The 144,179-nt window shown below is 40.4% G+C and overlaps 4 protein-coding genes and 1 long non-coding RNA gene across 10 annotated transcripts in view; 3 read left to right on the top strand and 2 right to left on the bottom strand.

The window, feature by feature from the left end:
• Positions 1–20,499, bottom strand: part of ARL6IP5 (ADP ribosylation factor like GTPase 6 interacting protein 5) — a 21,737-nt gene extending 1,238 nt beyond the window's left edge. Inside the window, exons 1-3 of the mRNA XM_042452344.1 lie at positions 20,260–20,499; positions 1,447–1,664; positions 1–550 (exon numbers count right to left, since the gene is read on the bottom strand). The exon at positions 1–550 is cut by the window's left edge and continues 1,238 nt beyond it. Of these exons, the coding sequence (XP_042308278.1) occupies positions 378–550; positions 1,447–1,664; positions 20,260–20,435 (567 nt within the window). The 5' untranslated portion in view covers positions 20,436–20,499 and the 3' untranslated portion in view covers positions 1–377. The remainder of the gene's footprint in view (positions 551–1,446; positions 1,665–20,259) is intronic.
• Positions 20,500–25,505: 5,006 nt separating this feature from the next.
• UBA3 (ubiquitin like modifier activating enzyme 3) lies at positions 25,506–48,337 on the top strand. 3 transcript variants are annotated; one of them, XM_042452061.1, is made up of 18 exons: positions 25,596–25,636; positions 25,772–25,873; positions 28,685–28,805; positions 30,783–30,863; positions 34,109–34,191; positions 35,662–35,742; positions 37,054–37,097; positions 37,436–37,500; positions 40,986–41,141; positions 41,228–41,330; positions 42,930–43,043; positions 43,378–43,431; positions 44,038–44,074; positions 44,148–44,229; positions 45,141–45,241; positions 45,374–45,437; positions 45,525–45,579; positions 47,567–48,337. In XM_042452061.1, the coding sequence occupies exons 1-18, from the start codon at positions 25,611–25,613 to the stop codon at positions 47,653–47,655; spliced, it is 1,458 nt and encodes a 485-aa protein (XP_042307995.1). In that variant the 5' UTR covers positions 25,596–25,610; the 3' UTR covers positions 47,656–48,337. The 3 variants fall into 3 exon arrangements, with proteins under 3 accessions (XP_042307996.1, XP_042307995.1, XP_042307994.1); XM_042452060.1 differs by having other exon boundaries at positions 25,772–25,879; XM_042452062.1 differs by lacking the exon at positions 25,772–25,873 and having other exon boundaries at positions 25,506–25,636.
• A 3,531-nt stretch (positions 48,338–51,868) lies between these two features.
• Positions 51,869–84,308, top strand: TMF1 (TATA element modulatory factor 1). Its single transcript, XM_042451474.1, has 17 exons — positions 51,869–52,079; positions 56,196–57,418; positions 58,737–58,840; positions 59,971–60,097; positions 60,473–60,578; positions 62,387–62,529; positions 63,473–63,639; positions 63,831–63,987; positions 65,096–65,188; positions 65,760–65,916; positions 68,181–68,373; positions 72,455–72,524; positions 72,608–72,700; positions 73,798–73,917; positions 75,258–75,404; positions 78,409–78,534; positions 81,170–84,308. Exons 1-17 carry the CDS (start codon positions 51,923–51,925, stop codon positions 81,311–81,313), a joined length of 3,327 nt encoding a protein of 1,108 aa, XP_042307408.1. The 5' UTR covers positions 51,869–51,922; the 3' UTR covers positions 81,314–84,308.
• LOC121922265 lies at positions 70,373–89,514 on the bottom strand. The gene is made up of 3 exons (XR_006102128.1): positions 89,369–89,514; positions 71,676–71,777; positions 70,373–71,471 (listed from the first exon to the last, which is right to left on the bottom strand). It is a non-coding gene; the product is annotated as an uncharacterized LOC121922265 (long non-coding RNA).
• Positions 89,515–89,744: 230 nt separating this feature from the next.
• On the top strand, positions 89,745–121,761 carry EOGT (EGF domain specific O-linked N-acetylglucosamine transferase). Of its 4 annotated transcripts, none has more exons than XM_042452892.1 (16): positions 89,745–89,835; positions 98,630–98,853; positions 99,601–99,701; positions 101,365–101,473; positions 101,584–101,678; positions 104,220–104,324; positions 106,210–106,316; positions 108,794–108,897; positions 112,587–112,679; positions 113,766–113,837; positions 114,023–114,109; positions 115,324–115,392; positions 115,532–115,593; positions 116,516–116,635; positions 120,382–120,484; positions 120,845–121,761. In XM_042452892.1, exons 2-16 carry the CDS (start codon positions 98,644–98,646, stop codon positions 120,989–120,991), a joined length of 1,584 nt encoding a protein of 527 aa, XP_042308826.1. In that variant the 5' UTR covers positions 89,745–89,835; positions 98,630–98,643; the 3' UTR covers positions 120,992–121,761. The 4 variants fall into 4 exon arrangements, with proteins under 4 accessions (XP_042308826.1, XP_042308825.1, XP_042308827.1 ...); XM_042452891.1 differs by having other exon boundaries at positions 89,786–89,835; positions 98,627–98,853; XM_042452893.1 differs by lacking the exon at positions 89,745–89,835 and adding an exon at positions 97,053–97,265.
• The last annotated feature ends 22,418 nt before the right edge of the window (positions 121,762–144,179 follow it).

Here is a 144,179-nt window from a genome sequence, read left to right as displayed (position 1 = left end):
TATCATCTTGGTTATATGGAAGATAAAAAGACTAATTCTTTGCATTTGGAGTGCTGCCATAAAATACAGGCTTCCAAAAGCATACCAATATATAGATAAATAGTTTTGGAGAAGGCATTCCACGTCATTCCCTGCCCTGGAAAAATAGTGGGTGCTGTGAACTATCAAATGCATTCGTGTATCAAATACCTTTGCATGTTACACCTTATTACCTCCTATCCACCTTGTTCAGAGGAGGCTGGAAGCATTTGAGATATTTTTATTTTGCCATATGTCAGCTTTGCAGTCTGAGTACCATTACATCCACAGACTGAAAAGTGATGTTGGATATGACCAAACACTTCCTCAGACTAAGAACAATGGGCAGCATGCATATTTTATTCTTTTGCTTTAGATAGGTAATCAGCCAGTTTGGTGAAACCTTCTTCTTGCTGTTCAAGAAGGTCTAGGATAATGCCCATAGGAGTCTTCTTTAAGCCAATGCTTTCCATCTTGTTCTCTACTTTGTTCTTTATGTTCCGAAGCCTCAAGGAAGCATGAACAAACATCACTGCCAAAAAGAAAATCATATTAATAGATGGTTTCTGTTTGATATACAGCTGTGACAGCTATTTTGTTTTGAAGGAAAATAAAAGCATAGAAAGGTTACACACACACACACACACACACACACACACACACACACACACACACACACTTTAAGGCAGCAGTGGACAAATCCCAAGGTCCTTTATGTGGCCTTCAATCCTCCAGACTCCCTGGCCTTCTCTTTTTCTGGACAAAAATAGAGTAAACTGGCTGTCCTGGAAGCCTAAAGGTGCAGCAATTCACCTTTTAAATACAGGTTGTCTCTTTTATCCAGGGTTTTGGGGGTTACAATATTCTGATTGTAGCTCAAAGGTGGTCAACAGCACCTCTAAAAGCTTTTGCATGGGGTGGCACTTACTATTTTTGCTACATTTGGGGGGGGGGGGGCAGGGGTAGTAACTTCTCTGATGTACCCAGGTGCAGACTGGACTTAATTTCAAACAGGAAGTTTAGGCAGTTACTGTTTGGAAAAAGACCCTGTCTGGGACTAAAATTTTCACTCCCCAGCAATGAAATGCCCTTAAGCTTCAAATGCCACCCCATGGAAGTACACATCACCATCACTGCAATCTAAAACTTTCAAGATTAGCCAAAATAACACAACTCTGGCTAACTCAAATGGCACAGGGGAGCCATAAATTTAGGAAAATAGTAGAAGCTACTGCTAAATGCAACAGTAGACTACAGGAAATGACTGACAGGCTGCTTCCTGACCACAAAAGACAACCCTCAGCCATAGTTACAATAAGTGCATCTACTGGTTTCTTAATGTGACTGTGAATAATGAGAAGCTTAAACATTTAATGTTATGCAAATGAAAACCATTTTAAAAGTATCTGGCCTACAAGAAGAACTCACAGAATAGAGGAAATGTGATTCCAAACATGAACACCATCACTCCTCCGAAAAAGGATATCAAGAAGTAGCTCAACAGCATAATAGCGATGACAAAAGCAAAAGGATAGTGCTTCTTAAACTTGTGAATGAAGTCTTTGTGGTGAGATGCCCACACAAATGTCAGGAACACCAGGATTACCACAGCAGCCCCAAGAACCATGCTCAGTGGATTCAGAAATCTGCAGAGACACAAGATACAAACAACCTTTAACATTATATAATTGCTTTAGTATCTGTGCTAATATGTATTTATGTTGATTTTCTCTGTTGGTTTATACTATATACTTGTACAAATTTCAGTGGCCTGATGAAAGTAAATTTTGATCTGTCTTGAACATTTAACATGCTAAGCCACCCTGGTTGTAGTGGTTTGAGTGCTGGACTAAGAGTTCAAATCTCCACTCAGTCATGGAAAGCCACTGGGTGACCTCAGCTTCAAAGGAGGGTGATGGCAAATTTCATTAGAATAAATCTTTCTAAGAAAACTTCATGATAGGGTCTCTCTAAGTCAAAGCTGATTTAAAGGCACATATCAATTTAAAATGGCAAAGCAGTCAAATCAAATCTCCAGTTCAATACACTGATCCATTGTTGTTGGATGCCTTCGTGTCATTTCCAACCTAAGGTGACCTAGGCACATCTATCATGCAGTTTCCTTGGTAAGATTTATTCAGAGGTGGTTTGCCATTGCCCTCCTCTGAGGCTGAGAGACTCTGACTTGTACAAGGTCACTCAGTGGGTTTCAATGGCCAAATGGAGATTTGATCTCCTATCTCCAGAGTCCAAGTCTAATACCCTGACCACTACACATGCTGGCTCTGTGACAATGATTTATTTAGCCACATTTTAAAAGCTCTTTCCTTTTGTAAAAAGATCTCAAACTGAGTTTTGCAAGCTTTTATATGCAATGAGTGGCTTAAAAATACATCAGTAACAGCATCTGAACTCTGTAACCTCCTGTATCTATCAAAGTGTATTTACTTGTCTTAATCAAACACTACTGCAGTATTCCAGCATGGTGTAGTGGTTTGAGTGTTAAGACTATGACTGTGGAGGCCAGGGTTTCACTGGGTGACTTTGGGCAAGTCACATGTTCTCAGCTTCGGAACAATCCTCTGAGCAATTCTTGCCAAGAAAACCACATGATAGGGTTGCCATAAGTTGGAAATGACTTGAAGACCCACAACAACAACATCCCAACATGAAGAAGTTTGGAATATATCTTCCCCATGGTTCATATGTTATGCTATCTGGAGACACTTAAAAAGGTGAGAGTGGCTGAGCTTTAGGATACTGCTGCATCTTTTTAGATTGTAAGCCTGAGGGCAGGGAACCGTCTAATTAAAAAGACTGTATGTACAGCGCTGTGCAAATTTACAGCGCTTTATAAATAAAGGTTAATAATAATAATAATAATAATAATAATAATAATAATAATAATGTAGTTTCTGACCAAACTAAAATGTGCTGGATGGAGTCATGCAAATAGCAAAAGCTTTCATTCTTAACAGCTGGCTCAACAGAAGCAAAACCCAGCACCATAAATGCTGGGGAGTAAGACAAACAAGATGGCAGGGGAAAAGAAGGGAGGAATAACTGGACCAATGAAAAGGCACTGCTGTGTTTAAGGGCTATATAGCCCCAAAATGTTAGATACATTAGTCTGGCCAACTTTCTTCAGTGCAGGTAACAATAGTGGGACACTAGCCTCTCTCATATGCTTACCACAAGCACAACATATGTCATATGACAAATACTAAGGTACACAGGGCAACAGAAAGGTGAGCATAAAAAAATTAGGGTCATGTTAGGTCATCCATACACATATACCAACGCTGTGAATTTGTTTGAATCTAAATTCTTGAATCAACTAAGACTTGGGAAATAATTCATCCCTGCTCTAACTATGTGACTTGTGAATAGATCATTATGCTCCCTTGCAAAAGGCAAGTTTTATATAAATATCTTAGTATTACACAAACCTGGATGGCAGACCACCAATGAATACCAGGTGTTGTGGGCTATATTTCAGAATAAGGAATTGGCAAAACCACCTCAGAGTACTCCTTGCCTAAAAAAACCCTACAAAATTCATGAGGTCACCATAAGTCAGCAGGGGACTTGAAGCCACATACATACACATATACCCAAATTTACTGTTCTCAGTACACAAAGAACTCTTCTCATTGTTACCATCATTAAATAAACTGATAACTTGATTAAAAAGCAAAATAAAATAAAATAAAAATTAAAAAAATTCAATCTTTCCTTTAGAGAAGCAGCTTCAAGTCAGCTGCCCACCTGCTCCTGCTGCTCATACAAACTCCACTGCGGCATACTAAGAACAGGCCAGATCTGCTTGTTATTTCCAGTCTCTGAGTCACTTCTGGTCAGCCCCAAGCTATATTTAGATCGAAAATTTCTGAATGTTCTGCCTGGAAAAGCTGAATAGTAACTCCAGGGAGAAAGTCACTCTGTTTTGAACTAATATTTATTATCATTATTCTTATTCTTATTATTCTTTATTTATATAGTGCTGTAGATTTACACAGTGCTGTACATAAAAACAATAAATATTAAAGAGTAAACCTGCCTATGGCGTACAATATGAAGAAAATCAACTCATTTGAAATATGGTGCTGGAGAAGAGTTCTATGAATACCACAGAGTACAAAAAAGACAAATAGATGGGTCCTAGAGAAAATGAAGTCTGAACTCTCCCTCGGAGCCAAGTTGACTAAATTGAGACTGTCATACATCATGAGAACACAGGACTCACTAGAAAGGACAATAATGTTTGGTAAGGAAAAGGAAGCAGGAAAAGAGGAAAACCCTATCAATGGTTCCCAAACTCTGGTCCTTTAGATGTTGTGCTGGAGAAATGGATACTGAGGAGCCAGAGAAGGGGCCTTCAGAGGCAGGCCCAGTACCAACTGCCCTTCCCAGCAGCTACAAAAGAGGAGCCAGAGGAGCTCCCAAGCGTCCTTTCCAACCCGCTTCAAATCGCCAACCATGGTATATGGAAGAACTTAGGAAGATGAAGTGGGTTGGACAACGACTAGAATGTGCTTGGCGAAAATCTCGACTCTTATCTGACAGGATTCAGCATAGGAAGTTTCTTTGCTCCTATAAAGAGGCAATACATGCAGCGCGTAATTCTTTCTCCTCAGGTTCCTCCTGTACCTGAGGAGCCGAGTCCTCCTCCTCGTCCTAAAAGTCCTCCTCGTGGCTGGCCATGACACAGACAGGAGCGCCTGTTATCAGCTCTGGCTGATACACCAGCTGCACCCTTTCCTGGAAGTAAGGGACCTAGAAACTGTAATGCATGCACTGTTAACCTCACAACTCAATTTCTGCAATGCACTCTACATAGGGCTACCCTTGTACCTAATCCGGGAACTACAGTTAGTAGAAAACAGGCTGATCACTGGTAAAACTAGAAGTGATCATATTACACCTATTCTGAAATGTCTTTACTGGCTGCCTATTGGCTTCCAGGCGCAGTACAAGGTGTTGGTGATTACCTTTAAAGCCCTACATGGCTTGGGTCCAACCTATATAAGGGATCGCCTACTTCCGTACAATCCGCCCAGCACCCTCAGGTCCTCTGGGACGAATATATTACAACCCATAAAACCAGACTAACAGCAACCTTCCAGAGGATATTCTCCACTGCCGTCCCAGACTATGGAACGCCTTGCCAGAGCAGATCCGTCAAATAACCAACCTAGATAGCTTCAAAAAAGCTGTCAAGACAGATCTCTTCTGGCAGGCCTTCCCAGAATAGTTCAATCTAATTTCTGTACTTTCCCTACTTTATGTAACCACTGCCTCTACTAGAAAATTGCTGTCATTTAAACAGGTTGAATTTTTAAACTGTATTGTTTTTAATCATGTTTTAAAGGGAGGGTCAGTTTATTTTTTGAAAGCATGTATTATTCCACTATATTCTAGTCATGTAAGTCACCTTGATAGCTGCAGCAGAAAGGCAGGGTATAAGAATGAAGTTTATTTGTTATTTATTACTATGGACTGCTAAAAGGACGAATAAATGGAGTACATCAAGTCTGAACTCTTCCTAGACACCAAGATGACTAAACTGAGATTGTCATACTGAGAAGACACAAGTCACTAGAAACGACAACAATCCTTCGGTAAGGTAGAAGGCAGCAGGAAATGAAGAAGACCACATTTCAGATGGATAAGACTCAATCAAGGAAGCCAAGGCCCTGAGTCTGCAAGAAGTGAGCAGGGCTGCTGATGGGAGACTTGACGGGTTTCTCATTCATGAGGTTGCTAAGTCAACAATTTACCTTCTCAGGATTATATGGCAGAAGTGTTAAAGAAACAGCATCTAATCGTTATCTAGCACTCCTTCTAGAATTTGCCAGGGTCACTCAAATGTTTCATCAATCTACTAAAATAATTTCTGCATTGCTAAAGTAATGCAGGCATCAAGACATTTTTGTTTTTTGCTGAGGTGTTAGTCCCCCCCCCATACAATTAACTCCTGTTCTCTCAGAGACTGTTGAGCAACTACTCATATAATGGATATAATCCACAAGGCATTTAAAAATCAGTATCGCTGCAGCTTAGATATATATATTTCGCTGGAACCATAGAGAACAACCAGAATAAATGATTCAGAAATTACAGCCTAACAAGTTTTCTATCAAGCTGCAATGCATTTTGACTGCAATTGGAACTTAACTACAGTGCAAGAGATTACTAGGAAGATTTTAAAAGTTAAATTTGTTTATCATGGTCACAGGAACAAGATGATGATGTAAAAAAGCCTTTTCTGATGACACAGTTGCAGAGAATTTAAGCAACAAAGGAAGAGCATTTGTATGCACAGATGAGAAACAGATGTGTCTGTGCCTTCAAGTCACCTATCAGCTTATGGTGACACCATAAATTTCATGAAGTTTTCTTAGGCAAGAAATACACAGGGATGGTTCCTCAAAGAAAGAAGGCTGGTTCCTTCCTCCGAAATATAGATCCTGTGTGATCTTGGAAGCTAAGGAGAGTTAGCCCAGGCTACTGTGTGGATGGGAGACTGCCAATGAATATCAGGTGCTGTAGGCTACACGTCAAAGGAACAAACTGGCAAAATCACCTCTGAGTATTCCTTGCCTAAGAAAACCCTATGAAATTCATGGAGTCAACATAAGTCGACAGGGAGCTTGAAGGCCCACGTGCAAATATATATGTATGTGTGTGTGCGTGCGCCCATATACAGAGAAACTGATATTAGTTCTTAAACTGTGGAGCTGTAAAGATAACATGAATGCCTGGCCTCAAGTCTCAAACCCAGTCAAGACTCTGCCATCTTCATAAAGTCTGAAGAGTACAAGCTAAGCAAGGAGAAGCTCCTGCCTGAAACTTATAGCTCCTTGAAACCTTGCTGGTGCTGTGGTGGATTCTAAGTAAGCCTTGGCCTGGTTAAAAGAATTTAAGTTTCCCTTTGTTATCCTGTAAATCTTACTTCATATGATTGTTTGGGATGGGGGTAGGGACTGAAAGAACTGAAATCTTTCTGCATCTATCCTGAACTATTTTTGGGTCCAGCTTCTGCAATTACTCTAGAGACAGATTACATGGACAAAAATTTCAGGCACAAAATATGACAAGCATGACTGTACACTGCAGCTCTGAACCATCATTCAATGTGCACATGTATGACTTTTTAATCTTCTAGAATATGGCCACATAGCCTGAAAAAACCACACCAAAAAACAAACAAACCAACACTTCTTAATCTGTTTTAAAAGTGTAATTCTATGCATGTTTATTCCTTAAGAAGTCCCAACTATTATCTAGCTAAATCCTGATCGTTTTTATGTACCTTCAAGTCATTTCTGACTTATGGCACCTCTAAGACAACACTATCATGGGATTTTCTTGTCAGAGGGGGTTTGCCTTTGTCATCCTCTCAGGCTGAGCATTTGTGACTTGCCCAAGACCATGGCCAAATGGAGACTCGAACACTGGCCTCAAGAGTTGTAGTCCAACAATCAAACCACTACACCATGCTGGATCTCAGTTAAATCCTGGATTGCAGCCTAATTCTCTCAAACCCTCAAATGAATGTAAAAGGTAACCACAAAAAATACTCCTTTGATTGCAAACTAATCTTACATAATCAGTGAATCAATAAACCTCTGGATTTCACTTCTCAGAAATACTGTCACAACACAGAGATGGACAAGAAAGGTATATGTATGCTAGTTTCTGAAAAAGCTTCAAATAAGCTGAAAGTAATGTTCTAAAATGTTCCACCTCAAACAGCAGGTGGTCAATATTGATACCATCTCGACTAAGGTGTTAAGACTAGTAATCCATCATATCTGATGTGTGCTCTGAAGTCTTCCAAATTAGAGTCATTAGATATCACAGGTGGTCTTAGCAGCGAGGTTAGTTATAGGATATGCTCTAAATATAGCTCTTGTTAAGAGAGATTTATTGAATGCAACAGACACCACTACTATATGTGCAGGCTGCTAGTAGAGTGGTAGTAGTCTGAGGTTGACAATGTTACCTGGACAACCTATGAAAACAAAAACTTGGAAAGGAGATGATTCGTTTTTAATAATCAAGACTAAGTGACATAGCAAGGGCAGGGATAACACAGAGGTGTAAAGCAGTTAATATAAACAGACTGCTGACTGAGTGCCTATTAGGAAAGTACTGCACAAAGAACAAGGCAAGTGAAACCAAGAGGACAAAAATCATCTGCAGGCAGGCAACCTGTGTGCTCCTTCATGGGAACAAGCCAAGAGACTAGCTTACTAGTCTTCTGATAAAAAATTCACTCTGCAACTTTCTGCAGCAATGAAAAGTTAAAAACAAAAAAGAAAAAAGGTTGGGTTCCTCTTATCTGATATTCCAAAATCCAAAATACTCCAAAATCGAAAACTGTTCACATGGATGACTGAGAGACACTTTTGCTTTCCAGTGGTTCAGTCTACACAAACCTCATTTCATGCACAAAATTATTAAAATTATTCTGCAGAAAATTATCTTCAGAATATGTGTATAAGGTGCATACAAAACATAAATTTCATGCTTAGATTTGGGTTCCATCTCCAAGATATCTCATTATGCATATGCAAATACAGTATTCAAAAATCTGAAAAAAATCTGAAATCCCAAACACTTCTTGTTCCAAGCATTTTGGATAAGGGAGATTCAACCTGTACTGTGGAAAACTTGTTTTCACAGTGAAACATGTTGGCAGTAGTCTGAAGAATGAGCATGAAATACGGTACTTATATAAACCAAGCAGGAAGAGAAAGCAAAGTAACTGTTGCTAAGATTAGTTATGCTCTTAAAAGCTAAAAGTCTGAATAGTCAGGAAAGTGGCAGGAAAACAGATCATGTAGTTCTAAGATCAAGAGGGAAGCCAGGTTGTTTTCCAAATGATGAAGAGGCCTTCAAAGAAATGGCCAGGCACCAGCAGTTTTTCCAAATTATCAATGCTATGGAGTTCTGGGAACTGTAGTTTTGTGAGATATTTAGTCTTCTCTGTCAGAGAGGGTTTGATCAGGTTTTGACAGGCTATAGTGAGTCTGAATAATTGTTTCTTTGCAGACAGGTTGTTGATGTTGTTGTGTGCCTTCAAATCATTTCCAACTTCTAGAGAACCTAAAGTGAACCTATCACAGGGTTTTTCTTGGAAAGATTTGTTCAGAGGTGGTTTGCCTTTGCTATCCTCTGAGGCTGAGAGAGTGTGATGTGCCCAAGGTCACCCAGTGGGCTTCCATGGCCAAACCAGGATACAAACCCTAGCCTCCAGAGTCACAGTCCAATACTCATACAAATACATCATGCCGGCTCTTTTTTTAGACAGATACTCAGGAAGTATACTTAAGCTGCATCTGTGCTGCAGAAACAATCCAGTGTGTCACCACTGCTATGGAATTCTGGGATTTGTAGTTTGTTGTGGCACCAGCCCTCTCTAACAGAAAAGGCTAAATGCCTCACAAAACCACAATGCCCAGAATTCCACAACAATGAGTCATGCCAGTTAAAGTGGTGTCAAACTGGATTATTTCTGCAGTGAAGATGCAACCTTAGTTAAGCAATGCTTGGACAAAAGAAATTAAAAAACAGTACAGGGTATTACCAACAGTTGGCTCGAGAGGGCACCAGTTCAGGCTAGTAAAGAAAATGTGAAACGAGACTGGAGCGAAGGAGCCAAGCATGCAAGCAAGAACATTAGACTTCCGACATGTCATGATGTGAAGGTTAATGCCGTCCACCTGCCTCTCTCAAACTAAAACTAAAGGGATCGCTCAGCTTCTTGCAGATGCCTATTATGAGCAAGGGTTCATGTAAATTCAAGGATTTTATGATTGACTGACAGGTACTGTAAAGCATGGTTTTAATTAGCAAGATGGAATTTGTAAGAGAGATGGTGCTTCCAAGATCCATATTGAACTACAGAATGTTTTCCAGATGCAAAAGCACTTGCTTCTGCATATGTTTTAATGTTCACTGACCTCCTTTCAGTTATAAATTATAAATAATACTGTGCACTATTTAGTTTTCAGCTGCAGTTTTAAGTATCTATGTTATGTTAATAGGGCAATACTGTATGATGAACTACATTAATTAAACAGTAGATAAAAAGGAGGAAGCAAAGAAGAGAAAAAAGGGAATGTGGTAGAATAATATGGTTTCTTCTTTGAAAACTTGAACAGCAGATAATTTCCCTTTTGGGTGGCTTGCAATTGATGCTGCCGGAATGATATCACAAATCATACCTCCCTGTGAATGAATAAGCTAAATTTCTATCACAGATGAACCTTCTGTTTACCCATTTAGATAAATATAATACATGTAGCCTTCAGCTAATTGTGAATTAATGCAGAACCAGTAAAACAGGGATTGATGGCCCTTTTAAGATCAGCAGAAAAATAAGGCTACCATGTACAGTATTTTTATATAATGCAACACTAGGGCAATACACACTTTTTTGCTCATGCCTGCATTATAGTATTATTAATATTTACTATGGTCAATATACTTGCTTCATTCTGCAGTCAATTTTGTAAATATTGCATAATGTTTAGTAATCGTGGTAGCCATGGGGCATTCACATCAACATTGCTCCTTCCTTTTAAATTAATCTGGAATACATTCTAATCCTGCAGCTCAGTTTTCATTGCCAATACTATATTTAGCATCACCACAGCCATCCTTTTATACAAAGTCTCATGTTAATTTTGTCTGCTCTAGTTGCCAAGTGGGGGCAATTGGCTTACACAGTGGAAACCTCTTAGAGAGTGCTGAGTTCACTATTAAGCGGTATAGAAATGGAAATGCTATTGCTATTATTATTAAATAAATGGGAAAATCTGGAGCCCTCTGTTTCTGCACCATGGTGGCAGTCTGCACAGGCGTCCTACTGGGCCTCCATCCTGAGGTCAGAATGTGGTGCCCAACATGTGATTGTCACTGGCCACCTTGTTCTGGCCCCAGAAGTGAGCAACTTATGCCAGTGTCAGATGCATTGGGTGGCCCAGTGGGATGTCCATGCAGACAGCCACTGAAGCACAAAAACAGAGGCCAAGGTAATTTGGGGGAGGGGGGGAGCAGGGCAGGGCAGCTTTGGGCAAAAATAAGAAAAGGCACAGCCTCTGGGGAGACAGAAGACAACCTAAAGATTAGGCTACAACAGCTTTAATAAAAAGCCACATAATGTGGACCATTACTGGAATGACATCAGCATTATCAGCAACATGTCAGGGTGCCTTAGAGGTCAAGGATAGGGACATATTGGCCCATTCCACACGGCGTAAAGTACATCCCCAGGACGTACTAGGGTTAGGAAAGGGCGTGCTTTACGCATGCCCCTAACCCTAGTACATCCTGGAGATGTACAAAATGGTGGCGCCTGTTCTACACGGGCGCCGGCATCTTGACGTCGTGGATGCCTAGCATCCGCACATCACGTGGCACTAATGATGTCGCGAGTGCGCCATTGGCACCTTGTGGCATCATTAGCACACCACAACAAGAAGCGCCATTTGGGGGCTTCTTTTTTGCGGCGCAGAGGAGCCTCGCGGTTTGGCCACTGAGGCTCCTCCACGCAGCAAATGAAGGCGCAGGCAGACTGCCCATTTTGGGCAGTGTGTAACGCGTCATTGATATCTAAAATGAGGATATAGAAAGGGGAGCAAGGCTATGGAGTGTTTTGAAGATAAAGAGTAGGAAATGGTGCTTGATCTGGAAAACTGTAGTTTCAAGCACTCTTAAACCTCAAATCCAGGCTCACACTATCTTTTTCTACAGAACCTGCACTTTTCAAAAAGTTAAATGCAACCTAGAATTATTACATTTTAAAGTTTATGTAGAAATACTGACTCAACAAATAATTTAACATCAGCAATAAGTTCAATAAAAAGCAATCAATAATACTGCAAAAGAATAGCAAATCAAATGAAAACAAGTGAAGATAATAAATCAAAAGGGCAGGTATATTGAGAATTCCTGCATGGCAGTTGGACTAGATGGCGCTTGAGGCCTCTTCCAACTCTACGATTCTATGATTCTATGTATACAAAGGAGGGATAAACAGGGTACAGATTATCCAATTGTACACAACCTGAGGGTTACAGTTAGCACATGTTATGTCAGAAACTGAAACTAGGTTTGCAAGTCTTCTTATCTAGCTTGCTGAGTTCTCAGAAAGGTTTTGCTTCTCAGATAAAGGTACTGTGCTCTGATGATGGAGGAAGCCACCAGGCCTCTGCTCCCATAGCTAGACTGCTATCTCTGCAATATAGAACCACAGATTCACAGAGCTGGAAGGGACCCCAAGGGCTAGCCAATCAAAAACCCTGGCAGGCAGGAAGACACAATCAAAGCACCCCCAACAGCCAACCTCTGTTTAGAAACTTCCAAAGAAGCAGACTCCAGCACTCTCAGAGGGAATGTGTTCCATGGTTGAACAGTTCTTACTGTCAGGAAGTTCTTCCTAATGTTGAGGTGGAATCTCTTTTCCTGTACTTTGAATCCATCACTCTGGGTCCTATTCTCTAGTACAGTGCACCTGTGTCATATGCGGGCGCATTATACGCTGCTTTCAGCATATGCTGAAAGCAGCACAGGAAGGAGCAGCGGCGTGCACCGGAAGAAACAATGGCACACGCATGCCACCACCGCAAGCATGAGCCCATTACTTGTAATGGGGCTCAAGCATACATGTTATTTCTCTTATGCAGTTGTGTTTGTTCCGGAACGGATCCCCGCGTAAAAGAAGGGCACACTGTATGGGCTAGAGTTCATGGAAAAGGCGAGATCCAAAGTAACAGGTAGCATCTCACAAATGTTCTGGGATATTGTTTTAAGCATAAAGGATGGCAAGGGCACAGTTGTCTGAAGAAGCAGGAGCTGCTCGGATGGTTGAAAGTTGAAGAGAAGCAAAGTTCATGGGATGGAAAGTATCAGGACATAACTTTGGTAATAAGTGAGATGCAGGGAGAGCAGGCTGGATGTAAGTGTGGCTATGAAGTCAGCAGCCAAATCTAAAGAAGGGCATCTTGTTCTAATCACAAAGGGAGCAAGAGTGCTAGATAAGTTATAAGGAAAAACCGCAGTAGTCTAGATGAAAGATGACTGGGATGTGGACCACAGCTTTCACTAAGAGAGGAAGAGAAGGGCCAAGTTTTTGCAGTGTTGTAAAGGATGTAGCAACACATCTTACCAAGCGATTCAGTATGGAAACAAAAGAGAGCAGTTTCCAAAAGGCAAAACCATTGCTACATTTGGTAACATTGCTAATGGGTAAGGAAAAATGATACGAGAAAGTTCATATGTTTTCTTTATGAGACATTTAGGCTTTTTCCACTGAGGAGGAGAGAGCAGAATGTCAAAGCAGAGAAAGTAAAGAGACATGTAACAGGAAATGTAGTTGAAGCACAAAGTTTTCTATGCTTGACAAGAGGAAAGCTGGTTGCCTGCAACACAGGAAGCTGAATTCCCCACATCACAACAGACTATTCATCATCTCCTGCTAGATCTCAGTACTGCGAGAGGGATTCAAAGTGAATTTGCTCTGGAGTAACAACAATACTAGTTCCAGTACAGTATAGAATCATCATAATTCAGATTCTCCATATTACTCTGAGACCCTAGCTTCAAACTATTCCCATGAGATTCAGCGGTGCAACTTGTAGCTAACCATAGACAAACATTTGCTTCTAAAGAAATTCCAGTAATCACAGAGGAACATTCTTCTAAGCACGTTTGTTTAGGATACACCAGAAAGATGAAAAATGTTTTGTCTTTTGCTTGTCCACTTGGCAGAAGTCCACTGGCTGCCATCCAAAGTGCAAAAACAATGCCCTCTTCTTGCTACCCAGGCCCGGACCTTGTAATTCAGGTTGTACAGGAATAGGAATGACATTCATCTTTCCTGACTATCATCTCAACTACCATCTTTTCTGAGTAATTCTTACTGCTTGTCATGCAACTTCACTCCCAGAGTTCATTTTTGTAAGTGAAAACATTAAGAAACAGATGTGGAGAGGATTCCCCCCCCCCCATTTTTTCCTCTGGAAAATTTTCCAGGTTGGAAAATGTATTAACCGACATTTATCATATATCTATATAGATTTATCCATAGTTGTCTGAGCAGCCGATCATATTAGATGGGCTAAATATAAGATATGAACTTCAAATTATTTTTCCATGGAAACAAGCACTGACAACCTCTAGCCCTCAAAGAAAATACTAAGAACACTGCTACCCTCCTTGCTTCTCAGTGAGTCACAAATACAAGCAGCCAAGACAAAATGTGGCAAGTTTCCTGTGCCCACAGAACCACATCCATCCTTTAGTGAAACAAAACGTTCAACTAGTTGTACTGAATTAGGTTTTTCTCAACTCATAGTGTAGAGAGCTTGTGAGCGAAACTGAGAGTGCTACAGTTATGCCTCATGAAAAGAAATTCAACCTGATGCAAAATATATCAGATACAGTACTCATTTGACACATGTCCTAAAAACAAGGGTTTTTTTCAGTTGCAGTAATTTTCATTACAATGAAATAATTTCCATTTGAAGTTTTGAATGTATCTGAATGTAACGTTTAAACCAATCATGCTAAATCATAAAAATTATTTAGATTTCTACTTTTTCTGAAAATTTACAATTGGTAATAAGCATCCCAAGACTTAGTTTGCCATTGCCTTCCTTTGAGGTCGAGAGAATGTGACTTACCCAAGATTACCCAGCGGGGTTCCATTGCAGATTGAGGATTTGAAGCCTAGTCTCCCAGAGCCTACAGGCCACTAATCTATTCAGAGTAGTGTAGTCATCTGAGCACTGGGCTACAACTCTGAATATTAGGGTTCAGTTCTCCACTCAGCCATGGAAATGCACTGGGTGACCTTGGTCAAGCCATACACTCTCGGCCCCCAAATCCCCCATAGGTTCACTTTAGTCGGAAACTACTTAAAGGCACACAAAACAGAAACAAAAACACATCCCAAGACTGCCAACAGGAAGAAATTAAAATATATAGCATCCAGGGACGCTTTGGTACTCCTGATGCAGCAGGAGCTAAGTCGAACTGACAGACTCTAAAAAATGGAGTGGGCCAGATGCCAGAAGGCCACAGTAGAGACCCATGAATGCACTTTGCTCACTCATGTGCTAGAAAATGTAGAGGCCTTACAACTGTTTTCATAGTGGAGGGACAACTGTCATAACAGAAGGGTTAGTCATCAAATTCACACAAAATGGAAGTCGGGGAATTTAAATCTGTTGCTCCTTCCATCTTCTGAACATTTTACCATGTCAATCAGTTTGCAGACAATTACTTTCTGTGGTACTGTGCTGTCTTTCAGCAGACCAAGTCCATTTCTAGGGAGGTATTTAGTAATGCTAATCCCCCTCCCACCACAGCAAAAAAAATCAATTCATCAGTACCTGATGGAGGCATCAAGAACCAATTCTACCTTGTCTAGCTTTCCTTCTGAGAAAATTGAATGACATTTTGACAGAGGTTGCAAAGGGGATTGCAAATGGTACTGTTGAATTTGATTAATCCTGTCTTAAACTCAACACCAAACTAAAATGCAATGTGCTTATTTGTTCTACCTGTAAGGATGAAAGTAACCTGAAATAAGCACTTTCAGTTTTTTATAACCTTCCCAGCTACCCTCATAAAGAAAATATTTTGAACATCAGGCTCTAAATGGTATTGGACAATTTTGTCATAAAGAGCTAAATCCAAAGTCAGTTCTCATTAAAACAGACCCAATGAATGAATGCTATTTGCCAGTCACCCACTTATCTAAGTCCCATTATATAAGCATACTCTAGTTGAAGTAATCTTGTATGTAGCCAGTGGTGAACCTATGAAATTCATGGAGTTGCCATAAGTAGAAAAGTGACTGTGGTCCAAAACACATTGCAGAAATAATCCAGTTTGAGACCGCTTTAACTGCCCTGGCTCAATGCTAGGAAATTCTGGGAACTGTAGTTTTGTGAGACATTTAGTCTTCTCTTTCAGAGAGCTCTGGTGTAACAATAGACTACAATTCCCAGGAGTCCCTAGCACTGAGCCAGGGCAGTTAAAGCAGTCTCAAACTGGATTATTTCTGCAGTGCGTTTTGGACCTAGAAGTCACACACATAACATAATAGAAATAGTAGGATAAGAGCCAGCATGTTGTAGTGATTTGAGTGTTGGGTTAGGCTCTGGGAGACTAGGGTTCAAATCACCACTCAGCCATTGGGTAACTCTGAACAAGTTGCATTCTGGGAGGCAAAGACAAACCTCCTCTAAAGCAATCTTGCCAAAAAAACTCTATGTTAGGGTCACCGTATGTTCGAAATGACTTGAAGGCACACAACAACAAAAATAGTAGGAAAACTTCTTAATTATAATAGCAGGAAGCTGTAATGCAAAACGGATGTACCAGATCCCTATTTATCCACTCCAAGTCATGTAAAAAATTATGATGCAATTAAGTTCACATTATCTTGATAGAAATAAAAATCACTTTTAAATTAAAACAAGTATTAATATATCTGATTATAGGATTGCAATCAAAAAGGAAATCCCACTGAAATCTCTTGAACACATTTCTAAGTAAGGAGAACTGAGCACTGTATTTTACCCCATTTTTCTACCACAAAAAACCATGCAGCCCAATGATGTTCATAAGCAGCATTCAACTTCACAAAAATGGAGATTTCATCTTGCTTGAATATGCTGCAGAGGACATGCTTTTTATCCTAAAATTAGAAGTCATTTGAAGAGTTACTAAGATGCCAAATTGGGGGCATTTTAAAATTAGCCTTCTGAAGTGGCATTTTTTTTTATTATTTCCCAAATTAAAATTGTAAACGCAGTTGGGAAGCTTTTCATTCAGGAAATGAATGAATTCAGCCAGGAAGGAGCTACTTTCTAAATATGAAATGCCACATGAGGCATAAAAATCAGATCTATCCGTTTTGGGCTGACTTATAACATTTCTATAAAGGATGTTTGTGCATTTTTAAGTACTGTATGTTCAAAATTATTTCACACTTCATTAGCTAGTCCCATAGTTTACCATTCATCCTCAACTCCCCCAGCCACTCAACTAAACAGTGTGTTTGGACAGGAACGCAGAAAGTGTATTTAACAGCCAGGTTAACCCATGAGCAAATGGGGAAAACAGACACACTCATTTTAAATGAACAAAAGAGGTAGCTTTTATTTAAGGCCATTTATATTCAAGTCATAGAAGGGAATCCTAAAAAGAAGCCTACATTTTTTTTCTGTAGAAATTCAGGAAAGAAAAGACCTCAACCCCTCAAAATGTATGTCCCAAATGTAAGATGAGTGTTAAATCCATTTTGCAGAAAAATATTCAGCTGATAAAACCTCTCTGGCAGCTGTACTTAAGTCAAACTGAAGATGTGTGACAATATACTTAGTCTATTTGGAGATGATACACTTAAGTCTACGTGGCTAAAGATAACCATTGTAAGGCAAACATTTATTTGGGAGCAAACCCAGTGATGTCATTAAACAAGCTTTGGACAAAACATTTATGAACCACACAGCTCAAGAGACAGCATTTATAAGCCACACAGAGATCTTTTTTGCAACTACCTTTCTACAACCATGCTGCTATTGTGTGCCTCCAAGTGATTTTCAACTTATGGTAACCCTAAGGTTACCATATCACAAACCTATCATGCCACTGGCATCCTCTGAGACTGAGAGAGAGTGACTTGCCCAAAGTCACCCAGTAGATTTCATGGCTCAGCAGGGATTTGACCCATGGTCTCCAGAATCATGGTCCAACACTCAAACCACTACACCATGGGGTCTTTCTCCACAACCATAACCCATAAGCCATTTTAAAAACCAAGAGTCTAAAGCAACCCAAATCTGACAGTCCTTAGCACTTTAACTTTGAGACCCAAATCAACAAGAACAGAAGGAGAAACACAAAGACAAACAGGGCTTCATCAATGAGAAAAGGAAAAACCATCATTCAATGGTGTTTTGTTGTTGTTGTGAGCCTTCAAGTAATTTCCAACTTATGACAACTCTCAGGTGATCTTATCATGGGGTTTTCTAGCAGTTTTCTTCTTAGGGGTGTTTGCCATTGTGTTCCCTCAAAGCTGAGAAAGTGTGACTAGCCCAGGATCACTTGGTGCATTTTGATGTCTGAGTGGGGAATCAAACCCTAGTCTCCAGACTCATAGTCCAACACTGAAAGCACTACACTATACTATGGGGTCTACCCACACGTAAGTGTTCACAGCAAGGGTGGGCAAACCTGTAACAGGCCTTAGTTTTTTGTGGGGGAGTTTCAGACTGTGAGGCCATGTTGTAGAAGAGTATATTCCTGATGTTTCATCAGCAGCTGTGGCTGGCTTCTTCAAATCTTTTCTCTGAAGATACCAGCCACAGCTGCTGATGAAATGTCAAGAATAAACTCTTCTAGAACACGGCCTCACAGCCTGAAAAAACCCACCAAAACCTATGGATGACGGCCGTGAAAGCATTTGACTTCACAGTGGGCAAAGTGTTGCACTCAAGGCCTTTTTGTGGCCTTTGACTCCTCCAGATTTCCCAGACCACCCTTACTTTCCAAAACCAGCAATGGTCCTATGGCAAAACATGTGGCTCCAAAAGGATTCAAGGGACTGAAAAAAAAAACCCCAAACTCACCGCAGCTGGCCACCTCCAAGAAACCATCCTACAGCAGAAGACAAAGACTTTCTGCAAGGATTGTTTACCTCCCCCATTCTGCCCCTCCAGAAGAAGAGAGGCTGAAAATACCACTTTTTCTATGGTATATCCAGGGGTACCTGTGTTGGCCTTGTAGCAAGGTATCCTAACAACCAATATCCACAAAAGAGTGATTGGGCCAAGCAAAACGTACAAAATAAGATGTTGCAATTTTGCATTTTGTGTTGGCCCTAGTCACCCGCTGGGGTTTGGTTTCAGGACCCCCATGGATACCAAAACCTGTGGATGTTCAAGTCCCATTATATACAAAGGGGTAATATAATGGTGTCTCTTGTATAAAATGGCAAAATCAAGATTTGCTTTTTGGAATTTATCTCTCTCTCTCTCTCATATATATATATATATATATATATATATATATAATGTTTCAATCCATGGATGGTTGAATCCATGGATCTGGAGGGCCAACTGTATTGCTGTTTTGTGGATTTTGCATTTGACTGTACTTTTCTGTAGCATGAGGAACGCAAGCCACAGGGCACTGGCATGTATTCCTCCTGCCTTAGGGCTAAACCTGGCCTCAGTCCCCAAATGGAGTAAAACCAAAGGAATGAATGGGAGTGGATTAGTCATCCTTCACACAAGTCTCATTCCTTCCCCTAAAGCTGGAAACTTGGCTGTACAGCAAAGGGTGTGTAGTAGCCAGTGGTTTGAGTTTGGGACTATGATTGCAGACAACAGGGTTCAAATCCCTTGTCAGTCATGTAAAGCCACTGGGGAACAAGTCACACTCTCTCAGCCTCACGGCAATGGCAACCTCCTCTGAGTAAACTTGCCAAGAAACCCCTTGATAGGGTTGCCATAAACTGGAAACGACTTGAAGGCATACCATCTTCACCACCACAGGGAATATCATCATCATCATCATCATCATCGATTTGCATCCAGTTTTCCCTGAATATTTAAGCATAACAATTTTAACAATTGTAACATAACAATTTTAATCACCATTTATTTATTTATTTATTTGCATCCAGCTCCCCCCCCCACTATTTAATTTTAACTGTAATTGTTTTAACCATTTTAACATAAATTTAAGCGTTATCATTATTTATTTATATCCAGCTTTCCCCCACAAATATTTAAGTTTTAACCATAACAATTTAAGCATGATGATAATAATAATAATAATAATAATAATAATAATAATAATAATAATTTATCTGTCCCTAGCTCCCCCTAAATATTTTAATTTTAACCATAATAATTTTAACATAAGAATGTTAAGCATAATAATAATAACAACAACAATACTAATAATGTATTTGCATCCAGCTTCCCCCCCAAACACACACACTGAAAATAATAACAATAAAAAACCCCATTGGGGCTCAGAGCTGTTTCCAACCTAAAAGAATAAATCCAATTATACAATTACAATTACATAACCCTAGGCAGCCACAGGGGCAGAGAGGGAACAGCAGTGGCAGGGAACCAGGGAAGAAGAAGGAAGGGAGGAGAAACGGTCCTGGGTTCTAATCCTGCGGGGCGGAGGCTGACCCACCCGACGATGGAGACCACTGCGGCGGCCACCACCAGGTAGTTGGTCTGGTAGTAGAGGAGGTTGCTGACCACCCTGTTGTTCCACTTGGAGATGTCCTTGAAGTCCGGGACGGCGAAGCGGTCGTGGCCCGGGACGAAGTCGTCCCAGGAGCGGAGCGGGGCCACTTGCACCTCCATCCTCCTCGCCTCTCTCTCTCTCTCTCTCTCTCTGTGTCTCTCTGCAGCAGAGGAAGGAACAGGGCCGGGCTAAAAAAAAAGACGGGGCGGCGGCCGACGCACAACTGCAGCAACCCTTCACGCTGCTCGTCGTCTTTGCGGTTGCCTGCACAACCAGCCCCAGAGGAGTGAGGCGGGAGGGCGCGCTTTGGTTTTATTTCCTCTTCAGCCCAGAGACTGAGACCCTCCTTTAATTCCAGGGGAATGAATGCCCTACCTTTTCAGCCTTTCTCTGCAGGAGGAATCCCTACCCGAAAGAGGACATGCTAAAACAAATGGCAGTACTTGCCCACCACAGGGGACATTTGGGGAATATTTGCCCATAGGGAATCACGGGAGAACACTTGCACCATAGAAAATAATTGAAGAATGATTGCCCATAGAGGAAACCATACTTGCCCATAAGAAATTATTAGAGAACACTTGCTATGGGCAGGTATTTTCCAATTATTCTCTATGGGCAAGTATGGTTTCTCTCTTGGCAAGTACTGTCATTTGTCCTCCATTTTTGAACAAGACTAAGAAGCATGAATTTAACAACAAGAGAACAACACACAGATTAATATGGAAATCACTTCTTCCAACCCAGAGCCACACACACACACATATATATATATACACACCCCACTCTCTTCCGTGCCAGCATTCTCTGAAGATGCCAGCCACAGATGGAGGTGAAATGTCAAGAATAAACTCTTCCAGAACATGGCCACGTAGCCTGAAAACCCCACGAAAAACTAAGCATGAATTTACATTGATACGAGTGGGTGGGTGTTTTTTAAGTGTTTATGTGGTATATACTGTCCTACAGTTTTTCTTGAATTTCCTACATTCATCATGTTCTACATTACCTAGTGGTCCCCAAACTGTCCCTTTAAGAGATTTTGGACTTCAGCTCCCAGAAGCCTCAGCCACATTGGCCAATAGTCTGGGATTCTGGGAGTTGAAGTTCAAAATCTCTCACAGGGCAGTTTGGGGGCCACTGTATGACCACCCTGTCCATTCCTGCTTTCACTTTTTGGAGAAAAGGGAAGGGAAACCAACAAGGTTTATGCGCCTTCAAGTTGCCCCCAGACTTATGCTGACTCCTTGGATTTCATAGGGTTTGCTGCCTCTCTTGTTGTGCCTTCAAGTCATTTCTGACTTATGGTGACCCTAAGGCAAACCTATCATGGGTTTTTTCTTGGAAAGATTTGTTCAGAGGGGTTTGCCACTGCCTTCCCCTGAGGCTGAGAGTGTGTGACTTGCCCAAGGCCCTGCTCTCCAGAGTCATAGTCCAACAACACTCAAACCACTACAGACACTGGCTCTTAACAGCAATAGTTTAGAGTTGATAAGTTTTAGTCAATGGATAAAGGAAAGCTATAAAATATCCAGTTCTACAGCCAACAAAATGAAAACTATGCTATGCTGGCAGCTCCAGCCAAATGCTGTCGCCTATATTTTAAAAGGAAGGAACTGGTAAAAACCACCTCTGAATATTCCTTGCCTAAGAAAACCCTAGGAAATTAATGGGGTTGCCATAAGTAAATAGATTACTTATGGTGCACAAACACAAACACAAGATCTAAATAGGATTTGGCTCAATGTGTACTTTGAATGGGATTGCTTATGCTCTGGTCCCGGCAAACCTCTCCATCAGCACAACCTGGCTGAGAGCAGAGCACAGAAAACAAGTTTCATGCCGAAAGTGACCGGAGATAGTAGATAACGGAGTTACTTTCTTTATTATTATTATTTAATTTTCCCAGGTTTAGTATGATGGAGCTACGACACCTAAAGTGGCGTCAAACTGCATTATTTCTAGTGTAGATGTCCCCTTGGGGTTGGACTTAATTCCTTCCCCCACTATAATCCCTTTTTCCTTGTTAAATTTATTTTGTGACCCCGAGGGCAGAGATCTATCATATCAACTAAGTGTAAACCAACCTGGCTCAATGGTATGAAATTCTAGGATTTGTAGTTCTGTGACATATTTAGCCTTCTCTGTTAGACAACTCTGTTGCCACAACAAACTACAAATCCCAGGATTCCACAGCATGCAGGAACAGCAGTCAAAGCGGTGTCAAAGTGGTTTATTTCTGCAGTGCAGATGCAGCCTTAAATGAAATAACTGATAAATGCTGGGAGAGTACACTAAGGACCAAAACACACTGCAGAAATAATCCAGTTTGAGACTGCTTCAACTGCTCTGGCTCAGTGCTAGGGGATTCTGGGAACTGTAGTTCTGGGAAACATTGAGCCTTCTCTGTCAGAGAGAGCGCTGGCGCCACAATAAACTACAACTCCCAGGATTCCCTAGCACTGAGCCAGGACTCTTAAAGTGGTCTCAAGCTGGAATATTTCTGCAGTGTGTTTTGGACCTGATGCTGTGAGGGGAGGTTGCTTGTGGTGGGGAGCTGCGTACATTCCTTTCTGCCCATTATGGCTACCATGGTGACCTGGTTCTCTAAAACTGGGCAGCAGCACCTGCAGCAACCATCGAGTACATTCCGACCAGAGCGTCTCCCTGAGCCTACGTCATCAGCGAGCGACGCTCTAGCTTCCCACCGCCGCTCTCTATGGCCCCCTGGAGGCTTCCTGGCGGACACCTCAGAGCCAGAGAACAGAGGACTCAGTCACTTCGGGGTCCCAATTTAAAATGCCTGCCCCATTGCAAAGAAATGGGCCAGGGAACATTAGAAGTGTTCAAAAACAGCCAAAAAACGTATATCTATAGATTCCAGAACGCAAAGCTTGATTTCCCCCATTTTATATAATCATAAGAAATAAAATCATCATTATTATTATTATTAGGGACACCATTTCACTATGTTATTGTATTTAATGCCACTGGAGCATCCATGGATTTTGGTATCCGCTGGGGATCTTGGAACCAAACCATTGCAGATTATCAAGGATCTGCTGTATCTACAGTTCTAAAATCCTAAAATACCAAAACGCTCTGCAGAAACCATTCAGTTTGAGACCGCTTTAACTGCCCTGGCTCAGTGTTAGGGAAACCTGGGAATTGTAGTTTATTTACACTGTAGATGGCTTTCCTCTGGTTGAGTGATCACGTTGCTTGAAAACTCATAACAGCAACCAAAATCCCCTGCAAAAATTCAACATGTGTGTGTGTGTGTGTGTGTTCCAGAAATCAAACCATGATTTTTTCCATTTTATATAAGGGACACCATTTTATTATGCTATTGTATTTAATGGCATGGGAGCCTCTATAGAGTTTGCTGTCCATGGAGGGTCCTGGAACTAAACCTCAGCAGATACTGAGGGCCTGCTATATCTGGTGTCCTAAAATCCCAAGGGCCCATTATGGATGGGTTCCCTCTTGTTGCGTGATCACGCTCCTTGGAAGCTCATAACAACCAAAATCCTCTGCAAAGAGAAAGCCCTCATGTGTGGCAGACAGTCCACGCCACACTGGACTGTCTGCAGCCTTTATGTATAGTTTTCTTGGATGGATGCCCCACACACGGATTGTCAGTTTCCCATTGGTATGGTGAAAGCTGGACAGTGAAGAAGAAGAAGGAAGGGAATCAACTCCTTTGAGCTGTAGTGCTGGAGAAGAGTGCTGAGGATCCTGTGGAAAGCCAGAAAGACAAACAAATGTGTCCTGGAACAGATCAAGCCTGACTGAACTCCCCCTAGACGCCAGGCTGATCAAACAGGCTGCCCTACTATGGCCACATCATGCAAAGAGATGACTCACTAGAAAAGACAATAATGCTGTGAAAGATAGAAGGTAGTAGAAAGAAAGGAAGGCTACATGCCAGATGGATAGGCTCAATAATAGAGGCCACAGGTCTGAACCTACAGGGCCTAAGCAGAGCAGTGGAGAGCAGGGGTTCTTGGGATACCTCTCATACACCATGAGTTAAGACTGACTTGAGGGAGATTAACAACAAAAACAAAATGGGAACTCTTTAACTATAGGGTGACTTCTCTTGTCCCTGGTAATAGTGGACAATTATGGCAACCCTACATGACCAGAGGTGGTCCTCCTTTTCTAGGACCTGGCCTCCATCCCAGCCTTCTGTCCAGGTGGGATTCCAAAAGGCCCTCCATCCTGAGCATGAATTCAAGGATGAAATGTTAGTCTGTACAATCACTCTGCAGAGAGATCTTGTAGCACCTTTGAGACTAACTGAAAGAAAGAAGCTGGCAACATGAGCTTTCCTAGGATTGTCTACTTCCTCAGATGCAGTTGGATATAATAACGACGATAATGATGATAACATAGAGATCTTGTAGCACCTTTGAGACTGACTGAAAGAAAAGTTGGCAGCATGCGCTCTCGTAGACTTCAGTCGACTGTACTTCCTGAGATGCAGTTGGATACAATAATGATAATACTAATAATAATGTAGAGAGATCTTGTAGCACCTTTGAGACTAACTGAAAGAAAGAAGCTGGCAACATGAGCTTTCCTAGGTTTAAGGAAGTAGGCTGAAGTCTATGAAAGCTCATGCTGCCAACTCCTTTCTTGCAGTCAGTCTCAAAATGTGCTACAAGATCTCTATCATCATCATCATTACAACCAACTGCATCTGAGGAAGTAGACTGAAGTCTAGGAGAGCTGCCAACTTCTTTCCTTCAGTGAGTCTCAAAGGTGCTACAAGATCTCTCTACATCATCATCATCATCATCTTCAACTGAATCTGAGGAAGCAGACTGAAGCCTAGAAAAGGCCCTGCTGCCAACTCCTTTCTTTCAGTGAGTCCCAAAGGAGCTACAAGATCTGTATTTATTAAAGATCTTGAGACTGACTGAAAGGTAAGTCTACTTCCTCCAGATGCAGTTGGATATAATGATGATAATAATGATTGTAGGGAGGTCTTGTCGCACCTTTGAGACTGACTGAAAGAAAGAAGCTGGCAGCAGGAGCTTTCATAGGCTTAAGGCAGCAGACAGAGACACATACTGAGAAGAATGAGCTTATAGGGTTATATTAAGGTTGTGTGTGTCAAATGGGAACCGGAAGTGAAGGCCGCGGCCCTTTTTAGCCACCTCTAAGTGCCATAAATAGAGGAATAGGAGGAGGAGGAGGGACAAAATGGCGGCCTGAAGCGGAGGCGGGTTTTATGGTGCCAATGCCGCGGTGCATTGTGGGGAGGCCGGGCGGGAGGAGGAAGGGCGATGGCGGACGGCGGCGAGGAGGAGCCGTAAGTACCCTGGCGTCCGGTGGCGGCTCCCTCCCGGCCTCCCTCCCTCCGCGGCCCCTGCCCCGCCGCCTCCGCCTCCGCCACCCGAGGCGGGCGCGGCCACTGACCCTTCTTTTACTCTCTCTGGCTGTTTAGGGAGAAGAAAAGAAGGAGGCTAGAGGAGGAACAGCAGCGGCGGCAAAGGCAGAGGCAGAGGCAGCGCTGCCTGGCGGGAGAGAGGAGGCAGAGAGAGACGGGGGAAGGGTAAGGGAAGGAAGGGCACGGAGAACGGCAAGCACGCGAGGGAAGAGACTCGGATGCAGACACATTGGAGAGATAAACCGGTTTGGAAGCGCTTTCAGGCATTGTTTCACTCCTTGCTATGGAATTCTGGGAGTTGGAGTTTGTTGTGGGGCCCAGAGCGGAGCACAACAAACTCCAACTCCCAGAATTCCATAGCCAAGAGCCAGACAAAGAGTCAAAGCGCATCCAAACCGGGTTATCACTCCAATATGGATGCAGCCCAGGCTCTTCTACATCATTGGGTCTCCTTGACAAGATTTGTTCAGAGCTGGTCTGAGAGAGTGTGGCTTGTCCAAGGTTTCCTCATGGGTTCCCCTATGGCCGAGACAGGATTCGAACCCTGGTCTTCAGAGTCACACCTGGCTCTTCAGTCGTTTGGGTGGAGGTAGGTAGGTAGGTAGGGATGTAGCAGATTAATTGAAAAACCAGAATTATAACCAGGTTTACTATAGGGAGACCCAGAGCCGGTTGGGAAGGAAGACAAGTGTGCACCCAAATCACTAGGGCCCACATTTCAAAGTACGGGTAGATTGGGGGGGATGTCCCAAATTCTATGTTATTTCCAATTATTACTATTAGGGAGCTTTAGCCTGGAGAATGTTTATGTTTAGCTTGGAGAAGAGAAGGTTAAGGGGTGATATGATAGCCCTGTTTAAGTATTTGAAGGGTTGTCACATTGCAGATTGACCCAGAACAATGGGGATGCACCATCAGAGGACCGCCGTAAAGCTGCAGTGGCCCTTCCAAGGCGCAAAAAGCTGCTTTTTGTGGCTCCTTTTTGTGCCCAGGAATGTCTAGATGGGGGCTGTGGTGTGTGGTTGCTGCAGCCCCAATCTGGCAAAAATGGAGGCAGCTGCAGACTTCCCCTAAGACTCTGGAGACCAGGGTTTGAATCCCCAGCCGACCATGGGAACCCATTGGAGGACTTGATCAAGTCACATTCTCAGCGCTATGGGAAGGCAAACCCCATCTGAACAGATCTCACCAAGAAAACCTTAGGATAGGGCTACCGTAAGTTGAAGTTGTAATAATAATAATAATAATTTTTTATTTATATAAAACAACCACACACAAAAGAGCAGAATAGTTAGTGAAATTTAAGTCCATCCCTTCATGTTGTGTTTCCAGGCTGTGTGCTTCTTTGAAGTGGGCTGGGACTATACCATCCAGTACACCATTTAAAGGAGAAACTCAGGTTTACTTCACATGAGAAACGAACAAACCCTTTTCTGTCAAGAGAGTATTCAAAAAAAAACCAAATCCACACAATTTAAAACAATACAAAACGTTAAACTAATTTTGGGGGGGTTACTATGGATCCAGAACTTTTCATTCCCTGGCTTGTTGCTTGAAAACCCAGGCAGACTATTTTGCCAGATGCCTGAGCTGCCATCTCATGCATACTGCCTTGGTCATAAATCAGATGATGTAATTTATTTTATAATTAGCCAACCCCTTCCAACAGGTTCCTAACACAACTTTCAGAAAACTAACTGAAATAAAGCACAGTTAAAAGAAACATGTCAGGAACCAGAGTATAAGAGAGCACTGTAATCACAACTATAGTAATATTTTGGAGATTAAATGAGGAGGCTCTTTGATCAACTCTTCTAAAGTTTAAAATTAGGAATGGAGAGTATGAGCCCTTCCTGATGATCTTGGTCTGCCTTTCACATCATCCTTCTTATTGGCATTGGCAATTGATGCTTGGAAATGCAGCCCAACAACATCTGGAGTGCTAGAGAGGGCCAGTTTTTCTGCATTCAGTGGTGGAAATTGCTTCCCTTAAGGAGACTGGAGAATCTACGTAATTTGAAGGTAAATGTCCCATTGGATACAAAATCACATGGAGTGTGTTACACACTTATCATAAAATCATGACATTGCACATTTGGTAGGGACCAAAAGGGCAATTAAGTCCACTCCCTGCCAGTGCAAGAACTCACAGTTTATATCAAATACAGATTAGATGGTTGCTAGCTAATACGTGAATCGACTATAGCAACTGATAAGACTCTGACATGACAGAAGCAAATGCCTTGCATGTAACTCTTCGTTTAGATTTTTTAAAAGGGCATTCTTGCATCTAAAACGTTGCTTAAAGCGAGTCACAGTATCTCCTGACTGAATTGTCAAGCAAATTAGTGTATATTGATTTCTAATGTACAGTAGTTTCCTCTGATTGTCTAAAGACATACACTAGTTTTCTATCTATCTCCTACTTTCAGTCAACTTATCAAAATCAAGTTAGTGAACTGTTTCTTTTCCTTCCTCTGCCCCACTCTCTATCTACTGCATATTCTATCTGTGAAGCCAGAAATAGATGACTGCACTTTTAAAAAATATGCTTGCTTTTCACTTACTCTTTAGAAAATAATTCCTTGAATTATTTGTCCAGGGAACACAAACCCGTGTCTTCAGGATGTCATTGTTTAAGGGCAGCAACTATATCCTTTACATTGTAAGAGTATCTTAATAATTTTTTGTATAGAGTGAAATTCTTCTTAATGGAGAATACATTATTTGTGTGAAATGGTTGTCATATTAATGCCTAGTTGGTAGTGCTGACCCAAATATTTCATATATTTCCTGTAAATAAAATAAAATTCATCAATAAAATTGCTGATTATGGTTTGTATGAGAAATACTCCCTGCAGTGCCAAAGGAAAGTCTTGGGTTTGTAGAGACACTATTGTTCTTGTGTGTGTTTGTGTTGTTCTTTTTTTGTACTGGTTTTTTGCAGCTGAATTTCTGTGTTCTGTGCAGAATGGCTGTTGATGGTGGGTGTGGGGACAATGGAGACTGGGAAGGTCGCTGGAACCATGTAAAGAAGTTCCTCGAGCGATCTGGACCATTCACACACCCTGATTTCGAGCCAGGCACTCAAGTGAGAAATGGTTATTTTAAATACATATGTGTGTAGTATTGTGTTGCAAACTGTTGTGAACACTTCTGTCTGTCTGTATTCATTAATGAGCAAGACTACAAATTTCTGAAATTAACTGAATACTGTAATTTTCTTTATTACTGTCTTGCATACTGAAGCATGCATAAAGGGTAGCTATAGATGCTGAAAGCTTTAGAGAACCTCTAGAATATTTCATATAAGGAAGAGGGAATTCTGGTAATTAGCTACATTGTGAATTAGTGTATATGACACAGTGTAAGAATTAGAAAGATGATGGCGGGTTACAAACCGCCATTAAAGTACGGACTCAGTCCGTACTGGGGTTAGGAAGGTGCGGTGCTTCCGCAACCCCCTAACCCTAGTACGGACTGAGTCCGTACAAAATGGCGGCTCCCTTTCCACAAGGGGGCCGCCATGACGACGTCACGACTGCGCCGCTTCTACACGGGGCGGGGCGGACGTGATGCCGTCGGTCCGCGCTAGGGCGCCCTTTCCGCAGACCAGGAAGGAGCTCCGTTTCGGAGCTCCTTCCTGGTTTGCGGCGGCGCTTTGCTTCGCTGGGCGCAGCCTTCAGACGGCTGCGCCAAGCGAAGCAATGGAGAAAGGGGCCAAGCGGCCCCTTTCTCCTTCTCCCTGCCGCCACGGGGTGTCCTTGGGGCTTGAAGCCCCAGGGACACCCCTTTTCAGGCTGCGGGGAAGCAGTGTTTTGCTGCTTCCCCGCAGCCTGAAAAGCGGCGGATCGGGGCCTCAGCGGCTGCCATTCTGGCAGCTGAGGCCCTGATACACTGGGGAAAGGGGCGGGTGCAGCCCGCCCCAAATGGGCGGTCTATAACCCGCTGATGTCAAACTGTTTATCTTAGATTTGTGATATACATAATGCCTGTTTATAACTGGGTAGATTGCCATAGATAGATAGATAGATAGATAGATAGTTCAATGTTTGACATAACTGTAATGACACCTGGTTTAGGAGACGGGTGCTTATTATGGAATTGTTATCCCTCCATCCGCTCTCCATATGCATGCATACCAGTTGTTCCAACTTGTGTGGTGAGATTATTATTTGCATCCATCATTTTAATTTGAGTTAAAATTATATTCACAAAAGATATGGTCCAAATGTAAGCCTGTATACCTGGTTACAAGTCTTTTACTCAGTGGGTCTTTATGTTGAATAGATAGCTACACATCTACATTGATCCAGGAGTGGGCAACCCTCAGATGGTTTGGATTACAGATTTTTGGACCGTTGTTCAAGCCAGCTGGAATTGTATTCAATTTGGGAATTGGTGGGAATTTTATTCAAAAGGTTTAGGAGGGTGCCAGGTTGCCAATCCCTGTATTATGTAGATGTGACAGGCCAATAGATATACAGTATATATAGTCTGATTCTCACTGCATAAAATAGTAGTTTAAGAAGTCAAGCTAGCAGTAATGTATGTTAAATTTTGAATACACAGTTGGCCCTCCATTTTCACGGGGGATTCGTTCTGGACACACGCACCCACAAAAATAGAGACTCGTACATATTCAAGCCCCACAGCTTGAATGGGGCACATGCCTGCAAGTGTGTGGGGGGGGGCGTACCTCATTGAGAATAATGGAGGTTTCCACTACGTGAATAATCAAGAATTTAGATCTTAAGTCCGCGAGAAAGGAGGGGCAACTGTATTTTGTTTTGCGTTGACCACATTAATGTCCTTCCATGTACATTTGATTTATTTTTTAAAAAAAACCCCACAACACTCAGATTATTACTTGGCAGTGCAGATTTAACCTGTACTAATCAAATAAAGATCAGTGCTGCCACAACGTAAATACTAATTTATACTGAATTATTTTGCTTACGACCTTTTTAAACATTGAAGTGTTATGCAGTATGTTCGTGCCACTGTCTTAACTAGAAATCTATTTTTTCCTTGTTTTCAACAAACTGTTTGTCTTGGTTCTTTACAGCCTCTTGACTTTCTGTTAAACACGTGTAAAGTTCTAGTTATTGGAGCAGGAGGATTAGGATGTGAACTCCTGAAAAATCTGGTAACAGCTTCATTTTTCTTTCTTGAAAGCCTGTCCTATTCACACAGGAGATGTTGGGTTTGCCTGCCTTTCTTTGCATATTAAACTGTACAGACTCATTATTGGGTTTAATATTCTCATACATAAAATCATATTAACAATTTCCTTTAGCAACTGAGTCATAGCAGACTATATTCACCATTGAAAACAAATACAAAATTGTAATGAACAAATGGTTTACTTAACATATACCCAGTTCTGCAGCCTTTTCAAACCTATAGAGGTATGCCAAAATCTCAGTATTCTGTGCTGAATCATCTTGGTGGTAGGCCCAATACCTTCAAAATACTATGTTTTGAGAATACGACAATCTTACAAAGTGGGTCTTAGTTTTGTAGCCATTTTCTATAAAGGAGAAATCTTGCCTAAAAATTTAAATCAACATACTATTCTTACTAATAGAAAACAGGTAATCATGGATAAATCTTTTACTGGGCCTTTCTCATTAGATTTATAGCTAATTCTTGCTCATCTCACTTACTAAGCACAGGGATACACCTTAACTATGATTTAAATCAGTGACAGAATTTTATAAAGCCATAATGTTATTTGCTCATATCATGACTAGTCCCATGAGGAAAAGATGCCACAATTGTAAAAAGAAGTAGAAATTACAAAAACATTTTAGGGGTTGTAGAAAGCCTTGATATATGCCTAGTAATAAAGGTGTTCTGTGGTTAGTGCAGTACTATACTTTGCTACTTATGCTTTGAATTGAATGGGAGGTAATAAGGAAGGAAGAGAATAGACCTTATACTTCTAATTTATACTGTTCCATATAATAAATGTGTATGTGCATTAAGTCATTTGTATGGAATGTTTTCCTCTTGTTCTCTCAGTCTGTTTCATCAACTTGGATCCAAAGGTGCCTTGCATGAACATAGCATCAGTTTCATTAGAACAAGGCATACCTGCTTAATTTGTATGATTTCTCATCAAGCCTACCCCTACTTCCACACCCCACACTATTCTTGAAGGTTTTCTGACATTCTAGAAATGGTGAAGAACCAGGAAAGTGCTATTGTGCAAGTGGAATTTCACTTGTCCTTTACTGGATTCATTCCAGATAGCATAGAACATGATGAGATTAATAAGATGAATATCTAACATACTTGCAAAAGGAAAACTAAGGCCTGTTACAGACTGCCAAAATAAAGCTGCTTCGGGTCTCTTTGGAGGTATGCTGTTTAAATGATGCATACATCCTAAGAATCAGGAAGCTGCACCAAAGCTGCACTCCAGTGCTTAGGAATGGAGTGTGGCTTTGGCGCGACCTCCGGACTCTTAGGACCCATGCATCATTTAAATAGCATACCTCCGAAGAGACCCGAAGCAGCTTTATTTTGGCAGTCTGTAACAGGCCTAAGTTTCTGGCAGTGTTGATGGTTTTTAAATCTAATACACTAGATAGTTTTAATTTACAGATTGTGTGAGAGATCTCTTAAAGAGGCATCAATGTTTTCTGAAATATTTCCGGGTTCTCTTTAAGCTGTTCTCTTGTTTGTCTTTCATTAAATTCTGCTTGTCTTTAATTGTCTTGTGCTTCTTAAACTGGCAAGCAGCTTTACTCAGGACCATTGAATCTGGCTTGCTGTTTCTTTGGACCTTGTAGGAAACATATAACACACAATTCTCCTGTAGCTTTGCCAGCTTGTGAGTCTTTCTCTTCTGACCTCTTCTTGACTAAAATTTGTATGATTATTGAGAATGATCAAGTGCCTTCCATTCTATTTGGCAATGTTAGGTTATCATAAATCAGAAATGACTTCAAGGCACACAATAATAAAAATCAATATTAGATTCTTCAAACTAGTACTTTTTTCCATTTCCACTTTCATCAGTGCACATATGCATTGTGTAGACTAGTAAAGGTAAAGAAAAATAAAAGTGTGACTGAAATGTAGAGATGTGAAGGCCTGTGGAAAAATTACAGTAGAAAAAAAACACATTGTTGTCTGTGTTTTTCCTGAATCCTGTTAAAATAAAATATTCCATTTTCTTCCTTTTAAATTTTTTCTTGTTTTCCCCCCAGTTTTATTCCATTTTTCCTGTGTCTGTAACTTTCCTCCTTTGCCCTTTTCCATCATTGCATGACCACACTAGTGGTGGGAAGTTTGGTCCCTGTAATTGTTCATACAGAGGCAGACTACAGACTAAGAAATGGGTCCAGTGAAATAAATTCATTAGCATAGTTGAGTCATTTATGGCTGGCTGAAACTCATTTGACTTTGGGAAACATTTTCTGTAAAGCAATTGGGCTTCTAGAAAAAACGGTTTAGTACTAGATTGTAAGTTTGATATTAAGAGGAAAACACAAAATTTTAGCTGTTGTGATTGTTCCTTGTCTGTGCATTGTAAAAACCGGAACTACAAAATTTTAAATTCCAAAATTACTAATAATCACATAGTTGCTTCTCCTTAATACAATTCATAAACTGAATCAGGACTCCAGTCTGCGAGTGTATGTACTGTGACGCTGAAAGTTTAACGTCAATACTGGAAAGACATAAAAGCGCAATTTAGCGCAATTTAGAGCTGTTTGAATTTCACTAGGATGTAAGTGCTTTATATAATCTGCCTGGATGTTTTCCTAAAATGCATATAACAGATATTACAAACTTTTTTGGGGGGCTGCATTAGTAGAATCCTGTTCTAAGAAATGTATAGAACAGGCATCTCCAAACTTTTTGGACCAATGGTCACAGTTGGAATTTAGATGAAATATCATTGGCACCATTGCAAATATAGTTGCAAAAGGATAAGGTTTAAAGTTGTAGCTGTGATGAATGCAGCCAGTTCAATACATTTCAGAAGCTAACAAATGAGGCTAAAACACAGCTTGTTTGAGAACCAGAATGCAGTTTAGTTAGTGACCTGGTGAGCATAAGAGTAACATGTCTCACCTACAGCCGCTTGTTGCCACTTCTCATTTTCTTTGGGCCCACATGGGATCTTAGAGGTATTTAAGGAATGACGATAACAGATGGCTGCAAATCAAATGCTCCACATAGGCAACCAGGCTGTGTAAAAAGGGAAAGCAAGTTATATTGGTGAGTGCCATAATGTGGTGCCTATCAGGAGGTTTGTTGAATGCTAAATCTTCAGTGTTTCAAGTATTAGTATTTCTCAGCAACAACAAATTCAAATTTATATGTATGAAAAGATTATGATTTGTTTTTGTAATCTTGATTTCATTATCTATATAGGCTTTGTCTGGTTTTAGACAGATTCACGTAATTGATATGGACACTATTGATGTATCCAACCTGAATAGACAGTTTTTGTTTCGGTAAGTCACACATCTAAAATTTCTGTCCATGAAATGTGAATTGCAGCTGTCAACTTCAAGGAGCCCCTGCTCATTTCAATAAGACTTTCTGGAGATAGAGTTCCATGGATTGCATCTTTGTAAGAAAACTATGGCGCTGTATAGACGGGCCCTATCAGGCGCTGTCGTTACACATGAGGGGCGGCGCTTCCTGACACGCCTTGCCCCTTGCACGTAACGAGGGCATAAAAATGGCGGCGCCCTATAAACATGGATGCCATCATTTTGATGTGACAGACGCCTAGCGTCTGCATGTCTCGGTGCCTTCATGATAACGCAAGTGCACCATTGGTGTCTTGCGACATCATAATGATGCTGCAGAAAGAAGCCGCTTTTTGTGGCTTTTTGTTGTGTGAGGGAGCCGCGCGGTTTGTCCGCTGCGGCTCTCTTGCGCAACAAACAAGGGCAGCGGGAGACTGCCCTTTTGGGCAGTCTGTATCCCACCTATGTCATGACATTCCTAATAATAAACTAGCAGTTCACATTTATTCCACTCGTTTTACAAGTGTCTTCTCAAAATCTGCCTACATGAGGGCTAATCTTTCCACAGCCTGATTTGCCTGCTTCTCCTTTGTCTCTTCTCATCCCCATCACTGTCATGGACCTTTCTTTAGATATAGAACATATTTCATATCAGTCTCATTGGTGGTTCAGATGTGGAGGAGTGGGAAAGATAAACTTGTGGAGCTCTGTGTCTTCCATCTGCCAAAGTATGTATTAATTCAAATAGTGATCTGTGAAGAAAGCACAGGGCACTTTTGCCAATACAGTCCTTGATTCATGCAGTTTTAAAAAAATGCTTATGCCCATTGGACGCTTAGTGAATTTGTCTCTAATATCAGTTACTTGTCATCAGCTGTTAAATTCTAAAGTTCCAAGCTAGTGGATGGGGATGTATTTAGAAACAGAGAACTGAGAAGCAAAGTTTGCAAGAATTTTACTATGTAATTCTTTTTCTGAAGATGCCAGCCATAGGTGCTGGTGAAACATCAGGAATAAACTCTTCTAGAACCTGGCTACATAGCCTGAAAAACCCACAAAAAACCATCACTATGTAATCCTTTGAATCAGTCATTAGAGATCAATATCCATGAGTTGGGTGTAGATTTAGTCATACATTGAATAGACCCATTGAAATAAATTACACTTGGACTTCAGCAGATCTGGTTTAAATATAATTAAATTTGTCTTCAACCCAGTGATTATTAGCAATTCAGTCTCTTATGTCTTTTAAAGACAGAGCCACTTTGGGTGACTTTGGGGAGAAATGTGGCATATAAATGGAATAAATAATAAGAGAGAAGACATGGTGATATATTAAAAATTGTGAAAAGTGCAACTTCATGACCTCTTGTTTAAAACAATGATGTAATAGTTACAACACAATACTGTACTGACTGTAATTGATGTCAACAAGTTTTGATTTTACAGACCTAAGGATGTGGGAAGGCCTAAAGCAGAAGTTGCTGCTGAATTTCTAAACAACCGAATTCCCAATAGCGCTGTTGTTCCGTATCCTTTTATGAAAACATGACAACTTGGATTTATTCTTCTCATGTTTACTCATCTATGTTTCCTTGTGTTTTAGTTAGCTTGTTTTTTACATGGGCTAATCGCTAATAAAATAATGTGCTTGGGTTCCTTCAGAGAAATCAAAAGTGTCTTAAGTGTTAACGTGGACTTGAATATTTTTTAGAACTTGGTAAAAGTCTCTTTTTGTTACCTTCAAAGCCATTTTGTAGCATTAGCAAAGGCACATCTGCTACCTGGAAGGTGAATTTGCATAGTCAGTATTATGCAAATAAGATCCTGTTCTTTTCAGAGGTTTGTATGAATTTGATGAACACATTCCAAGTCACATGAGACTGCATTGTTTTTTGGTCTAGGTCTAGTGTGAAAATCCTTCGAGTTTGGGACCTTTTTGTAATCCTGTGATTATTCATTTATTAATTTATTTTAATTATTTACATTGTTTTAAATTTGTTGGATTTGCTTTATTGTATGCTACTCTGAAATCTCAGGATATAAACATTCAGAGTAGCATACAATAAAGCAAATCCAACAAATTTAAAACAATGTAAATAGTTAAAATAATTTTAATATTATAGCTTATAATAATGGAAATAAGGTGTTCTTAATACCTTAAAATCCTTTGCAATCATACCATTTTTAAAAAGTGATGGCTGACATAAATTTTGCACTGCAACAACATAATGCTTACCCTTATCATTTGAATGTAATACTTGCCTTGAATTTGTTTTGCTTGTTAAACCACATTAAAAATATTCCTCTATACAAAAATGGCAGAAGGCGTTGAGTGGTTTGGTGTGTGCTTAATGTATTGTTGAAACATTATCTTTAGAGTCTCATAAAGAATATTTTTCCCAAATATTTTTAGGTCCAAGATTGAATATTGTTCCATCTTAATTCTGCAGAGAATACAGAGCCTTTTGCAGATTAAAAAGTGAAATAACACAATAAGAACCTGAGCCAGCATTCTGTTTTATACCGTGGTTCACCATGCCTGATGGATATCCACAATCAATACATGAAGGCAGTAGTCTTTTTCTACTGTTTCTCCCAAACAACATTAGATAGGGTTAGTCCAAAATAGGCACTATTATTATGAGTGATTTTTGAAGTAATTCTTCCAGCTCTTGAAGGGCAATATTTTAGAGAATTTAGTAGCATTTTAAAAATTCTTTGTTGAGGACTGGATCTTTTGCTACGTCATTAGAGCATGACCTGTATACTCAGTTAGGTGTTATTTATGTTCTCATCAATTAACCTTAAGAAAATTCCTTTACGATAGCTTGCTTTCAGACATTACAAAAAGATTCAGGATCTGGATGACTCTTTTTATAGACGTAAGTTGTGGAAATAATTGTTTTATGTTTTCTCAAACTAGTTGAGAAGAATGTGACTATCCTTTCCTGAAAAACAGTTGGACAACTTGTTTTCTAGATTACTGCAGCTCTTCTCAGTCCTAGCCAACATAGCCAGTGATGAGGGATTGTGGGAGTTGTAGTGCAGGATGATCTGGAGGGACACAAGCTGTCCATGTTTACTGTGAAAGGAAGATAATGCTATGAATTCAACTCCCAGTTTATAAACTGAACTTACTTTATAAAATCAGTGGGACTATAGTATTTGATGTTGGAAAAAGTATTATTTCTATGTAACAATATTCATGTATTTATTCTAGAATTTCATATCATTGTATGTGGATTGGACTCAATAATTGCAAGAAGATGGATAAATGGCATGCTGGTAAATACTTTTGATAATTAAACAGTAATATTACTCAGTTCTTGCCAAATATGAGGTGAAGAATTCCACTTTACTGTTTACTAATCTGCAGATGAAATGCCTATCTGTATGTTGTTCACTGCATATGTGATTTGTCTTGGGTAAAAAAGTGAGGTGTCTTTGTATCCATCTCCCTTTCTGTCACAACATTTCAGAATAATTGACTGAAACTTTGGGTGAAAGTTTTAGCGTATCTTGATTAATCTTTTGGTAAAACTGTTAAAGGGTGTACTGCCATGTGGATTACCCTTCTTGTTCCTGTAATAAGATAGTTAAGAAATTTATACCAGAAATGCCTGAGAATGGGTATAGATGCCACCTCAATTCATACCGCAACATATCAAAGAAACAGAAGCAAAGCAAGGAAAAATACAGTAATAACAAAACAATGGGTACATAAGTATTAACTCAGGCATTACTGCCAATACAGTAGTCCCTTACTACCCATGGGGGATCTGTTCCAGATCCCCCCCCCCCCCGCAGATAGCAAAAAATGTGGGACCTTAAATTCCGTCTTTTCAGTGGACGTGCATGCCTCTTGCACCTGCATGCACAGCCATGTGCATGCATGCCCATTTAAAAAACTGGGATTTACTGTTTCACAGAACCTCAGATCCATGCATGGCAAGTCCACAGTTGGTATGGGTACTCTGAAGATGTTTGCAGAATTGAGTAGAACAAAGACAGACAGATACACACTGTTTGCCTTACTTGCCTATATTTTAGCACGCTACAGGAGACGATAGCTTTCTAAGGAAGCCACTTTTCCATCTGGTTGTTCTTTGAACTCATGTTTTTTCTTGCATGAAGTGATAGAAAAGGACCCTCTGGGAGACTATAGAAAATGGCCCTCTGGGAGACTCATGGAATTACACTTTCTGTCTGGGAAGACAGCAGACAAACAGTATTTTAAGCAGTAGAATAGAAAGGGATATTGCATGAATGTGAGGTTTTTTTTCCTCCTGATAAGGGATAATTTGCTATAAGATTTGCTTCTTGTTGTGTGTGCATTTTTTAGAACTGTAGAAACCTGGACCAAGCTCACTATATCAGTTCCTGTTACTGATTTTGGTAATTTAAGAGAGAACGTGAATACTGAAAGCTTAATGCTGTATCATTTTACCTAGATGCACAGAATGTGTCCTATCAAAGTCCTGTCTACTTGTTTGCACTTGCCTTGCAAAATTTGTGTAATGGTCATGACAGAATGTCATTCTAAAGTGACTTTCTGATTTTTCAGAATTACTTCTAATGTATTTTTTTGTTTTGAAGAAATCACAGTTTTTAATAAGCCCTATAGCCCTTGTAAAATTTTAGTTCATTCTTCTTTTAAGTAGCCTCCAACCACTGATTTCATTTCAATTTCTATTCATCAGAGACTGCATTAAATCACTCTTTTTCTACAACACATTTGGTTATTGTCAGAATTTATATTTGGGGCTAGCATACTTTGGTACAACTAGACCAAGGCCTCAAACAGATGGCCCAAAAGGGCTGCTGTCGGGCCATTCTGGGTGTGGGGTGTGCACATGACTCATGCCCCTAGATTGCTCTGAGGTCAAGCAGAGGCCACTCCAGGACCGCTCAACACAGCCCAAAACTGACCACGAAGTGAGTGGTTTCTTACTGCTCCTTTCTGTGGCCCATTGAGGACTGCAGTAGCGGGCGCCCTTGGGACCATGGCATCTGGTTGCTGCCGTCTGTGGGTGATTAGGGTGGGAGTGGACTCTGACTGCTTCTTTAACCTTGTCTGCTTCACCCCCAGATCAACACAGTGCTTTTAATATTTGAGCTGCCTTTGAAGAGCATTGGACAGTCCTAGTTTACTTGGCCATATATGAAAATTTACCGTATACTGTATACTTGTGTATAAGCTGATCTCATGTATAAGTCAAGGGCATTTTTGGGGGCCACAATCATGGATTTTGATATGACCCATGGATACGTTGAGGGTCCAACACTGGAGCATGTTACAATAGATCTAAAGGGGTCAAACAAAGCACCACTTCCCTCCCTACATCTCCCTCTCTGGACCCCTGGACACACACACTGTCTCTCTTCCCTTTACTAAATGCATCTCCAAGGCTCATGGCTTGCAAAACAGAGTAGAACTCCCCCACCTTCCCTTTACCAAAAGCATCTCCAAGGCTCATGGCTTACAAAAAGGGGTAGAACCCCCTCTTCTTCCCTTTACCAAAAGCATTTCCAAGGACCATGGCTTGCAAAACGGGGTAGAAACCCCCCTCTCTCTTCCCTTTACCAAAAGCATATCCAACCCCCCCTTTCTTCCCTTTACCACCAAGATTTCCAGGCTCATTGCTTGTAAAACAGGGTACAAACCTTTCTCTCTGCCCTTCACCCCCAGGATTTCCAAGCTCATGAATTGCAAGCCTGGGCATACTCTCTATCTGTGTCCCTTGCCTCAGCAGCTGTTTAATAGCTCTCGCTGCAAGGGAAGGCTGAGGGATAACAGAGAAAGAGAGAGAGAGAGGGAGGAGGAGGAGAACGCACCAGGACTCTAATGGGGAGCTATTTAAAGATCCCTGGCTCCAGAGGAAGGGTGGGCACTTTTTAAAGGAACTTTATAAGCATTATTAACCTATTGCCTCTATATAAATCTACCCATGATTTTGGAGTCCATTTTGGGACATAGATTTCTAGACTTATAGTCGAGTATATACGGTATGCACTTTCTCTAGAAGTCTTACTAGCTTTGGTGTTGTCTGACTCTGTCTTACTGTTTAGTTTTATAGTTAACAGTGTAAATTTGACCAAAAAAATGAATGGTTGACATTATGACCATTGTATTTCAAGATTTTTTAAAATTACATTATCTTAATGATGTAGATCTTCTCCATTTCTAGAAATGGCAGTCTGCCATATCGGTCAATAGCATCTCTTAAATGTCCTGATGCAAGACTAGATCTCCACTGTGTATATTTGCAGTATATTGCACAGCCACAATACATTTCTGTGCTACTTTGATATTGCATGTGGTAAACAAAAGGGGAAAAACTCCATAAGCCAAACATAGCTCTCTGGAGCTGAAGAACTTGGAAAGGGCTTGCTGGTTATGATCTTGTATTCCAGTACCAGTGGCTGAAATTGGCAGAGTGTACACTGAGTTGTGGGGAAGGGGAGCAATATAAGGGGTGGTGGTGGTGGTGATGATGATGATGATGATGATGATGATGATAATGATGATGATAATTTAACTGACTTCTGCAGTTTGAAAATAAATAAATTGCATAGAAATCTCTTAATGTTGAGTTTTGAAAGATAATATTTTAATGTAGGCTGCTTTGGCAACAGAACTGTCTCAGTTACTGATATAGTTATTTCAGACAATTCAAATTAAACATGAATGTTCCGTCCAGAAATTAAGTTCAGGAGCTAAGTGGTAGAGGGACTGGTCCTAATATAGTAAACTCTACTTTCCTCTGTAGATTTCACTTTTAAACTATGAAGATGGGGTGTTGGATCCAAGTTCCATTATACCTTTGATTGATGGCGGAACAGAAGGCTTTAAAGGAAACGCTCGTGTGATTATTCCTGGAATGACAGCTTGTATTGAATGTACTCTTGAACTTTATCCACCACAGGTAGCAAAAAAGAATTAAGTTATCAAAGGTTGGCCTCTCCTGTGTTAAAATTCATGTTAGAACATTTTAGGATTTGTTTCCATCAGGTAAATTTTCCAATGTGTACAATTGCTTCAATGCCTCGGCTACCAGAACACTGTATTGAGTATGTCCGGATATTGCAGTGGCCCAAGGAACAACCTTTTGGAGGTACTGTAATTAATAAGTTATTTAAACTTTCATCAAAATATAAAGTTGAACACAGTAGAGTCTCAATTGTCCGACATAAACAGGCGGGCTCATAGTCAGATAGCCAAAAATGTCAGATAATCAGGAGGGTCCAAGAAAAGCCTTGAAACTTGCCTTAATCGCTGGGAGGGAAGGCCTCGTGGTCTGCCTTCTCTAGCCCAGCATGTCTTCTTGCTCAAATCCATTGTCCCCAATGATGGTGTGCACGCACCCACGCCGCCATTGGAGACAAAAGTCCCTAGCCTCCCCTTCTCCCTTCCTCCTTCCTTCCCTCCCTCATTCCCTCCTCATCTTGTTCCTTCCCTCCTTCCTTGCTTACCTCTTGAGTCCTGTTTCCTCCGCGGGGGCTTTTGCCCCAGCTTGGGTGGGTGGGGGGGGGGGGGGAGTCTGCCGGGGCTAGGAGAGGGCCGAGGTTCCAAGCATCAAAGGAGAGGACTGGGCACTCGGCCAGAACTCCCTTTGGGCTGAGGAAAACCAAGCCACCGAGGAGAGGCCTGGGCCTCCCTTCGGGCTGAGGAATACCAAGCCGCGAAGGAGAGGACTGGGCACTCGGCCCAGGCCTCTTTTCAGCAGCTTGGTTTTCCTCAGCCCAAAGGGAGGCCACGGACTCCCTTCAGGCTGAGGAAAACCATGCCACGAAGGAAAAGACTGGGCAGAGCGTCCAGTCCTCTCCTTTGTGGCTTGGAACCTTGGCCCTCTCCCAGCCCCGGTAGACCCCCCCCCCCCCCCCCCCCAGCCAAGCCAGGGCAGAAGCTGCCGCAGAGGAAGCAGGACTCGGGAGGTAAGCAGGGAAGGAAGGAGGGAAGGAGACGGGGAGGGAACAAAGGAGTGAGGGAGGGAAGGAAGGAAGGAAGGAAGGAAGAAGGAGAATGGGGGAGGAAAGGGACCTTTGTCCCCAATGGCGGCGTGCCATTATCCGACATCCCATGCTTTGTGAACGTGCCGCACGAAGAAGCATGGGACGTCGGATAATCCAGAATGTCAGATGACCGAAGGACAGATAATTGAGACTCTACTATAATGTAAAAACCTTGTCCTGTGTCTTTTACATCCCTTGCTTAATGTGATTTATAGTAATTGTAGAACTCCGTCATTGTGTTATGACAGAAATGTTTATTGTATAGCCCTTAGACCATTTCAAAATAACGCTAAAACAAGTAAAACACACTATAAAATTCTATAGAAATTCTAAAGCAAATAGAAAAGAACTAAAATATAATAATAATAATAATAATAATAATAATAATAATAATAATAAATAATTTGTTTTATTTATATACTGCTATTCCAAAGATCATAGCGGTGAACAGCAAGTAAGCTAATTAGCAAGTAAGCTAATTTGCCCCCAACAGTCTGGGTACATGGACTGACTTCCTGATTCTCTAAATTGTCTGTTTGTAACAGAAATTACACTTCTTATTAAGCTGTATCCCCGAGTCTCTCAGCAATAAAATAAATAATGCGCTTGTAAAATGTATCTGCTAGTCACTCCTCTCTCAATGCTACTCCAAGTGTGATCTCTGGTGTGTACTAATATCCATTGTACATTTTTTTTTGCAGAAGGTGTGCCTCTGGATGGAGATGACCCAGAACACATACACTGGATTTTTGAAAAGTCTTTAGAAAGGGCATCACAATTTAATATTAAAGGTTTGACTTACAGGCTCACACAAGGTAAGATTCAGCAACCGTTGTATAGTTGATAGTACAATTGATCCCTAGTATAGTGGTGGCAAATACATCTAGCTTTTAGATCCCTCATTTAACATAAGAGCCATGCCAGATCACACCAGATGCTTATCTACTTCAAGATTCTGCTCCCACATTGCCCAACCATATTCTTATGGGAAAACATATTAGGTAGTTGCTGTTGGTACTACATCTGTAAATACTTTCCCTTAGATTTTTTCCGGTTTCTAAAGCAGTCTTGTGTGCCTTACCACTGTTAAACATTCTGTTATACAGAGAAATAATGTAATGATGTGTGGTATTTCCTCTCTCATTGCAGGAGTTGTGAAGCGGATCATTCCAGCAGTAGCTTCTACAAATGCTGTGATTGCAGGTGCAGTAATCTCAGAGTTCTTGATTCTAGTTACGTGCTTAAAAATTGAACTAGAGACCTCGCCTTAAAAGGGTCTTCTGTTCCTTTTATGTTTGACTATGTGTGAATGGAGCCATCTTATATATAAAAGGAATCAAGCTTTATAACACAGTGTTTATGCTTAGACAGCTTTAAGCCTAAATCCAGCTGTTTGTTCCAGTTCCAGTAAACCAAATCAATAATTGAAACCTAAGTTGGTGTTGACTTGCCAAATTACCATTGATTCAGTGAATCTGTTCTATTTGGGACTAACATATGGATTGGGCCTTACAAAAGCACATGCTGTAGCAACAAACTAGCTTCTAGCAACACAGGTTCAGATTCTATTAGCCTCTATTTCAGTATCTGATAAATTACAATTGCCACTGCTAATGGACTATCATCCATTGTTTCAAGTGAAATCAGTAAGCATTTGCTAATATCCAGGTCTTAGGAGTCTTTAAATGCATTACCAAACAACAACTTGGTTCTTGTGCATGATTCTGTAAATCGGATACTTGATTATCACCTTTCTCTCTTTAATGTTTAAATAGTGTTGGTTGTTCAACTGTCTCTGTTTCTCTCTAGCTATATGTGCCACTGAAGTCTTTAAAATAGCCACAAGGTAATTTACTTCCTAATTAAATATTTTTGCTCACTTGTTGTTTATAATAGCTAACAGAATTTTTTCATTACAGTGCATACATGCCTCTGAACAACTATTTAGTGTTCAATGATGTAGATGGACTATACACATACACATTTGAAGCTGAGAAGAAGGTTAGTGCTGCTTCAGAAAAAAAAATCTGATTTATTCTTGACCCACCTTGGCCTTAGTCTCCAGTACTGTTTCCCAGAACTCAAATAAAAGTGCAGTGTAGTGCTTTTTTGATAGGAACCCCAACTGTAGAAAACTCTTCTTAAACAGACAGAGGCACATTTTCAAGGGTCATTTGTGCTTTCAACTTAAAAAGTATTCATTGTATTATTCAATTCTTATTCAGAAATGAAAAGGATGATATTTGTTTTTGTAACAAATAAAAACTTATTGTGAAGATTCTTTCATTTGAACAGAACTCCAGAAAATAGATTAACTATTCCAGCCAGCCCTTGTGTTGCTTCATGCCAAATTATCTTCCTAGATCTCTCTTTTCTTCTTTGGCTTTTTTTGCCACAGGGAGTCAAGCAGCAGTAGTGACAAAAGTTCCCTTTCTCACTATGTAATAAAGGTTGAACATATATTCCACATGAAATAGTCACTGTGGATAAGTTAATTGCTATTTCGTGGGTCCCAGATCTGAGACCTAGTTCCTGGTTATTCTGAATATTTGATTATTTTTGTTTAGAATGCTAATGCATTACTTTTAAAAATTGGAATAAATTTTCAGCTTATTGATTATATAAGTGTAACTCTTGAACTTCAGGGCAATCTCTTTACCACCTTGATGACAAAATTAAAATCCAGGATTTGCCATTATTGATTTAAATCAAAATAAAGCTACCTGGCTTTTTATATTTCCTGGCATAGTGTTTCAAAAAGGTGAACAAAATGCAGATTGCACATAAATGCCATTTGGGGAAATTTCTTGTGTCTATTACATATCTCCGTGTGTTTTGTTTTTTGTTTTGATAGCTTGATGTAAATGACTTAAATGGCAAAGTTACTGACTTCTTCATTTGCAATCTCCCAGGAGAACTGCCTGGCTTGCAGCCAGCTTCCTCAAAACATAGAATTTTCTCCATCTGCTAAACTGCAGGAAGTCTTGGATTATTTGACCAACAGTGCTTCATTGTAAGTGACATGCTCTTCTGTTTATTTAAAATAATTGAACTAAGATTCTAGAAACATATTCTTGATAGAATTAGGGTAATGAAGATATGATTTTGGTTAGCGGTCTTACTAATTATTATTTGTCTTGTACAGGCAAATGAAATCTCCTGCAATAACAGCCACAGTGTATGGGAAAAATAAAACTCTTTATATACAGGTGAATAATGTATCTGACTAATTAAACTGTGTATTTCACTTTAAACGAAAGTATTATAAAGCATGTTTCTTCTTTTTTCCATCCCAGTCAGTAGCTTCAATTGAAGAACGAACAAGGGCAAATCTTTCAAAAACATTAAAAGGTAACAAACATTTTAAATGTATCTTGAAGCATATATTGTGTATATCATGTATAAGTTGTGGACAGGTTTGAGCGCCAAAATCTTGGGTTTTGATATGACCCGTCGATACGTTGAGGGTAAAATTTAATGGCATGTAACAAAGGATGTAATGGATGAAGCAAAGGAAAACAGTGCCAAAGAAATTACCATATATACTTGGTTTACTCTGAAATCTTAGCTCGACTTGTACACAAGGGAAGGTTTCAGGTTAAAAATCATGGATTTTGATATGGCCTGTGGATAAGTCAAAGATAAAATTTAGGAGGCTATAACAATGGATGGAAAGGGGGAAACACCACTTCTATGCCTCCTTCTCTGGACCTCTCATGACCACCTAACACCACTTCCAAGGTGCTGGAGAAGAAGATTTTAACATCAGATTGGGAAGGGAAAGAAGTGGAGTTAAAAGTGGTGTTTCTTTGATGGGAGAGAATGCTTTAAAATGGGATTGGGAAGCTCTTACACACACACAGGCATGAAGAGTGGGGAAGAGTTGGGCATCATGATGGTGCTTGTTTCAGGACTTTTCTAAGCAGTATTAGAGGTTTGACCAGTACTGTATATAAGTCAAACCAGGATTTTATGATCAGTTTGGGGGCATAAATTTCTTGACTTATAGTCCAGGATATATAGTACAAAATTACAGTAGGTCCCAATTCTGAAAGTAAACTGATAGTAACAGCAGTCATTCAGGCCAGAAACAGGGCTTAGCACCACCTCGGAACAAGTTGCCCTGTCGGTGGTCACCATTTTTCTGCCCAGGAATTCAAAAAGGTCAGAGGCCTCACTGCAGCGGAGAGAGTAGAGAGGGCCAGTATATCTTTTCGATTCTCCCAAAATGGACTAAGCTCTTGCCTTTTGCCATTCAGAGAAGGGGATGGTTTCTGTGTGTGTGTGTGTGTGTGTGTGTGTGTTAAGGTAAACTTTCTCAGCCTCAGAAGATGGCATTGGCAAGCCCTCTCTGGAGGGACCAGCCAAGAAAACCCCATGATAGGGTTGCCATAAGTCTGAAATGACTTGAAGACACAGCACCACCAACAACAAGGTACAGTACTTACATTGACCCACAGATAAGTCAACCCAGGGTTTTTAGGACAATTTTAAAGTAATATTTCTAGATTCATATGTGGATATATACAGTAACTTAGTTTTGAAACAGCTTAGTACACTGCTAATATGCACTGGCAAGGAAACTTAACTACCAGTTGCTTCCATACTATTTTAGAGGGAGTTGGTTTCTCTGTAATGATGTCATGTGGTGAACACCTGCGGAACTATACATTGTGTATTTTCACCATATCACTAAATGCTTATTCATCAGCCTAATTATCCCTAAAGATGTACATGGGGATGAACAGTACAGAGTAATGGCCATACTATTAAAGTTTGCTTGCAAACATGAGACAAAAGCTCGTGAAACAGAGAGCTGCATGCAAACTCAATCTAGGCACCTTTACATTGATGGTGTTTGTAGGGGATCAAAGAAATAGGTATGTGCCTAGTAATTTGTCTGTGAGAGTGATGGATCACATTCTGACAAGTGATGGAATCCAACAAAAGTGCACCATTAGATCCTAGGATTTGTGACTTCATGCATCTGAAGCATTGCTGCGCTGGCACCCTCCTTACTTTGCCAGATTTAATGAAAACACAGAACAAAGGTGACTCTTTAATTCACTCTCAATTCAAAGCTAGCTGATAGCTGTTCATATTAAAACTATAATTTGGATTATAGCATTAAGAACTAGAGGCAGGTTAATCCAGAATCCACAGCTTTCCTGGATATGACAAAGTATTAATTCAGTTATCTGAATTTTAATTTAAAGTTTTTATCAACAAATTGCCCTAATGCTTGCAAGCTAATGCTCCAGCTACTCTGGCTAAAATCAAAATTTGAACTTGAATCACTGTGAAGCAATCTCTGATTATAACTTTTTCTTGTTTACAGAATTGGGACTTGTTGATGGCCAGGAACTCGCAGTTGCAGATGTCACTACACCACAGACTGTCCTCTTCAAACTTCATTTTACTACTTGATGCAAATGCAAGTGATCTAAGCATGCACTGAAGAAAGCACACACAACTTGTTAAACTACTGTTGTGTACTAGTAGAAGGAAAGTTGACTTATCCAGCCTTTATTCCTATTATACAAGCATTGCTGGAAATTAATTTGCTCTGAGTAAGTTGCTCTTACTTTAGAACTGACTTTACAAACCAATATTTGGTTGTTGTTATCTGTATAAATCTCACTAATGTACAGAAATTGGATGTTTAGCAATTTCCCCCCCAAATTGTAATTACACTAAAGTAATGCCAACACTTTCTCCTGTAATATGGTCAATATATTAGTACCACCTATGGATTAGAAACACCTATGAACCCACCATGTTCATACAATAAAAAAGTGAACAAAGATTTTTAAAATAACATTTTAGAATCTGTAAAATTCTTAGTTCAGTCTGCAAGATAGTAGAATAAAATAAGGAATGTATTTTCTGCTTTATTTAATGTCTTTATTGAACTGTTATATATTAAATATTGCCAAAAATATTGCTGTATTTTTCAAAATATGGAAAGATTTTACTTCCACCTGTAGATAAAAATAATCCATTTGTATATTTGCAAATACTAGCAGTTACTATGCATGGAGTTGCTCTATGTTGTTCAGGACTGGTGTTTCACTGTTGAAATATTTATTAATAAAATTGTATAAGGATTGCCTTAGTCTGTTAGCATGTCAGTGGAGCCCGGTAGAAGCACAACTACTCAAGAAGTGAAAAGTCATACATAAAATAAATTACAAACATAGATACAATGAAGAAGCATTTGTAATGTGTAGTTATATTATCGTCGGGATACAATCCTGTATCCTGTGTCCACTTCCGAACTCAGTGAGTTCAGTTCTGAATGGGCTTTATTACATAGAATCTTCACTCTTGTTTGGGATAGTAGTTGGCTTTTCTTTTTTGAAGTTAAAATGCTGTCCCTGCCCACTATCTGTTAGTACTGTGACTTGAGGACATTTTATGGTGAATTGTCTATTTGCAAAAATTGTTAAAGCCAATTTCACAGGCAGAGCTGGCAATTATTGGTTGAAAAATAATATGGAGGATGTTTAAAATAGATTTATTACGATCAACTGATCTGATTATGGAGGATGTTTAATGGATATGGGCTGTTAGTATTAAGATCCCTGTATGAGTTCATAGTGCCCCCTTCTTCTTGGACATCTAGTGTTGCTAGATCTCGTATATGGTGCTATTATTTGTTTTATTCATATCCCAGCATTAGACTCAAGATTGACTTTTTAAAAGGTTAAAACAAAATAGAGCTGAAACCCTGATGGTAAAAAAGTGAAAAAATATATAGCACAGATGAACCATAAGAAGATTTGCCTGCAACTAGTTAATCGTGAAATGCTTCTTTAAAGAAAAAGGTCTGCCTGCTGGTGAAAGGGGAAGAGAAGGCGACAAGCGGCCTAGCCTCCTGTGGAAAGGAGTCCTACAGCCCAGGAGCAGCCACTTGAGAAGGCCACAAGATGGACCTGTGATGGTTGTGGCATCAAGAAAAAGCTTTCCCTCAAGGATCTCAAGACATGAGTAGGTTCATATAGTGAGAGACAGTATTTCTCTCTGTCTGAACCTAAGCCACATAGGGCTTTATAAATCATAAGCACCACTTTGAACTATGCCCAGAGATGAACCAGTAGTCAGTGATGCTGTTTCAACCAGTTACGTTCCCTGTAACTGGCCTCAACCAGCACTCAGCCCACACCAGTTTGGATCTGAATTTTTTGAACAGTTTCCAAAGGCAGCCCCATGTAGAGTGTCACAGTAATCCAAACAAGATGTAATACTGAAATCTTCAGGATTGGCTAAGCTGGCACAGTAGTCTTAACTGTGCAAATTACTCCTGGCACTGCTGAAACCTAGGAATCCCTATTCCATAATCTCAGGGTGATCAGACATCCTTCTTTTCTAGAACATGTCCTTTCCTTCAGCTTTCTGAAGAATTCCAAAATGTCCTCCATTTTGAGCATGACTAAGAAGCATATATTTATATTAGTATTTCTAGCTTTTATTTTGTAATGCCCTACATTTTCTTGAGTGCCCTACACTTTTCTTCAGTGTCCTATATTTTGGGGTGCCTTGTCCTCCTTTGCGGTTATGACATCTGATCACCCTGCCTAATCTGCCTCTCAGTTGACCAGGAGTACCTCTGTCTTGCCTCAGTGAACTTCAATTTGTTCTCCTTCCTCCAGTCCATTACCCAAAGCAGACACTGTTTTAGCATCAAAACCACTTCCTTGGAATTGGATAAGAGTTGAGTGTCTGCGATATGCTGGTGACACCAAACCTCCAAACTTTGGATAGCTTCTTGCAGTGGCTTCTTATGTATGTTAAGCATCCTGGAGAGAGAACCAAGTGTAGAGACCAAAAGGGTGAAATGAATCCTCCAGCACCATGTTCTGAGTTTGCTCCTACAACAGTGCTCCCAAATCCCAGTCTGGAGAGTTGGCCCAGAAGGACCCCATGGTGGACGGTACCAAAAGCTGCTGAGAGATCCAGCAGAACCAACACCTTCCTCTTGCCCACTTCCCAGTGTAGGTCATGCACCAAGGAGACCGGCACTGTCTGCATTCCATAGCAAGGCCTGAAGCCTTGCAATATTCAGAACACATTATGCAGCTGCCTTGTTTATGAGTAAATTCTGTGTCCTTTGAACATTTTAATATACAGTGGGCCCTAATCATTTGCTGGGGTTAGGGGTGCAGGACCCCTGTGGAAGTGAAATAAGCACATTAAAAATACTTAAATAAAAAACCAAACAAGAACATCTTTCTAGGGCCTGTTACAGACTGCCAAAATAAAGCTGCTTCGGGTCTCTTTGGAGGTATGCTATTTAAATGATGCGTGGGTCCTAAGAGTCCGGAGGTTGCGCCAAAGCCACACTCCATTCCTAAGCACTGGAGTGCAGCTTTGGTGCAGCTTCTGGATTCTTAGGACCCATGCATCATTTAAATAGCATACCTCCAAAGAGACCCGAAGCAGCTTTATTTTGGCAGTCTGTAACAGGCCTAGGAATCTCTTTCCTCCAGCGCAACTCTGTGGTCAACACCTACTGAAAGGTAAGCATAGAATCATGATGGGGGACATACAAATGCCCAGAGAGGTAATTTCTCTAGGAATCGCCAGGTCCTCCAGCACAACTCTGGGGTCAGCATCTGACCATCTGGCCAAATTTTCACTTTAACCATATGAAAGAAATTATGTACACATACACATAGACATTTAAGGTTCAGAGGGATTTTGTAGCACCTTTGAGACGAACTGAAAGAAGTTGGTAGCATGCGCGTCCAAAACACACTATAGAAATAACCCAGTTTGAGACTGCTTTAACTGTCCTGGATCAGTGCTAGGGAATTCTGGGAACTGTAGTTTTCTAAGGCATTTAGCCTTCTCTGTCAGAGCTCTGGTGCCACAACTGCAGTTCCCAGGATTCCCTAGCACTGAGCCAGGGCAGTTAAAGCAGTCTCAGAGTGGGTTATTTCTGCAGTGTGTTTGGGATCCTCGACTTTATTGATGGGCTTCTTTCTTTGAGTTGGTCTCAAAGGTGCTAGAAGATCCTTTTGCATACAGATTTTATTTATTTATTTATTTTATTGTTAATTAATTTGTTATTTTATCTTTATTTTATTTATTTATTTAATCTTTTATGCCGCCTTTCTCCCAAGAAGGGACCCAAGACAGCCGACAAGACTAAAAAAAGAAACCACTTTAAAAACAATTTAAAAAAACCACACAATTAAAATAACCAGACCTTGAATTCTAGACATTCAGGGTGTTGCATGCGACACTGCGATTCAGAGACAGTTGTTTTAGGTCAGAACTATTGCCATTATATTCAGTGATATAGGGCAGTGGTGCCCTTTAAGGGATTTTGGACTTCAGCTCCCAGAATCCCAGGCTATTGGCCAACGTGGCTGAGGCTTCTGGGAGCTGAAGTCCAAAGTCTCTTAAAAGGGAACAGTTTGGGGATAGACTGAAGGAAGGGCCAGAGAGAGAGGGAGAGAGAGGCACAGTCAGTGACGTCACGAGTGACGGTTGGCACCGCCCAGTCTCTCTCTCTCTCTCCCCAGAGCGACGCTCCTTGGTATCCATGGCAACCGGGCTCCGCGTCACGTGAGCGAGGATTTTTTGCGACGTGGAAGCGAAGGCGGTTCCTTGGCGCATGCGCGTTGGGCCGGGCGGCTCCATCCGGGTTCATGGCGGCGGCGGTGGCGGCGGAGGGACCTGAGGGGCGATGAGTTGGTTCAACGCCTCGCAGCTCTCGACCTTCGCCAAGCAGGCGCTCTCTCAGGCGCAGAAGTCCATCGACCGGGTGCTGGACATCCAGGCCGGCGAGGAGGAGGAGGCAGGAGGCGGAGGGAAGGAAGGGGGCCTCGGAGCCAGGGAGGCCGGTGAGTGAGGGGCTGGACCGGGGGATTTGTAGTTTCCCAAGGGCAGGCAGGAGGCAGCTTGTAGTTTCTCGAGGGTGGCATTGTCCTACGCTGCTTCAACCGCCATGCTGTGGAGCCCTGGGATCTGTAGTTTTACGGAGGCTGCACCTGCAGAATGAATACAGTTTGACTCCCCTTTCAAGTGCTAAGGACCCTGGGATTTTGTGGTTGGTATTTAATAATGCACTCTGAGGCGGCTTTCCTGCCCCGGATCAATGCTGCGGAGTTCTGGGATTTGCAGTTTCGTGAGACGTTTAGCCTCGTCTGGTTCAGAGCGCTCCACAAACTACAAATCCCACGATTCCATGGGATGGAGCCCTGACAGTCAAAGCGGCGCCAAAGTGCATTGATTCAGCTGTAAGGCAGCAAGCTCCCATTTAGCCCCCTCTGCCAAAGAGTGCTGGGCCTCACAGAACTACAAATCCCAGATGGAGAGGTGTCAAGAGTGCATTATTTCTACATGATTTTTCTCTCCCCCTCAACTCCTCTTCTCCCCCTTTTTGATCTTGTCTATCCTCTGCGTTGCTATTGAGCTCCCTTCAGAATGGGCAAGAGTTTTGGCAAAACACCACACGTGTTGCCTAAGTTGTGTGTTGCGGCTGTTTTTGTTGCTGTTTGCCTTCAAGTCATTCCTGACTCATGGCGACCTGGCCTAAAGTGAACCTGTCCCTGGGCTGAGAGAGTGACTCACCCAAAGTATAAGCTTTCCCTCGGTTTTCTATAGTAGATTCCACTTTATTTGTTTGTGTGTTTTGTAGATCAATGCCATAACCTTTTCCTCATTCTCATCTCATACACAGAAACACCAAATCATGGAGTTAGAAGAGACCGCAAGGGCCATCCACTCCATCCCTTCTGCCATGCAGGAACTCACAGTCAAAGCACCCCTGACAAATGGCCATCCAGCCTCTGATTAAAGACCTCCAAGGAGGGAGACTCCACTACACTCCGAGGAAGGAGCTCTTACTGTCAGGAAAGTCTTCCTAATATTGAGCTGGAATCTCTTTCCTGGAGCTTGCATCCGTTGCTCCAGGTCCTGTTCTCTGGAGCTGCAGAAGACACAAATAATCCATATGCAATGGCAGTTGTTGCCATGCAAGGGTGCTTTGATTGTGTATTCCTGCATGGCAGGGGCTTGAACTCGATGTCCCTTGAGGTCTTCTCCAACTCTATGATTCTATGATCAACATAGTTTGCATCCAATATTCTTCCTTGTCCTAGCCTCTGAAGCAGCAGGATGATCCGATTTGTGAACATTGCATGTTAATAACTGCAGTAGAGATTAAAATGTTGCTTTGTAATTATAGTAATTAGCCCCAGAGGGGCTTTGAGTATGTTTTTCTTAACAGCAGTCATGCAAAATAGCAAAATTGATAGGGTAAATTATTGAATACCTGTGGTTTAATATTGTTAGAAAAAGCCACCTCGTATGTCACATTACGTTACATTACCTATCGACATACAGGTTGGAAGTGCCACACATAACTGGTAAATTGTTATTTAGGATTTGCTCTTCCTTTTCCTTTTGCAGAGTTAGCTTGCCATTTTGCTACCTTTCTTTGAAGGGTATAAAGCTCTGTTCTCCATTATCACTATGCCTGTTCCCTGTCTGCCTGACAGACTTTCATTGGTCTTCATCTCCTATGTACACAACTACTCATGGAAGTACACAGCTAGAGTGTAGGCCTATGGTTTCTTAAATAACACGACACTAATGTTCTGGGTTGTGGTGGCTTGAAATGAAGGACATTATCTTCAATTTCATCTTCATCTATTGCCCTGCAATTTTGGACTACAACTTCCATCAAATTCAGCTGGGATGACTAATGATTAAGAAGGATGGGAGTACTATTCTACAATACTTGGTAATACTGGTTTTGAGTAAGCTGCTTAATCGAATAACTTCTTCCATTAGACCTTTCCTTGATCTCTTGGGATGTACACTCTAGAAGCTTGCATGAGTATTGATAAAAGGCTTTAGAGTTATGACATATCTTTCATTTGTGTCTTGTGTTATGGTGATGCCATTTTTCATTGTGGCTCTGAAATCATCAAGTGGTGGTTATTGAAATCCTGGATTCATATCCCTTAATCAGACTTTGACTTTTTCCTGCTCATGCTCTTTCCCCACAAATTCTGATATGCACTTTTAAAAGCCTATTTACTTCAGTTTCCTTGTGCTTTTTCCTCCTCCTCTTCCTCCTTCTCTCATCAGCCTTGTTTGCTTTGCTAGCCACCAGATGGCTAATTCATTTAGTTGAGTTGTTTTCAAAGGTCATTTTTAATGCAGCATTTGGATGACAGTGGAAGAATGGCTGTTCAGAGAAGCAAGTCAGATGTTGAATGTTAAACAGAGTTATCTTGTTTGTGCTCTGTGTTTTATTAGTATGTTAGGTTTTGATGCACTAGTTTACCCAACAGTTAGTAAACGTTTCACAACTGGCTCTGTTGGCTTTAATTTTGTAAGCAAGGAGTTAAAGGTGTGAGGTGTCTTAGGGTCCATCTTCTACACTGTAGAAATGATGCAGTTTGACACCACTTTAAGTGCTATAGCTCCATTTGATGGAATCCTGCTTGTTATAGTTTTACATTGTTTTCAGCCTTCTCTGCCAAAGCGTGTTGGTGCTTCGCAAAACTAAAAATCCCAGGATTCTGTAGGATGGTGCCATGGCAATTAAAGTGGTGTAAAACTGCATTATTTCTACCGTGTAGATGCACCCTAAGTGATGGCAGCCATGGGGTATTTTGGAGTTATGGCCCAGTATATGTAGTGAAAACAAGCTCTGTGTTATTTAATGTGAATCTTGTACAAGCTTATCTTTACCACAGCTTCCTTTGATGGGATGTGTGTCTGTACATTTTACAGTTCTTATTCATTCATGATTTAGGGCTTAGATCTGTCTTGTGATAATAACACTGAATGTAAGCATAGTATTGTATTAGAAAACAGCAAAGAATGTTAGCTGTTCTGAGTTGATTATGTTTGTTTAGTAGATTCTATAATGAAATTATAGTCCACTTCAGGTTATATCTAAAACACAGTAAGTAGGTTGTTCATAGTGAAGGAGGGAGGGGTTCAGCTCTTAATAAACCTTCCCTCTCTCAGTGGAGGCACAAGAGTGGAGTAAGTAAGCCATAGCTACATAGCTACATAAAGACGTCTCGGCATCTTTAAATGTCCTTATGCAGGAAGGTGACGTAAGGGTTATTTATGCACAATACAACTTGTTAAGATCAGAGTGAACCAACAAAGAAGTGCTTGTGAGGCACATGTTCTGATGAATTTATTTTTTTCTATTGCTCCACTGAAAAAGCTACATACCATTACTGTACATTTATTCCTTATGTGCATATGCTATCTAATAGTTCTAATAGTTCTGTAAAAATGTGTACTCCAAGTTACTTTGAAACCTCCTGATGTTTCATTTGAGGTTCTGTTGTAATGGTGGAGTATGTCAGCCTTTTGGAAGACAGAAAATGTCATTTTATTTTATTTTTAATGGTGAACAGCAAAGAAGCTAAATCTTGGATTACAAGAACTGCCTTTATGTTTTTAAAATAATCACCAGCAAAGACATTTACAACAGTGACTCCCAAACTCTGGCTTTCTAGGTGTTTTGGAATTCAGCTCCTAGAATCCAAGACAATTGGCCAAGATGGCTGAGGCTTCTGGGCACTTGAGTCCAAAACACCTGGAGAACCAGAGTTTGGGAATCACTGGTTTACAACATAAGGATGTTTTGTTACCTGGATTAACTAAGGAATGAATTAAACAAAACATTCTATTGTATGAACATTGATTGGGTGCTGTTGAAAGATGGCAGATGAATATATTTATTTATTAAATATAAAATATGAGTATAAACAGATGTATTTAGCATACATTGTTATATGCTTTTATTTTGAATCCAGAGTCAAGCAGGGTGCCTTTCTACGGATTCCAGCTCCATAGCCCTCGTTAAGTGGTCATATGATAGGCATTTTTAGATAGGGCATACTTACCTAAATACTTGTAATAATCTATGTACTTTTTAAAAAATTGTTTTTTTTCTCCTCTCTTTCTTCATCTCATTTTAGGAGCAAATTCTCTTGCAAGTGGAGGTTGGGATACTTCAACATGGGGAGCAAACTCAGATGTGGAACCTCAAAGTCAACCAGTATCATCGCCAACAGCCATCACCAAACCAGTTAGGAGGACTGTGGTAGATGAATCAGATAACTTCTTTAGTGCCTTTCTCTCACCAACTGATGTTCAGAGCATCCAAAAAAGTCCAGTGGTATCTACACCACCCACCAAATCTCAGCGACCCAAAGAGGAAGTAAAAAGTACAGTACAGGAATCCTTTGATGCTGACTTGCCAGAAACAGATGATATCCCTGTAATTTTACCCGTGGAACTGAAAAACCGCAGTAATTCCCAGGAAAAGGTAGAAGAAAATAATTCTATACAAAGTAAGGAACATGTGTGTGGTGAAAATAGTGGTAAAGAGAATGATCAAAGCACATCTGAAAATCCGAATGAAGCAGAATCCACTGTTACTGTGAAATCAAGTTCGGGAAGTGATGAGCATGGACATGTCCCTGACCTTTCTGCACAGCCTCTATCTTCAGAAGCAAAGAATATGGCCCTGGACACAAAGGAACGCAAAAGCGAGGACAGGCAAAGCAATACACCTTCTCCTCCAATTAGCACTTTCTCCTCAGGGACATCCACAACCAGCGATATTGAAGTTCTGGACCATGAAAGTGTAATAAGTGAGAGCTCAGTAAGTTCAAGGCAAGAGGCTTCTGATTCAAAAGCTAGTCTTCATCTCATGCAAACTTCATTTCAATTGCTGTCATCATCTGCATGCGCAGACTATAACCGTCTAGATGACTTTCAGAAATTAACTGAAAGTTGCTGCTCCTCTGATGCTTTTGAAAGGATTGACTCATTTAGTGTACAGTCTTTAGACAGTCGAAGTGTAAGTGAAATAAACTCAGATGATGAATTTCCAGGTAGGGGATGCATTTCAGCATCTGTCACCATCGGCCACCCAACACTAAAAAGCGATGAGATGGAATCTGTAAAAAGTAAATCTGATCAAATCCAAAATGAGCCTCTAGTACTACCTGTAGAAGAAACAGAACTGGAGGAAAGTGGGCGAAGCGCAACACCTGTGAACTCTGAACAGCCAGATGTCTTGGCTGTTTCTATACAGACTGATCCAAGACAGATACAGAAAGAGGAGATGGTGATACTGCAGCCCAGTACTGGAAAATCAACCAATGCAGAATGTGAAAAAGAAGAGCTTTGCAAGGTAATACTGGGAACTGGTGGTTTTCACTGGGTTGTTCTATTTCCCTCTTGAAGTGCTTAATGCCACATAATATGCTAGAAAAGAGCTGCAGTAGATGCAACTGGTGATTTGATTGTCATGCTGTTCCTGTTGTATCACTGAACCTAGTTTGCTGATTTTTACGCATCTCTCTTTTTGCTGTGAATATGTGGTAAGGCTGAGTGGGGAAGGAGAAAAGATTATTTGTTTGCCTTATTGCATGATAAATTCTGCACTTCTAATCCTTATATGTACACAAAATTGAATCCTGTGGATTAAATCACTCTTGTCAAAGTGGTGGCCTGTGGCTTGATACTGGCCAGCCAGCCATTGGCTGTCACTCCACAGAGAACTTCCAAAGAAAGCAGAAACAGTTGTATCTGATGAGAACAATAATAATACTGGTGCCTGGCACATTGGGAACATGACTGGTCATCAACATCTGATAGTGTGGCAATTGTAATTAAATTACAATTGACATAAAAACTACGGTTGCTTCCACTTTGTTCAGATGCACTTGTTTAAACTCCAGGTGAAATTATTGGTCATAGAAAAGTGTTTAGTTAGAAATAAATTTGATCTTAATTTTGTTATAGAAATAACCTATTGTTCAGATTGGGAGCATACTACATTAACACAGATTGGGAGTATACTACTGTCCCTTCCCATCTTGTGTACTTTCAAGTTGTTTCTGATGAAAGCAACTCTATCACAGGGTTTTCTTGGTAAGAATTGTTCAGAGGTGTTTTGTCATTGCCTTCCTTTGAGGCTGAGACCATTTGACCTTCCTCTGAGGTCCAAGGTCGCCCTTTCCATGGCTGAGGTCTCCAAGAGACTGTCTCCAACAGTCAGACTACTACACTATCCTGGCTCTGCCCTCTTCCCACCTGTGTATATTTTATACTTGAAGCAACCCCATTAAGTAGATTAGGTTGAGAGAGTGTGATTGGCTCAGGTTGACACAGTGGCTTTTGTATTTGTAAGTGCAAATTAGAATTTGCATCTCTCCAATCTAGTGACAGTCTTGATTGCAACAACATCACTCCTATACATCACTTCGCTCCTATACATCACTCCTATACATAATATAGTTTTATTCGTACACATAAAGGAAATAGGTATCATAGAATTCACGTGCTTTGCAAAAGCCCCCAAACAGCCACAGCTGTGTAATGTGAAATATCTTTATGTTACTTTTTAAAATAATTGAAGTTTGGAAGTTTGATTTGGTGCTGCTGCCCAAAGAGACCTTACACCCATTGTACTAGCCTTCTCACCTCCTGTATAATATATTTTTCAGATTATTGATTCCTTGACAGAGAAACTGGAGATGCGGGAAAACCGGCTATTAAGCATTAGTAAAGAGAAGGCATGCCTTGAAGAAGCTTGTGATAATTTTAAAGAGTAAGTTTCAGTGGCTAATGAAATATTGTACTCCCTTTGTTGAATCAGTCCTTTTGGTTCTTTGGCCTGAAACACACAGTCCAAAAAGAGCAGCTTCCATCCATTTCGGAGGCGGGGTGTGCAGATGATGCACACCCCCAGATTGGCCCGAAGCCACCACAAAAAGGAGTGCAGAAAAAGCATTTCTTGTTGTCAGTTTGTTGGCAGCCCACTTTCAGAGCAGTCTGTGCAGTTGCTGCAATCCCCGGCCAGTTGGGGCTAGAGTAGCCAGAGCCCGGTACAAGCCGCCAGTCTGCTTCAGACCTATCTTGTAATATGTTTTTTTAAAAAATATTTACATTTAATGGACTGTAGCAGCTCATTTTAATAACTGGCCAGGGTGTTAAATATCAGTAAACAGAATGGAACCAAATAGTTACAATGGAAATGGGGAACTGAGATTAGACAGACTGTTCCTATTTTTTAATCCTGCTCTTACAGTATCCCCACCAATTTAGCTGCAGTTTTGATTTTGGGAACACTCCAATTGTTCCTATGCAAGCCTTGTCAATAAGGGTCTAATTTGCAGTGCAGAAATAATGCACTTTGACACCACTTTAGCTGCTATAGTTCTATGCTGTGGAATTCTGGGATTTGTAGTTTTGTGAGATATTTAGCCTTCTCTGTCAGAGTTTTGGTGCCACAACAAACTACAAATCATAGGATTCCATGAGTTGGAGTCATGGCAGTTAAAGTCAAACGACATTATTTTTGCAGTGCAGATTATACTAAGGAGGGTTGTTTTAGGGATTTGAAAAGTGTTAGTGATTAAAAAGGAGCACAATGAGGAAAGCCTGACTATGTAAGCTTTGAAATTGACACTATTACATGAATGGGACTCAACAGACTATTGTACAAAACATTCAGGTAGGATGGAGAAGGTAGAGTCAGTACGCATGCATGTGTATGCACATCTGTCAAGACCAGATTTTCCTTGAAGAATGGAAGCTCCTCCTTGTTCTCCTGTTAATTTTGTTTTTTAAGGGATGGGATTTGTTTGTGTGAAGAAGAGGAGATGCATTTATAAGCATAAATACTGCATGAAGTTTGATATGTGAAGCACCATATTGATATACATATTTTATGCTTAGCGAAATCTTCAAAATGAAAGAAGAGAATAGTAGCATTTCTTCTCTTAAAGCGGAGTTTGCTCAGCGAATAGCAGATGCAGAGAAAAAGGTTCAGTTAGCATGCAAAGAAAGAGACGCTGCTAAAAAGGTAATTAATTCTTCCATACATGAACTATATTTCCCTTTCTTTAATGTGTCATTTTGGAATTTCTTAGAATAAAACTATGAGATCAGATCTAGGTTGAAATGGCAGAACATGTAAGTCCAGTATTTAGTAGGGATGGGACAGGGGAAGTGATAGTCATTGTTAAAAAAAATGTATAAAATCTCAGACCATTTTTCCTGGATTAATTTAGATTACGAATGTATCAGTCTTGAATGTTTAATCCCAAATTCTGGATGTATGTATTTATTATTAAGGATATTGGTGACCAGGTACATTTCTGAATTAGGAAAATTTGAAGTGAAAATATTTAAATGTATAACTAGTTGAGAGAATGAATTATTTGTGTTCTTTTTTTAGGAAGTAAAGGTTCTCAAAGAAGATCTAGCAACTAGATTGAACAGTAATGAAACTACTGAATTACTAAAGGAGAAAGATGAACAAATCAAAGGATTAATGGAGGAAGGTGGGTATCCTGAGAAGTTGATTTAACATTTTTCTTCAATTGTTTATCTATTTAAAATTAACTAGTAAGTGACTACATTGAGAAACTGGAGCGTGTCCAAAGGAGGGCGACTAAAATGGTGAAAGGTCTGGAAACCATGCCCTACGAGGAACGATTTAGGGAGCTGGGGATGTTTAGCCTGGAGAAGAGAAGATTAAGAGGTGATATGATAGCCCTGTTTAAATATTTGAAAGGATGTCATATTGAGGAGGGAGCAAGCTTGTTTTCTGCTGCTCCAGAGACTAGGACCCGAAGCAATGGATGCAAACTGCAGGAAAAGAGATTCCATCTCAACATTCGGAGGAACTTCCTGACAGTTAGGGCTGTTCGACAGTGGAACAAACTCCCCCAGAGTGTAGTGGAGTCTCCTTCCTTGGAGGTCTTCAAGCAGAGGCTGGATGGCCATCTGTCGGGTATGCTTTGATTTGGATTTCCTGCATGGCAGGGGGTTGGACTGGATGGCCCTTGTGGTCTCTTCCAGCTCTGTGATTCTATGATTCTGTGATTCTACTTAAATTCAAGGGGTCGGTTAAACCCTTTCTCCTCAACCCTGTCTTTTCTAGAAAATATTTAGAACTTGAAAATTTAACATATACTGCTTCCTTGCTCTTGATTTTAAGTCTGTGAATGATTGTAGACAGTGTTACTATTTCAAAAAGCAAAGTTGTGTACAGTCGTGCATGTCAGTGGAATAAATAACTAGCTTTATGCCTTGACAATTACCTCTGAAATTCAGTGAAAGCTTGCTTTGTCCAGGATTGGTTGTAACTCATTTTCCTAACATACTGTTGTTGCAACTATATAAAAAACCAAGGAGAATCACCTCAAATTGGCAATCGTCTATTCTCAGAGTGAATTCATTTTTTCTAAATTTAAGGCTGTCTTTTTCTTTTGCATTTGTGTGTGTTTATGTACATATTTACTGGTGTTCAAGGTCATGTTCAGCTTGTTTGTGAATTTTCTCGCAGCCCTACTTCTTCTGGAATTATGAAATGTAAGGATGGGTCCTAAACTAACATGGAGCATCCTTGATTGCTTAGTGCCTCAAAAAATTAGAATTCCAGATCGTATGAAGAGCTTTTTAAACTATCAACCTCATCAGGCAGGAGAGTAAGGCAGTTGCAGAGAGAGATGGCGATATATTACACTGTCCTCTTCATATGTTGCAGAGAGGGATGGAGGTATTACACTGTCCTCTTCGAGTCCAAATGTAAAATGTTTGAAAAGAACTCATCTTTTATGATATTCAATTGTTGTAGGAGGTGTGATTGTTTTACTGACTAGTATATCAACAGAATATAGTGAAGATGAAGTACTGTACTCAGATTTAAATAATTATAATGTTCATGTTCATCACTGGAAATAAATTACAGCGGGACCTTGGTATCTGCAGGGGATCCATTCCAAACCCCCTTCCCACAGATACCAAAAACCGTGGGACCTCGTGGCCACACTGCCATTAGGGACATTCCCCAAACAATGGGGGCTTACTTGAAGTCCTGTTGTCACATTGTCCCTAATGGCAGAGCAGCCATGTGCACATGCTGCCATTGGGGACAATGGGGGCTGTTCCTAATGGTGGCATAACAGCATGCATGCGCCACCATTGCAGACAATGGGGGCTTGCTATCTGTGGATGCTTAAATCCGTAGAGTCAAATATTTAGGTAAATTGGGTTGTTAAGTACACAGTCAAGAAACATGTATAAAAGTAAAGGATATATATTAAGTACCCATTGATCTCCAGCTAATCAGACTGTTCTTTTTCAGGAGAAAAGCTTTCAAAACATCAGTTACGAAGTTCTAACATCATCAAGAAACTAAGAGCAAAAGAGAAGGAAAGAGAAAATATTAATACAAAGCAGAATAAAAAAATTAAAGAATTAGAAGATGAGTTGCAGCATCTGAAGCAGGTTGGGCAAATTCATAGAAGGGCAGTTTTGACTGTTTCTGAGTCTACCTGAGGCTAGAAGAGTTGGCTCTTCCCAGATGTATTACATCTTTTACCATATACATTTCTATTCTCATGAAATATACTGAATCATATTTTTTTACCTTAAAGGTATATTCCCAGGTCATAAAATTATAAACCTAGTCTGTAACAGCACTATTGTCATAATTGCAAATGTTTTCCCTAACTGGACCCCCCTGCGTAAGGGAAAAAACGCATATGCTTGAGCACCATTACTCTCTTCTGGCGCAGCTTTCAGCCTTTGCGCATATTGCGCCCATGTATGACGCACTGTACATAGTTACATATTCATAACTACATCTGCCATGTAGGATCTCAGCCAACGTTTTGTTTTCATAATTACAGGCAAAGGTGTGTAAGTCGTTTTCAGCATAAAAAGGTGCTATAGTAGTTCTGTAGATCTTTTTATATTTTTTTATTTAGTTATCTTAGAAGCTTTACTTTTTTAAATGAATATGTAGAATAGGCTAAATATGTTGTTGTACTTAATTTAAAAAACCACAACATACTTCATTGAGGGTTTTTAGTGACAAAACCAATGAGGATTATTAATAGCAGTACAATGAGCAAGTAGTACAGTACAGTATAAATATTTTGGTTGCAAATCCAGGTATTGTTTGATGAGGGGAATAATTCCCCCCCTTCTACTTGCCATCTCTTGCATTGAATGATATTTCTCCGTTTCTCCCTAAATCTAACTATGTTCGGTTTTTTTCCTTTTTATTAAAGTTTATTTCACAATACATAATATATCATTACTGTTTGTGATTGTGTTCAGAAGTGCCTTTCCTTTTTAAAAATAAAATAATTCTAATTACATATTTTAACTGCTCACTATTTTTAACTGACAGGAAACCGATTTTAATGGCCTATCACTTTAACAGGTATTAGATGGCAAAGAGGAACTTGAAAAACAGCATAGAGAGAACATTAAGCAGTTAAATAGCGTGGTTGAACGCCAGGAGAAAGATCTGGTCAAACTCCAGACAGATCTTGAAGATCTTGAAGAAAAGAACCGAAGTGTTCAAGCAGCTCTTGATAGTGCATACAAGTAAGACTACATTCATAAAAATAAAAAATAAATAAAAAGAAGAAAAAATATTTTCAGACCTAGGAGAAATTATTCTTACTTGAAAGTTCCTCTGTAGTGTACTCTAAAGTACAATTTTGGTTAGATTTCAGAATACAGAAATGCTGTTCTTGAGCTGAATTCTAATGTGACTCTACCCCTCCACCCCCCAGAGAACTTGCAGATCTTCATAAAGTCAATGCTGCAAAGGACTGTGAGGCACAAGAAGCAGCCCTAAGTTATGAAATGAAAGTGAAGGAGGAACTGGGCTTAGCTTTAGAAAAGGCTCAAGAAGAAGCTCGTCAGCAGCAAGAGGCGTTAGCAATTCAGGTCAGTGGTAGACAATGTGACTAATGCTTGCAAATGTTTTTATTGTCGGTGTGTGACTGAAAGTCATACAAGTGGACCTCCCAACATTTGGGATAATCACAAGCAGGAATGCATAGAATCATAGAGTTGGAAGAGACCGCAAGGGCCATCCAATCCAACCGAAGCACGGGCAGTTTTTTAAATTAGTGGAAAGCTATTGAAATGCTGCAAACCACAACAGGAGTATTTGGCCCTACAGATATAGTGTAAGTCACATTGTTTCCTTGTGATTCTGACTGAAAATACTAATTTCTTAAACATCGTTGTAGGTGAGATAGTTACAAGTGTTGCATGTGCCCAATGAATCATTTTAAATCATAACTTTTTAATTTGTTTATGCACCCTTATGAATGTAGTTTATGGTTTTATACAGTGGGCCCTTCTCTTATGCGGGGGATTCGTTCCGCTCACACACACACACACACCCCGCTTAAGAAAAAAAGCGTGTACGCTCAAGCCCCATAAGAAGCAATGGAGCTCATGCCCACAGCGCGCCCCATTACTCCTTCCAGGATGCGGGAGGCTTTTTTCCGGTGCGGCTTCCAGCATATGCTGGAAACCACATATGATGCAGGCGTACTGTAGTATTGTATTTTAACTGTGAGTTTATGTGTTTTAATTGTTTTGTATTTTATCGTGCTGTACCTTGTCTTGAGGAGAGATGGGAAAGAAAGAATAATAATACAGTCGGCCCTTCTTATACATGGATTTCTTATACACGGATTCAAGCATCCACAGTTTGAAAATGTTAAAAAGTATAAATTTCAAATATCAAACCTTGATTTTCCATTTTTTATAATGGACACCATTTTGCTATGTCATTATATTTAATGGGACTTGAGCATCCACGGATTTTGTTATCCATGGGGGATCTTGGAACCAAACCCCAGCGTATAACAAGGGTCCACTGTAATAATAGTAATAATAATAATAATAATAATAATAATAATAATAATAATAATAATAATAATTAATTATTATTATTGCAAACTGGAATTCCTGAATGTCACTGGGGCATGCTAAAAGGAAAAGGAGTGCAGTACATTGTATCTTTATTCCTGCTTTGTAGGTGGCAGACCTGAGACTGGCTCTGCAACGTGCAGAACAACAAACAGCTAGAAAGGAGGATTATTTACGCCAAGAAATTAGTGAACTTCAACAGGTATTGTAATGGTTATTCTTTCAACGTCAGATTGTTTTTCCATCCTGGGAAATACTAGAAGAAGTGTTTCCAATTCGTGCAGGGCTCATCTTTAATCTTTCTCCATCAAATCACAACATACCAGAATGCATTTTAAAAGAGAACAAGAGACAGAAAGACATGTTTTGTTTGTTCTGCTTGTGCCTCAGTATATCTCTAAGGTTGTTTGGTAATGCTAGGATATGAGTGTGGTATCTTGATCATTTATTGGGGCAGCACGTTTTAGGTTAGTTGACTTCAGTTCAGGAGCAACTGATTTCTCTAGTTTTTTAAAAAGCTGCATTAGTTACTTCCCCACAATCTCTCATAGTCAGTCTGAGCAGGAGAGATATACCAATGGCTATGAGTTTCACATTTGTGTACAACATCTACTGTAGATGTTAATGAATGCTAAATGCGTACTATGGCCTAAATTTTGCATTACATTAATGGCTGTAACAGTGAATGTGGTACAGCAACTAGAATCACTTTAAATCATTTTATTCATGGTATTTTAGGTCATCATTGGTACTTACCCACTTTATTATTTCAGAGACTTCAAGAGGCAGAGTCTCGTAACCAAGAGTTAAGTCAAAGTGTTACATCTGCTACAAGGCCCCTGCTCCGGCAGATAGAAAACTTGCAAGCAACCCTGGGAGCACAAACATTAGCATGGGAGAAACTGGAGAAGAATCTTTCCGATAGGCTTGGTAAGGCATCAGGTTGTCATCCATTGGTTGAAATGGGGTGTGAATTAAGAACCTCAGTGCAAAGCACAATTTAAATAACTAGGTCTGTATGACTGCTCACCAGAGAAGTTGAATAGACAAGGATTTCTTGTTGGAATCTGGTTAGTGGTCTGTCTGATTTAATTGACTGGTGTTCCTGATTTTGTTCTTCTGGATGTTACCCTTTCTGCTGTGTAAAAGTTGTCTGCTGGTCCCTGTACATTGTAAAGAGATTTGGACAATTCACAAGTTTATACCAGTCTTGACTCTGACTTGAAAGTGTAAAAAATACTTCCCCCAAAATTGAAAAGCTATTTGGCTTATTTCCAAGACAGCCAGAATTGTCCCTATTGACAATCTAGTGCAGGGGTAGGCAACCTATGGCCCGCGGGCCGGATCCGGCCCATGAGGCCTTGGGATTGGCCCCAGCCTGGTCCTGCCGCCGATTGTTGCCGGGGCCTTTGGCCTCTTGCGTGGGGGGGGGGGCAATTGTTTATAGAAGCCTCAGAAACATGCATTTATATTAACATTTTTTTTAAAATTAGCCAATTTTTTCACGTGTCCTCCCTTAAAAAAAAAAAGTCCTCCATTTGAAAATTTTGTCCTACATTTGCCCCGGTTTATTTATTTATTTAATTTTTTTCTTTTAATAGTATTTAATTATTTATTTTTTGGGTTCGGCCCCCCAGTTGTCTGAGAGACAGCAACCCGGCCCCCGGCTCAAAAAGGTTGCCTACCGCTGATCTAGTGATAGCACTTTTCCTCCTGCTCTTGCCATGGCTAGTGAGAGGCAGATAGCAGTTTCTTGTTGTGCAGCAGCAGTAGCCTCTGCTAAGTGTAGGTTTTATTCCTCTTTGCTTCAGTAGCTGCCTAGATGGGATAAGGATAAGGGATGGGATAAGCCTGGCAAGGGAGGCATTTGATGGAGGAAAATTGGTGGAAATATAGTGCTTTTCTAGCTGTGATTTAAAGTCTTCTCTGAAAAGAGTATTATGAAACCTTACAAATCATCCCAAGATGAAAAGTAAGAGTTTTAGTGACATTGCTAATTGTGAACAAGACTTTATACAACTGCCTATCATTAGTTGACTGCCTGCCTTAGCAGGAGCATGCAAACAGTCTCCTGGTCTGTGTGTCCACTTTAAGAGATATTATGGGTAAAAGATCCTAAATGAAGAAGGAGCATAGGCCCTGCACAGATGGCCCTTTGTGGTGCACCCATGACGTGCTAGGGTTGCCTCAGGCAGCGCATGCACACACCCCGCAATCCTACCACGTGATGAGGGCATCACAGCTGCGCAGCACCTCCCACTCGGCGTGCACAGCTATGACATCGCAGCTGTGTAGCATCCAAACAGCGCTGTGCAGCTGCGACGCCATCAGGACGTCTTTGTAGGTTTGCAGCGGCACAACTGCGCCGCAAAAAGGAGCCACCTTTTAATGCTCCTTTGTTGCTGCGCAGCAGCATCACACAGTTTGGTTGCTGCGGCACTGCTGTGGAGCAAAGAAAGGCGCCTCCCCAGCACCTCTTTCTGGTGTTCTGTACCCTGCCATAGAGATCTATTGGTGGGCCAACCCTCATCCATATTCTACTCTTCTGTCAGTTCTGAATTCTCACCTATGTTGGGACAATGTGCCCTCCAGACTAGTTGGACTGAAACTCCAAGCATATCTCTTTCTCTCTCCCTCTCTCTCTCACACACACCCTTCTGCATGTGCAAGTCAGGCTGGACAGAGAACTGTCCTGACAGAGTACAGTTGACACTCTTCATCCTTTTTGTGGGAAAGCAGCTCAAACAAAGATTCAGGCAGAAACCATACATGCCTTACATCCATGTTACCATGTGTGCAACACATGTGAGGGACAATCTAGGCAGTATGTTTAAGACAAAATAGAAGCTTTGTAAGGAGGAGTGAGATTTTCATCAGCAATTCAGCACAGGAGTGAAAAGTTAAATCTTCCACTCCATTCAACTCAAGTTCTCACTGGATTCCCCCCATTTGTTTTTAAAGTAAAAAATGAGACTTCTTCAGTTCAGACTCACTTTTAACAATTCAACTAGCTCTCTCCACTTGAAATGAAGCTGCAGACAGCTTAGTTGGTCATATAGCTCCAGAGGGAGATGTTATCAGAGAAACCATCAGAACCTATACCATGTTTATCTATATCTTTCTTATCCCAAGTCACAGCTAAATGTCAGCTAGTAATATTGGGTAGTGCACTATATTTGTTCTCTTGCTACTAGGGGAATCTCAAACTGCCCTGGCAGCACAGACTGAAAGAGAACGCGCAGCTACAGAAGAACTTCTTTCCAATAAAATCCAGCTTTCTTCCACTGAATCACAAAATAGTATCCTGAGGCAAGAAAACAGTCGCCTTCAAGCTCAACTAGAAGGAGAGAAAGCCAGGCTTAAGAAACTAGAAAATGAAAATAATCGGTAAATTACTTTTACAGTTTATAGTAATTTTTTGTAGATATATGCACATGGTTCAAGTAGCAAATGTTACAATGCTACTTTTAAAATGAAGCTTTTTTATTTTATTGGGATTGGTAGCTCTAATCCTGTAGGAAACGTAAAGCATCATGAGATAAGTTGTAGCCTTAAAAATTAGTTAATTTGGGATGAAAATGTGGAACTAGAGTTGTGCATAATTCAGTGAAACCATCTCAGTAGAACCTGAATCCATCTGCAATGCACATGCTTGCTGTTCCTTTAACAAATGGTGTTACCATTAATGCATGCCAGCATGTGCACTTTTTCAGCCACAAAACCGTACATTAAAAGGAGTCTTTTAATGCAGATCGTGGTATACCAAAGTTTGCTGCCTTAATAAAATTTGAAGATTAAAAATACAGTTATTAGTGAGTAAATAATTGACGAGAATTAAAATATACATTGCAAATGTCAGACTGGGATTTCCAGTTGCTCATTATGGGAACTGGAATGATAAATCCAAAAGATAGCAACTTTGAAAAGAAGCATAAAACAAGTAAAATAGTATCCCCAAATAATAAAGAAATGCATAGAATACAGTATATATTCTTATTGTTGTGTACCTTCCAGCCTTTCCTTATTCAGTTAAATGCTGTAATCACTATTAATGTCGTTGCCATTTTCTTTGCTTTGCCTTTTCATCCTTTTTTACATGAGTGCCTGGTTGCTTCCCCCACACATTGCACAGTCACCATTTAACATAGTTCCCTCCTCATCCATCCAACCTTTCAGGTGAGCACTAACAGTTATGCTTGCCCAAAGAATGGAGTGGGAAATATAGAAAGAAGCTACATTGTGAAGCTTTGTGTAGGTTGAAAGCTCCCTTAAAGAAAGCCAAGTTAATTGTTCAAGTAGAGGACAAAGGGGAAAGTTGAACATTTGCATTGGCATTTTTAATAATAATAATAATAATTAATATTTATATACAGCCTTATCACTGGGAATCTGAGCGGTTTACAACAGAGGGGATAATAGACAGTTCCCTGCCCTCAGGCTTACAATCTAAAAAGACATGACATAAAAGGAAAAGGGAAGGGGGGGGGGGGGGAGGGGATCAGGTCCAGCAGTTCTTCTCTCCCTCTGAGGCCTGGACCAAGGCAGATGGACCGGAGGGAGGGCTCTTCTTCTTCAGGCTAGCCCATTTTTAGCTGTAACCAGGGGCAGATTTAATAGGCAGAGAAGGATTTATTTCTTTATTATATTTATTAATATCCCACTCCTCCCCCAAAATTGGAACTGAAAGTGGGTTCTGTGATTGGTGATTAGTTTTAGCAAAGGAGCCTCACATTTGACAAAAACAATCAGATTACAAGCTTAAAACAAGATGTGGAAAGGGTTTAAACAATGTGAATGTGTAGTTTTTTGGTTTCAGAAAAGTATATGTGGCATGTATTTCTGTGACTGCACCTCTCAGGTAAGATAATTTGGCAGCATTAACTGAGAGAAAAAAAGATAATGAGAAAACAGTTTATCTACAAATGTGTTTGCAGGCAATCCCATGTATTTCTGCCTTTAAAGCCAATATGCTCTAATGGCATTCATGTCTGCCAAGAATATATTTTTTATTTGTGCACTGCAGTGCACTGCAGTATATTGTAACAATCAAGTGTACACTCAATTGGCATTCTGCAAATCCTATTAATCTGTACGTTCATTGATGCGAAATTTGAATAACCCTGACTGCCAAGTGTGGCACCTTTTGTGCTATATCAGCACATTTCAAAATATATTTTCTACTGACTACTTTCTTCTTTTTTTAAAGTTTTATTGGTATTATAGCATACATAAACATACATAAACATATATAAAATACTAAATCACATACACTTACTGTATATACTCAAATATAAGTCGACCTCATGTATAAACCGATGGCAGATTGTGTGGCCAAAATGATGGATTTTGATGTGACCCATAGATAAATCAAGGGTAAGACTTAAGAGCATGTAACAAAGGATCTAAAGGATGAAGGAAAGGAGAACAGTGCCAAAGAACTTAGAAAATTCCAGCAGGCATAACTAAAGGATGGCTGGATAAGAGAATAGACAGTGCTTCTAGGACAGATGACACTCTTGCCTTTTACCAGGGAATGATTCCTTTTTTAAAGCAAGAGTTAAAGCAAAGTACCTATATTGACCCATGGATAAGTCAACTCATTTTTTTTTTGAGTCAATTTTTGACTAAAATTTCAAGACTTATATATGAGCAACTACAGTACTTTCTATTCCTTAATTCTCCCACACTTTCTATATTACCGTAATCTAAATTTAAAAGTACAGTATACTCAACCTGTTTCTATTATAACTCGTACTGTACTATATTGACCAAGCTAGCTTTGGATTATCCCTTTCTTCCTTCACCTCCCATTTTCTCTACTGAATCCTTTCCAGTTCTTTCAATGACTATCCTTCTTTACTCCTAACTACCCATCTCTCTCTTCCTTTCATACATCCTTCTTCATATAAACTTCCTTCTCCTATATTTCCCTTTAATTCGTTCTAATCTTCTTTCACATATCTTCTAGACTCACTATAACCTCCTTTCACTTACTGTTTCCATACCAGTTCATTCTTTCTCTGTAAATACAATCCGAGGACTATATTGTTAGCATCCAGATCAATGTATTTAATCTTCATGCTTATGACATTTATTCAATGTATCCTTCCTATCTTACAGTATTGATTATTAACTGTAACTTATTTTGTGATGCTTTAATTTTCCATTTAGCATGTTTGTTACTTATCATTTTACTAGCAACTAATTATCTTTCCTCTTAAATCTATACATTTATCACTTTAATGTCATTGATACTCCATTTTTATCTTATCATTCTACTTAACAATCTGTAAATCCTTCTACTGTCCACTGACTCCCCTTTTGAGACATAAATCTTACAACATCGTTCTAGTCTGATTCGAATTTTTTCAAATTGCCATCTGTCAATAGTGTTGTTAATTTATCCATTTTTGATATAGATATATATTCAATCCATTCTTCAACTTCTGGGTCTTCTATCCAATGTCTTGCTAATGTCATTCTAGCTGCAACAATTAAGTGAAATATAACTCTGTCATACTGTAGCATCCAACATATTTAACAAATATACTCCAGATTTAAATTAAAATACAAAATATTACATATTGTTTTATGAATTCCCAGCCAATATTTCTTGATTTTTATATATATAATTGTGTGTATAAAATACATAACATGTTTATAAACCAACCAATTATAGACATACAAACCTCCGTCTGCTCCTTCTTCTCCGGCTCCTTCCCGAACTCCATTCCATTCTCTGGACCCTCTCCCAACTCTGTCTGCTCCTTCTCCTCTGGCTCCCAATAGTTCTTGATTTTTTTTTACAAGAATACCATATGTGAAAAAAAGTCCCTTTTTCTTTTGCACACTTCCAACACTTATTATTCAATCCATATATCTTGGCCAACTTGTCTGGTGTTAAATACCAGTGATATAACATTTTATAGTAATCTCTTATATTTTGACTTCTAGAGTAACATAGCCTCTTTGACCATGTAAGTTTCTACTGTGCCAATTCAGTGGTGTGTCTGATATTTTGTGCCCATACAGTCTGCCCTTCTCTTATGCAGGGGATCCGTTCCGGACCCCCTGTGTAAGAGAAAAAATGCGGATGCTCAAGCCCTATTCAAACGAATGGGGTTCGTGCCCGTGGCGGCGGCGTGCAGGGCGCACGCCACTGGGAGTGCGCCCCATTCATGCGAATGGGACTCGCCGCACCATGCACTCCCGCACAGCATTGAGCATATGCTCAAAGCTGTGTATAGAGTGCCCGCGTATAATGTGGGCGCACTGTACTATTATATTATTTTTTACCACTTCTTTTTCCATTTCAATTTTCAACAAATATTTATATAGTTTTGATAGCATACTTCTATTTTCTGAGTACAATATTTCTTCTAATTCTGTTCTATGTAGTTTACTATTATTTAATAATAATATTAATGTTAATATTGAATACTGACAGTACTTTCTGTTTCATATACAGGTATGAAGTTGAGTTGGAAAACCTGAAGGAAGAATATGTGAAAACAGTTGAAGAATCAAAGAAAGAAAAGGTTTCTTTACAGCTCTTTGATATAATGTTCCTTCATCAAGTACAGTTCTCAGTAAATAAAACAATACATTATCCTTTCTGTAGATGCTGTTGGCTACTCAGCTAGAAATGGAAAAAATGAAGGTTGAACAAGAAAAAAAGAAAGCAATTTTTGTACAAGAAACGGCAAGAGAGAAGGTATTTGTCTACGCTAATCATTTCCCATAATTTTGATATGCCACAATCCTTAAAATTAAGGCATTGGTTGGGGAAGATGGGCCTTTCCAGCATATTAGCTTTCAATTTTTGTATATCTTGATACTTCCATTCTCCTGCCTCAAAATAAGGTTAGTCAAGCTGATTTGGGTTTGGTTTATGTCCATTTTGGTCAAACATATATGTAATTTTTTTTGGCATTTATACTTCTTAGGAGCCTTCCTTCTGTGGTTCCAGTCTGTAGTCTTTGTACAAATGGCCTGTATGTCTAACTTGCTTTCTCTTTTCCTTGGATTTCACCATAGTCCTCACTGGTGTGAACATTGCATTAGATCCTCCCACTTCTGTTTTTCTCTGGGTTCGATTTGAGCATACATCATCATCATCATCATCATACTTTATATGGTGCTGTAGATTTACACAGTGCTGTACATATAAACAATAAAAGTGATCAAAATGAAACCTGCCAATGGCATACATTCTACAAAATACATATAAAACAATAGATAATAATACAAGATAGAATTAGATTAAAAAAATCAGACAAATTAAAAGATCAAATATCAAATCAAATATCAGATCTGAGATAATAATCAGATAAACAATCACACAATGCCTGGGAATGCTGTCCTGAACAATATAGTCTTCAACTCAGTTTTGAAACTGGTTAAAGAAGTGATGACCATGCTCGTGGGGGAAGGAGGTTCCAGGAGTGAGGGGCAGCAAGTGAGAAGGGACGAATCCAGGACAGGGCAGTGGAAATCCTATTTCTTCACTGAGAAATACCCTGTGAGATATAGTATGAAGAGCCATAACCTGCTTTAACATATGGTATAAATTAATACAGTGACACATACAGAAAGTTTCCTGCATTTCCCACAGTAAGACAGATATTTCTTCTGTATTAAGTTATTTTGCATCTAATAAGCAGCAAGTTCTGTAAAAAAAGTTAACCTGGAAAACTTTAAGAGTGAAGCCAGTTAGTTTCCATATTCTCTAAGCAATTTATTCTTCTTCGGAAATGATCACAAATGTTTCTTCATGATTCTGCTCTTTGCATGTTGTATATTTTCTCTTAGGAACGTAAATCATGTATTTCGTCAGCAATAGAAACTGTCTCAAGCACTCCAACTCTTTCACGTTCAAGCTCAATCAGTGGGGTTGATATGGCTGGTCTCCAAGCATCTTTCATATCTCAGGTAATGACTTCTGTTTGTTCCTTCTATGTTGTTCTTGGGATCATGGAGTCTTAAGTGTTGTTCTTAGTACTTTACTAAATGCAGTTTAAGCCTCCTTGCTCAAGTGATAATATATGTGAAATATTTTTAAATGTGTGAATGTGAAAATACTATCACACTTTGGGGACGGAGGATAAATTGCAACACTCGGAGCCCATGCATGCCCCAAGGCAATTTCTGCAAACTCCTAGACCAGGGGAGCCCAACTTGGAAGGAGATAGGAGCTGAAATTAAGATCGGCCAAGGTTGTATGGGCCACCAACAATTTTAGGTGAAATGTAGGACATTTAGGTAAAATGAAGGACATTAAAAAATGAGGGGCATGACCAAATAAAAGCTGTAAGCAAAATGCAAATCCATACTTCTTAGCCATGCTCAAAATAGAGGACATTGTGAAATCCCTCCTCCTGAACAGGAAGGCTAAGATGGGGGATGTGTCTGGGAAAAGGAGGGAAAGTCTAGACTCGGCAGAGGAGGAGCAAGACAATGTGGTGAGTGGGCATCCTTATCTCTTTCCCCCATCCTCTTTTGTCTCCTCCCCCCATTGCTGGGTAGGCAGCCTTGTGAGGAGGAGGAGGGGGAGGATGGGAGAAAGAGAGGAAGAGCCCGACCACCGCGTTGTCGTCCTCCTCTTCTGGCAAGTCGTTTGCTTTTGATCGGCCTTGGGGTTTTGCCAGGCGGGCAGCCTTGCTACTCAAAGGCAAAACCCCTAGGCCATTCAAAAACGAAGGACTTGGCAGAGGAGGAGGAGGACAACGTGGGGGTCTGGTGTCCTCCTCTCTTTCTCCTTCCTCCCCCTCACTCACCAGAAGAAGGGCCCAAGGCTCTCTTGTGATCTCTAGGTCTCTTGCAGTCTTCTCTCTCGCTCTGCCCTCCCGGCTATCTCTGCTGCTTGCCTGTAAAAAGCTCCTCCCTCTGGGCCTGCCTGGTCTATGGAGTGAGAGGAGCTGTAAGCCTGCCCCCAGCAAAAGCTCCCCTGGGAAGCAGAGGCAAACTCTGGAGAAAGAGTCCATTGCTCCCATCCTCCAAAGCTCCGTGCGATCGGGCAAGGATTTTGGACCCTCCGGGTCGCATCTTGTGCAGCCCTGCACTAGACCTTCTGCTGTTTCCTAATCGGGGGTCAGGGTGGGGATATACTGGGGTTACATTTGGCTGTTTTAGGCCCAGAAAGTCCTTTTTTTTTTTCAAAATTAACAATGACTGGAAGTGCCAGTACTGAAAATGAATTCATCGCTTTTGTGCAGCATCTAAAGGGAGTGCTTTAAATTCATTTTCGTAGTTGTTTCACATTTTACTTGCAGGATGATCCTCATGAGCATTCCTTTGGTTCATTATCTACAAGTGGAAACAATCTATATGATGCTGTGAGGATGGGAGCAGGATCAAGTATTATTGAAAATCTGCAGTCACAATTAAAATTACGGGATGGAGAGATTTCTCATCTACAGGTAACCGCTACAATACATGTGTTTATATGTAGGAATATGTATTGAGGAGACATAATAGACATATAAGAGTCTATCCTATTTTGGCTATATTAATCTGCCATTAGCCTGTATGTGCCAGTGTTACTTTTTAAAATAATATAATATCTGTAATATCCATGCTGTATTGAAATTCAGAAAGCAAGATCACTCCTCATTGGGAACATATGTTTCTGGTACATCATCCAAGTGAATCGTTCATAAAGCAGCCATACTAATTGCAGAATTGTTGTCTGTGATCTAAATAAACCTAGTCTGACAGATTGGTGCATTGCATCATTCCCAAGGTCACTGTCACTACCAAATTTCAGGCAGGGATCAAAAATAAGGCTCATGGGACAAAACCAAGCTATATGGTTAATGGTAATATATGACACCATCAGTCAGCCATATCTGGGGGCAGAGATCTTTCAGGTTGGCACATTATGCTCCATTCCCACTCTGTACAGAGGCTTCATTTCTACTCATAGAATTATTGAGTTAAAAGGTACAGCAAGAGACCTCTGGTCCAATTGTCTGCTGTGCAAGAACACAACTAAAGCAATTCTGAAAGATGGTCATCAAATCTCTGTTTAAAGACCTGCAAACAAGAGTATACCAGCCTCTCTTGCACTGTTAAACAGCTCTTACAATCATAGAGGAGGAAATTTGATTCCCAGCTTATATGTGCATGTGAGTTTGCAGTAGCATTCCTTAGCATTCAGTCTCACTAGCATTAAATAAATAGTTGGATTTTTACTGATAAACCCAACAGTTCGCAAATGTTTAAGCATTTATCTATTCAGTACCACTACCTATCAACATGGAATATTTTAAAAACCCATCACATGACAGTAGCAAAATCAGTCCCTTCCTTTTTGTTTAGCTTTGCTTAAACTCAAAACACCACAAGAAATGGCTCAACACTGTGTTATTTTTCCAACAATTTCTGAATGTATAAATCTGAGAAATATGATTGTACGATTCCATGCCCTGACCATGTTAGCTGATGTTTAAACTTTTCCTTCTGCTTACCAATCAGGAAAATTAGCTTTTAAAAGTACATTGAGATATGGACCTCATAGATATTTTTATGAAACCCTAAATGAAGTCATTTAGGGTTGATACACAGAATATATATATATATACAGAAGAGCTGGATTGATACACAGAGTTGGAACACTATGTTGCTTATACCCCATGATATCCTCTCAGTCTGTACATTTAGGACAAGCAGTCTCCAGTGTTTCTGTTCAAAAATGGTCTATAGGAAGTTTAGGCTGCTTTTGTTCTTGAAAAAAGGCAGTCCAGAAAACCAGTGGTGCATTAAAATGGGTCTCTGCATTAGTCAAGGTAAAACTTCACAATAACAGTTTTCAAAGTGTTTCTGGTGATTACCAAAAATTGGCAGTAACAACCAGTAATTCCCTTCTGGTATTAAGAGTCCTCTGATATTAATCCAGAAATGAGTAGAGGGTTTTACATATTACTGCTTCTATCCTTGCCTCCCTATTTACAGGTGGGATGCCTTGAGTGAGTCATCTCCATGAGGATATTACAGAACCACACTAGGGGTCACGTACAGCTTGCAGTTGAGACCACTCAGTCATATAATCACTGAACTACAATCTGTTTTGGACAATAACTTTGCCTTCTCAAAGTCTTTTGGTGGCAGGCCTTTACATGCCTACAGTCTGCCTCCCAGTCTCAAAGAGTTACTTGTTTACAGGAGGATGCACAACACAGATGGGGAGACTTTGCCACAAACCTAGATGCCAACTCTGTCGACACATCTACTCGGGAAATGTTATCAGATGACCCAATCACACAAATCTCACAATATTAGAGCAGCTGTCTCTCATCATCTAATAGATATATGCCATCCTGCCCTTCAGCACTCTACATTGGGGAAAACAGGCCAGCCTATGCAGCAGAGGATAAACTGACACAAATCCGATATTAGGAATGGGAATACACAAAAACCATTTGCGGAACACTTCAGTCTTCCTGATCATTCCATCTTGGATCTTAGCAGGAACAAAAAACCTACCCAGGAAGATTGGAAAGAGAAACAGCTGAATTAGAATATATCCACAAACTCCAATCCATCAACAATGGGTTGAATGCAAACAATGGCTTCCTGCCACATTACACATGTTATAACCCTGATTAACACCCCTAGTTTACCACATCTGCTTTCTGGTTCACAGTGTACAGACAGCACATTGCAAAACTCCCTTCACCAATCATATAGCCAGACCACATATTTCTTCCTGCCTTTAATGTTCAATGACTGTAGTAAAAATTAAACTTGTCACCTTATCACCATATCCACAAGTTTTGCATTTCTATGGCTATGCATACAGTCTGATGATTAAGGTCCTTCCTAGTCAACACTTCATTCTATGCATCTGAGGGAATAGTCCAAGTCTATGAAAGCTTATGCTACAACTTTTTTCACTCAGTTTGTCTCAAAGGTGCTACAAGATCCCTTTGCATACTAATACAGTGGTACCCTGGGATACGAAATGACCGCGTTACGAAATTTCCGGGATACGAAAAAATTAGATAGGAAAAAACTGTTTCGGGTTACGTTTTTTTTTCGGCTTACGAAAAATTTTTTGGTGCTTTTCGGCGCTTTTTCGCACGAAATCGCGGCTTTCCAGCGCTAGCGGCTATGGCTTTTTCGGGTTGCGAAAACTTTCGGGTTACGAACGGCGCCGCGGAACGAATTAAATTCGTAACCCGGGGTACCACTGTATTCCAGACGGTCATGGCTGTGTTTCTGTATTCTGTAGACTATACTTCTACTTTTAAGAGCATACTATATTGGTTTTGCTGCCTAAGAACTGCTGTCCTCTTGTATCTTTTATAACTGAATACTACTACTGTAATATAGAATTAAAGCCTGGAAGGTTAAAACTCCTGCTTGGAATGAAAAACAAAAATTAGTTACTTCAAACTCTAACTCAGATATTTCTTATTGTAGCTGGAGATTGGAAACCTTGAAAGAACTCGGTCCATAATGGCAGAAGAGCTGGTAAAATTAACAAATCAAAATGATGACTTAGAAGAAAAAGTAAAGGAGATACCCAAACTACGTGTACAACTAAGGGTATGCAGTTCTAAAATGAATGATAAAATTGAAATAAAATCTGCAGTTTGTATACTTGTTTCCCTGTTCTGTACTTAAAAGTTTTCCTTTGGAAGTAGATCAAAAAGCTAAGGTCCCATACAGACAGGCCAAAATAAAGCTACTTCGGGTCACTCTGTATGCTGTTTAAAAGCTGCATGAGTCCTAAGAGGCCAGAAGCCGCGCCAAAGCCACAATCCAGTCCTAAGGACTGGAGCACAGCTTTGGCACAGATTCCAGACTCTTAGGATGCATGCATCATTTAAACAGCATACCTCCAAAGTGACCTGAAGCAACTTTATTTTGGCAGTCTGTATGGGGCCTAAATTTACAATCCTAAAAAGACTATTTTCTCAGACTATGGCAAAGTCATAGGCTACACACTTAATCTTGGCCAGGGAAGCAAAAAGTTTAAAAATACAGTTTTGCTGGTCCCACAGGGTTCTGTTTGTCGTGCATGCTACTTAATATATGCATGAAACCACTTGAGATTGTCCAGAGTGTTCTACTATGGTGCCATCAGTATGCTGCTGACACCCAACTCTATTTTTCCTTTCCGATAGTAATGGAATGGATAAAGGCAAAAAGGGCGGGGGGGAGAAACTTAATCCATAAAAGACAAAGTATTCCTGGTCAGTCAAAAAGCAAATCAGGCAGTATATTTTCAGTCTGTGCTGGTTGGAGTTACACTGCCCCTGAAGATGCAGGTTCTCAGCTTGGTCATACTAGACTTAGCCACAAACCTGAATGTTCACATCTTGGCAGTGGCTGGGAGTACATCTGCACAATTAAAATAGTGTGCCAATTGCAATTGTTTCTTGGGATGTCTTAGTTGCCCACGCTGACACATGCCTTAGGTACATCCTGCATGGATTACTAGTGTGTGCTCCTAAGTGAGGCTGCCTTTGGAGAATTTTCAAAAATTTCAGTTGATTCAAAGAAATGGCCAGATCATTAATGTATGTTTATTACTAGGAGCCTATAGCTCATTTGTTACAAAACCACTGACTGCTGGTCCATTTTCAGACACAGTTCAAAGTGATGGTGGTGACTTATAAAGCCTTATACAGCATGGATGTATCTAAAAACGTTTCAGGGGAGGCCCTTCTCTAAATCCAGGCATGTTTGGTGGGGACAAGGAACAGGGCCCTCTCTGTGGCTGCTCCCATACTCTAGAACTCTCTTTCAATGAAGGCTCCTCACTGTCCTTTCATTATTTGGTTGAAGATCTTCCCAATTTCAGCAGGCATTTTGGAACTGATTGTTTTATATAATTGGTTTTCTGTTTTAGTGCTGTACTGTTTTTAAATTATGGGTTTAAATTAATGTTTATATGTGAAGTCAATAATTTCAACTGGAAAGAAGAAACCCTTAAAGTGAATAACACTTGGCTACCAGTCCCAAGGAATAGCAAAATAAGAACTGAGCAAATGCAAATGGGAAACCATTCAGAGTCAGGAGTCTTCCCAGCAGATAATGATCACCAATTAGCAGACATTAATCCTCTTTTGTATTAGCCTCCCAGCCTGAGGCTGGCCATCAGCACAAAACAATACACATGCAAATCATGCCTGCATTCCCAGGCTCACACAGTATATATACACCCAACTTTTTCCAGGCAAAGCATTCTCTGAAGATGCCAGCCACAGATGCTGGCTAAACGTCAGGAAGAAAACTTTCTAGAACATGGCCACATAGCCCGAAAAACCCACAAAAAACCAATGTTTATATGGTTTTAATTCTATGGACAATTTAATATTTTAAAATCTTTTTGTTTTTAGCTATATGGGGTTTAACTTGTATTTTCTTTTACTTGTTTTCTATTGTATCATTTTGTTTATCTTTGGTGCCAATAAATTTATTTCTTTTTATTCTGCAAGTCTCACACTTAGGAAATAGGCAAGATATAAAGTGATTGAATAAAAGTTTTCTTTTGCCAGTGGAAGAACCATTAGGGGCAGCCGGTGTTATCCCCAGTGGTGGCACATGCATGTGGCCACACCACATTGTCCTTAGTGGTGTTCTGTGCACATGGCTGTGCCACTATTAGGAATAACCTGAGTTCACCTGAAGTCCTGTTGTCCCTAATGATGGCGTGGCTGCATGCACGCGCCACCACTGGGGACAACAGAGACTTACCTGAAGTCCTGTTGTCTTTAATAGCGGTGCTGCTGCGTGCACATGCCGCCATTGGGGACAATGGGCTGTCCTTGATGGCAATGTGGCCACATGGACACGACACCATTGGGGACAGCGTTCTGTGTGCCTTGGCATTTAGTCATGCTGGCCACATGACCAAGAAATCATCTTTGACAATGCTGGCTCCCTCGGCTTAGTAGCGGGGATGGGCATTGCCTCCTACAGTTAGACACGACTAGACAATTTTGTCAAGATTTTTACCTTTACCTTTTGACTTCTGTAAATTTTATAGTTTCCTTAAGCTTATTGATTCCTTCACTCTTGCTTATATACATATATAGCTGTTAAACCTAGTGTATATTGTTGTTAGCATATATGGTGATCTCTTGAATACCACCCGCTCATATACTTCCAGCAGAAATGTGTTAGGATATTGTTGGAAATGGCAAAACCAAGTTATTAAACTATCTTTTCCCAGGATTTGGATCAGAGATACAATACTATTCTCCAGATGTATGGTGAGAAAGCAGAAGAAGCAGAAGAACTGAGGTTGGACCTTGAAGATGTAAAAAACATGTACAAGACTCAGATTGATGAACTTCTGAAACAAAGACACAGTTAATTCTAAAGCTGCAACTTGAAAACAATGTTGCATTAAACTATAGAAGTGTATAAATGCAATTACCTTGTAAAAATTTGTACAATAGAGTGATATAAAATTTTAATTGTAGAGTTCATATGTTCGCAGGAACCGTTTTGATTTCATGATGGCAAACTGTGAGCCTTTAAATTATTTGTTAATATTTAAAATTTTATATCTATACTTCAATGATAATTTAAAAGGCAGGCAGACTGTCTTGTATCTATATAGTAGTGTTTGACAGATCTTCCAGCAGCAGAAGACTTTGACTGCAACTGTTCACTCCCTGTAATAATTCTGTGACAATTACCTGATTGTTCTGCTGATCTTTTCTATCAAATAGAATGTTTCAAAGAGAAAAAATTTGTGAAAGATGCATACAGATAGCATTCACTTGCAATCTGAAATTGAAGGGTTGGGTGCCTTTATGAAATTTAAATATCTGTATTTGTATATATATTCTGGTGCCCTAACCAGACAGCTGTTCTGCTGCCCACAATGCCAGACAATTGCCTTTGCTCCCAACAGTGCAGAGTGGTTTACATTTTAATAGCAACCAAACTCCTGTTCAATAGGTACAATTCTAGTGGGGTTTTAAAAAATGTTTTGGCTGTATTCCTAAAACGCAATACACTTCCACTTGAATGTGGACTACCTTGCAGTTTCAGTGGCTTTTAACTTTAGTGAAATAGATTATACAGCAGCCAAGGGGAGGAGTGTTCCAGAAATGTTGCTCAGCATTCCTGCCATTAACTGATTCTTTCCTTTAGTGTATGTATGCACTTTATTTTCAGAAGTGAATAAATATGTTCAAGATACCATCAAGTAGTTTGAAAATGCTTTTTAAAAAGGATTTGCCAGAACGTAAGTGAGAAATAGCACCTTAAGTTGCCTTACCAGCTTTTTATTCTGAGCAAGTCAAAAAATTCACTGATATCTATCACATTCACAAAAGGAACATGTTCATTTTATTGTTGTTTCTTGCCAAACTTTTACGTGGTTGTAAAGACCCTTTCTTTAACTTCAGCCTATTTATACATGTTCATTATGAGGACACTGTGGCTGAGATGCCCTATCTTTTCAATATTTTCTAAAAATTCAGATATAGAAGTTTTGTTACATGCATTGAAATCCAAAGTTGTAGATACATATATGCACTTCCAAAATCTAGTTGAAGGAATTTACCATTTGACATGATAGCTAATTCACTGTAAATTCTTCTGTGTTCGTACATGAAATACACTTTTGCTGAACTAATTTCTTAATTTAAGGTGTATAGAAATCAAGTTTTTATTTTATGAAGTGAATATTTGTATCATCCATTTACCTACAATGGGTTAGAAGTCAGTGGACACAAGAAAACCCTACTGTTTCACAAAAAGAGTAATATGGTTGGTTACTATCTTTTTCAAAAATATCCCTACCAGAGAAAGTCAGGGAGAAGGTTTCTAACATAGGCTCCTTGTGACTGGATTCTCCTTGATGTGCTAGTTTTTTATGCACAGAGGATTTTGACTTGGTGAAGCTCTTAATACAGAAATCTCCCACATACATTCTAAAGTGCATATAGAGGAGCGCCATATCACAGACAAGTGGTGAATAATAAATGAAATCTTTACATTCTCCCCCATCTAGCATCTTCCTGGCAAAAAATATACTAAATTCCTGTGTACTTTTAAGAGAACAGTTCTTCAGTTCAAGAATAAATTTACATTACCAGGTTTTTTTAACAGTGATGTAAAGCAGGAGTCAACAGTGATTGCTGACAATAGAATTTATTGCTTTTCTACCAAGAAGACACTACATTAGTGAATATGTTGTTAAACCAATATAAAGTTCAAATCTGAATACAGCTGGACTTTTCTCACAAAGAAATGTGCAGTACCTTAATTTTCATTATATAACATTTATTCAAACCAAACATTTTCTGCTTTTGAACAGAAAAGAGGTCTAAATGTTAGTCAGTCTTGTCAAGAGGAGGCCCACTGAATCAACTAGACTTATGTATGTGGTGACTCACCATTCAATAGTTGATTCAGTGAGTCTATTCTAATTGGGATTAACCAATGGGATTCTAGCCACAGTGTGTAACTAGAACTTTTATGTCCACTATTCAGAACAAAAAGCATGACACATTTGAATAATTTTGCAGCTTTTAACTCAACACACCTACACACTTTCATCCACACAGCTTTTTCACTGGTTTTAAACCCAAGTGTTTGTTAGAATTTGACTAGACTATGGGCCATGCTTTGCTATAAAATGTTGGCAGTTTGACTGCCCAGTTCCTTTGCAACCCTTCATCATTTTTCTAATTTCTGATAATCAGAGATGATATTAGCATGTACTATTTCTGAAATTTATGTTTTTAGTGTCTTTAAATTACTGGCCAATTTTTGAAAGTACTAGATGGTGCTGTACAATTTCTTTTCTCAGGACTCTTCTTATTTTGTGTGAGCAGTTCGGTCACTTCTGTGCATCTGCTCCCCCCCCCCAGTTTGTAACTGTTTATGGAAATTAGGGAATGGAAATAATTGCCTCATCAGATGGGAAGCAGTCTTCATACTGTTAATGTAAAAAACAAAAGGTCAAGAAAAACAGGGATTCCTTTGTAGAATACAGGTGTTTGGGGTGGCATTGCATAAAAGCTGTAGAAATGAGCACAAATGGGATTCTTAGTTTTTCAGAACATTTAAATCAGAAACAGTGAAGTTAAGTCCTGTCTGTTGTCCAATGGGAGTAATATTTGATCTTTAGCAAATACGTAAAAATGGTGCATGTGTGTAAGGTAAATCTTCACTGCAACGGTGTTAACAACTTTTGCCCTCTTGTTCTTTAAGAAATTTTAAATTTTTATATTAAAAAGCCCTTTGCATTACTATAAACTATGTATGTTAATATGTTACAGATATTAACCTGTCTATGTAAATAGTTTAAGCCTGTTTAAATTTTGGTCTGAGTAAAATATTTGAGTTAATGTTTTAGTGTTTTCTTAAACATAAACATGCACTCTGATGGTTGATGTTGGTAACTGGAAACAAAGCAGAGGCAAAAAAAATCAGATTGTGTGTAATGCTTGCTCTTGATCTGAGATTGATCATCGTTAAGGCTTGCTGTCAAATGAGCTAAAAAGCAAATTCAGGAGCAAAACAGATGGACCTGAAGTCTGGCTCTGCGTCAGCTTGGGGGTGTGGCATTTAGATGTGCCATGCCCCCAAGCCAGACAGAAGTTGCGCTGGTGATTACACTCCGCCCAGCTTCAGTTCAGCTTCGAGGCATGGCATTTAGACATCACTCGCCCCAGAGCCGGCAAAAATTTACAGCACATAAATATACAGCGCTTTATAAATAAAGGTTAATAATAATAATAATAAAAAGCTGCCTCAAGCAGCAAAGGGGTGGCTTTTTTCCACCCCAAATAGGAGCAGATTTTTTTCCACTCCTTTTTTGGAGTGGAGACTGGCTGGATTGGGGCTGGTTGAAGCAGTGCCCACCCGACTCTTCCAGGGGCAGCATCATGTCGCTGGAGGATGAAGGGAGAGAGGGGGGAGGCAGGTCAGCAAGGGTATTCTAGTCTAGAAAGACCTGCCGGAAGAGATCCATCTTAATAGCCTTCTTGAAGGTATCCAAGGTGGTAATCTGACGGATCTCGTCCGGCAGACTGTTACAGAGTCTAGGGGCGGCTGATGAAAAGGATCTCTGGGTCACTGCTGAAAGTCTAGTCTTCTTAGGTTGGAACACATTATTCCCAGTGTGGGGTGGATTATATGGGAGAAGGCACTCCGGCAAGAAGTCAGGACCACCAACACCTTGTATCTTGCCCGGAAGATACATCTTGTTCTATCACTTGTCTTTTATATTTTATTATATAATATTATATAGTAGTATAACATTATATGTTAATATTCCATTTTTTACTCACATAATCCTCTAAAGGTTCCCATTCCCTTCCTTTTATCTTGTTATGTATTAATACTGTTATTTTCCCCATGTCTCTTAATTCCCAAATTTTATGTAGCCTATCTTCTATATTCGGTATTTCTTTCATTTTCCAATTTTTAGCTAACAATAATCTAGCTGCCATTATAGCATATGATACCACTCTCTAATATTTTTTTTCTGCTTCTAATCTTAAAAAGGAAGTCATGTATATAACTCTGGTACCACTGGAAATTTTATTTTGAATATTTCTTGCAATATCCTGTGTATCATAAGCCAAAATTGTTTTAGTTTAGAACACAACCACCATACATGATAATATGACCCTTTTTCCTTCAGACATTTCCAACATTTCTCTTTGCCTAGTTTGTATATTCTTGCTAATCTTACCGGAGTATAGTACCATCTGTTCATTATCTTTAAATGATTATCTTTAAGGTCTTGAGGCACCATAAATTTGTTTTTTTCTCCCAGACATTTCCCCAGTTATCTATGGATATAGAATGACCTATTTCCTGGGCCCAACTTATCATCTTTGATGTATTCGAGTTCTCTCAAAAGTAGCAGCTTATATAACTGAAATTTTTCCTTTATCTGTGTCCCATATTATTTTATCTGATTTGTTTTATTTATCCTCAAATCCAACTGAAAATAAATCTTCTTTAAACTTACATTTAATTTGCAAATATCCAAACCATTGCATTTCCCCCAATTAATTCTAATTCTTCTTTGGATCTTATTTATTCCCTCCATTCTCATTTACCTTTATGAAGTCTTTATATCTTATCCAGTTCTGTTTTTCTTCCCACCTACCAAAGAATGCCTCTTGAAAGGAAACCCATGATGGTATTTTTACATAAAAACTTTCTTTGAGTAATTTCCAAATTTTCAGCTATGCTTTACGAATAAAGTGATTCTTGAAAGCCTTGTTAACTAGTTCTTTGTGATACCATACATAGGCATGCCACTCATATCTAATGTTACAAGTTTCTATATTCAGTAAGTTTGCATTTTCCAGCTTGATCCAATCTTATACCCACAATAACCCACATAATATAATTTCAAATCCGGTAGAGCACATCCTTCTTTATCACATTCCTTTTTTAACAGATCCCATTTAATCCTCGCTTTTCCCCCCTCCATACAAATTTGCTGAGTTCTTTATTACATTCTACAAAAGTACCATCTTTAATAACAATAGGTAAGTTTTGATAAGGAAACATAAGTTTTGGCAATATGTTCATTTTAATGGTAGCTGTGGATCTTTCCATCGCTCACTTTGGGAATCACTGGTGCGTTACAGACCGCCGAAGAGGCGGCCTGTACCCGCCCCTTTCCCCGGGGTATCGGGGCCTCAGCAGCCAGAACGGCAGCCACTGAGGCCCCAATCCGCTGCTTTCCAGGCTGCGGGGAAGCGGCAAAAGGCCGCTTCCCTGCAGCCTGGAAAGGGGTGTCCTTGGGGCTTCAAGCCCCAAGGACACCCTGCGGCGGCGGGGAGGAGGAGAAAGAGGCCACTTGGCCCCTTTCTCCTTTGTGTTGCTGGGCGCAGCCGTGTGAAGGCTGTGCCCAGCGGCGCAAACCAGGAAGGAGCTTCGAAATGCAGCTCCTTCCTGCTCCGTGCAAAGGGCGCACTAAGCGCCCTGGCGCGGAGCGACAACGTCACATCCGTGCCACCCCGTATAGTGGCGGTGCGGTCGTGACATCGTCATGGCGGCCCCCATGTAGATGGGGCACCGCCATTTTGTATGGACTCAGTCCGTACTAGGGTTAGGGGGGTGCAGAAGCACCACACCTTCCTAACCCTAGTACGGACTGACTCTGTACTAAAAGGCCCGTTTGTAATGGGCCACTGTAAACAATTTTAGTGCTGCTACATTGTTCACTATTAAGATAATAGTAAGAAAATGTATGGCATACTCTGCGTTTGAAGACTGTAAGACTCTCTCTTTTGGGCCCTTGATGCCATTTTTAACTTTAGACTATAGCACTTAGCTGGCACAGAAATGAGTTTAAGACTCAGAGGAAACAGAACAATATGTTTGGCTTGATTACATTTCCTGCCATGGCATGAAAGAGATGCTTTCCTGTGTTCACAGATCGCTACTGCAAAACATTCTGTTGGCATGACTTTAACTCTGGACTAGTGTGCAGAGTAAGAGGCAAGTTTTAACTATGCCCTGCAATAATGTTCTAAATGGATGAAGATATAATTGCTCTTAGTTGTAATAACATTTACCAAAACCATAACCCTTGCCCCTTTTCTCTGATTCATTAAAACAAATATATTTTAAAACAGGCTTTTTTTCTATTCAAAGTGCAAATGTACTACAGATTGAATTTCTATAAATGCAATAAAGCTACAAAAGCCATGTCGAATCTACAGCTGAGGTTACACATTTGTGGAGCCCAATCTATGGTATATAGAGGCCGGACAGACTGGCTGTAAAAGCCACCTTTCAGGTGGCTTGGGGGCATGACACCCCTGGAGCATCCTGAAGCCACCCTAGGGTTGTGGCGGGGCTGCGTAAGGTGGCTTTTTACTGGTGCAAATAAGAGCGATCTTTTCCATTCTTACTTGTGCCAGCATCAGGGCGGATGGAGGCTGCGGTATGTGGTTGTTGCAGCTCTGGGGCAATCCCAATCTGCCTTTTTGAGGCAGTCTGTTTCACCCCGTAGTTACTTGATCTAAGTAATGTAGTAGCTCAGTTGGCCTGCTCTCTTTTTTGATGGCAGGCAAAAACCTTCCTATTTAAATGTGCTTTCATACTTCAACTGGCTGGAGTAGGAGATGCTATGGGTCCCATTTGTTGTTGTTAACTGCCACAGGCGACCCTGTGGATGTGACATCTCCAAGCCATCCTATCCTCCACTGCTTTGTTTAGTTCCTGTACATTCATACCTGTGACCTCCTGCATAGAGTCCATCCATCTAGCATGTGGCCTTCCTCTCTTCCTACTTTCTTCCACCTTTCCCAACATTATTATTTTTCCCAATGAGCCATGCCTTCTCATGATATGTCTGAAGTACAACAGCGTCAGTTTTGCCATCTTGGCTTCCAGAGAGAGTTCTGAACCGATCTGCTCCAGGACCCATTTGTTTGTGCTTTTGTCTTTCCACAGGACCCTTACACAAATTCAATCTAGACAATGAAGAAATGGTAATACTAAATGAATTCTCATACCTGGGATCAAATATTGATCAGAACAGAGACAGCAGCTAAGAAATGAGAAGGCTAGGAATGGAAAGCGTAGCTATGAGGGGACTAGCCAAGATCCTAAACTGTTAAGATATACAACTGAGTACAAAAGTTAGAACTGTCCCAGTCACTCTATTCTCCTTCACTATATACAGATGCGACAGCTGGATAGTGAAGAAAGCAGATAGAAAAGGTACTCATTTGAGATACGGTGCTGGAGACTGATGGTGACCCTGTGGATGAGACATCTCCTCGTCTTCCACTGCAGATTCAGGCCCATGACCTCCCTGATTTGAGCCCATGTGGGATGGAGCCAGCCCCCTTTTCTACTATCTTCAACCTTTCCCAGCATTATTGCCTTTTCTAATGAGTTGTGCCTTCTCATGATGTGGCCAAAGTATGACAACTTCCATTTGGCCATCTTGGTTTTTGAGGAGATTTCAGGCTCAATCTGTTCTAGGACCCATTTGCCTTTTTTGGCTGTCCCCAGCACTCTTCTCCAGCACCACACCTTGAAGGGGTTTATTTTCTCATATATATTTCAAAAGAGGACAAAGCACTGCAAAATGTAGGACAGTCAAGAAAAATGTAGGATACGACCAGAGAAAGCTAAGAACACTCATATATAAATGTAAATGCATGCTTCCTCTTGGACAAAAGGATGAAATGGAGGACATGCAGCATGACCAGAGGTCCCCTTCCTGTCCCAAGACCTGTCCTCCATTTCAACCTTCTCTCTAGGCAGAATTCCAAAAGGTCCTCCATTTTCAGCAGGACCAAGAAGCATGCATTTATATTTCTGTGAGTGTTTCGAGCTTTTCTTGGGTCACGTCCTTCTTAACTGTCCTCCATTCTGAGCATGACTAAGAAGCATGGCTTTGCATTTCTATGGGTGTCTTTACCTTTTCTTGGGTCACAGCCCTCCTTTTTCCTTTAATGTCCTCCATGCTGAGCATGACCAAGAAGCATGGCTTTCTATTTTTCTATGGGTGTCTTTACCTTTCCTTGGGCCAGAGCCTCCCTTTTCCTTGAACAGCCTCCCTTCTGAATTCCCCCTTCTTTAGCTTTCCTTTGGAGCCATGCCCTCCTCCCCCTTTTCTTCTTCTCCTTCTTCTCCTGGAAGGCCCTCCCTTTTGACCCACCTGGACCCCCGGAGGAGGAGAGAGGACTGGGCTGGCTGCCTTCCCTCCCTCCCTCCCTCCCTCCCCCCTTCCCCCTTGGCAGCCTGGCCCTGGCTTTCCGGGAGGCTGAGCCCGCCTTGGCCCGGCCCTCCTTCCTTGGCTTTGCCTCCTCCTCCTCCTCCTCCTCCAGGGCAGCAGCAGCAGCCTCCCTTTTGCAGCCGCGGCCTCAGGCGGAGGGGCGCCTTCAGGTACAGCTCCAGCCAGCAAGGGCTGCAGCAGGGCCAGCAGCGGAGGGGAAGGGGGCGGCAGGGATGCGGATGCTGCTGCTGTTGGGGGAGGAGGAGGAGGAGGAGGCAGGGTTCCCCTCTCAGCCGAGCCCCTGGCTTGGAAGAGCACCCCTTTGCTTGCCCCTCCTGCAGAGAGCTGGATGGCTGGCTTTCAGGCTAGGTCTCCCTCTTTGTTGTTGTTGTTGTTGTTGCTGCTGCTGCTGCTGAGAATCCTAGAATCCTAGAGTTGGAAGAGACCCCAAGGGCCACCCAGTCCAAGTACTTCTCTACCTTTACTGAAATCCGCTCTCTTAAAGTCTAGGATGCGGGTCTGGCTTTGCCTGGCTTCTCCCTTCCACTGTATAACAAACTCCAGGAGAACATGGTGACTCCCACCTAAGGATTGGGGATGCTTTGATGGAGAGTTCCTGCATGGCAGAATGGGGTTAGAATCATAGGATTCTATGATTCCAACCCCCTTCAACCATGCAGGGACTCTCAGCCAAAGCATCCCCAACAGGTGGCCATCCAGCCTCTGCTTAAAGACCTCTAAGGAAGGAGACTCCACTACACTCCCAGGAAAGAGTGCGTTCCACCATCGAACAGCCCTTGCTGTCAGGAAGTTCTTCCTAATGTTGAGCTGGAATCTCTTTTCCTGCAGCTTGCATCCATTGTTCTGGGTCCTAGTCTCTGGAGCAGCAGAAAACAAGCTTCTTCCCTCCTCAATATGACATCCCTTCAAATATTTAAACCAGGCTATCAGATCATCTCTTAACTTTCTCTTCTCCAGGCTAAACATCTCCAGCTCCCTAAGTCATTCCTCATAGGGCATGGTTTCCAGACCCTTCACTATTTTAGTCACTCTCCTTTGGACACGCTCCAGTTTCTCCACATCCTCTTTGAATTGTGGGGCCCAGAACTGGACACAGGACTATTCCCTCTTCCAGTCTTCTTCCAGTCCACCCAAAGGCAAACTTGTCCCTAAGGCAAAACCCCAAACCTATGAGGTTCTCTTCTTGACAGGTTTTCCTTCAGAGGGGGTTTGCCATAGCCATCCTCTGAGGCTGAGAGAGTGGGACTCGCCCAAAGCCAACCAGAAGGCTTTTTGGCTGGAGCCTTCCTCTGCCCTTCACTTGAACAACAGCCCCCCAGGAGAGGGGAGAGGCCTTGGGTAGTTTAACATACGGTTTTTTGTATGTTTTTCACTGTATGTTGTTGTTTTTTTAATGTTGTAAGCCACCCAGAGTCCCAGCCTTGGGAGAAGGGTGGGATATACATTTTAATTAGGTTTATTTATTTATGTTTATTTAATTAACTAAATTTATATTTTATAATGTTATTTAGTTTAATAATAGGGGAGCAAGGGGATTGTGTAATTTTTATTTATGTATGTATGATAAGTTGTTGATGTACATTGTTGTAACCCGCCTCAATCCTTTTGGGGGAGGCGGGCTGTAAATAAATTTATTATTATTATTATTATTATTATTATTATTATTATTTAATAAATCATCATCAACGTGTGGGTGTCTCTTGTGGGTCTCCAAATCCTTTCAGACTTTTGGCGACCCTAAGGCAAACCTCTCACACAGGGTTTCCTTGGCAGTTTTCTTCAGAGAGGTTTTTGCTCGTCCATCCTCTGCTTTTACTAAAATAACAGTCCCCTAGGATAAGGTTTGTGTTGTGTGTGCCTTCCAGTCCTAAGGTGGCTTTCCTTGTCAGGTTTCCTTCAGAGGGGGTTTGACATGACCATCCTCTGAGGCTGAGAGAGTGTGACTTCCCAAGGTCACCCAGTGGGTTTGCATGGCCAAGCCAGGATTCAAACCATCCTCTAAAAATGCAGGGGCCCCTCTGTGCTGGAACCCTCCCCCCCCCCCCCGCCCAGTCCCTGAGAACACTTAAACCCAGCAGATGGAGAAGAGGAGGCAGTGTGGGAGAGGCTTTAACCTGATGCCAATCCGTTGACCTAAGAAGAAGCAAGGTGCAGCTGCATAGCAGAAAGAATGTTATTATGTGCATTAAACAAGCATGCATGTATTTTAAGTGCTGTAGCACTTCAAGTGGTGTAGTTTCACCCTATCAAATCCTGGGATTTGTAGTTTTACCAGGGCTTTAGAATGCTGCTGCCTCATCAAACAACACATCCCGGGATTCTGTAGGATAGAGCCATGGCCGTAAAAGTGGTGTCAAACTGCATGATGTCTACAGTGTAGATGCCAGATTGGCATAGCGGTTTGAGTGTAAGACTAGGACCAGGAATGTGGGGTTGGATTCCCTGCTCAGCCATGGAAACCCACTGGGTGACTTTAGGTAGGTCACACCCTATCAGCCCCAGAAAACCCTCTGATACGTTGGCCTTAGGGTGGCGATAAGTCAGAAATGACATGAAGGCACACAAGAACAACAACAACAAAGATGCACCCATCGATTGCACTCCCATTGCTTACTTGCATATTTAGGCATCAAAAGAGTATGAACCTGTTCATAGTGATTTGGGAGTAAAATTACTTATAATAACCCAACCCACATAGTTTAAAACAACTCACATTAAGGACTTTGGGGTATTTCCTGACCCTGTGGGCTTTCCAATAAATGAGGGGTTAGCCTTAGTAAGGATTCGGGTTAAATGGAAACATTAATTTTACATCATGTCAGACTGTATTGAGCCTAAAATAAAATCCAGAGTACATAACAAGTGCCCTTTGGGTTAGATATATCCTGAAGGTACCAAATCCTGGCTGAGCTTGGAAGCCATACCACCAAGGAAGGCAAACTGCCTTGAGTATTCCTTGCCTAAGAAAACCCTATGAAATTCATGGGGTCACCGTAGCTCAGTAGGTGGCTTGAAGACAACATACACACCACCACAATGTGTAATTTGAATTTTGATATTTGTTTTGTAGTCAACATGGCTCCTCCTGAATTTTGGGGGGATTTAAAGATAGCAGACTTAGCCACAAAGTAGCCAAATCTTAACCTGGAGAGAGTGAACTATTTCTCATCTTTTCCTGGGATTTGATATTTCCAACAAAAAGTGATTTAATTTGGCTCCTGGTGGCATGCTTTGCCTGTTGTTGCTGTTGTTGTTGTTGTTGTTGTGTGCCTTCAAGTCCTTTGTGATTAATGTTTGACCGTACATGGAGGGAATTGGAAGGGTTTTCCTTTGCCTTCCCCTGAGACTGAGAGTGTAACTTGCCCAAGAGGGCTTCAATGGCTGAGCAAGGAGTCAGTCCAAACTACTATGCCACGGTGGCTCTCTAGGAATGACAGTAACACCTAAATTTACCTCCAAGCCTTTCAGCATATGGTCTTCCTGAGAAGATCACTGCACTCTGCAAGTCAGAAGGCAACAACTCCAGAGGGAGGCACTTTATGGCTGAAAATGTAGGAAGGCGATTTTATTGCTTCCTTTTTACTTCTTTTGTTCCTAGTTACATCAGCCTTCTTCGGGGAGAGGGAGGTATGGCCTGAACTTTCTGCCTAAATAGGAAAGCAAGAGATTTGTTGGGATAATTTTTATTCCAATCACTTTTGTGTGCATTGCAAAATTATGTACACAATGGAGACATTGTTTACAACTCTTGCAAATTACTTACTTTGTAGCTCTAGTTGTTAATAATAAAACAACCATCTGAAAATCTCCTTCCTTCCTTCAGTAGTCAGTCTTCTTCTTTCATGCCTCTGAAGTGTCTCCTTGTGATGCTGTCACCCCATCTTCCTTCATACAGCTTCAAAAACCTCTATTTCTGTGAAGTCTTTGCCACAACTTGCTTTACTGTTTATGCAGTTTTCCCTTTTGTAGTTCTAGATTACAGCAGCTGTCACCTCTGACCATAAGTCATGCTAGTATTTTAGTATTTGAAGGGGTGTCACATGGAGGATGGAGCAAGCTTGTTTTCTGCTGCTCCAGAGACTAGAACATGGAAAATGGATGCAAAGTACAAGAAAAGAGATTCCACCTCAACATTAGGAGGAACTTCCTGACAGTAAGGGCTGTTCGACATTGGCACAAACTCTCTCAGAGTGTGGTGGAGTCTCCTTCTTTAGAGGTCTTTAAGCAGAGGCTGGATGGCCATCTGTCGGGGTTGCTTTGATTTAGATTTCTTGCATGGCAGGGGTTGGACTGGATGCCCCTTGTGGTCTCTTCCAACTCTACAGTTCTATGATTCTAGGATAGTAAGAGTTGAAGGAAGCACAAATGATTGGAGAAAGATATAGGCATGTGGTTTTCTGTTTATAATTATTTCCCTTTCCTATTTATCTGTCTTCAGAGAGCTGCCCCTATGCTTTCTAAATCTCTCTCCCTCCATTTCTATATCTCTTCTTCTCTCATGTGCCTTCATTTTGACTTCAACTTATGGTGACCTTAGAGGAGTTTCTTGGTTGTTTCGTAGTAGGTGTCTTTCTCTTAGGCTGAGAGAGTGTGGCTTCTCCAGGTCACCCAGTGAGTTTCCATGGCTGAGCAATGATTTGAAACCTGGTCTTCCACAGTCCTAGTTCAACACCTGCTTACTTGATATTCCTGGTTGGGTGTATCATTAGTATGATTGTACTGTAATTAAATTTATATGATCAACAGGCATGAGACAAGAAGATAGCACTTCTCAAAATAACTTTAAAATCTAAAATTTTGAGGTGCATATATTATTACTTATAAAGGGTGGATATATAAATAGCATTTATTGAAGTTATGTCCATACACAATAACATTTCATCATTTTTTTAAAGCTAAAATGTTTAGACGAAGTATGAAGTGCAAAATAGAGTATAAAGTAGTAAATGCTTAGAAATTAATTTGTAGAAAACTGGAGAACAATAAACATGAGAGAGGCACCCAATACCAAAGAGTTAGGAAGTCACTTATAAATGTTAGTAGGAAAAATCTCTTTAAAGAGAAGATGTTCCTTGTTCATTTATTATTAATAATTTACTTTATAGTGAATATCATTTGATGCAACAACTATACCTTATTTTGCAAAATTGCACAATTGTATGGACAAGACCCTTTGTTAATGTCAGAAATTACTCTGTTCTAAGCTTGCTTATATTTTTATTTGTGCCTTTTAAAATGTTTTGTACATGTTTCTGGATAAAAATAAGTCACTTGCTCTCAGCCTCAAGGGAAAGCAGTGTCAAACCCCCTCTGAAGAAACTTGCCAAGAAAACCCCATGGTAGGGTCGCCATTAATCAGAAATTACTTGAAAGCACACAACAACAACAACAACAACAACAACAACATAAATATCTAAAATTTGACACGGTGGGAGCAAGAGAGAAAACCAAGAATTAAAGGCAGTGGAAAACAGGAAATAATATTTTTTAAAAGGATAGCATTGACAGTCTGTTGCAACAAAACAACAAAGAGTTTGGTAACAACTTTAAGATTAACTAATTTATTACAATTCAAGCTTTGATGTATTACAATCTACTTCCTTGAGTACCTAAAGTGGAAAAGGAACACAGGAAGCCACGTTAAACTAGGTGATCAGGGTGGGATGTTAACTGAGAGTTCAGAGGAGAATTAGATAAAAATACTGACAATGACAACTGTGTGTTATTAACACCGACCGTGTTAACACAGACCATGATAATGAATTTCTTTTCTCAATGGCATGAGAGTTAACACATATAGGATTATATGGCATCTGTTATCCAGTGGTGGCTGATGGCTTCCATTGCAGTGGAGCAATGAATTTACTCCAGGTTTTATTACAAATTTTAAAGGAGCTCTCTGTGATGCTGAATGCTATCCCCCAAATAGCTTCAGTATCTTAAATAGCTCCCTGTAAACTTTGGGCTAAAACCTGGAAGCCACTTCTGTTTACCAATCTACGCTTTCTGAGATGTTTGGGGCTTTGCATTGTAAAGCAAGGGAGAGCTCTATTGCTGTTTCAGTTACATGTGTTTTACTTGGTATAAAGGTTTACTAGCTATTGTGATAAACATGGACTTTAATAACTTCTGTGACAAATCTGATTCAGGATTTTTTTCAAAGTAGGACTCTTGTCTTTGCCAACACTAGGCTGGGCATGACTTTATCATGCCTAAATTGCATCCAAGCTAACACAACATACATCTGCATCCACACTGCAAAAATAATCCTGTTTGGCACCACGTTCCTTGCCATGGTTTAGTGCTATGGAATTCTGGGATTTTTAGTTTTTTGAGACATTTAGCCTTCTCTATCAGAGAAGACAGCAAACCACAACAAATTGCAGTGCCACAACAAATTACAGTTCCCAGAATTCCATACCATTGAGCCATGGCAGTTAAAGTAGTGCCAAACTGGATTATTTCTGCAGTGTGGATGTAGTCTATGATGGACTGTACAGTACTGCATAAGCATATAACAAATAGAAAATGGCTAGTATAAAAATTCAAAGGACATAGAACAAGCATAGATAAAAACATAATTTATTATTATTGTTATTTTACCCACCTCTCGTCATGGATCAAGGTGGGGAACAATTAACAGACAAAGAACATCAGTTAAAACACACATAAATTTGGAATGACAAATAAGATGTATACATATTAAAACAACCCACATTTAAAATTCACAATAGAAAAATCATCTGGCTATGCCTGCCAGAAGAGACTGAGTTTTAAAACTCTTTTAAATTTGGGCAGTATATTCAGCTTTCAAAACCATTCTGTCAGGTCATTCCATTAACCCTGTTTTAATCTCGTTTTCTACTGCTTACCAGATTTTTTTCTGTCTGTCTGTCTGCCTTTTAGCTAATACTTTTTGGGCGTTTCTGAATTTGACCTGCTAGCAGCTTCATCAATTTGAGTTTTCGCATCAATTGATTCTAAATGTGGGATGTTAAGGTGTATATCACAGCCTAGACTAGAAATATTTTTGCCTCTTGTGTTCTAGCTACATTTCATCTTCTAGACATCATGAGCCCCTTTTAGGTGACATTTAGACAACAGAGGTCTCATGTTGGTTTGACAAAGTTTAATTAATTAACAGATTGGAGTGAACCCATTTTTCTGTATATGGCAGGTCCCATGGGGGAGGGATATCATAGCATATGTGAAGTTAAGCAGAATACATAAGGAATAACAAAGGTTATGAGATTACTCTGTAGAGCACAATAAGGATTAGGAGGTTAAATTGCTTCTTTCTGGTGTCAACTTCTTTGTGACATCTCCGTTACTCTGTGACATATTATTTCTTTATATACCCTTTCAGTATCTTGATTATGACTCACTGAAGATTTTCAGTTAACCTTCCATATAGGAGCTCAACTTGGTTTCCAAAGAGATGGACCAGCAATCTATCATTAGTTTTCCCACCAGCCAAAATAGGAAAAAATATGTGACATCATGTTAGGGCATGAGAACCTGGAGATTGTGCCAAAGACTTCACAGACAAATTGAGGGATTTAAGGAAGTAAGCATTCAAGTAAGTCTGGTGGTACCAAACATGAACTCTGGGAGACAGTTCCCAATATAAAGAATATCAAGAAAAATAGAGCAGAGCCAGCAAGCCTCTACTTTTAAACCCAGCAGGGGTTGTGTGACCCTCCAGGTATTGTTGGACTGCACTACCAACTGCCTTCACCATTGGCTATGGTAGGATCTAAGCTGATGGGAGTTGCAGTTCAACAATCTGGAGGGCAACACAGTTCATAGCCTTGTTCTAAACTCTGCACAATAAACCCAGATAGGGATTTTGCCGCTGGCAAGATGCAAAATCTCCCCCTTTTTTGGTGGTCCAGAATTCTGGCTTCTATTACTAAGCTTTGAAATTAGATGCATACCTGAGGTCATCTATTATTTGAATATGGGTGATTCGTGAGGAAGTACTTATTTGCTTCTTAGGTCTGGTCTTCTGGGAGGTGCTTTTGTTTCTCAGTCTTTCTTACCTCGAAAGTGACCTATGTTTTGTATGCAACTATGAACTATGAAAGGGTAAAGATAATGTGTATGAACATAAGCAAGTGAGATCCAGTATAACGTTGCACTTTGAATGTTAATCTAGAACTCTGGGAGACCAGAATTCGAATTCCTGCCAGCCACGGAAACCCATAGAGTGACCTTTGACAAGTCATGTGCTCTTAGGGTGCATCTACGCTGTAGAAATATTGCAGTTTCACACCACTTCAACTACAGAATCCTGGAATTTTTAGTTTGGTGAGACACTAGCATTATTTGGCCTAGAAGGCTAAAGACCTTGTAAAACTACATATCCCAAGATTTCACAGGATGGAGCTACAGCACTTAAAGTGCTGTCAAACTGCATTATTTCTGTAGTGTAGATAGACTCTTAATCTATCTTTACATAACATGCATTTTAATTTATTAAAATCATTATTTGGTTTATTTAAAAGTTGTTGTTTTGTTTGAACATTTTCGTTAGAACTGCTTTCTTCTCCCACTTAACTCGAAGAGATTTATTTTAGATGCAGTTTGAGCCCATTTCTTGGTCTAGATGCACAGTCTCATAGAATTCACATGCAGTACACAATAGGCACTATAATAACCTGATTAGCAGTTTCTGCTCTTTATTTATTTTGGTTCCCATTCTTTTTTTGGGATCAGAGGAAACATATCTCTTGGGAAGCTTGCATAGTTTCCTGACTTGAGTTCCCAGGCATCTCTTGGGAAACAGCAAATATGTTTATCTCAAGAGGAAAGCCTTTTTAGCCAGCAGTTCTGCATGCTTTCAGAAATAAAGTATGTTTATGATTTTAATAAAAAGAGACTAGTGAATTGTAACTATGCTATCCTTAAATATTTTTGGCATTTTCTTTTTTTCTTCAGCAGGTTTCCCAAGTGCCATGTTAATGCTGCTTGCCTTTGGACTACTTCTTCAGGAAACGGTGGCCAAGATTAAAGATGGGGGTCTCACTGAAGGCAGCAGTATTCCACCAGTGCAGTTGCATAACTATGAAAGCATCAACTTGCCAGAAGAGCATATCCCCTACTTTTTACATAATAATCAACACCTTGCCACAGCCTGCAAACAGGATCATAACTGCCCATATAAAGTGGGTTTTCCTTTTTCTTACTGAAACCCACTTTACACTTGTTTTTTTCCCATTAGAATAAAGAGAGGTTAAAGGTAGTGGTAACTAGTTTCTTTGCCAAGCAGTTGACAACTTATGTGATTGTAACTGTTTTACCATTATTGGGCAGTATGTCTTTTTCCTTCAACTGATTATGCAAATCCTTTAAAATCTGATCTTGCTTTGACCAGATTCTTGTAATTATTTTAGCCATGCTACCAAAATATAGTATAGAGCGAGTGATGCATTTTCCAAAATGCTGACTTACAGGATTTTGGAATGAGTGACATCTGAAATGCAAAACAATGGTGTGTTTTTCAATACTTTAAAATAACAGACAATTGCATAACGGTATGATTTTTGGCACTGAGGAAATTTATAAACCCTATTCAAAGTACCTATTTGCTCATGCAGAACGTTTTACAGTAGTGTCCTAGAGCCTTTAATTTGTCAGATGCTTACATGTGTTTACTTTTATGTAACTTTAAATCTTGCAGTATGTCATTGTGTGGAACTGCAAATATGCATTTATCTGTGCAATTATGGATTTTAAAATAAATATAGCACAGCCCGTCCCCCAATCTGTGTATCTATGCATTTCTCCAATGTTTTAAAATGCAAAATAAACAACTGCAAGCAACACAGAAGGAGAAATTAATAATCATTTAGAAATCAATTATTTGTTGCTGTGCTATTGTCACTTTTTTAACAGAGTTTTTTTCTTAACAGAAATACTTGAAGAAATCAAAAGCCTGTTGGGGATATGAAAAATCATGCAAGCCAGAAAACAGGTTTGGATATCCAGTGTGTGATTATGCCGAGGCAGGATGGTAAGTATACACAAGCAATATGTGGAGTATAATTGCTTAATGATTATTTCTCGCTCCCTTTTTAAACTTTCTCTTTGTCCCAATTTTAAGTACTGTAGCAATGTCTGATGCATTAAAACATTAGTCTCTTGTTTGGTGAGGTATCAATTGTTCTGTGTAAATCTTGTGAACCAGTGTGCTGTAGTCATTAGAGTGCTGGAATGAGACTAGGGAAACTTTGTTTTGCATTCTCACTCAGCCATGAAGTTTACTAGTTCATCTAGGGCTCTCAAGCTCACATTGTTCATTCTAACTCTTTCACAAAGCTCTTGTGAGACTTGAATGAGCTGGGGAGACACAACCATATGCACTGCTCTCAGCTGCTTGGAGGAAGGGTGGGATAAATATTGAGTTAGTCATTCAGCTGTAACTCTGAAGCCCAAACCTAACTGGGAGCTGTCCAAATAAATCCAAAATTCTGAGATGGCTGGGAGTGGGTGCAGTTGCCCATTCTCATCCTACCAAGAATGAATGAAGTTCCTGCAATGTTTAACATAATTTTTATTTATTGTGGAATGTTTAGAAATATCATACCAATACAGTTTACAGGGCTGATGTAGTTCATTGGCCCATATTGCTTTAGCTAGGGGGAAAGTAGCTTATTTAGTGTAGTTTATGTAGAATATCGGAGGTCAGGCTCTGAGTGTTTTACAACAGCCCTGCACATAAAACATTGGGTTGAGGGTTAGATAATTACAACACACTACAGTATTACCAATTTTTTTGCCCTGTTACAGGGGTCTGTACAGGTTGGAAGGTTGCTTAATACAACTCTTATCTGCTAATATTGCAGATGAAAGTTGAGGCTGAGCCTAATACCATTTGTCAGTAAACTACTCCCTGCATCTCTCAGGTCCAAAACACACTGCAGAAATGATCCAGTTTGAGACAGCTTTATCTGCCCCGGTTCAGTGCTAGGGAACCCTGGGAATTGTAGTTTATTGTGGCACTAAAGCTCTCTGGCAGAAAAGGCTGAATGTCTCACAAAACTACAGTTCCCAAGATTGTCTAGCACTGAGCCAGGGCAGTTGAAGCAGTCTCAGACTGGATTATATTGGCAGTGTGTTTTGCATCTCAGACTGTAGCAAAAGTTTATATTCCTACATTACTCCATAGATCTCCCATATGACAGCTCCTAACTCCCAGAATTTAGCTGAATGCAGAAGCTTCATGTGGATAGTACATTTAATTTTTTAGTAATTTTGTTTTGTATGTAAAGATCAAAGTTAGAGTAAGAACTCTTGAATTTTATGCTGATTTCATTTTTTCATCCCACCTTAATCACAAGTTTACACTCTCTTCCCTACATGCCATGGATACAGTACAGTATTTTTAGCAGAATAATATACTAGATCCTCCAATATTTATGAGATCCCAGCATCTCCTAATTTGATCAGTTCCTACCCCGACACTACTCCCTTTGAACTTCAGGAATCATCTAATCCTCTATCATTTTGGTGTGGTGCTTATACAGAACGATTGAAAGAACCCTTTTCATCCCCTTCTTCACAGTGTTAATGATTTTAATGCAGTAGAATATTGACTACCGATAGCCTGGAGTTCTGTTATAGTTGAAGCTGGCATTTTCTCAGAAGATTGTTTCAGTCTTGTTTCTACTTGCCAGGGCATCTACCATTGAAGAGGCTCAGCATGTGTTCTGGAAGCAAGCTGACTTTGGCTATGTTAAAGAGAGGATGGATGAAGTGAAAACCTACTGCACACCTAAGGCAGTGGTGAGCCCTTATTGGTATAAATGTGAACTAATTTATTTTCTGGCAAGCTAGGCCAAACTTTCTTGTTTCTACAAAAGTTTATTGCCATTGTCTTTGTCATTTTCTTACAGGGAGATTCTTCACTTCATTGCTCTCGTTATCTTCAGTACTGTAGGGCAACTAATCTGTATATTGATTTCAGAAGCCCAAAGAGAAATCATGAGAGGTCTGTGCTTTATTTATATTCTCCAAAGCTCATGAAGAGAAATTTCATTCCAGATATTATTGTTAAGCAAAACTGCTAGTCTGTAGAAGACATATAGGCCTTCTTTTCATATATCCTCTCCATCATCAGATGTAGACTTGAGTTGATTCACTTGGACTCAAGTCGCTTCAGTGACTTGAAGTGAACTCAACTTGGCAATAAATGCACTGACTCGACTTGAGACTTGTATATTTTTAGTGACCAACTTGCTGATGTCATTCACTTTGAGCAGCTGACAAGATCTGTCCCCAGAGCACTGGGCATATTTCTCGGAGGGGAACAGCAAATATGTTAGGCAATAGGCTTGAGGTGGAAGGATCCATCTAAAGCTTTAGAAAAACTTTGGAAGACTCCTCCATGGTGTAGTATGGACAGGCTGCAGAACAGACCTCAGCTGCTACCTCAAGAACACTGCTTAACATATCACACCCTGGCTCTTTTTTTCCCTGCTAAAGTTGGCTCCCAGACTTGAGATTCAGCTTGAGACTTAACTTGAAAATAACTTGCAAGGAGTTGAGGCTGGGCTTGAGATTTGAAGGTAGAGATGTGAGACTTGGCTTGAAACTTGGAGTAAAATACCTGGCTACATAATTCATGCTCATCTATATCAGGTAAGCAGGTTAGTACTTTGAAGGGAGATTGCCAGGGAATACCAGATAATGTAGGCTGTATATGGAAGAAGGCACTGAAAGTCAAATTGAAGTCATATAACAACAAGAGACAATATAGGGAATGTTAAATAAAATGTCTCGATAGGAATGTGAGGTCTATATGAAAATGAATTTAGACAATTCTATAGAAGAATAAGTGTAGACTAGAGATGGCCAATTGTAGAATGCTAGGACGGCTGTGTTAGCCCCCAGGAGACCTTGGGGAGGCGCATCTCTCCACTGCACTTGCTCCACCAAAAAATAAATAAAAAATAAAATCAAATTAAAATTCTCTGGGAGCATAGGGACATCTTTGTAACATTTTGTGAATTTCATTTGCACACACATCAATTCACAGGCTATTTTAGATCCAGGAGAACAGAAGAGAATCTTTATTATGGTCATAGACCAACACGGATAAAAAGAGGATGCAGAATAAAAAAAGATAAAACACAGGTTAAAAACAGTATTTAAAATATTCTTTTACACAGCTTCAGTATAGTAAAACCAGATTGGTACTAGTCTCCTGCTGAGGTCATTGCCTGGCATTTTTTAACCGCAGCTGCACGGAATCTGGAAAAAATTATATATTGTATCAGGGTTAATGTCTGAAAACAACAGAGTAGTGTAAAATTGACCAGTCCTTGGTATTTATGCAATAGAGGTGCATAATGTGAAATAAGGTTGAGGCAGCCTCTCCTGGGCCTAAGTTTGCCAGCAGTGTGTGCAAAATGTGGTGAAAATGCACCCACACCCCCAGATAACATGTTAGGGCACTTCAGGGCAAAATAAGTTTCTGGGGGGAAATGCAAAAATTGTTTTTGATCCTTGGACAGCCAGGGGGCCTCCAAGCATTGTGGAAATGTCATCCACACTTCTTAGAGTGCATTTTGAAGCATTTCTTTACCTGGGGGTGGCCAGTGGCCCACAAAAATAGCCCTGGGGCAACATTTGGCCCACAAACCACACTTTGCCCACACTTGACTTAGACACTGTAAAATCTCTATAAGGATGTTCCAATATAAATGGATGAATTCAAATTGCAACAACAAGGATTTTAACAAAATATTCTAAAGAATTTCCAGACAGCAAGATTTTAGTTGATTTTTTTCTTGACCCCTACTCTGGGAGAAAATTGGCATATAAATAAAATAAAATACAATATATATCTTAAGTCTATAGTCTGTGATTTCATGTTTGCTAAAACAAGGAGATCATGGTATTGTTCAAGGGAAACATGGCATAGATCTATGCAACCCATATGCCAGATGTATTTGTGTCTGCTTGCTTAGAAATAAGTTCTGTTATGCAAGGTGGGACCTACTCAAAGTTAAGTGTGTTTGGGACTATACCTTTATACTGTAGTCCTGTGAGTCACTACATGGTAATTGTGAGGGGCGTTTCCCAGCAGACAATGGATCATTAATTAAATAGACACCCTGAGGCCTTGCCATTCAACAACAGAACAATATACAGATTAACATATAAATCACTTCCTCTCAGCTAACAGTATATATACCCTACTAGCTTCCATGCCACCATTCTCTGAAGATGCCAGCCACAGCTGCTGGCGAAACGTCAGGAGGAAACTCTTATAAAACATGGCCTCATAGCTTGAAAAACCCACAAAAACTATCCCATGTAGGTTTAACTTTTGAATAAAGATGAATAGGATTATACTCTTGTGGAAAGTAGCTTTTTGTTCTAGGCTTAAGCATGCTGTTAATCATTGCCTGCCGCAATTGTTTGGATGTATATTCATAATCGGCAGTTTATGTGCTGATATAGCCTACCATGTTAGGAATTTCTTTTGACCTTGCTTTAATTATATTTTAAACTTTATTCACTTTAGATTTAATGAAGACTTCTTTAAGAAAGGTCAGATTGGAGGTCATTGTGACATGGACACTAAAAATTTCCTTGCTGAAGGGCAGCGGAAAAGCCCTCTACAGTCTTGGTAAGACTTGAAACTATAACCTCTCTTACTTTTTTTCATGATAGACATGATGGCAGAAGAGTTTAGCTTCCAGGTCTATACCAAGTGAACACTACCTTTCTCCTATTTCAGCAGATCACAATTAGAGTTTTCACTATGTTTTTTCAAGGAAAAAAGTGGAAGAACAAATTGCAGAGCAGTGGGGCACTGAGGGTGAGGAGTGTTATTCTAAGATATCAGCTCATGAAAAAAAAATGAACCATTGTGACAGTGTTACAGCTTCTCATAAGATCTGGGTTTTCTTTGCAACAAACAAATCATGTAATTGTTTGGATGCAGTCTATAATGGGGGGGGGGGGGACCTTTGGACTTTCAGTTATTTTGGCCTACAAGTCCATCAACATCACTCTGCATGGCCAATAATAAGGAATTGGGGGAGTTTTCATCTAGAACATCTGGAAGACCAAAGTTCCCAGATCCAGAAACTCATGATCAGCTGTAGACCTGGGACCTTTGGGTGAGAAACCTTTGGCCCTCCAGGTGTCTTGGACTACAGCTCCCCTAGTTGCTTATCATTGGCCATGCAATGTAAAGCTGATAGGAGATCTGGAGAGCCAAAAGTTCCTATCCCTGCAGTAAACTGCATCCAAACAACAATTCAAACTATGGATGCCAGCCATGAAAGTCTTTGACTTCACAACAATTCAATTTGTTTATTGCACCCAAGAATGTTGTATAACATGAAAACACACATGCCATAAAGCAAACAACCCATTGGCATTTGGAAAGAAATTTGTAGCGTATCATGCTAGGAAAGGTAGAAAACAGTAGGAAGAGGAAGACCACATACCAGATGGATAGACTCAATCAGGAAGGTCATGAGCATGAAATTACAGCAACTGAGTAGATCAGTGGAGAACAGAGGGTCTTGGAGATATCTCATTCACAGGGTCGCCATGGGTTGGAGACGACTTGAGGACAGTTAATAACAACAAATGCAAAGGTAGGATGCTTTTGTAATAATTGGAAATAGTTGGCCATGACAGTCAAGTTGTCTGCTAGCTTTTGTGCTCAAGCACATGTTCTGTGAAAAATAGCAAGTACAATAGATTTCTTCTATAATAATATCTTTAGAATGTCATCCTAAAGCAAAGCTTGTACCATGTATGATCTTAACATTAATTTTTTAATTGTTATTTTTTAACATGCTTCTGAATCTTTAATATTTTAATAGGCCACTTTAAAATACAGCTGTTCAATCGCTTCTTGGACTTTTAGCTAAAATCAAGTGTAGTAAAATATAACTGTTCCATCATGTAAACTGTTATACAACCCCTTCCCAAGTGGGTTAGCCGTACTCACTAAACATAGTCACCCCCTTCTAAAAAGCCTGTGAAGTGTCTCTGAAGGTCCTGTGATATATTGCCTGAGTCCAGTGCAACTGGTAATCTAGGGAACTTGCTAGAGGTAGACTGTTAAATGGATCCTGCTAATTGACCTCAAATTCTGCCTGTCTTGTACCTGCAGTCACCATTAATAATACACGTCTTGCTGAAATGTCTTGAAAATCATGGTCAATGCATTTGACATGAGCCCCGATGTATTAAAATTAACTGGATAAGGGAAACATGGACAGAGACTCTCTCCCTCACTTGAGACTTTTCTCAGCCCTTGATTTATACATCAAAGATTTTGCTTGCTCCTGAGATCAAAGGCAGAGTTTAACCTTTTGAAGCCTTACTGAAAAAGCTTCAGTTACAATTAAAAATAATTTTAATTGTCAAACTTTGTAAAACTTCACCCATATATTGTTCAAAGAAATCTATGGAGTGCATTGTTGAAGTTAGCAGGGATAGTTCAGGGGTGGGGTTTTTCGGCAGCTTCACTGAAGTGACTGTAATTACAGGTTTGCTGAGCTCCAAACATACACGGAACTGAACTCCAAACCTATGGAAGATGGCAGCTGCGATGTTGTCATTGACAAACTGACATATTTCATGAAGCTTGATGCAGGTACAAGGTATTTCTTTGCTTCTGTACTGTATGGTGTAGGAACAGAAGCCTTCTCCTTTGTGCATCACAATCATGAAAAGTTTCTGTAGAATACAAGTGTGTACAATTTCTCCTGTACCACTGCATAGGTCAGTGCAGTTTTTGTATGTCCTGCTAGCAGTGTGCCTGCTCCTCCTCCTGTCAACATCAGACTAGTGCTGGCATGCTATAAAGTGGCATGTGTGGGTCAGTTGCATACACAGGACTCTGCAGGTGATGCATTGCTTATTAGCATGACCTGCAAGCAGACCTTGCAGGACACATCCAAAGACATGCTAAAGACTGTTTGTGGCAAGACCTGTGCACATGACTATGCCAATTTTAGGGCTGTTATACCTAAGCTGACATCAGTATGAGAAAGCAGCTGCCATGCTGTCCCTACCATGTGATGTTTTTGTAGTTGCTAGATATTATTTGTCATCATATAATGTTTACATAATAGGGCTTCGGAGCTGCATTTCAGGGATGATATTTGAATCAACATAGTTCAGTTTGTTTTTCACTAGTTGCTGTGAAGGAAAGGCATCGCTATTTTAAAATTCAACTTTGTTGGTCCTGAGTTTACAACAGGACAGTATCCAACTTGGCCTGTCCTGAGTTTACAATGGGATAGTTGTCTTGAATGAGAACATTTACTGTATATACTCATTTAGTCTAGAAATTTTAGTCAAAAAATTGACCCCAAAACCCTGGGTCAGCTTATCCACGAGTCAATATAAGTGCTGCATTTTAATTCTTATACAGTTGTCCCTCCATATTCGCTAGGGTTAGGGGAACAAGACCCCCGTGAGTATGCAAAAACCGCAAATAACAAAAACACTGTTTTTACCTGAGAGGACACCTCTCTAGGAATCTCTAGGTCCTCCAGTGCAACTCTGTGGTCAATGTCCAACATACACTGACCACAGAATGGCACTGGAGTAGCTACAAATGATCTTTCAGTGCAACTTTTAGTTAAAGTTGACCATAGAGTTGCACAGGAGGACCTAGACAGTCCTAGAGAGAACATATTAATGAAATCCGTGAATAATCAAAGCCGCAAATATGGAGGGATGACTGTATATATATATAAAAAAGGAGCAATCCCCTTTCTCTGAATAGAGTGGTAAAAGGCAAGAGCTTAGTCCATACTGGGAGCACCAAAAAGAAGCAGGGATCCCCTCTGCTCTTTCATCCATCCAGCCTTTAGGATGAGCACTAACAGTTATCCTGCCAGAATTTTCTAAGTTCTTTGGCATCATTTTCCTTTGCATCATCCTTTACACCCTTTGTTACATGCCCCTATGTTTTACCCTCGATGTATCCACGGGTCAAAATCCATCATTTTGGCCCCAAAATCTGCCCTCCACTTATAGTCGAGTATATACAGTAATATGCTAGTTTCCGCATTTGAATGCTTTACTCTTTATTTCTATGTTGCACTTTTCCTATGCTCTCCAAGCAAATGTCTTAATAACAGCTCTGTATAGGGCATCCAAGATTGTATCAGTGAACTGTCCGTATTGGATTTATGCTGATTTTCTCTGCCAAAAATGGCACTCTGGTGGCTTGTTTAAATAAGTCTTCTCAGTTTTTTAAACACATGTCCTGTATTAGCATTCTTTTGTGTAACTGGTTTTGCTTTCAAAGGGTTTTTGCAGTCATTATTGTGCTCATCTTCTCATTTGCCCATGAAATGCATTCTCTGTGCATTAATGGAGAGTGGCACATTGCTAATTTTATTGGACAAGTATTTAAACCTTTTCTTCACCAACAACAAGTTTCGATCTTTCTGATCAAAACTATACCTCTCCCTTTACAGTTGCTGTGGGCCAAGTAGCAGTTGGAATCAGGGTGTAGTGATGATGATTTTGATCAGGAAAATGGCATGTTGTGGAAGTGGGAGTGCTGGCTGGAGGATTCCAGGAACTTTAGTCCACAAAAGTAACTTTTCTTGAGCTCTGGTTTAACACATTGCTCTGTAGCTTCCCTGCTCTGATCAAATTGGCAGCGTTTAATTTTTTTTAAACATGCACATCATAACTTGAGGAGATCCTATCACACATCAATGTAGCATTTGGTTCCTGTACAGCCCTTCTCAAACAACATACTCACTAGTTTTCTTGAAAAAACCATATGCCTCAATTCAAAATGTGAACCAGTGGATTGGCTTTGCTGAGAACATTTTAGCAATTCTTGCAAAGCTGGCTTGGGGAATATGGGAGTTGTTAGCCAAATAGTAATATTTTCAAGTTGAACTATTTTGATATGTCTGTGAACATGTGTGAGTGTCCCTTTCACTGAACAGAAACTACTGTAGGAAGCTCCTGTAAAAAGAACAGAAAGTCCAAGCTAATATGGAAGTATTCCAGTATATAACATAAATAAGAATATACAAATGAATAAAAAAGATCTGTTTTTACTTTTTTAAAAATAGATTTTCCTCTTCTTTTTCACAGGTGTTAATATGTACCACCATTTTTGTGATTTTGTCAACCTATACATTACTCAGCATATTATCAACTCATTCAGCACAGATGTCAACATTGTCATGTGGGATACTGTAAGTAAGAGCTTTTTTTTAATGGGATGATCGATGTATATGGTCTCACTGGGTCTGATGCAAGGGATATTGATGCATAGTTATTTCTGCCTGTTGGAGGCAGGATCATAGACTTAGACAACATCTGGAATCTTCTAGTTCAGCTCATTTGTAATTTTGTAATGCAGCTGCAGCTTATTTTATTCTACTCTGCACTGCCTTATTCCCTTATGTGTACTCTGACTTTTTCCTAAATCTGGGACTCAAGGTGGCTTGCAAGGTTAAAAAAAAGAAGATAAAAACAAAAGTAGCTAAAAGCATGGAAGAAGTTATGATTAAAATGGTATTAAACTCTCTGTAGAATTAAAACAATTTAAAACATTGCTTTAAAAGCAAAGAATAAAAGTAGTACAGCACACTATGAAAGATCCTCTTCTTATACAACAATTAATTCTCCAAAGCCTATGGAATAGAAAAGACCTTTCTCTTCCAATGAAAAGACAGCAAGGAAGAGAGTTCCAGTGTGTAGAAATAGTCACAAAGACCCTATCTCACCTGTAATCTTAGCCTTAAGTTCCTCCACTGTAGGAGAATGTCCCTGTCCCAGTGTTGTCTGCTTCATTGCTAGACATCTCTCAGAGAAAGTATCTCCTAAGATTTAGATGGAATCTTTCTCGTTGTAGTGCCCTTATGTTGGTTGTAGTTCTGCCCTTCAGAGCAGCTAAGAGTACCAGTGAATCTGTTCTGTCTTCTGCATGACCGTGTTTGAGGTATTGGAAGACTGCTGTCATATTTCCCCTTTAGAAAACATGCACAATTTTTTCACTCTTTAAGAAATTGAAATAGAAAAAGTTGAGACTTGAGTCTTACCTCCTCTAGTAGCAGAGCTAATAGCTCAGAATTGTTGCAGTTATGCTTTATATTGTCCTGCAATTTTCAGGACCAACTCCCTCTGTGTCCATGGTTTATGTTTCTTTCTCTCAGATCCCTGTATTAATGAAACCAGCAGTATGCGTAATAGATCCTTTATGGAACCTGTGCAATATTCACTGATACCTGTGCATCTGACGAAGCAGACTGAAGTCTGTGAAAGCTCATGCTACCAACTTCTTTCGTTCAGTTAGTTTCAAAAGTGCTACAAGATGCCTTTGCAATCTGATTCCCTAGACAGCTATGTCTTTGAATTCTGCTCATTGATAGTTGGCACAACATGTGCCAAGCCCATCTAGTACTGTAATAAGAACATCTAGCATGCCATCTTACATTAAGGCTGGTGCCAATACTGGCACCTCTAGAATACCTTTTATTAGGGTATACAGAACTTGGAAAAGTTATCTTTTTGGACTTGGAGATACTGAGGGTTATAGTAAAAAAAAGTAACTTTTCCAAGTTCTGGGGGTGCAGTGTTCTGCAGGAATATGTGTTAATTTTCAGTAGTAACTATGAAATGTATTTCCTAAAACTGTTCACTAAATTTGGTAATTTTAATTCCTTGTATTGCCAAATGGTGGTGCCAAAGAACTGTTTAAACTTGCTGAACTGTGGTGAATAAGCCTATTACATATTCTGCTTTGCTTTATGTAATGCCTGTTGCATCTGGCTACAGCAGAGTTACCATCCTTACTTGAATATTGCTGCCCTTTTAAGTATGTGAAACAAAGCAGAAACCCAGTGTGAAATATGCATCCAGCACATTTTCAAACAAACAGAAATGATAAAATGCATCATTATGGAGTTTGCACAAGGCAACTGAGGACTTCGCCAAACTAGTGTGATCTGCTACAGAGAAACTCAGATTTACTAATTGCAGAGAAAATACAAATAAAAATTAACATGTTAAAAATATTGAGTGTCCTCTTTAGTTTAATATTGCTGACTATAACCAGAGTTTTAGCTTTTTATTTTTTTAATGTATTTTAATTTTAAACTAAATTATATTACAATGTTAAAAAAAATGGAAAGTGAATGTAAAAGATGCAAGACTCAACATGCCTTCAGCTGTTGAACCACTAAGAATAGGTTGTTCTTTAAATATCTTGGGCCCGGTCCATATGGGCCAAATGCGCTGTGTTGGCTGCGTACTAGGGTTAAGGGAACACTCGGCAACCGCACGGTCCCTAACCTTAGTATGGTGCCGTCACAATGGCAGCACCCCGTATATACAGGTGCTGCCATTATGACGTGATGGACGCATAGCGTTCGCATGTCATGTCGCCATTGTAACATGAGTGCGCCATTGGCGCACTTGGGCGTCACAAGTGTGATGCAAAATGAACCCGCTTCTCATGGGTTCTTTTTCCTCCACAGGGAAGCCGTGCGGTTTGGCGGATGCAGCTTCCCTATGGGGGAAAAAGGCGGTGGCAGGCCTCCCTTTTTGGGAGGTCTGTACTGGGCTTTGGTTAACTTTCTCTTTTTATAGTTTCAGGAAAACTGCTTGTACTCCCCCCTCCTCCCTTTTAATGTAGGTTAAAATGCTGTCTCATTGTAAAATCAGGGTACACATTTATATTAAATGGAATAAATAAAATTAGCACTGAAAAATAAAATGGTCTAATCCACCGTGGCACTCTTGAGATTAAAAAGCATGAGAACTAAAGTCTACGCTATACCAGCCTTTCTAAATAATCAGCCACTAAAAGAGGCATACAGCATATACAAAGCTATTTAAAAAACAAGATATAGGGAGACAGTTTTGAAGCCTTCATAAGTTCTTCAAGATGCATTACACGAGAGGCTGAAACTTATATTTCACAGTATCTTCTCTCCTAGAACCAATGTGGTGTAGTGATTTGAGTGTTGGACAGTGGCTGCATCCACACTGCAGAAATAATCCATTTTGACATCACTTTAATTGCCATGGCTCAATACTGTGGAATTCTGGGGATTATAGTTTGTTCTGGTACCACAGCTCTCTGATAGAGAAGGCCAAATGTCTCACAAAATGACAGTTTCCAGAATTCCATAGCTTTGGGCCATGGCAGTTAAAGTGGTGTCAGTCTGCTTTATTTCTGCAGTGCGTACGCAGCCTATGGTTGAGACAGTAGGGTTCAAATCCCTGTTCAGCCATGGAAATCACTGGGTGCCCTTGGGCAAGTCACACTCTTGCAGTCTCAAAGGAAGGCAAAGACAAAACCCCTGTGATCAAACATTACAAAGAAAACTTCATGATAGAGTCACATTAGAGTCACCATAAGTAAGAAATGACTTGAAGGCAATCAGCAATGATAACAACCTGCTCTCATCCTGTTGTGATCCCCATTTAATTGGCTATGTGGAAATGGAAGAAGCCCTCAGGTAAACTTGTTTTTTCTTAGGGACTAGTTCTATTAATTCAGATTAGGAATATGCAGGTATGTGTTGTGTTAAAGTACCCACACTCTGCTAGAGCCTACCTCTAAATCAGGTTACCAATGTATTTGCATGCTAGTTATTAAAGGAAACATATAATTTGGTTTTTACTGAGCTTAGTGGGCACACCTCTGGGTATATGGATGGGGAATCTTTTCAGATATTTTGGACTGAAAATCCCAGTTCCTTACCACTGGCCATCCAAAACATCTGATGGAAATTAAGTTCTATAACCCATTCCTTTTAGGTAAATTTAGGATTTGTGCTTTCAGAAAGTTATAGGGAAGAATGAGCAATATGAAATTAATTCTGAGTTGTTTCCTACTGACACTTTATTGATGCTTACATTTCTTTTTGCTCAGAGTGCCTATGGATACGGAGACTTGTTCAGTGAAACATGGAAAGCATTTACGGATTATGAAATAATACATTTGAAATCATACGATTCAAAAAGAGTATGTAATACTTTTTTTAAAAAGCTAACTGCATATAGTATTTTAAGCTGTACCAAACATCAGTGTTTCAGGTTCAGTGTTTTGGATACAACACATCACATATCTGGGATTTTTCCATTCAGCTGTTGTTCACACTAGCAACATCACATTTAAATTAATGTTCCAGTTTAATTTATTTTTGAAATGAAAGTTGCCATGTTTGGACTCCTTCCTGCTTCATAAATCATGATATAATCATTCCCTCAGTTAGCCAACCAGCATCCCCTAGTTCAGACATAATAGGGAACTTTTGTTCAAGTCAAGGATGATATTTTGAAGCTGGCACAAGAAGAGAGATATAGGAAATGCAGAAGTTTTGCGCTTGCTCCCAGTATCATAAACTATGGCATGAAAATTGGAGGAAGGAATATCAACAGTTTAATGACACCATACTACAGGTGGGGAGTCCCTTATCTGAAAAGCTTGGGGATAGACACGTTTTAGGTTTTGGAATATTTGCATATACAAAATGAGATATTATGGAGATGGGACCCAAATATCGATATGAAATCAATTTATGTTTCATATACACCTCATATACATAGCCTGAAGAAAAATTTATAAAATATTTTTAGCAATTTTGTACATAAAACACAGTCTGTGTACACTGAACTATCAGAAAGCAAACATCTCACTATCTTGGTCACCCATGTGGACAGTTTTGGATTTTGGAGTATTTCTAATTTTGGAATTCTGGATAAGAATACTCCAAATTCCAAAGCAGCCGGAATCCGCTTCTTTTGGCCCACGTGTTTCAGACCATTGCCTTTAATCTTTTTCTTTTATTATATAGCTTATCATGTTTTGCTCTTCTAAGAATCCCTGCCCCCACTTAATAAAGTTTCTTCTTCTTCCATTCTTCTGTCTTTGTATCAGATACTGTTTTTGTGTCAGTCGGTTTGTTCAATACTTAACACAGGGCGGGCTGAGATTGGAGTGCTCTGATCTGGTTTCTGTTGCAATATTAATAGGTCCTGTTTTATATTCACCTCTCTTAATTATACATTTGGAGTTCCACTTTAACTTGTTAATTATCTTCCTTTCCAGGTATGCTTCAAAGAAGCAGTTTTTACCTTACTGCCTCGCATGAGGTATGGCTTATTTTATAACACACCATTGGTGAGTAAATCTGGTGGGGATTTTCCCCACTTCTCTTTAAAACAATCCTGAATAAGATCTGCTAATTTCGTGATGAAATGTGTTAGGTGGAAAGGTTTGATGTATAAAAACTATGTGTTTTGATACTGCAACAAAAATCGAGCATATTTTCACTTTGTATTCCTATATGCCTGCTCTGATTTCAGATCTCCGGCTGTCATGGTACTGGATTATTTAGAGCCTTTTCCCAGCATGTGTTACACAGATTAAATGTCACACAAGAAGGACCCAAGGTATTAGTGCTGCAATATGTCATTTTGTAACAATCACAGTTGATACCCAACGGAAGCTGAGTTTGCATGTGTTGCCTCTCTGGTATCACTTGCTTCAAATTTTGCCTCTTTTATAACCTGAGTATTAGCAATTCTCTTTTTTTATGTTCACAATCCAGGTTTCATTGTCGTTTAAGTGTTCCTGTTTCCAGTGAGCATTTCATGATGACAAATAAACCACAGTGTCTGAGTCAAGCTCCCTTGCAGCAATGAATGGAATATTAAGAATACAGTATTCAAAAATATGGCTATTGCCCATGACCCACGTCTGTACTACAATGTGTATGACGCATAGTCGTAAATGGCTGCAAGATTTCTCATAGTATTAGGTTCTTCCACTTCAGAAGGTGTCACTCTCAATTCTAAAACGCTTTCTACAGTTTCATGATTTGCTTTGGTGTTATCAGGAAATCTTCCATTACTAATCAGCCAGGGAAAGTCTGGCTTGTCTACAGTGATCCGTTAAATCCTTGACTGATCTGGGATGTGAGATTTACTTCCTGTCCATTATCCTAATCACAAGAAATTGGTGGTTCTCAATTAATTGTCAATTTTGGTACATGTGTAGTGTTACTCTGTTTACCCTTTAGTGGGAAATCAGTGTAGAAGCTTTTGGGTTCCTTAAAATATTTGTTGTAGAATATATTGCATTTTTATGACAAGAATTTATGATTTCAAGCTTGATGCAACCATTTGCTGCAGATTTCCTACTGTTTTTATCATGAAGTTAAACCATATTTTTGGATTGTTGTGAACTTTTTGGTTTGTTTGTTTGTTTTATAATTTGCTGCTGAAGGTTAAATTGGTATGGAACCCTTTTCTGTTTTTAGCACTGTGAAATTCTGAGTGGGTTGGTGATGATTTTGAGGGTGATTAGATAAGAAATATGAAAAATCCTTTAAATGGCTTTGTTGTTTGTTGTAAGCACTGTCTTTTGGGAAAGTGTGTGGACAGAATGCATATTATAAACATCTGTCTTAAGACTTCTCTTAAGGAGTGTGTGGCTCTCCTGTGTGTTGTACAAATGAGGTGATTAAAAAGAAAAGACATTTTAATCACCCTGCTAATTGTTTCCATTAAGGCCACTCATTTTTTCATTGTCAGTCAGCTGGTCTTTCTCCTCCTCATTTTGATGCAAACAGATTTATTTTGCTACCTTTCTTCTTCCTCAATAGGATGGAAAAATCAGGGTTACAATACTTGCCCGAAGCACAGAGTACCGGAAGATATTAAACCAAAATGAGGTTGGATCATTTTCTTTTAAGTAAAAGTCTTCTCTATAACATGGGCGCATAGCCAGCTATCAGAATAAAGAGAATTGGGGGAAATGTGAAAAGAGAAATAGCAATACTATACTAAAATGTTTTTCCCTCCTTTTCCTAGCTTGCCAGTGCTTTGAAAACGCTGTCACTGTTTGATGTCCAAATAGTGAATTATAAGTACAAGTAAGTATATTAGCAAGGAATAGCAGGCAGGCATGTTCTTCATAAGGAGGATTTCATCTGTCTATTGCTATGTTCCTGTTTGTGTCTTACCTACTTGAGCTCTCTGTGCTCTATTGATTCAGAGGTTTCTCTAGCCCTCAGGAGTAGGTTTTCAGAGATATAGTAGATCAGGGTGTTGGGGGAAATCAGCAAAGATCAATGCTCTGTCTTCCACAAGTTGAAATGCTTTCTGTCACTATTGTTGCATACTACTGTACCCAATTATTCTGATACAACTCCTGTTGGAATCATGGAAACTTATAAAACAGCAGTCCCAAGCACACTTAGACTGCATTTACACTGCAGAAGTAATGCAGCTTGATGCCTTTTAATTGCTGTGGCTCATTGCTATGGAATTCTGGGATTTGTAGTTCTGGGAGATATTTAGCCTTCTCTGTCAGAGAGCTCTCGTGCCACAACAAACTACAAATACCAGGACTGCATAAGATGGAGCTATGACTGTTAAAGTGTTATCATTTATTATGCAGTGTGGCAACAGCCTTTCTTGGAAACAAGTCCCCAGCAAATACAGTATGCATATGATTGTATTGCAGCCACTTAAAATACAAATCTGAAAATACTAGGCAGCAGCTTTATATTATTAATGATAAGGGTAATAATGGAGTTGATTTTAAATAACATTCTAAATTTCAGAAAACTGAAAAATTGAAATACTTAGTGGTCCATTTCCAAGTTACCCTATTAATTCTCCAACTTCATAGCTGCAAGAATATACTTTATTTTAATGTGTAGCTAATTTTTTTCTACCCCATCATTATTGGATACCTTCATCATGTCCTTAAGCTATTAGTGAATGATGATGTACTGGGTATTTTGCCTCACACATACATGCCAGATATTGATTCTTCTATTCTTTCTTTAGGGAGGTTGAATTTAAGGAGCAGCTAAAGCTTACACACAATTCTGATATATTCATTGGAATGCATGGAGCAGGACTCACCCATCTCCTGTTTCTGCCAGACTGGGCTGTCATCTTTGAACTGTAAGCCACTATGTAATACTTATATTTATGTTTAATATTTTTCATGCATTTACATGAAGATAGGGTGCCAATTTCTGCTCCAATGAAGGTTTCTAATCTGTCATTTTTAGTAGATGGCATGGCTCTTTCAATGATGGTAGCTCTCAGACCAACAATGCTCTGGTTGAAGAAAAGTTCCTCATTAGCAGCAACAATAGCATTTACATTTCTGTTCCAGTTCTCAGTGAACTCAGCACCCTCTAAGCAGTTTACAAACTGTAAGCTAATTGCCCCCAACAAGCTGGGTACTCATTTTACCAACCTACGAAAAGATGGAAGGCTGATTCAACCTTGGAGCCTTTGATGTGTTCTTTAGCTTTGTTTGGATATTTCTTCGTAGCAAAGCAGCCTCAAGGCTAAATACATTCTTTTACCTCTGTCTGGTTTTCTGGTAAAACCTGGAGGAAGGGACCTGACTTGTTGTTCAAAAGCAAGATAGGTTGAGATCAAGTGATGACCATACTGGCTGAGAGGGGTTCCAGGAGACATAATCCACTAAAATCATATGTCCAAGTTTTAATACCAAACCACATGTTTTGTATTAAATATATTTTGTATAGACAGGTAGTGGAGACATGGATGATAGATAAATAGATACCCCCCCCAAAACTGGGCCCTGGTATCTGCTGGTGTTCTCTTCCAGGAACCTCCACCCTGGAATACCAAAAACCCATGGATGCTCATGTCCCATTGGATATGATTGGGTTATTGAAGTGTGTCCTTATATAAAATGGACAAATTTGCCTTGGTAATATTTATTTATTTAAAAATATTTTCAAGCCATGGATGCTTGGAATCTGTAAATATGAAGGGCCAACAATAGATAGATCGATAGTAGATAGATAGATAGCTAGATGATAGATAGCTTCCTCTTGTCACACCTCCATCCTTTAATATCTGTCCAGTATTCAGCTGCCCCGTTTGTCACATCCGTCGCAGCTTTGACCATGTTTTCTCTCTTTTATCCTCCTTCATTGGCTCCCTTCCCCTTTCGCATCCGGACAAGCTTTTGTTACTGACTTCAAAGCCCTCCATGGGTTGGCCCTCCTTACTTATACTGACCTTCTTTTCTCTTACATTCCTACTCGAACACCCTCCGCTCTGGTAGTCGGGTCTCCTGTCCACATGTAGGACTACACTGCCCCCTCCCGAATTCGTCCCTTCTCGCTTGCTGCCTTACTTCTGGAACCTTCTTCCCCCACATGCACACCCTCATCACTTCTCTGGCCCAGTTTCAAAACTGAATTAAAGACCTGATTGTTAGGAAGACATTCCCGAGGTGAGGCCTTCTTCTGACCCAGGACGCCTCCTTCTCACCACAATCCACCAGAAGCCAAGCCCTTCCTCCAGTCCATCTGCCTTTGTGTCCAGGCCTCGGAGGTGGAAAAGATCTGCCTGGACCCGTGATCCTATTCCCCCACCACTCCCTTCCTTCTTTGTATCGTGTCTTTTAGATTGTAAGCCTGAGGGGCAGGGAACCGTCTGACTAAAAAAATTGATGTACAGCGCTTTGAACATTACAGCGCTTTATAAATAACGTTAATAAACTAATAATAATATATAATATAATAATCCTAATACTAGATAGATAGCTAGATAGATAGATAGTGATAGATAGATAGAAGCCAAGAAATGTTACTGTACTGTATCTTTTGTCATCTGTACTATTCTGTCTTGCCATATGATCCATGAATGTTGTTTTATTGGGTTCCTTCAAGTCATTCTCACTTATGGAAACCGAAGACAGACTCTCTGGGGCGTTCTGGCGGGCTGAGAGTATTTGACTGCCATAGGTCACCCAGTGGTTTTGCCTGGTGACTAGGTAACTGATGCTCTCCAGAGTTGTAGTCTAATGTTTAAATCAGTACAGTACGCCACACTACATGAAGGCATGGCAAGGTTTTTCTCTAAAATTACTGTTGTGCATTAATCTTTAAAACCATAGTGGCTGAGCTAGCTTTTCTTGCCTCCATTCCTCTTTCTGGCCTCTTTTGTGATACAGTTGTACAATCTATTTTGATAGTTTCTTTTTATACACTTTTAAAATAACCTGAAATATGTTTCTTTCTGCTGTGCAGAACTATAGATAGGTTGTTTTCATCTTACTAAGAAAGGACAAATGCATGGCTGCTTTTTTTGTTTGAAATAATTATTTGTAGCACAGAAAGGAAATCTAAGAGCTGGTATCATTCCCCTCTTCTTCCAAGGATCAAAGAATATCTAAACAGATGTAACAAAGCTTATTACCAATGTGAATTGTTTCTTCTGTGCATATCCTCAGATTTAATTGATGGTCAGAACCAGCACATTTATCTCCTTGTAGCTTCAATACACAAAAGATCTGATACCTAAAAGCATTCTTAGTTTGAATAAGTATAAAGGGGGTGGAATATTCAACCTAGGCTCCAGATGCTGACTGCAAAGAGATTAAATGTGGTTTTTGAGGGCCTTGTCCCATCAAATGATGCTGTTGCTGCTAATAATAATAGTGGCATTTATCAGATCCTTTTTGAAACAAACCAAATGCTACACCAAGTCTCACTAGACTAGTAATGGTGTGAGTAAGGCTGCAGTCCTGTGCACATTTACTTGCAGTGTAAGTGCAGTGAAGTCTGTGGGACTTTTGAGCTGTAAGTGAGAAAGATGTGAACAATGAAATCTCCAGATTTACTTCGGGGTCTATATACAAGCCATTCACTTACCCCCAGTATTTCTTTCTTTTCCCATCCTATAATGTGAAATAATAATGCGGTTTGTAGCCTACCTTGCAGGGTTATTGCTTACTGTGGTAATTTATGTGTGGAACTATGAAGAGTCTGAAATGTGATGTAAATGCAAGCATTGCTTCTGTTGATGCTAATTATTAACTGCCTGCCTTCAGCCTATCTATTTCTGGGGTCAAATACAGTGGGCCCTTTATATCTGATGGGGTTTGGTTCAGTGTTCCACCTCCATGGATACCAAAATCCATGTATGCTCAAGTACCATTAAATACAATGACACAGAAATGGTGCCCCTTCTATAAAATGACAAACTCAAGGTTTGCAGTTTGGAATTTTTTAATATATATATTTAATAGTTTCAAACTGTAAGTGGTTGAATCCATGGATATGGAGGATTGACTGTACATCACAATTCTCTGTTCCTCTCTTCCACCATTTCTAACTGTGAGATACAGTGTTCCATTGTGATATACACTCTATACTTTTGATGACTGATATATTCAGGAATGTGTTCTGTGCTCAAAATATGGCTCAAAGATCCAAACAGGTTGGGTGTCTTGGGGGGATAATGAGGGGAGCTGGGCATTTTTTGCTTTAAAAAGTCTTTTTAGTGGAGTGAAAATAATTACCCCACTTGTAGAGGTTTCACTGGCAGTGAAAGCTCAGGATGTAGAGATTTTTAATCTAATTTATTGGCCTATAAGTGATCACTTTTCACCTTCAGGTCTGAGTCAAAGGGGACAGAACAGAGAGAACTCTGCTTGGTCATCTTAAGTGTTCAACAGCATACCTTTTGGATGAAACTTTGTTTTCTAGGTGCAGAGAATTCTAAAAGTAAAGAACTATGGACAGTTTGGTTCCTTGCCTTTCCTTCCATCAGATTCTTCTCCCCCCACCACATTTTTCATTTCCCACAGCAGAAGACATGCACTAAAAATACAATTCTTTCACCAATGAATCCCCGTCTTATCTGCATCTGTCTAGGTACAACTGTGAAGATGAACGCTGCTATTTGGATCTAGCAAGGCTGAGAGGTGTCCATTACATCACCTGGCAAAAGAAGGATAAAGTGTTCCCCCAGGATGAGGTAGTGGATGGGGTGGAAAAGACTCACCTTATTTTGTTTTGTTTAAAATATTTTACCCTTCTCAGTTCTTCTATGTGAAATATGATTCTGCTGCTACAGTCCAAATTAAATTCTCTGCTCTGATTAAGAAGTCATTTATATTAAAAGCTGGGGGAGGAAGAGAAGTAAAATTAATTGGCCATTAGTTCAGACTGTCAATAGCATTGCTGTTAGGTGTTTTCTTACTCGCGTTGTTGCTTTTGGGTAGATCAATAAATCAGTGATTATGAATTAAAATAATTACTCAATTTGCTGCTTGTTTCCTAGCAAAAGAGCTAACTTATTTGCTTCCTTATAACCATTTTATCTCTCTTTCTTCAGGGTCATCATCCAACACTTGGAAAGCACCCGAAGTTTACAAATTACTCCTTCAGTGTGGAAGAATTTGTCCACCTTGTACTCTTGGCAGCTGATCATGTTTCACAACATTCCAAGTGGCCTTTTAGGAGAAAACATGATGAATTCTAAGTCAGCTATCTGTTTTTACACTGTTTTAAAATGTTGCCTATTTTGATGTACAATCATTAGTTTTAGCATTTTTTTCCTGGAGTGAGAAGGGTAAAAGGTGAAAGGAAACAAGAGTTACATGTTATATCTCACTCCAGGCTTTTTTCCTTGCATTTCAATTTTCTAACATGTCAATTCCCTTTTGTAAGTTTACTTGAGGAATTTGCATTATGCAAGACCTATTTATTAAGATGACTAATGTTTGCACTCTTTTTTTTCCACCCTATTTATTTTGTGCTTGCTGCCTGCAATGCAGGAAAGGGTGCTCTGAAATTGCAGAGTTAAAGATAAGCACACCACTGATCATTGCCCACCCTTCTGCTTCCACTCATAAACTTTACAAGCTTCATCACTTTGTCATCCCCCCCCCCCCCCCCCCGTACATGTAAGTCACTCCACAGCCTTGCAGGAGATGATGGAAAAAGGATCCAGCTAAATTTGTAGAAGCTTTCAGGGTGAATATTGTAAACTTCCTTAGGAAATAGGCCAAAGAACCTATTTTGATAAACACAATGGGCTCAGTCAAGGTGGGAATCATGTCCCCCTTTCCCCAGATTCTGTTGGACTGCAATTCCTAGCACTCCCAGCCAGAAAAGCCAATGGAGAAAAATGCTGGGAGCTGAAGTCCAACAACATAGAATCATAGAGTTGGAAGAGATCCCAAGGGCCATCCTGTCCAACACCCAGCCATGCAGGAAGACATAATCAAAACACTCTCCATTGATGGCCAACCAGCCTCTGTTTAAAAACCTCCTAAGAAGGAGACCCTACCACTCTCTGAGGGAGTGTATTCCACTGTTGAACAGCCCTTACCATCAGGAAATTCCTCCTAATGTTTATGTGGAATCTCTTCCTGTAGCTTGAATCCATTACATCTGTAAGATCGCACAATTCTCAACCCTGGGTTACATTTAATGTTAGAACTACCTAGAGTTAAAATGGAAAGGACAGGTTAGTCACAACTAATAAGTCTCATTCATTTCAGCACCAATTTAAGTAACATGCTTAATTCAAACAATGTGTAAACAGCTCACTTTTATTCTGAAAAAGAAAACAACATCCAAAACAGAAAACAATTTTGAAAGCAACCGAGCAAGTTTACCGGTGTGGAGGTCTGTTTATAAATAGCACCTATATTTTAAACTGCCTGCAAAAGTAAAAACAAACTGCAGTGCAGAGATTAGTATTACTGTGCAAGCCACTTTAAAAACCAAACCAATCCTTGCATACAGTTTCTAGAACTTGTGTCTTATATCAAACATTTAACATGAAGCTTTCAGATAATAAACTTTCTGAATTTCCTTGGACTACTGCTAGTGCAAAAAAGTTGCATTTTTCAGAGGTTGTGTAAGTGCAATTCCTAGTGCAGCCAACTGTTCCACACATAGCCCTCCTGCAGTGCTTTTTGCACAATCACTTATGCAACTGTGGCATCCATTATAACTTTACTAGTGTATATTTATGTTACACTAAAAGTGTCTAAGACCTAGGTTTATGTCTTTGCACTATAGTGTATGCTGGAATAAATAATTTCTTACATATATGTCACACTCCAAATTGTGTTTCTTTCAAAGTCCGTGTGACTTCAGATCTCTTTGAAAGCTTATGCCCTGAGAGTTTATCCACAGTTGTGGTATAAGTGGTGTCCTGTCACTGGCATGAATTGAACAATTGTTCTTGCTAAACCACCTCCAGCTATGCTGTCAATAAAACCATCAGGTCCCACATTTGTCCCTCTCTGCCACACTTTACATTTCTGCCCATTTTTCTCTTGTTCTCTTAGCTATGGACATGAAGACAATAGAACTTCAGTTAATTACAGCTAGCCTAAATCTTAATGATTTTAGTGGCTCCAAGCATGACTAAATCTGGATCTAACCTATGGACAGTACCAGGTCAGTGTTGCTACTGACTTGCATATTTTATTGACATGTTTTGCCTTCCATTTGACAGCACTCTAGTATCTCTTTCCAGGCAATCACTTTGGAACCCGAGAGAGAAGGTTTGTTGTAAGGACAACTTCATTTCAGAGCTGTCTTTTCTTTGTATATTACATCTTGGGGGGCCAGGTATCCACTCCTGTCAGTTGAACTAGCTGTCCATGACACTTATATAACAGTTGCCCATTGTCCATTGTAGAAATACTGTAGCATATAAAATAATGTAAACTAATATATAGCACCCTCAATACACCTAATCTTGTCTGAGTTTGGACGCTATGCTGGGTTGATTTTGGTTAGTATCTGGACCAAAGAGAGCTTAAATTGGTTTGGGAAAGAATTTTGGCTGAAACCATGGGGAGGCACTGTCAGAGTTGATGATACTGGCCTACATGGATCAATGGTCTGACTCAGAATGAACCATCTTCCTTGTTTTCCAAAGTGGTCCACATCCTTTGCAAACATGAGTCCAAAAACAGCACTGGAATTGAAACCTGTGTTGTCTGAACACTATTCTGAATAAGTTGCTAGCAAATTTTGCCATCTAGAATCAGCTGTCTAAGGCCTCAAAAAAGAATTCTTATTGGAATGCAAAGGCAAGAAAGTGTTATATTAAGTGTAAATACTTGAGTGGTATGTAACCATGGATATTATTGACTTCTATTTCTTAACAATCATAAACAATTTCATAGAGTGTAAGGCTATTTGCTGTCCTGCCTATAGGGGAAAATTGAATTACTGTAAGAGTGGCTTACATATAGATCTCTTGTGACTTGAAGCATTGCAAAAGAAAGCTAGAGATCTCTGAAATGGAGTGAATTATGAGATTTGCCTTCCCTTTTTGAACCAGGGCAATTGTCTGAGAAAGCTGTGTTTACAGGACTTGAAAGCAACTGTAGAAGAAAAATTGTACTTTTGTCATGTAAAAATGTCTTCACAATGCACCAAACTTTGTTTTTAAAAAAATATTTTCCTTGATCCGTAAGGTTCATTGTAACAAAGCTAAAATGTATAAATAAATGTCAGAACAGTTTATAAAAGTGCCACTTTAAAAAAGGAAATGGAGTTAACACTGTGAACATTCAGAAATTTACTTAGGAACAGACATGTTCTTCCAAAGAGTCAAATCACTGTAAATATATATCATCAAGAGCTTTGCCAGAATTCAAAAGGACAAGTATTTTGTAAGGTTTTCTATAAAACTCCTTGTTGTCTGCAACAAAGTTTTGGCCCTTACTGCATCTCAGAAGTAAGACAAAATCTACGTGAAGTGACTCTGAGTGATTACACTGTCTTCAGTACATGTAACATGTAGGCTACAGGTGGAATTTTATATGGTTTTCTGCAAGGATCTTTGCATATAATATTCTATTTCTGCTTAGCAAGAGAGAAGGAAAGAAAGCAGAGACATACTCATCTCCCCCAGTGAGTTTGACTTGAATGGAACAATATCTAAGTCACTTTGGATCCTAGCTAATGTTTGCTACTGCTCTTTCTTGTCATTAGCAAAGATACTGAATTCTGTTATTATCTGGAACACATACATCGCATTGCATGGTATCTTGAATTGCTTCTTGTCAGCTCAAAGGCAGTTTGGGGAAGGATTCAATCTCTATTGGATGTGTCACACTCCCCTTGAAGACTCAGGTTCACAGTGTGGATGTACTAATGGCTTAATTCCTGAATCTGGTTGCCCACTCAAACTACAGCATTGTGATCCCATTTTTTCACAGCCATGTTTCTGTCATATGAAATCCTGGGATTTGCAGTTCCCCTGCAATTAAAGTGGAATTAACAGCACTGTAATTGTGGAACATGAACGGGCCCCAGGTTTTAGGGGAGCCAAGGGGGATGTTTGCAGAATATACCCTATTCAGGCTACAACAATATATTATAGCCCTAATGTACATAATGCTGAATTTGAAAAGTATTAAAAAGTTTCACCTGGTCCGATAAGCTACAGATTGTTGACTGCAACCAGCGTGCATCTTCTCATTATGACAGCGTCAGTGGAAACAAGTCTGTTTCCAGGCACAATTCAAAGTGCTACTATGTTTCATAAGCCTTTTATATGACTGAACCAAGACAGTAATTGATTTCAAAGGAAACAGAATATTTTTTCATGGCAGGATGTTTCCTGTTTGCACTACTACTGTAATTCATTTGAAAAGCTTTTTGTTACATGGCACAAAGTCTGTGTTTTGCCAAGTGTTTTTATTTTTAAATAGATTCCATTGTTGAATGTAAATTTTGACTCTCCTTTTGAAATAAAGACTAATTTGATGTTTATAGTACTTGTCTCTTAGTTTTGGAGTCAGGAAATCCTCTACTTATGGCTAGCCAACTTATTTGAAATACAAAGCTGAGACAAAATGAGAAAGCTTCCTTTCCACGAATACTGAAATATGATGGTTTAAAAATTAGTCAGTGTTTAACAAAATTCCTGAGTTTCTAGTCCTAAAAATTGTATAGTTTAGGACACTAGATGGAGCTAGAATTCTGTCAAACATCCCATCTGTTCAGCTACTACATGGAATGAAATCTGAGAGCAAAAGTCCCTTCAGAAGCTGTTCATGCTTATTATATAGGAACATGCTAATAGCTGGTGCAAATAGTCATCCAACTATTACAAGTGCCTACAGACTTAGTTGTACTCAGTGGAGACCAATTGAAATTAATGGGATTTAAGTAGACACAGGCCTGTTACAGACTGCCAAAGCCACACTCCATTCTTAAGCACTGGAGTGCAGCTTTGGTGCAGCTTCTGGATTCTTAGGATGCATGCATCATTTAAATAGCATACCTCCAAAGAGACCCGAAGCAGCTTTATTTTGGCAGTCTGTAACAGGCCAGTGTGACCAAATTTAATTCAATTGATTTCAGTAGATTTACTATAGTATGGCTTGCTCTGGATGCAGTCCTATATATTTAAGATTTATATCCCTTCCTTCTCTTTACTATTGAGGTATTTAAGATGATATACAGATTTAATTCTAAAACAGCATAAAACACCCAACAATAAGAACATGCAAGTTAAATAATACAGCCTGGTGTATTTAACAGTGCATTTAAATGCTTACTTTCCATTGGAATTGCCTTGGGAACAGATGTTCAGTGCTGATAGCCTCTTTAAGTAAAATCTCTGTGCTTCCCTTGATTCAGGCAGCATGCTTTCCCCAACAATACACCCTTTTGCCTTTGGATGTGCATTTAAGAGCTTTCACTGAAGAAGATCAGCATTTTATCTTTTTAGTCATTCTATGATACAAAAATGAATTTGAGGGGGGGGGGGAATACAATGAAGCTCCCCACATCAGAAAAGCAGTTCAAAAGCTGCAGTCTAGAGCTTAGAGTAGATATCCCCTTTTTCTGCTTTATAGTAAAACAAGCAGTTTGGGCCCAATCAAATTCAGAATCTAGCATAGGGGAGTGGAGGAGCCATTAGCTCTTTGTTCTTTTCAGGCCTCTAGCAATTTATATTGTAAAATAGTGATCTGTTAAATAGATACAGATTGGGAATATGACGACAAGAGTCAGTCTATTGGCTATGCTAGGACTACAATCAGGATTGAGTCCTTAGTACTTACTCGAGAGCAGGAATGGGCAAAATGTTGCCTGTGGGTGCCTGCAACCCCCAAGGCCATTTTTTCTGGCTTCTGAAGCCCGCTAGGGGTCAGTTATTTGCCCCTAAATGCTACCTATGGGCATTTTTGTTTGCTCTCTATTTGCCATGTTAGACCTTGGAGCAGCCTTTTAAAAAAGCCATGTTGTTGTTGTGTGCCTTCAAGTTGTTTCTGATGTATGGCAATGCTATCCTGGGGTTTTCTTGGCAAGTTTTGTTCATAGGACGTTTGCCTTTGCCTTCCTCTGAGGGTGAGAGAATGTGACTTGCTCAAGATCACCCAGTGGGTTGCTATGGTCAAGCAGGGAATCGAACCCTGGTCTCCAGAGTTGTAGTCCAGGAGCAAGCCATGTAAAAGCTAATTGTTACTTGTTCATATGGCAGATTCAGGCCTTGCATAGGAGACATATTCCAAAAAAGTGTCTAGAGTAATGCTTGTTGACAGTTTGTTAGTGCCTCTTTCTTGAAGTATTTCTCCCTTATCCAGTTTAGCAGTGTAGCATTTAAACAGCTGTGGGGGACTCAGTGACAGAAATAATAGGATTCCAGTTGCAAGTTCTCCTTGGCTTCAGGTCAAACAAATCAATCAGGAGAGAAGAGAAGAGGGTCACACAATCCCTGGTTCTGAATTATACCACTTTAGGGTGGGACTGGACGTTCAAGGTATGGAAGTTATCTTATTCATGTAGAAGAAAGGGGCAAAATGTAGCCTTCCTGGTGTTGCTGAACTACTACTATCAGCCCATACTGTCAAACATTTCACATATGAAAACTGGGACATGTATGGGCATGCAACATCACAGTGTGGTCAAGATGGCAAAAGAGATTAATGAAGAAGAACAAACAAGGTAGGGGAGGCTGCACCAGTTTGCTTTTGCCTGAGCCAACTGGGAAGGGCAAGATTGTGACCCTTCATCTCCATCCCTCTTTCCTGACTTACTGAGTGCAAGCTGCTTCAGTACAGTACTTTGAACTCAGTCTGCAGCACTCAAAACGAACTAAGAACAAAAGGAGAATGTGGAAGAGACTAAAACTGGGACATTTTAAAGGCAGCTGTTGAACACCATCTGGGGTGTCTGCACTATATCCATTTCTGATGTTGAAAAGCTCCCAGGTGTTAATCTAAACTCATTTTTTTAAAATTTCCTTTTTGCGGGGAAGGTTTGAGAAGGGTTGTGGGGCAAAGAGCTCCAAACCACCTCATTTTTATGGTGGGGCATTTGGTGTTTTGGGCCATTAAAAAAATCTGCAGGTTGTGTGTGTCTTAGAACCTTAGAATCAGAGAGTTGGAAGAGACCACAAGGGCCATCCAGTCCAACCCCTGCCATGCAGGAACTCACAATCAAAAATGGCCATCCAGCTTCTGTTTAAAGACCTCCAAAGAAGGAGACTCCCCCACTCTCTGAGGGAGTGTGTTCCACTGTCAAAAAGCCCTTACCGTCAGGAAGTTTCTCCTAATGTTGAGATGGAATCTCTTTTCCTGCAGCTTGCATCCATTGTTCCAGGTCATATTTGCTGGAGCAGCAGAAAACAAGCGTGTTCCCTCCTCAATATGACATCCCTTCAAATATTTAAACACGACTGCCATATCACCTCTTAATTGTCTCTTCTCCAGGATAAACATCCCTAGCTCCCTAAGTTGCTCCTCATAAGGCATGGTCCCAAGACCCTTTACCACTTTGGTCACTCTCCTTTGGACACACTCCAGCTTGTCAACATCCTTTTTGAATTATGCTGCCCAGAAATGGGGACATAGTTATTCCAAGTGAGGCCCTTAGGACATGTTACACCACTTCCCAGACTGCTTGTGAGTAAAATATAGGCAATTTTTCTTGGTTAGCTAATTAAGTAAATCAAGTTGAGATGTAAAAGAAGAAAATGCAAGAGAAGAGAGAGAGAGAAAGTAATGAAAGTTAATAAGGATGTAAGCTTATGAATACAGCTCAGTAGGAGTTCTTGCACTGTAACTTCATATCCTGCAATATACTGTTGAAATAAGGCACTATACAGCAGAAGTGCCTGCCGGACTTCTCTGGAGCTTTGAAAAAACACTATTTGGACTACAAGTCTCAGAATCTCCTAGTTCACATGACCAGTGAGTCTTCATCCCATGCACCCCACAAAAATTAGCTTTGCCCTTCACTTAACCCAAGTGGCCTTGCTGATTTCTATTTGTGATGAGGATTCTTCCGATCTCTCTTCTGTTTGTTTTTTTGGTGGCGTGAAAGTTTTGTATATCCTTGCCTTGCTTTTCAGTTAAATCAAATGTACTGACAGAAATGAGCAACGGACAAGATTTTGTTTTACCATATTCTTTTGCTGAAGGGTCGTATTTACCTTGTGAAAAAACAGGCAGTGAAAATGTTTAATTTGGATTAAATAACTTTTCCTTAAATACATCTCTTCTCTCTCTTACTGTTGTCAAGTGATAGCCTAAGAGATCATGAAAAACGTAAGTCTCTACCTCAGCATATACTGCTACACAATTACAGTAGGTGTTGCAAATAGAAATGGGAATGCTGTAGAATTACCATTGAGTGTTTCAGTGATCATACTTGAGTTTTGTTGTTGTTATTAACATGAGTGTTTCTCTTTCCATGTCCAAAATAATATAATTGCAATAACATGATTTGTGTCAGCCAGTTCCTGCTGTTAGGTTGAATCAGGATATTTTTTTTTAAATTGTCTGAGTGTCTGGCTTAAATCACATTTGATCATCCAGGCAATTGCTAGAAGTAAAAAAAAAAAAAAAAGAGAGAGAGAGAGAGAGAGAGAGAGAGAGAGAGAGGAGAATCTGGAACAGGTAATAGCATTCTCACTTTTGTTGTAACACTTTAGCAAAACAGAATGTGTTTTTGAAGGAGGCAGTGTGAATAGTTTTTGTCTTGCTTTTTAATACTGTTTGGCATATGGGGAAAGCATAAAGTGGAAAGGACAAAATAAATACTTAGTAATGAAATTGATTTGCTTACTCCTCATTCACATTTGTTTATAATACACCTTGCAAGGATGAGTGTGGGATTGAATTCCAAGCAAATAGTATCTATTTCTAGTGGAAAGCCAAAAGGAAATCAAGAATTGAGGAGAGGGAAATCACCTATGAGTGACGAAATTAACCAATATTTGCTCTGTCATAGAGAGAAGAATGGATTTTGTTAGTAAGAAAAGACAATATCAGACACATAAGTTCATCCCATCCACTGGAGAGTTGGGACATTTGAGGAACTGGAAATCTGTCATTATTACAGTGTTTTTCTACAACATTAAATGTTTTTGTTGTACATTCTCTTTCCCCCAGACTGACACTTCTTCAGAGTATAATCTTGGCCACCAAACACTCAAGCAATATTACCTGCCATAGTGTACCCCTACTGGTCCAAGAGGTGTTTGCCCACACATGCCCATGGGGCTATGTGTTCCTCAGTACTGGGGTGGGAGGGACAGTCTTATGAATATCTTGGACTGCTGCTCTTCAAACTGTATTGATTGCAAATCTATGTACTAGTTAGGGCAGTCCACCACCTAGTGATTGAAGATGGTACTACAGTCTTGAAGCAAAGAGACATAGTTCAATTGGTTAATATTAATACATGTTAACATTCAATTATCCTTAAGATGGAAACCCCTAGGCTCCCCTATTACCAAATTTCAGGGGTCTGGGTTTCACAATCTTTGAGTTGTGGCCCAGGCAGGCAGGCAGGCAGACAGAGAGACAGTCAGACATCCTTTTTATTTTTATAGACCACATCTATAAAAATGCAATTTTCTATATAAAAGTGCTAGCTATCTTTATATAGAACAGGCCTTCTGGATATATCAACGTGTTCTTTTATGTGGTAAATTGGAGTCAAGCTGCACTGCATCTTGTGGATTTGTTTGTGCAAAAGAGGGTGAGTCAAGAAGAAACATATAAAAATATAGCTGGGAATTATCCCAAGTTGAATATACTTTATATCAACCTTTCTGTAGGTTTACAATATCATCTGCCTATATATCTCATTATTACGATTACAGAATCATGCATCCATGCGCCAACTGCTCACATAGAACCATATGCATTCAGAGGTATAGCCAATCACCTGATTCATTCAGGTGTGTGGCCTCTCCTGATTCATTCAGGTGTACAGTCAATCAGCATTTCATTACATCCTGATAATGCAACCCAAGATTTTCTAGTAATGTAGCATTACAGAGATGACACTGGATACAATGCAAGACTGAGACCAAAATGTACACACATGAGGTTTAACTGTCTGTTCAACTCTCCACACCTGTAAGGCTGAGGTAAGGTCAGCTTATACTGCCTCACCTTCAGGTGTTAAATATAACTCCTTTATCTAACTTCATATTGCTGCCCTGGATATTTTTCACTTGTGTAACCAGCACCACCTGCCCCAGTTGCACCAAGGCCCACAAATCATCGGACTGCTCCAGAAACCAATTTTGGATGATATTGTCCTTTCCTGCCTGCCACTTGTCTTCCAGGAATAGAGTGCTACCTCTTGTAATTTTGACAGCAAATGTATCTTCAGCCAGCTCTTAACCCTCCCTATTGCTATTGCCTGGCTGGGTCTGGCAAGGTCCATTGGGTGCTCAGCCTAGCTGGAGGTTCCACCCACTTTAATCAGAGGCACTTTAAAAAAATAAATATAAATTGGGCCCTGAATGCTGCAGGCAAGAAAACAGAGGTGTCATTTGCTTACAGAAAAACACTCCTGTGATCCTCTGATGAGCACAGCTTGAATTGTTTTCTTTTTGGAGAGCAGGTTAAAGAGATTAGTAGACAATGAGCAAAGGCTAACCTTTCCGATACTGTCCTTAGGTGAGTGAAATTGTTACTGGTATGAGCATCATTGCACATGCTGTGTGCTCCTTGGTTCGGAAATGTACTCATTTAGAGCAATTTGACCCTTGACCATGATAATAATTCAGTCAGTTATTACATTCCACTGTGGCATTGCTTTGGCTTTCAGCACTCTGATTTTACAAAAGGGAAGCAACAGTGTCCCACACATGAAGTGCAGGGGATCTCATGCATTTATTTTACTTTATTTAAAATACAGTATTGACCTACTTTTGTTCATTTCTCAGTTCGAGGACAGTTTTGATAGTGAATTAGAAACACAACAATGCATACCACAAAACAACATCAGATAAATAACATCAGGATTAATCAAAGTATTACTTATGGGTTTTTAAATCCCTCTTTGTTTTTCTTGGGTAGCATAGGGTTGCCAGGCAAAATTGCTTGAGAAGGGCATTCTGTAATTGAGCCACTCTGGGAAAGACCTTCTTTCTTGTGAATTTCAGCCTCATGTCTGCACACAGAGAAGGGTCTCAACTAATGATGTTAGTACAGGGGTTAATATCATGTGGCCCTTCAGACATTGGACTGCAGCTTCTAGCATCCCTTCTCCTTGGCTATGCTGGCCAAGACTCCTGGGACTTGCAGTCCAACATCTGAATGCCCACATGATTCTCATCTCTATCTTAATGTGTGGGAAGGGCGATACTGTATAGACATGACCACCATAAGAACTGACCCAGGCTTCCTTACCTAGATCTGTTGATCTTTCGCATCCCATACAGAGAAGGCCATGACAGGATATTTAGAATATATTTAGAGCCTATCTGTAAAGTTTATACTCATAGACATGGGGCATGATGACTCACTGGGAAAGACAATAATGCTAGGAAAAGTGGTAGTCAGTAGGAAGACTTTGTTACAGATGGATTGATTCAATCAAGGAAGCCACAGTGCTGAGCAGGGCTGGTCATAACCCACAGTGTTGGCTATTGTCCAACAATATCGGAAACTTTCATTCACAAGGTCACCATATGTCAAACCTGACTTGATGGCATATAACAACAATGTTTGTAAGTTCTTATCTTACTGCTAGTAAACTGTGAGATCTCAGGACTGCTGTAAATGTAACCCAATTTGAACAATCCTGTTGATGCCTGAACCTGGCACTGGAGTTTGTTTGCATTACCTGAAATATTCCCTTTTGTGTGCCTTGGTGCTAATTTTGCCTTATTCTCCTGCCACAGAATATCAACTAAGTACAGAATATTTGGCAAATTAATTGCTCAGTTTTGAACCTAACTGTTGGTTAAATATACATAAATGTATATCATGAGGGGTAAGCCTGGTTCATAAAGGCAAGTTATGTGTTTGCAAAAACATTTTAAAAACAAAAATATATAATAAATATGATTAAAAATATTAATAAATGTTGATATACATTAATATCAATATTAGAATATAAGTCAATATACTGAAGTAAATTCAGTATGACTTTCCCCTGCAACAAAAGTTTACAGTTTATATCAAGGATGTTATGTTGTCAAACAGCTCACACAACAGATTATTGTATGAGTGATAGGTATAACTGTTCATACTGGGAGGCATCCAAGCCTATCTTGTGTAAACTGAAGAGAGGTAGTAGTGATGAATGGGCAACTTCAGCCCCATGGTAAGCACATGCCCCTGATGCCATCAAGGGAGGAGGTGGATACCTGGCCCACATCTCCTGTATTGGTTGCTTGTGGTTCCCATGTCAGTGGAACTGTAAATCCTTTCAATGTTTAAGTCCAAACTTTAAGGAAACCATCCAAGGTGTTAAACCCTATCTCCAAATAGTTTCAGCACCTGGGATAGTATCCTTGAAGTAAACTGGAGAAGCGAATTCACCACCCATTAACATGACAGCCACCTAGCTCTACTAACCATCCCATGCCAGGCAGTCCTGTGGGACTGGTATTCCATTCTCCCAGGATAAAAGAGGATCTTGACAGATTTGTATGCTGCCTTTTGGTGTAAACTCTGCCAAAGTGGCAATCAACAAAATTTAAAAGTGTAAAAACCCTCTCTAATCATTTCATTTTGTGTTAGTAGTATACTTTATATCAGATCTCAAATAGCTTTTAGAGTGCTTGACACTCAGTGAAACTGAAATTGTTCCCCATATCAATCAACCATTTCAAACTTTACAAACTCTGGAGCATTTGAAAACCTATACAGTCAGCCCTCCATATCCACAGATTTTTTTATCCATGGATTCAAGTATCCACAGCTTGAAAATATTTTTAAAATCTATAAATTCCAGACAGCAAACCTTGATTTTGCCATTTTATATAAGAGCTGCCATTTTATTATGCCACTGTATGTAATGGGTCTTGAGCATTCATGGATTTTGATATCTATGAGGGGTCATGAAACCAAACCCCAGCAGATACCAAGAGTTGCATATACTCTGAACTCAATAGCGCTTATTTCTAAATAGACTGAATCATGGTTCTCTGTAAGAATGACAACCCCACAAATAATAGAAAATTGCAGGCACAAAATAATAGATTAATTGTATAGGTGGTTGGGTGATGGTGATGTGAGCCAAGATGAAGTTTTGTGCCCAGGGTGCTGATGCAATGAGGGTTCCTGGTTAGAGAAAATTAATGTAGATCCAATGATGCTGGAGCTGATAAACAGCCACGTATCTGATTATATGCCCTGGACACAAGAAGGAAAATAAGCATGTTTGCTCTGACAATCATCATTAAAGAAAATTCTGATTTAATAGCAGTGGGAGTTATCACAGACACAGAAGAAGAGGAAAAATGGAGGCATTATTAGTGCAAAGAAGACTACTGTATTTGAAACTCAAGCTACAGGTCAGGGCCAGTCCAAAACAGTGTTGCCTGCAGAGGAGCAGCAGATTGTATCCCTGCCCTTCATCCAAGGTCCTATAGTGCCAATACCATACTTTGGTACAGAGGATGGAAGCTCCCACAAGCTCCTCTTCCCTCTATCAAAGGAGATTATTGCATGCCAAGTCTGTGCCAGGAAAGACGCAGGTTGTAACCGTCATCAATGGATCTTATTGCACTGCCCTGTGCCCGGGTAGCAGGCAGCCTGTATCCAACCTGGGCTGTTTTGGCAGTTTTTCAAGAATAGGAAAATCCCATTCTTGAAAAGCTGCAGGAAAAGCCCAGGTTGGATACAAGCTGCCTACTGCCCGGGTATGGAGCAATGTGATAAGATCCATCTGTGACGGTTACAGCCTGTGTCTATCCTGGCTCGGATTTGGCATGCGATAATCTCCTTAGAGTAAAAATGTAATTGCCTGGGAGGCCGCCGTTACAACAAAAACAGGAGCCAGCAATATGGAGGAAAGGCCACAACTTTATTAAGCAACCAGCTAGCAAAGTAGGGTTGGCCCAAAGCATGAGGTCTGGATCTGGATCATCCTACAACCCGCTGTTGTATGATGAACCGTAATACCTAGTAACGGCCAGGCTTCGGGATGGCCTAGGGGCTAAGGGAACGCCATATATCCGTCCATGCAACCATCCGATCACTTGTATTTAATCAAGCCCCTAGTCACCAGGAGATGCTGTCATGCTGTGGCCCCCGCAATGGCCACAACGCATGCCCTCAGCGCTCCCGTGTCCCAAAGGGACTCCCAAACAAGTGCTATGCAGCCCTGGAAACCACGCCCACCAGATCCATGACCTATGCTGCCGTCACAAAAGGCCGTTCCGCAGGAACGCCTTTCGCCAACCCTACCACCCCAAGCACAAAAGTCCAACACCAGAGTCCAAGGGCAGGCAGCACAGCCAGTGAATTCCCTCGACCTGTACCAGCCCATCAAGGTTGAATCTGCGATATTCCAGATAGCGACTAAGCAGTTGTCGGACCATTTTGAATGTCCTCCACATGTTCAGGAGGAAAGCCCAAATGCCGAATAGCCATCAGTAGCACAGATACATCTGGAATCACGGCAACAGGTATCTATCACAGCAGAAAATCCAAGATCCGACAATTGGCAGGCAAAACCGATCCAGGCCAAATAGCAATAACAAGCAATCCCTAAGGGGAGGAGCGCACGTGGGTGGAAGGCAGATAAAGCAAATGGAAAGTGAAGGCAGGACATCAGCAAATTAACTAAGGCCCCCAGATCTTTTGGCATCAGAGTTGGCCGATCCATTCCAATGCCAGCAGTTGATTGGGCAGAGCATCCAGATCGGAGAGCCTGCTGGGAAGCCTGCCCAAAAAGAGTCAAGCCTGTAGCTCTGGGCCTCACAACAAACTCCAACTCCTAGAATAAAATAGCCTGAGCCAGGAAAGAGTCCAGCCCAAAGCTTTGGGCCCCCAGAAAAACTCGACTCCCAGAATTCCATAGCCAGCAAGGAAAAAACCAAGCCATAAGCTCTGGGCTCCACCACAAACTCTAACTCCCATAATTCCATAGCCAACCAGAAAGGAGTCATGCCTGAGCTGTGGGCCCCCAATAACTCTAAATCCCAGAAATCCATAGCCTGCCATAAAGAGTCAAGCTTTGAGCTCTGGGCTCCACAACAAATTCAAACTCCAGAATTCCATAGTCAACAGACAGGAAAGAGTCAAACCCAGAGTTCTGGGCCCCACAACAAACCCCAACTCCCAGAATTCCATAGCCAGCCAGGAACAGTCAAGCCCTGAGCTCAGGGCCCCCAACAAACTCCAGCTCCCAGAATTCCATAGCCTGCAGCAAGGAAAGAGTCAAGCTTTGCCCAACAAACTCCAACTCCCAGAATTGCATGGCCTGCGCCAGGAAAAGAGTCCAGCTTGAGCTCTGAGCCCAACACCAAACTCCAACTACCAGAATTCCATAACCTGCCAGAAAGAGTCAAGCTTTTGTTCTGTGCTCCACAATAAACTCCAATTCTAAGAATTCCATAGCCAACAGCCTGGAAAGAGTCAAGCCTGGCACTCTGGGCCCCACAACAAACTTCAGCTCCCAGAATTCCAAAGCCAGCCAGAAAGAGTCAAGCATTGAGTTCTGGGCTCCACAACAAACTCCAACTCCCAGAACTGGAAGGCCTGACCCAGGAAAAGGGGTCCAGCCTGAGCTCTGGGCTGCACAACAAACTCCAACTCCCAGAATTCCATAGCCTAAAGCCAGGAAAAGAGTCAAGCCTTGAGCTCTAGATGGCATTGAGCAGCAGATGGCACCGAGCAGCAACAGCAGCGAGCAGCAAATGGCACCGAGCAGCAATAGCAGCGAGCAGCAAATGGCACCGAGCAGCAATAGCAGCGAGCAGCAAAATGGCTCCAAGCAGGAAGCCACATGGCCTTAAATAAGCCAGTATGTGGGAGGAGCCAGGAGGGAAGTCGCCCCGCCCCCAAGGCCAGTCGACGAATCGGCCGCCCTGGAGGTCCCGGGGAGACCATAGAGAGGGACCCCATGCCTCCCAGAGAGGCCTCGGGAGGCAGATGTCCCTCCCATTTCCACCCTGGCCACCAATCCCAGGCCTGAGCACCCCAGCAAGGCACACTGAGGCATGACCAAGCCCGTTCGCAGCCTTGCAGTGGCAAAGCTCCCGGTGGCAACACGGCCTGCCCATTGAATCGGGTGGCTGCATTTAACAATACATTAAATAAAGATGACTTTGCTGTATTTTAAATGACACCCCAAATCAGCTGTCTGAGGTGACCACTAGACCACGAGAGAGCTGACCCTGCTGCAAGTGGTTTCCCATGGTCAACCTCTGAAACTCATTCAATAACAAGAAAGATGCTGAGGATATTTGTAGAAAGGCAAAGCTCCTTATGTGATTTGCAGGGCAACCAAACAGAATCATCCAGAAGCGATATCTTAGTAAAAGGGAGTGGCACTTCCACGTTTTGCTTTCATAGTGTTACATGGGCCTAAGGCCGTATTGATAAAAAACCCGAACTAAAATTAGCAAGAGATTCTAGTGGCAGCTTAGGGGGGTGCACACAGCTCTGCCTACAAATAACTGGCCATGTTTCCCTGACCATAAGCATCTGTTGTCTGAGGCAGCTGCCTAACAGCTAGATGGTGGGGGTGGGGGGCAGGGCTGGTCCTGGGCTATCCACGTTTTACCCAACAAAAAAAATTAATACTTGGGTTTTTACAGGAGAAATTGACTGGCACCCTCTTGGTGACATAAGCTAAGGGTTTCCCTTGCATGTATACTTTGGACTTTATGGAAGGAGGTATCCAGTACCTTCTTCCAGAAAGCCCATGTCCCAGTGCAAAACAACAACTGCCATCTCTATAACCACTGGAGGGTACTTGTCAGTTTGTCTGGCTGCTCCTGAGCACCAAGAGGGGGAAGGAGTCACTTTACATTTGAAGGGGAGGTTGCTGCATTCATTGGGTGTGTAGGAGGTTGCTGCATTTACTCTCAATGTTCACCAGGAGCATTGGGCTCAACTTGAGGTCAGTGAACAACAACAGCAACCCCCTACACACTCAATGAATGGCATAATGAAGAGAGATGCATCCAGCAACATCATGGCTGTTGCTGCACACTGTGGAAGCAGTCAGGGAGAGGGAGCAGCCTCTGCCATTTCCACCACCTTCTGTATGGATGCTGGCAGGAATGGTGTATTCTTGCATGGCAGGGAGTAGGACTTGGTGGTCCTTGAAGCCTCTTCCAATTCTATGATTCTATGGGGCAGTACAGACCACCCTGAAACGGCAGACTGGATTTGCCTGTTTTAACTGCAGAAGGACGCCGCAGCTTCCAAACTGTGTTGCGTCCCTCTGCAGTAAAAAGCACCCAGTTCTTCCGGGTTCTTTATGTGGCATGTTGTGTACATCACAAGTGCGCCATTGGTGCACTTGTGATGTACACAATGCGCATCGATGTGCAGACACTATGTGTCGTCATCATCATCATGGCGGCGCCCATGTGGACAGGACGCCAGCATGATGCTGCCCACCCATACAGAATAGGGTTCCAGGGTGTGCAGTTGCTGTTCGCTCTGGAACACTAGTTTCGGTGCCGGCACTCTGCCTTTGGCTGGTGTGTCTTGGGCCTACGATTCTCTGAAATGATAGGCTCTGCCAGTGTAATGCAAGTCAAGGAGCTGCCTCTAAATTTGGACGTCATGAATGTAATGTTTACGGGTCTCAGTGCCTGGCTTCTCTTCTCTTGTCCTCAAGATGAGTAAGAAGAATCTCAAAGTGAAAGCACTGACTTTAAAAGTGTGTGTGTGTGTGCATGTGTTCTTTATGTAATAGACTTGATATTTTTTAATTGAATAGCATACTTTTTGCAAGTGTGGTTGGTGTACCACACTTAATGACATCACCAGGGGTTATGTCTCATAGCATCCCCTTTGTTAGCACCACCAGGGATTACTCTTCATGCACTTCACTTAAAAAAGGACACACATGGGTTTGAAACACACAATTGTTACTAACAGCATACTGGTCGTAGTTAATAACAGTTGCTGTAACATTTTAAAATGTAAATGTTTACATTTCCAGCTCTCAAAAACAGCTAAATATTTGCTTGGACACCTTTATTTAATTTTTTAAAAATTAGAATGCTAGATTGTATTGTAATAATAATAATAATAATAAGACTTTATTTATATCCTGCTTTTTGTAACAACAATCAAAGCACCTTACATCTAAGATCAATTCAATATACAATACATAGTAAAATATATCAAAATCCCATGGCAAAATATGCATGATTATATTGTTGACGTTAACTAGGCAAATGAAATGTACCCAGAAGCTTTTGAAATGACTACATTAGATGTTCCTGGCTTGTTTTGAGGCATAATTCTAAGTGTTTTCCCCAACTTATTGTTCTAAACTTGTAGGTTTGGCCAAGAAAGAATTAAGGGAGCTAGAAGGACGTGCTGAAATTGCCTTCGCACTTAGTGATAAACAAACACAATATTGCAAAAGCATAAACAACATGGAAGCCACATTTCTTAAGGACTGCTGCAGTCCACAGATATTAAGAAACACTCACCTTTCTTGGATGGTTCATCTTCTTTTGAAGGTGAGGGTGGTGAGGAATATAACAAGGAACATTTTCAGTTGTTTTGATTTGACTTTGAAAAGATCAGTGTGGATAATGGCATTATATATTTTACCCAGTAGATGGCGGTGGACTTAATTGTATGTGGATGGAGTCTCCACTAGTGTGCCACTGAAACTTTTCATGACATCCTCTCATTCATGAGAATTGCCTGGTCCTGAGTCTGTTGTCTTTTCTGTGCCAGTTGAAGACCCCTGTATTTACCTGGAGAGTTAGCTCTTGATGTTTTAACTTACTGCATTAATTGCCTGGCTCAACACAGATCTATTTTCCTTGACAGCTTCATTTGTTTCTATTATTGTTGCTTTTACTGTTCTTTTATTGTGTTTTAGATCATCATTAGCCCCTGTGAGAGCTTTTGGCCTGAAGAACAGATTAGAAATTGTTGGAATAAATAAATAGAGGGCAGAAATAGATATATGAATTATTAAGGGCCCATTTGGAGTGTTGGCAGGTAATTATTGTCATTTTGTGATTATTTTACAATGTTAGCAGTAAAACAGCTGAAGCTTTCCAGTTTTCACAAATATTCAGATTTGATTTATGAATCTAAAACTCCCTGTAAACATTCCAGCACTCCTCCTCCTTGATATTAGTTATTGCTTCAGTTAAGATTGTGAGCAGTGAGCTGGGCATGTGTGACTGCTGTGGACTGACCCTCTGGGTAGAGAAACCTTAAGGAAGGGGCTGTATTTAACAAGTTTTAATTCAGATGAAAGAGCACTAGAAGTGTAGTTGCCACTGAGAAGGAATTAGGCCTTTCTTCCTCTGAATTAGGTAACAGGGTTTTAATTTATGGGTGTAGGAAGGCATGGAAAGGTAAAATTCCTTATAGTGACTTTATGTATTTGGATTTTTTTTAATTTTTGTTTTAGCAGTTTAGGGTTTCTTATGTGTGTTTTTTTACCTTTGAAAGCCATTGAGGTTCATAACTTAAACTTTTCTGCAAGGAAGTCTCACTCTGGTGCCTCACTGGATGCATGGAACTATGGGATGGATGGATGGATGGATGGATGATGGATGGATGGATGGATATACACGCACACATACATACACACTTGTATTGTTGCTATTTTTGTACCTGGTTTAAACTTCCAAATCCTTTAAAAGTTGTACTGTAATTCTTTTTGCAACATTAATTTATAAAATAATCCCATAGAACTGTACTTCTCAGAGGTGTGTACTTGGTCAAGGGACTTTGGTTTTTCTTCACTACGCATGAATTTGTAAAAATCAGAGCAACTTATATTGGCCATGCCTCAGAGGCTTGCTGATATCAATATCATTATCATCACCATCATTGTCACAACAAGGCAGACTTGTTAGCATTAAAAGCACCAAAATACACAGAAACCGCAGTTTGGAAAGTCACACTGTCTCGGCTTCAGAAAGAGTGAGTGCATGCCTCAGAAGCTGACTGATATCAATATCACCACCACCATCATCATCACTATCATTGTTAAAAGAAGGCAGACCTGTTAGCATTAAAAGCACCAAAAATACACAGAAATGCACTTTGGAAAGTCACACTGTCTTGGCTACAGAAACACTGAGCGAATGCCGCAGAAGCTGACTGATATCATCATCATCATCATCATCATCATCATCATCATCATCATCATCATCACTACTATCATTGTTAAAAGAAGGAAGACCTGTTAGCATTAAAAGCACCAAAAATACACAGAAAAGGCACTTTAGGAAAAAAACTTAGCAAATGGGCATCCTCCTCTTCCTCCTCCTGCTACTCTTCCTCCTCTTCCTCCTGCTGCTGCTACTCTTCCTCCTCCTCCTCCTCCTCTTCCTGCTACTCTTCCTCCTCTTCCTCCTCCTCCTTCTCCTCCTCTGGCCGCTGCTGCCTTGCCAGGCCTGGGCCGTCCCACGTAGGGACCAAATAGAGGAGGAGCTCCTCCTCTTGAGGCTGGCTGGCCAATGGGGGCAGACTGGAGCTAGAACACCCCGCCCCCTGCCAGCAGCCATTGGCCAGCCAACCTCCGGAGGAGGAACTCCTGCTTAGCCCTGCACGCAGCCCTGCAAGAGCGCGCAGGGCAAGCAGAAGTGCCGGCCGGTGGCAAAGGCCACGGTGGTGGCCACGGTGAAGGCTGCGGCGGCGGCAGCGCACAGGAGCGGCATCTGACCCGGGGCAAACCCAGGTCCATGAATGAACTGGGATGGGATGACCCCACCCAGTTCAAAAGCGGGATTGTCCTGCCTCCAAGCAGGACATGGCAACCCTAAGATAACATGATTTTGTTAATAAAAATATTATGGAAAAAAAGCATATCCATACACATATGAGGGAAACCATCGTCACAGGCTGCAAATTTTCCTCTCATCAGCCTCCTTTGCATGCAGGATTGTACTAAACTTTTCTTATAATTTATTTACCATGGTGCTAAGTTACTTTAAAATATCAGATCTGCCCTTTCGGCCCTTTTACATCTTCCTCCTTTGATGCATCATTATTCATTATTAAAGAGGCCGGGATACTACTTGACTCTTTAAAGCTTTCTCCCCCTTTCCTCCCCACTATGAAATTTAATGCTATCACCAGGAATTTGCATAGTTATGTCAAAAGCATTTTGGAAAGCAACAAGTGGAGCTTGTTAGCAAGGGCTTCCTTCTTTTAACCTGTCTTGCCCTGGTGCTGGCTTTGCAGGTTTTACAGATCTCCTGTAGGGAATAATACCTTGTCAGAGGCTTTTGAAAACATTTTGAAAATACAGTGGGCCTTGGAATCCACTGCGGTTTAGTTCCAGGACACCCCACCCTTGTGGATACCAAAATTTGTCGATGGGTCCTAGTCTCTGGAGCAGCAGAAAACAAGCTAGCTCCCTCCTCAATTTGACATCCTTTCAAACATTTAAACAGGGCTATCATATCACCTCTTAACCTTCTCTTCTCCAGCCTAAACATCCCCAGCTCCCTAAGTCGTTCCTCATAGGGCATGGTTTCCAGACCCTTCACCATTTTAGTCGCCCTCCTTTGGACACGCTCCAGTTTCTCAACATATTTTTTGAATTGTGTGCCCAGAACTGGACACAGCATTTCAGGTGGGGCCTGAGCAAAGCAGAATAGAGTGGCACTATTACTTCCCTTGATATAGACACTATACTTTTATTGATGCAACCTAAAATTGCATTGGCCTTTTTAGCTGCCGCATCTCACTGTTGACTCATGGTCAACTTGTGGTTTATTTGTACTCCTAGATCCCTTTCACACGTAGGCCCGTTCCACACGGGAAAAAAGTATGTACTAGGTACGTACTAGGGTTATGAAAGGGCATCCCTTCCGGACGCCCTAACCCTAGTACGTACCTAGTACGTACAAAATGACCGCACCCTATACACATGGGCGCTGCCATTTTGATGTTGCGGATGCTTAGCGTCTGCACGTCACGGCTCACTTATGATGCCGCAAGTGCGCCATTGGCACCTTGCGACGTCATAAGCACGCCGCCAAAGAAGCCTCTTTTTGGGGCTTCTTTTTTCGGCTGTCAGGAAGCCTTGCCGTTTGGAGGCTGAGGCTTCCCGGCGGTGGAAACGGAGGCGCTGGCAGACCGCCATTTTTGGGCCGTCTGTAAAGCGCCGTAGTTTCATTCAGCCAGGTGTCCCCCATCCTATATATGTGCATTTCATTTTTTCACCCTAAGTGCAATACCTTACATTTCTCTGTGTTGAAATTAATTTTGTTACCCTTGGCCCAGCTCTCTAGTCTACTCAGGTCATTTTGAATTTTGATCCTGTCCTCTGGGGTATTTGCTACTCCTCCTAATTTGGTGTTATCTCCCATCCAAGTACTAATCAGGGTGGACCCTGTTTAGTTTCCAAGATCAAAAAGAATCTAGTGCCTTTAGAGCAGTGGTACTCAAACATTTTGCCCTTGGGACCCTGTTTACATCTACATGAGGACCTCACACACACACAACCCACCTTGACAAGTATGTGAATAAAAATATTCTGTTTCTTTAGTGTGCATATTTTCATTCATGTATGTTCATGTTTTAATATTTTATAAGGAAATAACGTTGTTCAAATTAGAACAGTTTTATTTAACTAACTGGCTGTGCAGACCAGCAAGAAAAGCTGGTTTGGGGGTGGAATCGGGGCATAGCATCCATATGACGCATGCCCTGGCTCTGCTCCCAGGCCGGCGTGATGTCGTGCACTACACCACACGGCACATGGTGGTATGGTGCATCCACATGATGCAGCACCAAAGCAGCACCATAAAACCACAGTGCTGTGACTATCATGCCCTTTTTGCTTTCTGCAGGTCCTTTTTGCAATCTACAAAGGCCAGATTGGGGCTGCGGTGTGTGGTTGCCATGGCCCCGATCTGGTTAGAAAGGCCACGATATGCCACGGTGTGTGGTTGCTGCAAACCTGATCTGGCTGCACAGCCCCTAAATTCAGTATTTAAATACTGCAACACATGTGTAAATTTTACACATAAAAAAGTTTGAGAAGAGGGGGAGGGATCAGAGCTTCCAAGTCTTATGCCCCACTTTAAGAACCCTTGTGCACCACCCCACTCTTGGAAAACCATTACTTTAGAGTATTTAGTTGAATAACCTGCCCCACTGATGTAGAAGCTGCTAACATTTGGAAATGACTTTTGGATATTTCCAAAGCAGGCCAGGATTTTTAAGTGGAAGGCACTACTGGCAGTATACAAAGCCTTGGTTTATTGTAATAGATAATAAGCGTCAACCAAGGGCAGTGCTGGAGTCAGG

Source organism: Sceloporus undulatus, chromosome 2 (genome assembly GCF_019175285.1).
Source record: "Sceloporus undulatus isolate JIND9_A2432 ecotype Alabama chromosome 2, SceUnd_v1.1, whole genome shotgun sequence".
NCBI lineage: Eukaryota > Metazoa > Chordata > Lepidosauria > Squamata > Phrynosomatidae > Sceloporus > Sceloporus undulatus.
The sequence above is the reverse complement of the archived record's forward strand: the minus strand, read 5'-3'. Positions and strand labels throughout refer to the sequence as shown.

What these genes read in the sequence shown, in the direction of transcription:
- UBA3 (XM_042452060.1), top strand. Translation starts at nt 25,611, where the DNA reads ATGGCGGACGGCGGCGAGGAGGAGCC. An exon ending in GATGGATAAATGGCATGCTG is followed by an intron (nt 37,501 to 40,985) that starts GTAAATACTTTT and finishes TTTCCTCTGTAG; the next exon opens with ATTTCACTTTTAAACTATGA. An exon ending in GTCTTTAAAATAGCCACAAG is followed by an intron (nt 44,075 to 44,147) that starts GTAATTTACTTC and finishes TTTTCATTACAG; the next exon opens with TGCATACATGCCTCTGAACA.
- TMF1 (XM_042451474.1), top strand. Translation starts at nt 51,923, where the DNA reads ATGAGTTGGTTCAACGCCTCGCAGCTCTCGACCTTCGCCAAGCAGGCG. An exon ending in AAAAAGAAGAGCTTTGCAAG is followed by an intron (nt 57,419 to 58,736) that starts GTAATACTGGGA and finishes TATATTTTTCAG; the next exon opens with ATTATTGATTCCTTGACAGA. An exon ending in GAATCTTTCCGATAGGCTTG is followed by an intron (nt 65,917 to 68,180) that starts GTAAGGCATCAG and finishes TCTTGCTACTAG; the next exon opens with GGGAATCTCAAACTGCCCTG.
- EOGT (XM_042452892.1), top strand. Translation starts at nt 98,644, where the DNA reads ATGTTAATGCTGCTTGCCTTTGGACTACTTCTTCAGGAAACGGTGGCC. An exon ending in ACTGCACACCTAAGGCAGTG is followed by an intron (nt 101,474 to 101,583) that starts GTGAGCCCTTAT and finishes ATTTTCTTACAG; the next exon opens with GGAGATTCTTCACTTCATTG. An exon ending in AGATATTAAACCAAAATGAG is followed by an intron (nt 115,393 to 115,531) that starts GTTGGATCATTT and finishes TCCTTTTCCTAG; the next exon opens with CTTGCCAGTGCTTTGAAAAC.